Raw genomic sequence first — 140,874 nt, 5'->3', positions numbered from 1 at the left:
ATCCTCGTGGGCTTTTCTCTCCGCTGTCTACACAGACTTAGATGAAGTTCCTCAAGGAGCTGAGCTGACTGGACATAACCATCAGACACTATGATGACCACAAGTTGGGACTGGTCCAACAAATGAAGTCTATCTTTGTTATTCTCACTGATGAAGGAGCAGTTTGTGCCTGGTGATGCCTGCTTTATCAACTCAGACAGAATTATAGCAAGACGGAGAGAATCATGAGAGAAGCTGAACACAATCTGCTGGTCACCTCTGTCCAATGGTTTCTCATTAGTTGACTGTTGGTTTGGGTCCTTATAAAGGATTTCTTTTCCATCTACTTTGTACAGTTTATCAAATTCTTGTTTACGGTAGAGCTCTTGAACTTTCTGGGTGTGACTGAGAGAGTTGGCTGAAAAATCAAGACAACTGTTGTAAAAAAGAGAGTTGGTTGCAACATCAAGACAACCGGTATAACTGTGACAGTTGGCGGAAACATCAAGACACCTGTTGTAACTAAGCCCGAGAGTTGGTTGCAACATCAAGACAACCGGTATAACTGTGACAGTTGGCGGAAACATCAAGACACCTGTTGTAACTAAGCCCGAGAGTTGGTTGCAACATCAAGACAACCGGTATAACTGTGACAGTTGGCGGAAACATCAAGACACCTGTTGTAACTAAGCCCGAGAGTTGGTTGCAACATCAAGACAACCGGTATAACTGTGACAGTTGGCGGAAACATCAAGACACCTGTTGTAACTAAGCCCGAGAGTTGGTTGCAACATCAAGACAACCGGTATAACTGACAGTTGGCGGAAACATCAAGACACCTGTTGTAACTAAGCCCGAGAGTTGGTTGCAACATCAAGACAACCGGTATAACTGTGACAGTTGGCGGAAACATCAAGACACCTGTTGTAACTAAGCCCGAGAGTTGGTTGCAACATCAAGACAACCGGTATAACTGTGACAGTTCAAGGCGGAAACATCAAGACACCTGTTGTAAACATCAAGCACCTGTTGTAACTAAGCCCGAGTTGGTTGCAACATCAAGACAACCGGTATAACTGTGACAGTTGGCGGAAACATCAAGACACCTGTTGTAACTAAGCCCGAGTTGGTTGCAACATCAAGACAACCCGGTATAACTGTGACAGTTGGCGGAAACATCAAGACACCTGTTGTAACTAAGCCCGAGTTGGTTGCAACATCAAGACAACCGATAACTGTGACAGTTGGCGGAAACATCAAGACACCTGTTGTAACTAAGCCCGAGAGTTGGTTGCAACATCAAGACAACCGGTATAACTGGACATCAAGTTGGCGGAAACATCAAGACACCTGTTGTAACTAAGCCCGAGAGTTGGTTGCAACATCAAGACAACCGGTATAACTGACAGTTGGCGGAAACATCAAGACACCTGTTGTAACTAAGCCCGAGAGTTGGTTGCAACATCAAGACAACCGGTATAACTGACAGTTGGCGGAAACATCAAGACACCTGTTGTAACTAAGCCTCGAGAGTTGGTTGCAACATCAAGACAACCGGTATAACTGTGACAGTTGGCGGAAACATCAAGACACCTGTTGTAACTAAGCCCGAGAGTTGGTTGCAACATCAAGACAACCGGTATAACTGTGACAGTTGGCGGAAACATCAAGACACCTGTTGTAACTAAGAGAGTTGGCTGAAACTTCAAGACACCTGTTGTAACTAAGCTCGAGAGTTGGCTGAAAAATCAAGACAACTGGTATAACTGAGACAGTTGTCTGAAACATAAAGACAACTGGTTTGAATGAAACAGTTGGCTACAACATCAAGACAACTGATTCAGGGATATGGTGTAGACTGACTTAACCCCTTCCTCAATCAGGCTCTTAACTAAATCTTTCCAGGTAAACATTACCTTGACAATATTTCGTCCCTTCTGTCCATTTCTGACCAAATCAATAACTTCACTCGAGATCTGCTTAAGGGCATCCTTCTGATTGGCTATCGATCCATTTAGTATAGTCACATAACTGAAGGTCTGAGGGATGGCCTTCAAAGGTTCTACCGAAACAGGAATTAGAGAGACATCTTCCTGAAAGGATCACACAGCACACATGAATCATTAGGTAACTTTATTATGGAACCTACCTTGTACAACATTCTAATATGTATCACCATTGGTGAAGGGACCGTATTATATTGTATTCTGAATGGTTTGACTGAAATGTCAGCAAAATATCAGACTTTATTCCTAAAGGATACTAACACTTGAGGGATTCCAATAGTTTTGGACACGATGTCATCTTCTGCCTCATCAAGGGTTAATTAAAGTTCAGAAATACCAAGATAAAAGTATACCCACATCTTTTGTCCAATTGTAGGATAATCCTGTTGTCAGATAATGTAATTTTTATGATAAAATTAATATTTTATGCCTATCCTGACTCATACTTATTGCTTATCTCCCTTTTCCTCCGAAAGTTGAGTGGAAACCTCTGTCCTTATGTTCCAAACAACAGTCAAAAATGTACTCATCCTAACCGAGCCCCTTTGCCTCCATCGAAACATATTGCTCATTGCTATTAGTTAATACAGGAGCAAAGTGTCTTTACTAAATCTTTAATGCATTGTTTTTCCAACTACTGAATTCAAGGATAAGCGTATGTATCACAACTTTTGGGTCTCTATGACACAAATTACTGCAGATCCAAAACCAATCCTCATTTTGATTGACTCTTACAAGCATGGGTGTTGTTGACACACTCTGAGTACATAAATTTCTGTTTGTCAAATTCTTACTGTAGCTAAAGCCCTAGCGAGGGCAATGTTGTATTCCTCCTGACACACATCAGATGTCATGTAGCTCATGGACAGCAGAGCCACCACGCAGCAGGCATTGTCCATGGCATCATACAGAGTCTGCTGCCAGAGCTTTCCTGCAATGAATTGAAAGTCTCTAATTTAAATGTGGGTTGAGTGACAATCATGACAACTGTTTCATAGTGTAGTCAGCATTAGTCCAGTACCACATGCACAAGAAATGACAAACAATGTCAGGGCACATTGACCAGCGATCAGACCAACATAGAATCAGACCACCATCCCTCATTTAGTTAATACTATGAGAAACATAAGAAATGGGGGACCATTTCTGGGCCAGTTTCTCCACAGTGTTGATATATTCTCTTTTTCAAATAACAGGAACTTCAAAAAGTGTTTGATCTCAGCAGATCTACTGACCTGTTGTGACAGAAACTGTGTAGGTAGATAGTCAACCTTACCAGTCTTGAGTTCACTCCTGTCGAAGAAGACACTGAGTGTGGAGTCCTGTTCCTGAAGGCACTGTAGTAGAGTCTGGGCAGGGGTGGGGTCTCGATGGGAGTAGGATATGAACACATCGTATGTCGTCCTGGACGGAGGTTCTGGTTTGGAGTTATCTTTGGTCTGATCAGACTCAGGAAATGAACTCAAAATTGTAATGCATGCCTGCTTGATCAGTGTCTTAGTTACCTCTCCTTCCTTCCGTTGTCTGCAATAGAAGACACTGCTCATCAACTGTAATTCCATGTGACATTTTCATAGTAACATTGTAACACATGTACTTCCTGTTAATACAAGAGGATATAGGAGGCTACCATCCTACATTAACTCCAAGTGTAAGCCATAGGTGTGCAACACAGAATGGTGCACTGACATTTTAAAAAGTAAGGTGTACTCATATCTGTCAAGGTGTGATGATATTTATCAACATGTAATGATATTCAACAAGGTGTACCAAAATCCAGCAAGGTGTATTTACATCCAGAAAAATGTACCAAGATTACTACGAAGTTGTGCGGAAATTCAGAAAGGCATACAGACATTCAGCAAGGTGTACTAACATTTAGCTTGGCCTTCTGACATCAGCAAAGTGTACTGACATTTAGCGTGGCCTTCTGACATCAGCAAAGTGTACTGACATTTAGCTTGGTCTACTACTATTTGGTAACATGAAACAAGATATACTGATGTCTAAGAAGGTGTACATGTTGAAACTTGTACTGATTATAAGCAGGTGTACAGACCTGCACTCTATGTACTGGACCAGCTGCATGTAGGAAGGTATGGAGCTGACAGTCTCCACATACATGGGACAGATCTGGTGCTTTGCAGAAAGCCGGTTCACACACAGAGCTATGTTGAACTGTTCCAGACATTCCTGACTCTCCACATATGCAGGAGTCAAGATGGTGATGATTCTGAAACAGGAATAGTGCAGAGCTGTATGAGTGAATGACAAGGTAATGGTAAATGAGTGACTGAACAATACACAGTATTCCTTAAACCTTCAAATCTGAAGAATTGTATTCATGGATGGACTGCGCACAGATTGTATGAACACTGTACATAAACATAAAGAAATGTCAGTATTTATAATGTATGTTATTATCCTTGGAGACAGTCAGTGAGTGACTGATTGAGTGAATGGATATGGTTTTAATTCAAATACAAGACCTCAGTCACCGCTGTGACACATGGACCCCTATCTTACAACTGGCTTCAGGAAGTATATTTACATCACTGTGACACATGGACCCCTATCTCACAACTGGCTTCAGGAAGTACATTTACATCACTGTGACACATGGACCCCTATCTCACAACTGGCTTCAGGAAGTATATTTACATCACTGTGACACATGGACCCCTATCTTACAACTGGCTTCAGGAAGTACATTTACATCACTGTGACACATGGACCCCTATCTTACAACTGGCTTCAGGAAGTACATTTACATCCCTGTGACACATGGTCGCCTATCTTACAACTGGCTTCAGGAAGTATATTTACATCACTGTGACACATGGACCCCTATCTTACAACTGGCTTCAGGAAGTACATTTACATCACTGTGACACATGGACCCCTATCTTACAACTGGCTTCAGGAAGTACATTTACATCACTGTGACACATGGTCGCCTATCTTACAACTGGTTTCAGGAAGTACATTTACATCACTGTGCCACATGGACCCCTATCTTGCAACTGGCTTCAGGAAGTATATTTACATCACTGTGACACATGGACCCCTATCTTACAACTGGCTTCAGGAAGTACATTTACATCACTGTGACACATGGACCCCTATCTTACAACTGGCTTCAGGAAGTACATTTACATCACTGTGACACATGGACCCTATCTCACAACTGGCTTCAGGAAGTACATTTACATCACTGTGACACATGGACCCCTATCTTACAACTGGCTTCAGGAAGTATATTTACATCACTGTGACACATGGTCGCCAATCTTAAAACTGGCGTCAGGAAGTACATTTACATCACTGTGACACATGGTCGCCTATCTTACAACTGGCTTCAGGAAGTACATTTACATCACTGTGACACATGGTCGCCTATCTTACAACTGGCTTCAGGAAGTACATTTACATCACTGTGACACATGGACCCCTATCTTAAAACTGGCGTCAGGAAGTACATTTACATCACTGTGACACATGGTCGCCTATCTTACAACTGGCTTCAGGAAGTACATTTACATCACTGTGACACATGGATCGCTATCTTACAACTGGTTTCAGGAAGTACATTTACATCACTGTGACACATGGACCCCTATCTTACAACTGGCTTCAGGAAGTACATTTACATCACTGTGACACATGGACCCCTATCTTACAACTGGCTTCAGGAAGTACATTTACATCACTGTGACACATGGACCCCTATCTTACAACTGGCTTCAGGAAGTAGATTTACATCACTGTGACACATGGACCCCTATCTTACAACTGGCTTCAGGAAGTACATTTACATCACTGTGACACATGGACCCCTATCTTACAACTGGCTTCAGGAAGTACATTTTCATCACTGTGACACATGGACCCCTATCTTAAAACTGGCGTCAGGAAGTACATTTTCATCACTGTGACACATGGACCCCTTTCTTACAACTGGGTTCAGGAAGTACATTTGCTTCAGGCCACATTAATACAGGGAGGACTGTAAGAGGCTGTTGTATTGTTAAGAGACCTCACCTGAGTGACTCCATCATGACATGGAAGACATTCTCCTGCCACACCTCATTGGTTGAGAACTGGAGCTGTTGCTTGTACACCTTCAGTCCAGGGCGGATCTCTGTCAACTGGGCAGCGATCATGTCAGCCCAATGGTTGTCATGGTTACTGTGGGAGATGAACACATCGATGCTTTGATCCTCTTCTGGCTGCAAATATGAAACTCATTGTGAGATACCAGATGAAACTGATGTTGACATAAAAAACAGTAATATTTGACCTTATCCTGACTCATATTAATGCCTTGAATCCCACAGTAGGTGGTGGGATCCACCATTAGCATAATTCAGATCGACTGACTGACTGAGTTTAGTTTTACGCCGCTTTTAGCAATATTCCAGCAATATCACGGCGGGGGACACCAGAAATGGGCTTAACACATTGTGCCCATGTGGGGAATCGAACCAGGGTATTCGGCGTGACGAGCCAACGCTTTAACCACTAGGCTACCCCACGGCCACATGGGAACATATTTTCCATATTTCTGGCCATCTGTTTCTTCCAGTGGGGCCCCACCTCCAAACTCAAAAGAGAAAAAGTGAACCTCATTCTGTGGATTTTTGTCAGCATGCTTAGAATTAGGTTCTAGCTTACTTACAAACAGTTAGTGAGAATATTAAGAGAATGATCTGTAATCTTACACAATCGTTCACCACTAATGTTCTAATTTCTTATGAAAGCAGGGGTACATAAACTTTAACCTGACTTCTGTTTCCACCTTATGGAGGCAATTACTGGCAAAAATATTCTTCCATAATCGTAGGGATGGAGCAATTGCCATATGAAGGGCTTGTGTGAAGGCTAGTGCTCTTACTTTGTGTGGGTTGGAAGCTGAGGGAGGATCTAAGCCTGCTTCTCAGTATGCTTGAAGTATGACCACTCGCATCCAGACTGATATGTTTGTCATTTCTCAAGAGAGGAATAAAAAGTCGTCTTAGCTTCTGACATCTGGCACTCATTTTACATAGATAGATGCATAAGGCTCTGACTGGACACAGTTATAAGTCTTCCTAATCTTCATTGTCAAGTATTGAAGATAATGGTGGGATGTGAAACTCATGGTCTGGCTGACCTAGCAGTTGATTTTGGCAATAAAATCCCAACATAGACCAAGGTGCAATGATACCTTGGGTCTGTCATCAAATCTGGTGAGACTGAACTAGCTAAGGCCAGTAGAAACAGCATTTTCTGTGTCATATGTTTGAATCCATTTTCTTTAAGTGGTTCAAAAGCTTCACTTCTCAAATGCTTAAGGACTATATTCAAGTCCTAAGCTGGGCTCTAACCTTCTTCTGTCGATCTTCTGCACAGTTTGACATGGTGATGACCGGCTGCTAAGTAAGTGGGATGAGTGTTGATTGTTGAACAGGAATTGTAGGTACTTCCTACACACTGAGTGGAATGGGATATGCAGATAGTCATCCCTTAAATCTTTGCTTGTCAGAAGGTTCTTTGTCTTATCATCTGCTTCAGCTGTGGAACCCTGTGCATTCTGAACTTCTCTGGCTTCATATTGTTGATTAGTCTGAACTTTTCTGATGAATTTTTCTTGGGGACCAAGAAATCTGGGAGTAAAACCCTGGGTTGAGTAGCTCTTGAGGTATGACTTCTATTGCTTCTTTGGATAGAAGCGAATCTATCGCTGCAGTTAATTTGTGTAGAAAGGTTTCTTTGAAGTGTATCTGGAGCATGAGTGGTGGTGCCCCAAACACAGGAATGATATATCTGTACCTTAAGGTGTTTGGCCAATGCTTCAGTCGTCTTCTTCCTACTGTGGTATCCATCACTTTAACAATCCGGGGTGGAAGTTCTCTTTCACCGACCTGTGCCCTGTTTTTTTGTTGTTGTTTTTTCGTAAGTCTTCCAAAAAGACCTGCCAGAGTATTTCTTATCCTTTGCCTTCTGGATACATGAGAATTCTCATGGACTGCCTGAGCATCAAGTTCCTAGTTTGACCTGATTTGATGAGCATCTGGTCTAGGAACCCATACTCCGGCGCAGTGATGACTTGGCATAACATCACTGCCACAGGCTAATTTGCATAGCACGTCACTTGACTTTTCTCTTGTTTTTTCAAGTAAAATTGATATTTTATGCTTATCCTGACTCATAATCTTTTGCTTATCTCCCTTTCCCTTGCGAATGGTAGTGGAACACTTGAATCCCTTGAAGTTCCCGTAGCGGACGTAAAAATACACTCACCCACAAGTTACCTCCCTTTTGCCCTTTCCCGCGTAAACAGTCATGTGACCAGCCTTACTTGTCACTCTATCCTGAATTTTCTGCCCATGCACTTGGATCTGCTGTGAAATCCAGCGGGGAGGTTGGGAGGGCTTGACCTCATGAGTCAGGATAAGTATAAAATATATTTTACTTCAAAAATTACATATTTTTTCTTATCCTGACTTATGATCTTTTGCTTATAGAATCCTGCGGATTGGTGGTGGGTCAGGCCACTTCCTGGATTCATCAGCTGTCCTTAGATACGTCCTGTATCCCCCCCATGGGAACTGCGAAACAGCATTTCCGTGATCCTATTCTTCCAACTTCCGCTATAACTCAGGGGGACCACTTTCTTGTCTTACTTCAGTCTCAGACAAGTTGAATCATCTTGATTCATGTGGCTACAGATAAATTAGTATCTTCTTATTTCAAGATTTCTTATAACAACCCATAGATTATGATAAGATCTTTATCATAAATGAGTTGCGACCCCTTCACGAACAGGTAAGATCTTTACCCGTACAGGATCTTTAATCACTCATACTAGTCTGTCCTAGACTGTGTGCATGGACTTCCAAACTAATACTTTTCCTTAGTAAAAGTTATCAACAAGTCAACGTGATAAAGGGTGAGATTTTCCAACTCAGCGCCTTTGAGGAGCCGTTAGTTGCTGTGCTACAACGAGAGACCCAAATTGGTGAATGCCTGAGACGTCTTCGGTGGCTATGTCTCGGAGGTAGTGGTTGGCAAACACCGTATCTTACTTCCAAAAGCAGCCCTCCATAATTGCAGGTATAGAGCAATTTCCGTGCAGAGCCAGTGTTGACGCCAGTGCTCTGACTTCGTGTGAGTTGGAAGCTCTAGGAGGTTCTAGTCCTGCTGCTTTATAGGCTCACAATATGACGGCTCTCATCCAGAACAATAACGTCGTTCTTGAGACTTCTGCTGATGTCTCTGTGGATAATGGGATGAACAGGTGCTTGAATTTTCGTCTCCTTGTTTTAGTCTTTTGAAGATATATCTTCAGGGCTCTGACCGGACACAAGGATAGGTCCTCAATATCCTCTGGTCCGAGGATTGTAGATAGCGCTGGTATGTGGAACTGTCTATCTGGCTGACCAGGTAGTTGGTTCTTGGCAATGAAGTCCCATCTAAGTCCTAGATGAACTGCAGCATGTTGCCCCATGTCAAATCTGGTTTGACCAAAGTCCAGCGCATGTATCTCTGATATTTGAGCTGCCATGGCTAGCGCAAGCAGGAACAGAGTCTTCTGTGTCAACAACTCGGATTTAGTCTGGTATAGAGGTTCGTAGGCATCACTTGTAAGATGACGTAGAATTACATTCAGATCCCAGGCTGGAGCTCTGAATTTCTGTTGCTGGTCCTCCAGTTTAAAAGATCCCAGCAAAGCAAGTAATTCTGGTACTTTCGTCAACTTGATGCCTGTTTTCATGGTAATCACTGTACTGATGGCAGCGAGGTATGTAGATAATGTCGAACCTTTCAGATGTCTAGTCTGTATAAGATGACACAGGTATTCCGCCACTTGAGGATGAGTAGCTTTCATAGCAATGAAGCCTTTCCGCCTTGCATAAGTCTCAAACTTCAGCCACTTGTCATCATTCAGGTTACGAGTAGATCTGCATAACTCTAGCCTTACTGCCTTGGCTTCCCTGGTGGAGTATCCTCTTTTCTTTAAACATGTTTTGATACAGTCCACACGTGTATCTGGAACAGTGTTGGGTTCCCATGGACTTGCTTGGTGTGAGGATGGCCAGTATGGCGCGACCAAAGTTAGTTGTAGCGCCTGTGTCTGTTTGATCTTCAACAGTACTTCCGGTAGTAATATCAGGGGTGGAAACGCGTAAGCGTTTAGTCCTTCCCATGATATGCTCAGTGCATCTGTTGCCCAGGCTTGAAGATCTGGAACTGGTGAGACAAACGTCTGTAGTTGTTTGTTGAACCTTGTGGCAAACAGGTCTATGCAAGGGGATCCTATTTCCCTTATGATGAGCTGGAACACTTATGGATGGAGCATCCATTCCGTAGGTGACGGGTGCAGTGGTCGGGAGAGAGTGTCTGCAAGTACGTTCTTGGCTCCGGGTATGTAACGAGCCTTTATTCAGATGTTTGCTTCCTCCGTGATGTGGAACAACTTGAATGTGAGCTGTAGCAGGCTTGGAGACCTTGTGGATCCTTGCCAGTTTATGGAGAATGCCACTGTTGAGTTGTCCATGTGGACCATCAGCATTTTGTTGTTCAGCGAGCTCGATCATAGTTGTAAGGCGTTGATTACAGCTTTCATCTCCAGCAGGTTGATGTGAAGATGCTGCTCTATTTTGGACCACCTTCCTGATGCAACTTGATTGTTGAGATGTGCACCCCAGCCTTGTATTGAAGCGTCTGCTCCGCAAACGTTCGACCTGCGTGTCCACCACAGTAGATACCGCTTGAGGTTGTCTGGCAGCAAGATTGGGTCGACGCTATCTAGATGTTTTGTCAGGAACCTTTGCAGCGGTCTTAGTTGTAACCTTCCTGTGTGAGTCAAGTCCTGCATCTAGGTCAGTAGACTGAGTAGACCTTGCCATGATCGTAGTGTTAACGGAGAGATGACTGCTTGAGAAATCATGGCTTGTAGCTTGACCCAACGATGTTCTGACAATGCAATTCTGTGTTGTGATAAATCTTATCCCCAGAAATTGAAGATCTTGTTTTGGTTCCAACTCTGACTTCATAAGGTTCACCAGCCACCTAAGTTGAGTGAGCAACTTGATTGTGAAGTTCAGCTGCAGTCTGAGTTGACTGGCATTTTGGTGAGCATGAATGCCGTCATCCAAGTAGAAGGCATTGCGTAGAATCACTGATGTAGATATGCGACTATAGGCTTGGTTACTTGTGTGAATAGCCACGGAGCCGAAGATATATTCCAAACGGTAGGATGTTCCATTGGAAGTGCTGCCCTCTGAATAGGAATCGTAGATACTTTCTTGATTCCGGATGTATGGGGATGTGTAGATACGCATCCTGAAGGTCTATGCTGGCCATGTAATCTGCTGGACGGACGAGACGTCTGAGTTGAGGTAAGTGGATCATTCTGAACCTGTGTGGTTTCAGTAGATAGTCTTTGTTGAATTTGCGCATGTTGTAAATCAGTCTGAACTTCTCCTTGGAGTTCTTCTTGGGTACTAGAAAAATTGGGGAGTAGAAGCCTGGAGTGAGATGATGCTGATCTATTATCTCTACCACCTATACCGTAGTGAGTTGATGGCTTCTTGTAGTTTGTCTGCCTGCTCCTCTGCATAGTTGAAGACCATCGGGTTGAGGGTTAGCGGAGGTGTGGCCTTGAGTTGTACTCTGTATCCTTCTCGTAGTACTTGGGAGACGTAGTCGTCCTCTAGTATTCCCCAATTTTTCCAGTACCTTTGTAGACGTCCATCCACTGTCGATGGTTTTACAGGAACGGCTGGGGGTGGAAGACTCCAGTCGTTCCGAACCCTGATATCAACGTCTAGTTCCTCTGGATCCTCTGGGAGTGCGGCCTCTCCCTGAGTTTCCTCTGTAATTTCCGGATGGGCGACGAAAAGATCCTCTGAAGCTGGAGTACTTTGCCTTCTGTATGCCGGAATATTTGGACTTGCTGTCATACTTTTGCGAAGTATGACGGATGATGTTGGCCAGAGTATCTATGGCTTTTATCATCATAACTTCTCTAGTTAGGCTGTGCGAAGGTTGGAGGGTACCCTGGATATAGGTTCAATCGGAGGGATAGTGACGGAGTCAAAGTCGTCGTTACGCATCATATAAGTGTAGACTTCATCTTTAACCTTAGAAGGAGACTCCAAGTTCAACCCATTGGCAATCCAAGCTGTAACCTCTGCATCTGGGAAGACGAAGTCCGCTTGCTCATCCAGTGTCTCCTGATTATTAGAGCTAGGCCTCCGCGTATCCTCCATCTGCGAACCTGTTTCCCTTCTCGAACCTTCATCATCCTTTCGCGAACCTCTGTCTGCAGATTCCTCCCTACGCGAACGTCTATCTTGAGAGTCCTCTCTTCGCGAACCTCTATCTGTAGATTTATCTCTTCGCGAACCTCTATGATGTGAGCTTTCTCTTCGCTAACATCTCTCGCTAGATGTATCCCTTTGCGAACTTCTGTGATGTGAGCCTTCTCTTCGTGAACCTCTGTCTCGTGATGAGTGACTTCGCGAATGTCTGTGAGAGATATGAGATCTCGATCTTGAGCGGCTAGGTGTAGGAGATGGATCCTTCGATGTTCTTGAACGATGCGGGTTCGCAGATGTAGAACGATGAGTAGGCATCTCATGTCTTCTATCCTCCTCCAAGATGACAGAGTCAACCGACTGTGGAGACCTTCGCAAAGGTGTACATAGTCTTGAGACGTAGTTCTCTGAGGAGTAGGTTTGTACAGGTCAGTAGGTTTCGCGCAGGTCCGTAGGTTTGCGCATGGTGTCAGTAGATGAGAGGCTTAGCCAAACCTTCGCTTCTTCCTCGAACCTGCGTTCCATCATGGTCATCATCTGGTCGGTGAATTGTCTCATAAATTCACCCGGGTCAAAGTTCTGCGTTGGTTGAAGCTGCTGCGGTGTAGAAGAAGCGTTCTTGAACGCTGATGAGTTGTGTGCCTCGACTTCACTGTGTTGAGAGGTAGGTGGTAGTTCGTCAAACAGCTGTCCTGCTGTGACCGTTGCAGGAGACGATCTAGTAGTCATAGAAGTCGATTGAGTCGCTGATCTTGTAGGTACTTCGGGTAGAAGTAACGGGGGATCATCAAAAACTTCTACTTCATGTGGAGGTTATATCTCGTCGTTGAAGGATTTCTGATGTGTTGACTTACTAGCCCGCGTAGATTTATCCTCCGATCTGGTAACAGATGCTTTCTTCTGCGATGTAGAAGAAGACGACGTCTTTTTCTTAGCTTGAGTCGGAGTCAACTGCAATGTAGCCAATCTCTTCGTAGTCCCCGTACCAGCAGACTGCCCCTCCAAAGTACTCAACATAGCACCAGTATTATGAATTTCAGCAGTAGCAAGCAACATACGGTTTGAGGCTGATCTCCTGTTTTATCAGCCGTGACTTGAGATGACCCAGATGACTTAAGACAAATATTGATTAAATTCTAGATTTGATAAATCAACACAATAAGTACAGCGCAAGCTGGAAGAACATGGTTTTATGCACGAAGGGCATTGGGGGTGAGGATCAGCCACGGATAACCTGTGCCTGCAAACACTGCAAGATTTCATGAAATGTGAACAAAGTTACATAACGATGAAAATATGACACAAATACAAATAATTTGTACAATTTGTTTTACATATAATACATAGTAGTTATTGCCAAATCCATACACAGCGTAAATTTGAAGAATAGTACCTAAATAACAAGGATATAATGCCGTATATGGGACTCCAGTGCTTGCCCAACCATCCACACATCGAAAAGATAAGCAAAAGATCATGGGTCAGGATAAAAAAAACTTGATGTTTTTCTTCATTATCTCCTTTGCCTTGCTCTGCACACATTATCTGTGGCAGTTAATGAAGCAGAAAAAGCCATAACTAAACTAGGGGTCACCCTTTAAGGGTTTTCACTGGAAGAGGAATAACATACCTTACTTCTTTTAGCGGATTTGTTTATGAGAGCACTGAATATTTGAATATAACTGGGTTTTGGTGGGCATACATGAAATGTTTTTCTAGTCCAAAGGAAAACTAGCACTGGAATTTCCACTGCCCTTCAGAAATGAGATGAGATAAGCAGTTAGTATTGGTAGTCCAGAAGGATTAGGTTTGTTATGAGAGGTTGCAAGGCACCAGCTAAACATGATTTGGTTTGTTGCATTTTGTGAGGTCTCAAGACACGTATCCTTGACTCACCAGTGTGAGATTCCTTGTTTCCCAGGTTTTCTTCAGCTGCTTGAACAGTTCCACAGCCTGTATGTCCCTCATGCTGAGGTCAGCTGCATAAAGGACAATCTTCAGACATCTTAGAGGGAGACCAGCCTTGATCCAGTGACAAGCTCCATCTACCATTGCTTTCAGCACTGCCACTCCGGGACTGGCGCTAGAATACAAAAAGCAATTTAACTTTTGCCAATCTTAAATACATAACACATGTACACATACATGTTTAACCTGGCCCCTATTTCTCGAAACAAACTTAAGTCTGAGTTTTGACTTAAGTTAAGAGTTTTTACTCAAATTTGAGAAAACTCATTTCCCAGAATGAACTGAAATCGATATTAAACTCAAACATTTTCAAAATGCAGCGGAGTTAAATATTCAGCTCTTTCAAATTGTCAAACTCAGTTTGAAATTTGAGTAAAAACTGAAGTTTGCTTCGAGAAATCAGGGCCTGATGGTATTATCTTACCTGAATACTGATAATGGTAGCCTTCTGACAACATTTGATATATGCCTGCTTACCTCGCCCTTGTCAAGAAAAATTATGCAAGTTTTGTCAATTGGGGACCAGACTGCTCACTAGGCAGCTTCATCGATTGATAGAATACACAGTAACAAAAAACAACTGTACAACCATTGAGTTTTAGAACAGATATCATGTTTACACACATATAATCTGAGGGTATTATCTTACCTGAACACTGATACTGGTACCCTTCAGACAACATTTGTTCAGCGCTTGTATACCAGCTATGGCCCTTGCAAAACAAATGATCAAGTTTTGTCTCCTTGGGCCCAGGCTGCACATAAGGCAGCTTCACCTATTGATTACCGTCCAATATTATAGTAACTTTGTGTTGGGGAAACATAAATTAGACCTACAACAAGCTCACACCTGCTTGTTTGTTGTTTACCACCACACTCGGTATTTCAGTTATATGGCCGCAGTCTGTAAATAATCAAGTTCAGACCAGGCAATTCAGTGATCAACAGCGAAAGCAGTGATCTACGCAATGATACAATGACAAATGTCAACCAAGTCAGCGAGCCTCACCACCCAATCCCATAAGTCTCCTCTTAAGACAAGCATGGGTAGCTTAAGATGAATTCTAACCTGGATTTTCACGGGTACACAATCATGAAAACAAACCCACACACTCATGAAAAAATGAAACACACATTTCCCAAGTATCATTTTCTTTATAAGATTTCCACTACAATCAAACTATACTTGATAAGAAGATCAAATAATTTTATACCTATCCTGTCTCATACTGTTTGCTTTTCTCTCCCTTAACCCGACATACAGTGGAAACATTCTGCGTTATGTTCCCCACAAACACTAAAAACATTTCACTCAAACGCACAACTCCACTGCGCATGCATGCCAGCTCCCACATGGCCAGCTGGTGACTTGTCACGCCTATTTTTGTAATTTCCAAATCTAAAAATATCTAGTGTGGAGCAAGGATGGTTGGGGATAAGTAAAAAATGGTAAATCTTTAATATTACATAGATTTTGTAAGACTTGCATAGAAATTCCTGCATTTCTTAAAACGATTCATAAGTTAAAAATATGTCATAAACTTAACTGAATTGTAACACAGGGGGACATGGATTTACAGTCATTGGTTATGGGTCAGTAACTTGACTTCTATGAGTCAATGTGATTCTGAGTGAGATACATGTATATCTCCATGAACTTAACATGAATTGTTGCATTACTACCAGGACCAAATACCAGCAACACCTTCTGTAATAAGATAATGGTTGGCAAAGAAAGTATTGGACTTACAGAAACATTGCTCTGTAGGTCTAGATCCGCCTACAGAATCCAATCTGCACCAAGCTGGAGACAAAGTATCCACCATAACATTTTATGGTGACTGCTCTGTTTCATCCATCAAAGAGCAATGTTTCTGGAAGTCCAATACTTTCTTTTTGCCAACCATTATCTTAATGCCTTGTAGACTCTGAGAATCACTGCAATCATCCAAAAGGATATTATTGTTCTGGAGACTTCTGCAGAAATGTTGGGCAACGGATGATTGATGTAAAATGGTACAACTGTGTTGTCTGTGCAGATCATAAGGAAATTGACCCTGAGCTGTTGAACACATTTGGCGATGTAATATTCTTCTGAAAATCCTGCATAAAGGTCTCAATCTTTTCTAAAGGGTTCATGAATAGGGTTCAGGAACAGCTTCATAGTTGCAGATTTCTTCTTCACAGTCTTCTTCAGCTTTGCAAGTTTCTGTAAATTAATCTGTTCTTAAGACAACGGCTTCCTCTTATCATGTGCAACCTACATAATTGCCTAAATAGCCCTTAATATACTAACAGAAGAGTCTCATGAGAGCAAACCCACTCAAAAGAACTCAGATTGTTAGAATGAACAATGATATCTTCATCAGAGGAATGTTCAGGAAGTTCTGCTAAGTGCTCAGTAGTGTAAATGATGACTGAGATGATGACCTTGAGATTTCCCGCATTTGTCCCGGAGTTGGCCGTCATCTTTTGCATCAGCTTGAACCAGCAAAATCTATATGGTCAGAGGGGCACAGAACTATATTTGCTATCTACATTGCAATGTTTAGGGACACATGATGAAGACATAGGATGGGGATCCTGATCTGATATTCATATTTCCATATAGAAAAGGTTTTCATGAAGAAACCACTAGTTGTAATTAAGTTGAAAATAACTTAACTGATAAATATGATGAATAAAAGGTCAAAGAAAATCATCAAAGTCAAGAATTTTGAAAAACTATAATTTTGATACAATGGCTTGGATTAAAAGACACAGAAAATTGTTGGGCAATTGGGAGAAAAGAGGGAGAGTGATGAGTTGGTGATGTGGGAGCATGCACAGTTTAAGGGTGCATTTGGGTAAAACGTTTTTACTGTTCTTGAGGAACATAACATAGAATGTTTTCAACTTCATCTCGCTTTACTATATAGCAAATAGTAAGAGTCAGGATACGGGAAAAGTATTGAAAGTAACAATATTACATATACTTCCTCAGTCTTCCTCAGCATCTTTCTATTTCCAAAATGTAGTGGAAACCTACACCAGGTTTCTGAAGAACAGAGAAACACCTTATCTTAATTCACCCTTGTCCCATGCAGCCAAATGGTGGGAATGTGAAGGTATGCATCCTGAAGGTCCATGCTCACAAGATGATCATTCTGTTTTATCTCTTGCTTTTGTTGTAGTTGGTGAATCATTCAGAACCTGTCTGGCTTTTGAAGGTACTGTTTGTTGAACTCCTTCAAAACAAATCTTTTATTGAATTATTCTGCAGGATGAAGTATATTAGTGAATAAAATATTTAAGTTAGGGCATGGAAGATCTCAGTTGTTGAATGGCATCCCTTCAATGGTAGTCACTTGACCTCTGTATCCATGGCAATAACTGGACTGATCACATGGTCTGTTCAGTGGTCTACACAGATTTCCACAGTCAGGACTTGGTCTAAGGATCCAGTCAATGGTACTTGACTAGTAGGCCCTGGCAACATGTGTGTCCAGCTGAGGTAGAGCTGATGTCATCAGAAACAAACTCTTGATTTTTCTTCTCAGTAACTTACTGAGAGAAACAAGTTCTCTTGGCAAGTCTTTGATTCATCAAAGCATGTACAATTGTTTTGTTGATGAGGTGTGACAATGTAACTTTAGCTATTAGAATCTGACCTAAGAGGAAAACTTCATCCACTTCTAGGCCTTTGAGGAAAAGCTGACATGCACACAGATCAGTTAAATCTGTGAAATAGTGTCAAAGCCTACACCCTAAATATTTTATGTATCAGCAAGATTGAAATCCCAGGAAGACAAAGAGATGGGACATCTATATAATATATAATCCAAGCCAGTGATTCAAGGTCCTAATAAATGGAAGGATATTCCTCCTGTTGGTATGACTCTTCCTCTAATACCTGCTCCAGCACATCTTCATCGTAAAAGGGGATTTAAACATTGGGGTGGACTGAAAGCCAAAATTTATGCTAAATTACCCAAATTCCAAAAATATAGAGCTTAATATGATAAAAGTAATTTACAAAAGGGGAATCCAAACCAAAACAGATAATTTTATACAATGGTTCAGAATATGAGCAGGAAAACAAAATCCAAATAGCTCAAGGGGACAAGGCCGTGTTTGGTTTAGAAGTTTTTCTGTTCTTGGAGGACACTGCACAGGAAGTATAAGACAAAATATTATGGATGTCAACATCTTCTTTATTGTATAGACATAATTTCTGGAGGTGAATGTCAGCAAGAGGCATTCACCTGAGGCCTAAACAAAATAATGTTGTGGTTCGACACGAATCCTAAGTTCTGGTGCCAACTCTATTTTTTAAAAGCGGTATGAATAAAATAAGCATTCAGATACCATTGTTTTTCCTCGAAACAACAGCCATTGGTGGATAGAGAAAGTCAATGGCATCTTGATTAAATAAACATGTAATTTTTGAGTAAAATTGATATTTTATACTTATCCTGACTCATGCTCTTTGCTTGTCCCTTCCTCTGCTAACATAGTGGAACACTTGTATCTCCTTAATTGAAGCCCCTTCAATGTAAAATCACTAATTGGTACTCACCCACGAAGTTACCTCCCGCCGTGGTAGCGCTGGAACAGGTGTCGCCACCCTCTGGCCTCATGCTTCACTCTCTCCTGATTTTGCGAGCCCAACACTTGAATTTACAGGGAAATCCAAAGTGTTATGTGGGGAGGATGGGGGCTAACCTCATGAGTCAGGATAAGTATAAAATATCAATTTTACTCAAAAAATTACATATTTTTCCTTATCCTGACTCATGCTCTTTGTTTGTAGAATCCAATCGAGAGGTGGTGGGTAAACAGAATACTTTGGATTATAATTAGTGATTTAAGTAAGTGATATTGTAATAACTTCAATTCATAAGGCATTGAGACTTAGGATATTTCCTTTATAAAGCCATATGATATATACACTATAAGTGGGGTATTACCTTACTAATATACTGATATATCAATATATATATAAACTGCTACTCTAAACGTAGCTGTACACTGAATATAACTCAGTATGAGCTTAAGGTTGAATAACCTAAGCTAAATATGTATAGCCCTAGAACTCCATGGAGTTATAAGCTAGTGAATATATGTATCATATATCTAATAATCTCGTAAGGGGTGAATATTAACGCCACGAGGGACTGTCAATTGCCGAGCTTGAGGACCAAAGGACCCAAATGATGAATGCCAGAGACGCCCTCGGGTGGTGATATCTCTGAGATAGTGATTAGCAAACACCATGTTAGATTTCCAAAAGCATCCTTCCATAATTGTATTCAATGAACAGTTACCGTGAAGGGCGCTAGGGTGGATGCCAATGCCCTGATTTCATGGGGATTTGATGCTGTTGAGGGTCCAGTCCTGCTGCCTTATAGGCTGCGAAAAATGACAGTTCTTATCCATATAGATATGGTGGTACCGAGACTTCTGTCTGATTTGTAGGCTTTATAACGGATGAACAATCTTCTGAGCCGATCTTCGCCTTTGTTTTGGAACGACGCAAAATAGATTATGAGAGCTCAGTACTGGGCATAGAGATAAGTCCAATGTATCTTGAGATCCAAGAATTGAGGATAGCTTAGGGATGTGAAATAACCTGTCTGGTTGACCTGGTAGTTGATTTTGGCGATGAAATCCCATCTTAATCCCAGGTGCTGTCTTTGATTGTCATCAAACTGTATCCTCTCAAATCTAGAGCATGAATTTCAGATATTCTGGCTGCCGGGCTAGCTTATAACAGGAAGACTGTTTTCTGTGAGAGAAATTCAAACGCTATGTCCATTCAATGGTTCATAATCCTCACTTGTGAGGTGTCGTGAAACTACATTCAGATCCCAAGCTGGGCGCGGAATTTCCGCTTGGTCCTCCAATCGAAAGCACGAGTAAGGCCAGTAACTCTGGTGTTCTTGTTAATTTAACACCCGCTCTCATAGAAATCACAGAACTAAGCTGCAAGATATGTTGACAATGTCGAGCCTTTAAATGTTTGTTTTGCCGTAAGTAACACAAATAGTTCTGCCACTTGAGGATGCGTAGCATCTCGCTGTAAAACCCTTTGTTTGCTGCATAATTTTCAAACTTTGCCACTTGTCATCGCATTGACACGCTACGCTGAGTATCGTGAAGGCGTGCGTGACCGCTTTGTCACCCCTGGTAGAATATCCTCTCTTGTTTAAACACATTTTAATACAGTCCATACGTGAAGTTTGAATACTTCTGGGTTTCTGTGCACCTGTTTGGTGTGAGGATGTATTAACAGGTTTGGCGCAGCTTGGTTAGTTCTAGTGCCGGCTGACCGATATCTTGTATTAGAGCTGGAAACCACGCTCTGGCCGGCCAATAGGGCTTCTAATTAAAGTGAGTTGTAGGCTCTGGCGCTTGGTTGATTTTCTGTAATACTAGAGGTATTATTGCTGGGGCGAAACGCCAGACGCATTGAGGCCTTCCCATGATATGCTTAGAGCCGCCTGTTGCCCATGCTTGTGGGTCTGGCACTGGTGACACCTAATGTCGGTAGTTGATTGTTGAACCTTGTGGCTTAATAGATCTACTACGGGCTTCCTATTTGCTTGATTATCTGTGCAAATATCTTCTGTATTGAGCATCCATTCTGTCGGGCGACGTAGATGTGGGCCGAGAGAGCGCTCTGCTAGTATATTCCTGGCTCCGGGAATGTGGCATGCTTTTGACATGTAGATTTAGATCTTGGATTAATTCAACAGTTGAAAGGTTAAATTCAAAAGGTTCGGCGATCTCGCTGAGCCTTGTCTGTTCACATGAAACGCCACTGTCGAAGTTGTCGGTATGTATCATCAGGTGCGCATTCTGTAGAATGTTGCTCCAATGTCTTATGGCGTTGATTACAGCTTTCATCTCTAATGCGCTTATGTGGAGTTTGCTTTCTAGCTGAGTCCATAACCCTGATGTCAGTCCTCGTTGGAGAGATGAGCTCCCCAACCTTGGAGCCACGCCGCCTACATATAGATGGGTTTTGAATTCCTGCTCTGCTAGTAATTTACAAAGGGGAATCCAAACCAAAACAGATAATTTTTATACAATGGTTCAGAATATGAGCAGGAAAACAAAATCCAAATAGCTCAAGTGGGACAAGGCCGTGTTTGGTTTAGAAGTTTTTCTGTTCTTGGAGGACACTGCACAGGAAGTATAAGACAAAATATTATGGATGTCAACATCTTCTTTATTGTATAGACATAATTTCTGGGCTTTTCCTTGCCCTTTTGTCAGGTGAATGTCAGCAAGAGGCATTCACCTGAGGCCTAAACAAAATAATGTTGTGGTTCCGATTACCGACCGACCCTTGAATTCTGGTGCCAACTCTATTTTTTAAAAGCGGTATGAATAAAATAAGCATTCAGATACCATTGTTTTTTCCCGGAAACGACAGCCATTGGTGTCATTCTGATAGAGAAAGTCGTCATGATGGCCGCAAGCTTGATTAAATAAACAATTAGACATTGATCAATGTGTTATTAGGTTGTAATTTACTTCTAAAAAGAAAATGTAAAAAAAAAAATCCTACCTACCGGTACCTACCCTAAATTTTAAAGAGCTGTAATCGGAACCACAACAAAAAAAATTATTTGGCCTGATGAAGGGGAAAGGAAAAGCCCAGAAACGTTGTATATACAATAAAGAAGACATTGACTTCCATAATATTTTGTCTTATACTTGAATACCAACTTATATATGCCTCTCAAGAACCTCACTGTACAGGAGGTTTTCACTACCTTTGGGGATGAATGAGTTAACCAGTTAGTACAAGTTGGAATAAGGTATGATTTTACACATCTATTGATGTATAGTTTTATGAAAAAAAGTATTACAACAGTCAAGGCTAATAACACTTGTTTGTTCATTTGTTGTTTAACATCGCTCTCAGCAATAATCCAGCAACATGACTCCAACCTGTGAATAATCAAGTTTGACCAAACAAATAAGTGAATAAATACCGACACTATCAGGGACATTATGAAAATCCTAAAACATTTCTCATATTCTAATGACCGCCTCCGTGGTGTAGTGGTTAGAGCGTCCGCCCGGGAGAGTGGAAGGTCGCGGGTTCGATCCCCGACCACGTCATACCAAAATACGTTAAAATATGGTACTTGTTGGTCCCTGCCTGGCGCTCGGCTTTAATGGGTACAAGGACTGGTCGGCTTGGAAGCAGTATAATGTGGGGTATTCATGCTTCACTGCGGCATGGTATCTCAGTGGGTTAGCACCATAAAAACAGCTTAAGTCTGGGCTAGTACAAGCAGCCGCACATACATATACACACGCATGCACGTCGTCATATGAGCGAAATATTCTCAAGCACGACGTAAAACCCAATGAAATCATGAGGCAATTTACTAACCAGATGATGGCCATGATGGAACGTAGGTTCTAGGAAGAGGCGAAGGCTCGACTGACCTCTCATCTGCTGACAACGTGCGCAAACCCTCGGACCTGTCCGATCCTACTACTCCTCATAGATCTACGTCTCACGACTACGTTGGCGAACATATACGTTCGCAAAGGTCTCCACAGGCTGACGACTCTGTCATCATGGATGAAGAAGGAAGGCATGCGAAGTCTACTTATACTTCGAGATCTACATCTGCGAACCTTCAACGTTCGAGAACACCTAAGGATCCATCTCCAAGACCAAGCCGCTCTAGATCGAGATCACACATCTCTCACAGACGTTCGCGAGAACCAAGTTTGCGGAGGCAGGACTCAACTCATCGGGATGGATCTGAAGATAGATGTTCGCAAAGAGAGTTATTTCGAGACAGAGGTTCGCGAAGAGAGGATTCATGAGACAGAGGTTCGCGAAGAGATGTATCTAGAGACAGAGGTTCACAAAGGGAGGACTCACAAGAGAGAAGAAGGGATGACTTTAGGGATACAGGTTCGCAGAAGGATGAGTCGCGGAGGCATAGTTCTACAGACCGAGATATATCTGATGAACAAGCAGACTTCGTCTTCCCGGACTCAGAGGTTACAGCTTGGATAGCCAATGGATTGAACTTGGAGTCTCCTTCTAAGGATGTGGAGGAACTCTACACATATACGATGTGCAACAACGACTTTGACGCGGTGACTATTCCTCCGATTGAACCTATATCCAAGGTACCTTCTAACCTATGCACAGCTTTTGAGAAAGCTACTATGTTCCAGAATCAGCATCTGCCATCCTTTAATGTGAAGAAATTCCCATTACATCACATGGATCCCTTTATGAAGGCGCCAGATTTAGATGCTTACATGAAGTTAGTCAACGACTCTCGGAACAAGATATACAAAGTGGAAGATAAAAAGTTATCCCAACTTGATACTGCTCCAAGGAGATCCTTCTTCAGCTTAGCCAGACTAGAGCACTCAATGAAGCATTGATTAACAAGTTCCAGAACCCCTGTTCGGAAGAAGATAGAATGATACTATCAGCTCTGCTCACTCGGAAGAAGGACAAATACTTTTTATCGGACCATCTGGCATCTATATCAGCAGGTCTCACTTTGCTACGGAGACAAGGTCTACTGGCATCTTGTTCGTGCAGTGACAGATCTACCCAGCCGCTGCTTAGAGCTCCGTGGGAGGCGCCTACTATCTTCGGAGGCGAGATAGACAATGCAGCTAAGGAAGCTACTCATGATTCAAGAGAAGTCATGATGATTAAGTCTATAGATAGTCTAGCCAACATCATTCAGCTTATTTCCCAGAAGTACAACAGCAAGTCGAAATATTCCAGCATCCAGAAGGCTAAGGATAAGAAGTACTCCAGCTTCAGAGGCAGGAAAGGTTCCTTTCGTCGCCCATCTGGAAACTACAGAGGAAACTCATGGAGGGGTAGTACTCCCAGAGGATCCAGAGGACCTAGACGTTCATATTGGGGTTCGGAACGAGTGGAGTCTTCCACCCCCAGCCGTTCATGTAAAACCATCGACGTGGGTGGGTGGACGTCTACAAAGGTACTGGAAAAATTGGGGAATACTAGAGGACGACTACGTCACACAAGTACTGCGAGAAGGATACAGAGTGCAGCTCAAGGCCACACCACCATTAACCCTCAGTCCGATGGTCTTTGATTATACAGACGAGCAGACAGACAAGTTACAAGAAGCCATCAACTCACTTCTTATGAAGGATCCGGTAGAGAAAATAGATCAACATCATCTCACGCCAGGCTTCTACGCCCCAAAGAGAAGTTCAGGTTGATTTACAACATGCGCAAATACAACAAAGACTATCTACTGAAACCAGACAGGTTCAGAACAATCCACCTACCTCAACTCAGACTACTTGTCCGTCCAGCAGATTACATGGCTAGCATAGACCTTCAGGATGCTTCTCTACACATCCCCATACATCCAGAATCAAGAAAGTATCTATGATTCCTATTCAGAGGGCAGCACTTCCAATGGAACGTCCTACCGTTTGGAATATCTTCGGCTCCGTGGCTATTCACACAAGTAACCAAGCCTATAGTCGCATACCTATATCATCGAGCTCTACGCAATGCCTTTTACCTGGACGATGGCATTCAGGTTCACCAAAGTGCCAGTCAACTCAGACTACAGCTGAACTTCACAATCAAGTTGCTCACTCAACTAGGATAGCTGGTGAACTTTATGAATTTAGAGTTGGAACCAAAACAAGATCTTCAATTTCTGGGGATAAGATTTATCGCAACACAGAATCACATTGTCGTCCCAGAACATCGTTGGGTCAAGCTACAAGACATGATTCCTCAAGGAGTCATCTCTCCATTAACACTACAAACATGGCAATGTCTACTCGGTCTACTAACCTCGGCGCAGGACTTGACTCGCACAGGAAGATTACAACTAAGGCCGATGCAACGGTTCCTGAAAAAACATCTGGACAGCGTCGACCCTATCTTGCTGCCAGACAATATCAAGAGGTACCTACTTTGGTGGACCCACAGGTCGAACGTCTGTGGAGGGACCTATTTACAAAAGCCGGCCTTTGACACACATCTCTACGTAGATCCATCGATACAAGGTTGGGGTGCACATCTCAACAATCAAGTTGCATCAGGGAAGTGGTCCAAAACAGAACAGCATCTTCACATCAATCTGCTGGAAATGAAAGCCATGATCAATGCCTTACAACTATGGTCGAGCTCGCTGATCAACAGGAAGCTGATGGTCCACACGGACAACTCTACAGTTGCATTTTCCATAAATCGGCAAGGATCTACAAGATCACCAAGCCTACTACAGCTCACATTCCAGTTGTTTGACATCACGGAGGCGGCAAACATCTGGATAAAGGCGTGTCACATACCCAGAGCCAAGAACGTACTTGCAGACGCTCTTTCCCGACCACTGCACCCGTCACCTACGGAATGGATGCTCCATCCAGAAGCATTTCGGCTCATCATAAGGGAAATAGGATCCCCATGCATAGGCCTGTTTGCCACGAGGTTCAACACACAACTACAGATGTTTGTCTCACCAGTTCCAGATCCTCAAGCCTGGGCAACAGATGCACTGAGCATATCTTGGGAAGGACTAATCGCTTACGCGTTTCCACCCAAGTTGACGAAAGTACCAGAATTACTTGCCTTGCTGAGATCTTTTAAACTGGAGGACCAGCAAAAGAAATTCAGAGCACTGGCCTGTGATCTGAATGTAATTCTATGTCATCTCATGAGCGATGCCTACGAACCTCTAGAACAGACTACCTTCGAGCTGCTTACACAGAAGACTTTGTTCCTGCTTTCATTAGCCACAGCAGCTTGAATGTCTGAGATACATGTGCTGGACTTTGGTCGAACTAGATTCGACACGGGGCACCATGCTGCAGTACATCTAGGACTCAGATGGGACTTTATTGCCAAGAATTATCTGGTCAACCAGATAGACAGTTCCACGTACCAGCGCTATCTACGATCATTGGACCAGAGGATATGCAAGACTTATCCTTGTGTCCTGTCAGAGCCCTGAAGATATATCTTCAAAAGACTAAAACAAGGAGACGAAAATTCAAGCGTCTGTTCATCCCATTATCTACAGAGACGTCAGTAGAAGTCTCAAGAATGACAATATCGTTCTGGATGAGAGCTGTTATATTGAGAGCCTACAAAGCAGCAGGATTAGAACCTCCAAGAGCTTCCAACCCACACGAAGTCAGAGCACTGGCGTCAACACAAGCCCTGCATGGAAATTGCTCTATATCTGCAATTATGGAGGGCTGCTTCTGGAAGTCGGATACGGTGTTTGCCAACCACTACATCCGAGACATAGCCACCGAAGACGTCTCTGGCATTCACCAGTTTAGGGCCTCTCGTTGTAGCACAGCAACTAACGATTCCACAAAGTCGCTGAGTTGGAAGTCTTACCCTTTATCACGTTGACTTGCTGATAACTTTTACTAAGGAAAAGTATTAGTTTGGAAGTCCATGCGCACAGTCTAGGACAGACTAGCATGAGTGATTAAGACTCTGTATGGGTAAAGATCTTGCCTGTAAGTAAAGGGGTCGCAACTCATTTTGATAAAGATCTTATCATAATCTATGGGTTGTTATAGATAACTAGTAAAAAGAAGATACTAGTATATCTTAAGCCGCCTGAATCAACATGATTCAACTTGTCTGAGATTGAAGTAAGACAAGAAAGTGGTCCCCCGAGTTATAATGGAAGTTGGAAGAATAGGATCTTGGAAATGCCGTTACGCAGTTCCCATTGGGGGGGATACAGGACGTATCCAAGGACAGCTGATGAATCCAGGAAGTGGCTTGACCCACCACCAATCTGCAGGATTCTATAAGCAAAAGATTATGAGTCAGGATTTGAGTCAATGTTAAGTAAAATTGATATTTTATACTTATCCTGACTCTTGACGAGAAGCCCTCCCAACCTTCCCGCTGGAAATACTTCGGATTTCACAGTAGATCCAGGTGCATGGGCAGAAAATCAGGAGAGAGTGACAAGTAAGGCTGGTCATATGACTGTTTACACAGGAAAAGGGAGGTAACTTGTGGGTGAGTGTACTTTTACGTCCGCTTTGGGAACTTCAAAGGATTCAAGTGTTCCGCTACCATTCACATAAGAAAGGGAGATAAGCAAAAGATCATGAGTCAGGATAAGTATAAAATATCAATTTTACTTAAAAAATTAAATATTTGTACAAAACATAATCACACATAATCACACATGAATTCTGACCTGGTTTCCTGTGGCTAGGAGAGGGGTTATGACAGTTGTGTCCTCATTGTTAAAGATGGGCGTCATGGCACGGAACATGGTGCTGATCTGCTGGGCCACTGTTCCAGCTTTTGCCCTACGAGATCTGCAGATTTGAAGGTGAGATTTATGCTTCTCATAACTAATATCAGACATACATGTGAGATCAAATTTAAGGTTGTGACTGGCTCTCAATGGTAACGATTATGAAAGACTACTTTCCTGACTGGAACTTAACAATAAGCTAAAGATACCTTAGTAAAATTCACCTATGTCCAAGTTACAATATATGTTTTTTGAGAGGTAAAAATATCCTTAATTAGGTCTTATCATAACTGCCTTGAAAATCAACAGATACGACGAGAACATTTGGGATGAGAGTCACAATCAGTAATAAGCAGAGGTCAGATGGTGTAAAAACAACTTGTTATATATACTAGGCACATAAAGAAACTGGGCATACAAAAATTTCAAATCTAAATTTATCAAACCTGTGTAGACACAGAAGGATTTAAACTCAGAGATTAGTGACATGTATCCAACATGCATGCACGTGCCACGTTCCGTGACGTCAGTGGGTTCGTCCTTGAGACGTGCAATACGTTTTTGCACGTGCATTCCGAGAAAGAGAAAGAGAGCAAATGAATGCCACACAATACTGTCACTTTGGAAAGCTCAACCCCTGCCCTTGCGATTGTTCAAAAAATTAAACGTCTATTGAAACGCATAGCATGCCAAGGCTCACGTCTGCACAACATCATGAGGCCATTGGGATGGTCCGTGGGGGAATGTCTCAATGACAGTGGCTGCACATTTCCACTGCCACCAGAACACCATTTCTGCACTGGTGAGACGCTACCAGAACACAAATGACGTCATCGATCGGCCACGTTCTGGACGTCCCCGGCAACAACGCCAAGACAGGACAGATGGATAAGGGTGACCCATCTTCGCCACAGGTTTCAGACTGCAGTGACGACTGCCCGAACCATCCCAGGACTTCGCCGTATCCACCCAAACACAGTTCGACAACGTTTACGTCATCACAGGATCAGACCACGACGTCCCGACATATGGCCTATCCTGACACAACGTCATCGACAAGCTCGCCAGAAATCATGTCCGCAGACCCTTGTTTTGGTGGAGAAATGTTGTTTTCACAGATGAGTCCAGGTTTAACATTTCCCATAGTGATGGACGTCAACGTGCCTATAGATGCGTGGGAGAACGTTATGCACAGGCCTGTGTCTTGGAGAGGAATCGCTTTGGTGGTGGTCCCGTGATGATTTGGGGTGGAATAACAGCACGCCAAAGAACTCCTTCGGTGATTGTTCAGGGCAACTTAACTGGTGTGGGCTACAGGGATCAGATTCTTCGACCTGTGGCAATTCCTTTTCTGCAACGTCATGGCCCTGGGTTAACATTCCAACAGGACAATGCCTGCCCTCATACGGCAAGGGTTGCTATGGATTTCTTGCAACACCACAACGTTGACTTACTGCCTTGGCCTGCAAATTCACCGGATCTCTACCGGATAAAAGCATGTTTGGGATGAGATGGATCGATGTCTACGCTGTCTTGTGACATGGTCGTTTGACCCCTGTCCCGCTTGTTGACTCGTGACGTCATTGTGATTGACTTTTCAATTGAAATTCTCCCGACTTGTTATGGTCTCATGATCCCTCCATTAAAGTATATATGTACCTTTGACATTGTTATCGTACTTATCAACTGTGATAATATTTTGACAATGCACAGTTTCTTTATGTGGCTAGTATATATTAATGCACCTCTCTGGTCATGATAATAGTTCAAATATGTGTAAATTCAATGTCAATACGGTACAGTTTTAGGTTGTGGAGGAAAAAGATTACTGCACCCATGCCTGTCCGATGCAATATAATATTATGTTACAAGTTGTTGAGAGTAATGGTATCTGACAGACACTAATGTAGTAATCTCAATGTATTCATGCTAATTAAATTTTGGTGGAATATTTCTCTGGTGTCTCTATCTTTCATGGTTTACATCAAAACTTAACAGAAGGTAATCATATATAAAATATTTCTGTAGGGGCCATTCATAATTTATGGCTTGAGGGGTGGGTGATAATGATTTTAAGGGGGGTCACCCATCTTGTTCTGGGCAGGTAAGGGGGGATCATTTACTTTGTACATAAATTTTAGGTGGGCCGAACATTGTACATGTTTCTCCTTAAATATCAGCATCACCCCCTAGCCATAAATTATGGAATGGTCCCGTATCGCACAATGTTTAAACAAAACAGGACAAAACTTGATAAAATATGTCCATAAAAATTATTCTTGCATATCTGATCCAGAAGGCTGATATTCTTACCTCTCAAAACACACCAGTCGCCTGTAGGGGACATTGTGGGGCAGTGGTTTGGACACCCAACAATGGAAGTTAGTCCTGAGGTCAAGCTCCTTGTCCTTCGACAGTTCTTGGACGCTGATGTTCAAGTTCTGACTCAACGCACCAATGAGTGTAAAAGATGAGACTTCAGAATAGTCACCTGCACACAAATTCTGGCCATTTAAACTGATGCCTTAACATTGTCATGAGAAATGTGTTGAACTAGTATTTCAATTTAAGAAACACATTATACACCATTTACTCAATACTTCACTTGATGATGAAAAAAGGTGTCCATGAAACAGTTGATGATAAAAGGTGTTGTTTTTTTCTAATCATAGCTGACAGCATTTGTATTTCAAACAAATGTATAAAACACACTTCATTCAAATAGGAATGTTGGACTGTACCTTGAAAGGCTGAGACGAAGATGATGTCCACTGCCTCATCTTGTTGCAGCTGTGTGATGTCCCCTATCAGCAGCTGTATCTCGCTTGTACCCAGGGCTGTCTTCAGCTGGATGCTGTCTTCCTTGTGGAGAACCATCTTTCACCTCAACAGGATCAAACACTGAGAGACATCCTTAATCTGCAGAGGACCAAACACTGAGTTATGAACTACCTGAGTAGGATCAGACATCAAGAATATCCATTACCTGACAAAGATCAAACACTGAGAGTATATTCCACCCAAGTAGGATCAGACACCAAGAGCATTTTCTATATGACTTGGGTCAAACACTCAACTCAACATCCTTCAGTATAACTTGGGTCAAACACTCTGTGTATCCTTCACATGACTTGGGTCAAACACTCCACACATCCTTCACATGACTTGGGTCAAACACTCAACACATCCTTCATATAACTTGGGTCAAACACTCTGTGTATCCTTCACATGACTTGGGTCAAACACTCCACACATCCTTCAGATGACTTGGGTCAAACACTCAGTGCATCCTTCACATGACATGGGTCAAACACTCTGTGCATCTTCCACATAACTTGCGCCAGACACTCAATACATCCTTCACATGACTTGGGTCAAACACTCATCGCATCCTTCACATAACTTGTGTCAAACGCTTAACACATCCTTCACATGATTTGGATCAAACACTCAACACATCCTTCACATGACATGGGTCAAACACTCAGCGCATCCTTCATGCCGAAATAGGATCAAACACTGAGAGTATCCAACATCTTACAACACAAAACATTGAGAGCATATTCAACCCAAATATGATTAGACACCAAGAGCATCCTTCACATAACTTGGGCCAAACATTCAACGCATACTCCACATGACTTGGGTCAAACGTTCAACACATCCTTCACATGACTTGTGTCAAATACTCAAGGCAACCTTCACACAACTTGGGTCAAACGCTCAATACATCCTTCACATGATTTGGATCAAACACTCAATACATCCTTCACATGACTCGGGTCAAGCACTCAATGCATCCTTCACATGACTTGGGTCAAACACTTAATACATCCTTCGAATGACTTGGGTCAAACACTCCACTCATGCTTCACACGACTTGGGTCAAACACTCAATGCATCCTTCACATAACTTGGGTCAAACACTCAACATCTCCTCAATGCATTTCCGAATCTCAAACTTTCCTTTACATGGCTTGGGTCAAACACTCAACACATCCTTCACATAACTTGGGTCAAACACTCAATGCATCCTTCACATGACTTGGGTCAAACACTCAACGTCTCCTTCACATCGCTTGGATCAAACACTCAACACATCCTTCACATGACTTGGGTCAAACACTCAATGCATCCTTCACATGACTTGGGTCAAACACTCCACGCATCCTTCACACGACTAGGGTCAAACACTCAACACATCCTTCACATAACTTGGGTCAAACACTCAATGCATCCTTCACATGACTTGGGTCAAACACTCAACGTCTCCTTCACATGGCTTGGGTCAAACACTCAACACATCCTTCACATGACTTGGGTCAAACACTCAATGCATCCTTCACATGACTTGGGTCAAACACTCCACGCATCATTCACACGACTAGGGTCAAACACTCAATGCATCCTTCACATGACTTGGGTCAAACACTCCACACATCCTCCACATGACTTGGGTCAAACACTCCACGCATCATTCACATGGCTTGGATCAAACACTCAGCGCCTTCTTCATACCACAGATGTCATGTGGAGAAGGGGTTCAACTTGGGATCAAAGAGTATGTGGTTTGAATCGCAGCATGGGACACGAATATTTTATGAAAGTAAGTCTCCATACCCTGCTATGCGGCTCAGGACATGCCTTCTGTTGACGGGGGAGTATGTAGCAGGGGCTGGATCCCAAAGATGATATCCTTACCTTGCCAGCTTGCTGACAGGGTTGACCTCTTTGGTCATGTGGACAAGTCCGACTTTGGATCACAAGGCCTGTGGTTCGAATCCCAGTACGGGACACAGAAATTTTATGGTTGCTACATAAACTATTCAGATAAAGATTATTGGAATTTAAAAACATCATTTTAAGATCAAGTTGAAAGTGAAATTGTATATTTTGAATGTGAATACAAGAGTTGGAAGAAAGGACTGATGGACATGCTGATTTGAATATCCCCATTTGTCAACTAGGAGAAACTTAACTATAGTGCCTGGATTTTTTTTTTCAGATTAATGACATTTGATCATGACATTTTGATTTATTCTTGAAAGGATGGAAACTACATACATGACAGCAGAACAACATGTCCTTTTGCAATAATATCATTCTATTTAGGAACAAAGAGGTCAAGCAATTCATGACATTTTCGGATTTTTTTCTGCATTAAATCCCTTGTCCCGAACATTGTGACATTAAATTATATTATTACTACCCTTCACAAAAGATGTTTGTAGTCTGCTTAATCAGGTTCTGTGCACTGTTTACTGGCTCCGATTTAAACAACTGTGACCTGTTCACATATTTACCAGATAAATCTACTGCAGAGGTTGACAATGTTGCAATAGTATTGTATCAAAGTTAAGCCCTGCTTCACCTCACCATTACAATAATGTATTAAGACACCAGGGTTGCATACTACAGGCCGGAGTTCAAACCCAAAGGTGGGGTGTGGCCTCCTTGCCTTGTCAGAGCTGTCTTTCGATGCAAAGCAATGCAGTATTCAAGTAAATTCCATGAAATATAACAAAATTGACTTACCGGTTCATGATGACATTAAGGCAAAAATTATAAATATGTGTGATGTGTGTTTAGGGTAACCTGAAGTTATAAAACTGGGTCGGTAGGTAGGGTTTATCTCTTTTTTCTTACATTTTCTATTTCAATGCACTCGCATATTTTTCATAAAATCACATATTTATGTAATATCAGGCACCAGTTTTGAAAGAAAAGAGGGGAAACCAGTTTAGAATTTTAATAACTGAAGCAACAACACTTACTAAATTCGACATTTATGAAAAACAAGAGTAAGTGAGCACAGGTCACATATGGTCGCCCCCAACATTGGGGAGTACATACTGTTGGAATAGCAAAATGTTTCACCATCTTTAAAAAAAAGAAAAAAAAAAGTTTAGGGTCAGGAAGTTTGTGATGGGGTCGGTCGGGGAAATGTAAACACACATATTTATTTATTTTGGCCTAAGCCATAGTGTAAAGAAGTATATTATGAAAGCTCACAGTAAAATGTATGGATGCAGACAGCCTACAAAACAAACATTTTGGAAATAGATTTCTCTCTTTTTAAAATCCAGATTTGAATTTCCCAGAGTATCAGTCAGGTGGCCAAAGGTGGTGTGTTTCCATAGAAACAAGCCTGTGAGTGGGTTAAAAGTTTCATTCAAGGTTTCATATTTCAGGCAGGCTGTGAGAATAACCCTCTCCCCACTCCCCTGACCCCATGTCTTGCAGGGTTAGGGCTGTACACTTATTTGATGCTGACACTACCATGTTGAAGAATATATTTTCAGATAATTAACAATTTAAAATTTCATGTATGCTTATCAAATTTATTAGACTCTTTAGTCATTAAAATATGTAGTGAAAGGGTTGTTGGACATTTGCTATAAGCTATATGTTTATTCTAATAGAAACTTCCAAGGCTTCGCCATATTCCTGCCAGGCACCCATAGCCATTACAGTCCTGTCACTCATGGGGAGATAACATCTACACTACTGTGAATAAAGAATTGCTTGCTTTTGAATTTAATCCCATGACATTTCCTGGTTTTAAGTAATAATGTAATGAATAAATATGTTTTTAAAATAAAACTCCTTTGGATTTTGTAGTTAAAATGTTTATGAATGCAGACTTGATCTCGTCACTATATGACTGGGATAATGCCAAGTGATGTAAAGCCCAACTCAATTCAACTGCTGAGGAGATTGGGAGACTACTTCGAAACTCATGTTTTTTTTAGGTTTGCACCCTGCCTTTAAGATTACTGTGTTTCAACAGAGGATGAGCAATATATATATTAGCCCACTTAGTACATGTGGTAATGGAAAATGTGAACATCAGCATTGCTCATTAATCATGTGAATCAAAATAATTACATCCATGACACATTTGCTTGTTCACACACTCAATTTATTCAATAAATGCATACATCCACCACCCCTGGTCACAGATTCATATTTATTCATAACTGAGACAAGTTCTGTATGATCGAATGTTCTGAAACTGTTGGTCTATCTCTACATTCTTATAATGTTATTACTAACATTGTGTGTACATTGTAGGTCATGCGATGACCTGATTAGCTTTTGGAGAATAGACACGCATAGAAAATCAGAAATAGATTGCCATGGGGTGATATCAGGTTGGATTTGTGGTGAAACTGTTTGTGAGATATGAGTCATTTTCATTATTCCTTTGTTGATAGCAAAGTGTCCTGTCTTAGATATTGTAGGTAAGTCCACAATCATGACAATGTCAATGATGGAACCACAGGCCCCAATTGCGGGTCAGAAAATCCATAAACTAAGCCCGGGTTTACTATCCAGCCCCCCCTACTATAGTCAGAAAATCGATAAACTAAGCCCTGGTTTACTATCCAGACCCCCTACTATATAAGATGTTAAAACTACGATTCGCTAATAATGGAGTCCGACAGCCAAGACATAACCTTCCAATGTCGGGTCTGTCCTGCTGTCGGCTTGACATAGCAGCTCTCGGCTATGATTCAAAACTGTGTCAGCTGTCAAGCCTGTTCACTTACGACATTCATCGATGATGTTGTTTTCGTTGTTAACCAAAACAGGAAGAAGCGTGTTTGAGTAAAGTAAATTGTGGATTGTCGAGTGAAACGAAATATTACTTCAGTAAGAACGTGAAAGTCAGAAAGTCCAGTGAATACCTCTGGATTTTGTTAGTCGAAATGTCAATTATTTTGCTTTAGATGAATGCGTCGTGTATGTTCTTTCTTATATAAGACGGTTGATTACAATGGCTTATATATGTTTATGCAACGGTTGATTATGTACGACTTACGATTCTAACATATTAGATTTATAAATTTGAATGCAATGTTGGTTGTGTTTTATTTGGACCCACTTTGGGAAATCAGTAAAATATGTAAAGACGGTTATAAGTCTGAATAGTTGCAGAACGTTATAAGGGGGTCTATATATTTGAGAGAGATATGTCTCAAATTATATACCCGGACAGGGACATAAGCCGCATTCGTGTCACTTTGTGTAACATGTTATTGTTTCCCGCATCGATGTTGTATTTACATCGTTACATTGTAACCACGAGGAATGTAATAGTGATAGACAGCGTATGGTATATCGACATAGAGTAATATGTTGGCATCTGAATAAAGTAAGGTAAACCGGGATTATACACTGACAATGGCAAATGTATACACACTTATCAAATTATCGCTGGTTTCTCAATACTGACTAAAACAGTATCCGCTTCTTTTCACAACCGGGAATAACTTTAACACGTGCAGTATATCACAAAGATATGATGTGTTTATAGTAGGCTACTGACTGTGCAAGTTATACTCTTTTTATCGTAGTGCCGGGGGGATATAGTCGACGCCTCGTCTGTCCGTCCGTCCGTAACCATTGTGTTTCCGGAGCTTAACTCAAAAACCGTTCAATATCTTTCAACAAGACTTGGTAGTTATATCAAGCAGAACCTGAAGTGGTGCCTGTCCCTATTTACAGAGTTTTGTCATTTTTCTTTTTCTTGATTCCCATGGAAATGTGATTGGCTTATATAGTCTCAAAAGGGAGGGATGGGCTTCGTTTCTTTCAACAAAATTCGGCAGATATATGAAACAGATCCCAAAGTGGTGTCTTTTGCTCTTTGCAGATTTTGGGGGGTTTTAATATTTGTTCCCGGTTTCCATGGAAACTATTCGGATTTAGTCTCAAAAGGAGGGATGGTTTTCGTTTCCAGAGCACAACTCGAAAACCTTTCAACATCTCTCTACAAGACTTCGCAGATATATATTAAACCAGGGATAATCTACAATACGTCTTATAGTCACCCTGATCAAACGGATCTTGAAGTGGAATAATTATGGTGCCTTTTTGCTATTTACAGATTTTTGGCATTTTTAGTTTTCATGATTTAGATGGAAACGATTTGGACTTAGTCTAAAAAAATCAACTTGGACTTGAAGTAACTGCCAGATGATTTGTCTTGTCAAATATGTGGGGCTGGGGGATTTGCCATCTTCTGATGACTCTGATTCTGATGGCCCTTTTAACTGGACATGTTATTTCTTTATCAAAGAATAAGAATAAGCTTTGCTGCTTGTTTGTCTAGACAATCCTGAGTTTGACATCATAGCATTGGTGTACACCAATGTGATACGGTGACATGCATCAGACATGGAGTGTTATGTCTTGACTGTCGCCAGTGTCGGACTCCATTGCTAGCGAAATCGTAGCCATGTAGCACTGATTTGAATGACTCCAAGGCCATAGCCAAGGGTCAGATATTTGCGGACTTACCTACAATATCGAAGTTTGATTGATTGTTGTTTAAAGCCGCACTCCTGTTTTATGGCAGTGATCTGTAAATAATCGAGTCTGCACCAGACAATCCATTGATCAACAGCATGAACATCGATCTACGCAATTAGGATACGATGACATGTGTCAACCAAGTCGGCCATTCTGACCACCCGATCCCGTTAATCTCCTCTTTCGACAAGCGTGCGTTGTCATGAAGGCACACACTTTTGTTTCCGTGACTCGGCTGCCCTTGATGTTGATATAAATCCAAAAGTTATAACTGATATATGAAACTGTTCTAGTTTCCGGTGATAATAATTGAATATATATATTGAATATTGTAAACACCATCGATCACTCCTGTTTATAATTTATATGTTTTAGTGAGACTACGCCTGACATGTACTAATTAACATCGGAACACTAAGTATTTCATAGGCAAACCTTGATTGACTTCAAACGTCGTTTGGGTGGTCAGAGAGATACGCCTTACCAGTCAGGGCCTTACGTAACCTTTCTCGTAGCAGTCGTACTTCCTATACTGTAGCATATGAGTGAGTGAGTGAGTTGAGTTTTACGCCGCACTCAGCAATATTCCAGCTATATGGCGGCGGTCTGTAAATAATCGAGTCTGGACCAGACAATCCAGTGATCAACAGCATGAGCATCGATCTGCGCAATTGGGAACCGATGACATGTGTCAACCAAGTCAGCGAGCCTGACCACCCGATCCCGTTAGTCGCCTTTTACGACAAGCATAGTCGCCTTTTATAGCAAGCATGGGTTGCTGAAGGGCTATTCTACCCCGGACCTTCACGGGTCCTGTAGCATATGAGGTACTAATGCTACGAGAAGAGTTACGAGATCTTAGGCTTACGAGAGCTTTGTGAAACAGGGCCCTGTTATATATTTTATACGCATTGTTATTAGATGTTTTTACATAGTTGTGTTATTTACAGTCACAGTATCACCGTGTTGTTATATGTAGACAATATTGTCATATAACCGGAGCCGTTCAAGTGTATTCACCCAATTGCATCCTTACCCCACGATGGCATCATGTTAACACATTGATCGATGAAGAGGGTTTCGATGTCAAAGAAGGAATTACCTACTATTTCTAATGATCATAATTTATATTTTCAGAGATCGACTGATGTTTCTTCTTCTTCAGGGAAGTTTTCCACATCAAACCACAACTTAAGGAAGAGAGATTTTATGGATGTCAACTATGAGGAACACAGGTTCCGATTATATCCTTTAGCCTTCATCAAGTGGATGAATGGTATGCGGCAGAGGGCATATATATGTACGTTTAGAACAAAAGAAGTAACAAGACAACAAAGATGCAGGCTAACCAGTGGAAGCCAATAGTTAACTGGCGTTGATGTGTGATTGGCAAAGGACAAATGGAAGCCAGTTCTGAACAGTTAATTGGGCTGAATGGGGCCAACACTTAACAGTTGGATGTCTATCACAAATTGCATGTCTGGAATCTGTTCCTTTTCTCTGTGAAGAATAAGATTAGATTTCTGTAATATTAATACCTATATAACACTTTGCCATGAGTACTGTTTGTTCAGGATTAATTATGTTTGGTCAAACAGTTTTCATCCTTTTTGCCATGTTGTACAGGAAGGCATAGCTTGTAGGCAACATTTAAAAAGAGTGATAGGTCTAAAAGTATTTTAATCTGTTCAGGCCCATGTCCATTTGGAAGACTTGGTGATAGTGGCCCTGTTCCAAAAGCATAGTTATCTGAACAAAGAAGGAAGAAGCCTAAGTCTCTGAAAAAGAAAATGTGGAACATTATGTCAAAACTCCATCGGAGCCTGGGCTATTATTGTTTTTCACCGATTTTAACACATGTTTTAAACGATATTTATTATTCAATAGAGCATGTGCATATAATATAGTAATGAAATGGAGTGGATTGGCAAACAAGCCTGTGGCTTATATTAATGCCTTTCCACATGGTGCAGAATATACAATGAGGGTACACTACACATTACAATATATTTAGACAAATATACCCGACAAACATAAAAAATATATAAATTTAATTTATTTTAAACAATTTTTTAAAATTATTTTATATATATATTTTTTAACACATTTAGTTGTTCTTTACATTTTAAGGCAGTTTCTAAACATGAAGATAATTGTCGAGAGACAATAAACTATTTTAATCATAACTGTGGTCTACATCAAGTGCATGACATTGCTATGAATTCTAAAAAATGTTGGGTTTTTTCATCTTGAATAATGACATCCTCATCAGTCAAAACAACTCCAATTGGGTTTTCCACATGAGTGATTAATTACTTACAGATTTTCATGACTCCACCTTCATGATACGACTTCACCATTATTATGTGTACATCATGACTCCACCTTCATGAAACATATCTCATCACTTCACCATTGTTTGTATGCGTTCATCCTGACTCACCATCATGATATATATATATATACATTACTTCAACACTTCAACATTGTTTGTATGTGTTCATCGTGATTCACCATCATGATATATATATATATATATATATATCACTTCACCAAGGTTATGTGTTCATTATGATTCCAACATCATGATACATATATCATGACTTCACCACTGTTTGTATGTGTTCATCATGACTCCACCATTGTCATATAAATATCATCACTTCACCATGATTATGTGTTCATCATGACTCCACCATTATGATATAAATATCATCACCATTTGTCACCTTTTACAAAAGAAGATTAATGTTTTACAAACTTTTTGCAATGAAATATTTGACTCAATGATTGCACTTATACTCTGCTATGGTGCAGAAATTTGGGGCTCTGAATATTGTAAAGTTATTGAGGCCGTACAACTTAAGTTCTGTAAACAGTATTTAAGAGTAAACAAATGTACGTTTAATGGTATGGTGTTAGGCGAGTGTGGCAGACTCCCTCTCCAATATGTTTATCTCTTGCGTGTTATTAAATACTGGTGTCGTCTCATACATTTACCGGGGCGGTGGGGTAGCCTAGTGGTTAAAGCGTTGGCTCGTCACGCCGAAGACCCGGGTTCGATTCCCCACATGGGCACAATGTGTTAAGCCCATTTCTGGTGTCCCCCGCCGTGATATTGCTGGAATATTGCTAAAAGCGGCGTAAAACTAAACTCAGTCAGTCAGTCAGTCATACATTTACCTGAAAATAGGCTACCTCGTCAATGTTATGTATGTTAAAATCTTTAGATGAAGCTGGACGCACCACATGGGTTTCAAAGGTTAAACAAATATTACTCAGGTATGGCTTTGGTTATGCTTTGTTTTATCAAGAAATTGGAAATGTTGGTATGTTCATTTCTCTTTAAACAAAGACTAAAGGATAATCTTCAACAGTCATGGTATTCATCAATACAGGATTCTTCAAAATGCTTTAATCATAAGCAGTATAAGTCTTTGTTGAATGTTGAAAATACTAGTGTTCTGACATTCCAGTGTATCTAAGGATGTCTTTATAAAGATTTAGATGTAGCAACTTTAAGATAGAAGTAGAAACTGGAAGATGTGGCAATATTGAACTAAGAGAAATACTTTGTATGTACTGCAAATAAAAAGGTCTGGATTATATTGAAAATGAATGGCATATTTGTATGTGGTTGTTTTAAAGATTTAAGAGTCAAATACATTGCTAAATATATACAAGAACCCTACACTGTACACACTAGGATAAATCTGTGTCAGAATGAATGTTATGATCTTATGTACAACATCGGCTTGTTTTTGTACAATGTTAACAATATTGTAAATTCTAGAAACAAATGAGTGATATGTATACCTTCTTAAAACATGCGCACGTGAAAGATACCCAAAAAAAATATTATCTGTATGTATTATGGTCCAGTGGCCTCCTTACTGAATATACATGTACTGTCTGTCTGTAAATATCATCACTTCACCATGGTTATGTGTACATCATGACTCCACCTTTGTAAGGTGTACATTATAAATCCACCATCATGATGTGTTCATTTCATGACTTCATGGTACGTAATCAAGTTGAGACTTTGGGTATGGATGGTTCCTGCAGTTAACTTTCTTGTGCAACATGTTTGAGTAGCAATTCTATGGAACAGGATTCCAACTTGTGTAATTCCAACCGTTCCTTCAAAACCATGTGTTACACAATGTCATGAACAGATACTATTGAAATAAGACAAAAAAATTGTTTAACATTTGATCATGATAAAAAACATGATCAACTATTTATTTAGAGCTGACAATACCAAGCATACCTGAGTGAGCACTAAGAGGCCACAATCAGCAGTTGTGACACCTCACCTGTACTAATTGGCACAACTTAAAGAGGCACTGATCCACATTTGATTTCTTAATATCAGTAAACTAAACAACCCCACTTTGCCATTGCTAGAAAAATCTGAAAATTTACATGGGTAAATAGGTATATACTTTTTTCTCTAAAGTACACAGATAATTCCATTTAGCATTATTTGGCTAAATGTCGTTATTGTACGCGCCATGCATTTCCTGAATTCCTACAATTATTCTCATTCTACTGACAATTACATATAATTTCTTTACAGCAAACACAATAAATTCCTCTTAACAAAACACGTGCTCATGTTTACAAACACCGAAAGATGTGCATTTCATCACATCCGCTTACATTACGTCATCACACAATTGGAGACGTCATCATAATATTTATATTACGTCACTTTCTTTCATTCCTCCGCCATTTTAGATAACCGTCATTTTATCAACCACTTGTTAGCAATTTCATTTTATCATCTTTTTCTCAGTGTAGTGTGGTGTAGTGCAGTACAGTGTTGTGTAGTATAGTGTAGTCTAGTCTAGTGTAGTGTAATTACACTGTAATCACAGTGTAAGCAGCATTTGTGCAACGATGCCTCCTAAACGTAAAGCGTCGCTTAACCATAGACTGGTCCGGACTCAGCCTGCGGCAAAGAAACAGAATGCGGGCAGGTCGAATACAACAACGGCGCCACAAGATAATGCAGGTAATGTTACAGACAATGGCATCATTACTATTGATCCGGGTGTCATATTGCAATCAAATCAAAATGTGAATCAGTCTCAATCTGCGATACCGCCGGGTAGTGACATGCACCGCGCTCTAGCCTGGTTATCACAGCTCGCATCTCAAGGTAATTTCCCATCTCCTCCACCCGCTGCTTCACGTACAAATATCTCCTCACCCCAATCTCTCCAAAGTCAGTTACCGCTCACATATCCCGTGGAAGTAATAGGCTCACACGTAAAGGAAGCCGTTCGGCAAAAAATCCTCAATGGCGAGTATGTTGACTTCCGTAATTTGCTCCCATCGGATAACCAACCTCTCGATGACCATGTCCCGCTTAGACTTGTTTCAGATAGCAATGGTCAGGTCTTGTTCAAGCCATATGAATCTCACACTGCACGTCCACTGACTATTAGCGCATGGACGACTGCTTTCCATATCTTCATGGGGATATACGTAAGCAAGCACGCAGACCGAGTGCAGGAATTACTGTCATACGCTGAAACAATCAGGGGAGCAGCCTTCAAGCACGGCGGAGATTCATGGGCAACCTACGATTATCACTTGCGTCACAAAATGGCACGTGACCCAGCCAGGTCATGGGGTAAGATTGACGGTGACCTTTGGTTAAAGTGTATGTTGCCAGGTAAGAAAACCATGTCACCAAGCATTCCTTCTTTCTCCAAAACGTCAAAGGGTGATGATAATGTATGTTGGGATTTTAATCGTTCTCAGTGTACAAGATCCGTGTGCAAGTTCCCACACAGGTGTTCCAAGTGTCAGAGTTTCAACCACGGGGCCCGCTTCTTGTCAGTCGCCACTTTTCGCTCCTCGAAACGCACCAGGCACGACCCAGCAACACCACAAGTACCAAAATGCCAGCACAACCGTCACAAGTACAGGTAAAACAATTGGCTCAGGTACCAATAAATCTTACTAATCTCTCTCCTGGCTATCTCTATGGTACTGTAAATATGTTGGATGCACAGTTGTTGTTTCAGGGTTTTTCTGAGGGTTTCAATTTGCAGTACACTGGGCCTACTGGACCAAGGTTTGCACACAATCTCAAGTCAGCTACCCAACTTCCACACGTGACAGCTGAAAACTCAACAAAGAAATCAAACTGGGGAGAATATGTGGACCGTTTAAATCTCCTCCCTTCCGGATTTGATTGTATCACCGATAGGTTTGGTAGGCAAAAGGTTAGCAGTGAATCGGTGCCCACAGACGATCACTACAGGCTTATTCATCACTTATCTTACCCAGAAGGTAGGTCTATTAACGATTTTATCCCCAGGAGCTTTCGCCGGTGACCTACACAAAATTCGACGAAGCAGTTACCATGGTACAAAAGTTGGGTAAAGGTGCCGAGTTGGCCAAATTTGATGTCAAATCTCATGCTCAGATTGATTCCGGTCCGCCCCCAAAGACTTTCATCTTCTAGGAATGTGTTTTCAAGGTAAATATTACTGATAAATGTTTACCATTTGATGCTCGATTTCCTGTGCATTATTTGAAAAGTTCAGCACATTTCTTGAATGGTGCATCATAAAGAAAAGCTCCTCGCATTCCTTAATTCATTACCTTGATGATTTCTTTGTTAGGGGCTATCCCTTTACAAACACATGTTCTGAATTACTTAAACTTTCTATGGACATGTTTCAGCAATTTGGTGTGCCGATTGCGAATGACAAAACTGTCGGACCCTCCACTACAATCACATTTTGGGCCTGACGATAGACACTGTAGCTATGGAGGTGACAATACCGGGCGGAGAAGATAACAGAGGTCACCCGCAGATACAAGCAATCCTTACGAGCAGTAAAAAGAAAATACGGTAGTAGAGGTGCAATCATTGGTCGGTAGACTCCAGTTCATTACACGCATATCCCAGCTGGCAGAGTTTCTGCAGGCTTCGTACGACGCTATCAAGGGTCAGGTAAAACCATATCACCGAGTCAGGATTACCAGGGGAGTGAAAGAAGATCTTAAAGTCTGGCAAACATTTCTCCTCAACCATAATGGTACATCTGTGTTTCAGAATGAAGAGTGGATCACGCCAACCCAAATAGAGCTTTTCACAGACGCTGCCAGTTCGTGCGGTTCGGGTATACTTCCATGGAGTTATGCGATGGTAAATGGCCAGGCTTAATGGGTGAGAGCGGGCTACATGAAAGACATGACTTTCCTGGAATTGTTTCCTGTCATCGTGAGCCCTCACGCTTGTGGGCACCTAAGTTTCTTAACAACAAGGTAATGTTTGTGTGTGACAACCAAGCTGTCGTGGTCCATCATCAACAGGCAAACATCCAAGAACCCCAAGGTGATGTCTCTCGTATGCGCTTGCTAGTAACTTCATGTCTGAATCATAATATTCTGTTCCGCTCCAGGTACATTTCTACTCATGATAATGTTATAGCTGATGCTATTTCGAGGTTTCAGTGGGATCGCTTCCGGAAGCAGCACCACAAGCAGACTCAACAGCAACACCACTACCACTGGACATCTGGGACATCTAAGACTGAGTCGGACCGCTTACTGGACCTGCCACTATCCAGAAACACTTGAGGACCTATCATACAGCTACAGTCTTTCAACGAAGTTCAGAGTGTCACATTGTCTCCCATCTACATGGCCGGCACCGCTTTGATCATATTATGTATTACTTGTCAGCATTGTCATTGCAGGGTAAATCGCCTAGAACGCCAACGCCTATATCTCAGCACTGGGAACCTGGCACAAGTGGCACGACATGCAGGATGCATCCCAACATTTCCTGGTGCGGAAGACGCCTTAGGATTCAGCAAAGCAGCTAGGGCCAAAGACAGTCGACTTCCATCACAGCAGAAATATTATTATCAATTTCCAACGCTCTTCATATTGTTTGTTCTTCTGTTTATGAATGCAATCTTTTAAAGCAGCATATACACTGGCCTTTTTCGGTTTCTTCAGGATAAGTGAGTTGGTACCTTCCTCCCTTTCTGACACGCCGCTAGTAGGTCTCTACTATTCATGATGTAAAGATTACAGGTAACGAGCGCCATGCATGTCACACTTCAATATTCTAAGACTGATCAAACAGGTAAAGGTACTTCTATCCACATCAAAGCTATTCCATATTCTCCGCTATGTCCCGCCGCTGCCATGGCAACATATTTAAAATCGCCAATCGACTGCTTCCCCTTATCTTTTCCTTCACTTTGATGGCAAACAACTAACTAGATTTCAGTTTCAGGCAGTGCTGCAGAAAGCCATCAGTCATCTTGACGGGGGGCATCTTAAATTCACTTCTCACTCTTTCAGAATCGGGCTGCTACTACGCAGCTATGAACGGTGTTGATGCAGAGACCATTAAAAGATTTGGTCGATGGTCATCTGATTGTTATCTCCAATATATAAGAATGTAAACTGCTTCCATAATTATAATGACAAATTGTGTAATCGCGTTGTAGGTGTGTGGGTAGTTGGCGACAGCTACCTGGCCCGAGCGAGACCTGCGCTGGCGGACACCCTCGCAGCATGGGCCCGGTGGAGTGGCGGTCAAGGGGCTGGAAATGGCTTCATTACAGGCCGGGCAATAGATGATCTGATCGCCAACTCAGCCAGTCAACCCCGATCCTAGTATTACACCTGGGCTCAAACGACCTCGGAGTCACCACCGGGCCGGAGCTCTTTGAGCAGATCATGGAGCAGCTACTCTACACTCGCGGTTAAGCGGCTTCCCACACCAGGCTCCTTTGGTCCAATATGTTGCCGCTGATGTTGCTGGCGATATGCTAGAGATATTAAGTGTTGAACTTGGCCGTAAGAAGCTGAATAGGCGCGGTTGCCAATCTTATGAGGACAATCGACGGTGAAGTCATCCGCCACGAACACTTTATCTACCCAGGTGTAGATCACTACATCAGTGATGGGGTGCACTTGACTCCGCCGGTTTGCACATTTTCTGTGATGACATTCGCTGCAGCATAAGTTCATCATAAGTTGTTATCTGGTACTTTCATTGGCAAACTTGGTGGAGTCCTCCTGGTTTTTTTTCCCACCATAATTTTAACATTATCAATTCTACCAAAACATAACATGACATAACACTTTCTACCTTATTTCGTGTGGATGGCGCAGCACTTTCAGTGCTCGGTGGCGTAGGTTCGGGCGGACGCTGGACCGATCTCTCGCCGATTTATACTTCGCTGCTGCTGCTAGGCTGTCTATTTTCCAATAGAGGCTACTTCCAACCTTCGGGTGGTCAAAATAGCATTTGAAACATCGCCGCTACCTGTCTCGCCTGTTCAGGGTCCAACGGAGAGCAGGTCATTAAATCGCTTTTGGCTTGGCCCCAAGGCCCGCCTTCGCCTTCCACACCTGGCCTTTGTAAATCCAATTCTCTACTTTGTTATCAATTTGTTTTTACATAGTTTATAGGAGAGTCGGACAATAATTCCATTTAGCATTATTTGGCTAAATGTCGCTATTGTAATGCCGCCATGCATTTCCTGAATTCCTACAATTATTCTCATTCTACTGACAATTACATATAATTTCTTTACAGCAAACACAATAAATTCCTCTTAACAAAACACGTGCTCATGTTTACAAACACCGAAAGATGTGCATTTCATCACATCCGCTTACATTACGCCATCACACAATTGGAGACGCCATCATAATATTTATATTACGCCACTTTCTTTCATTCCTCCGCCATTTTAGATAACCGGCCATTTTATCAACCACTTGTTAGCAATTTCATTTTATCATCTTTTTCTCAGTTTCCTCCCACCCTCCCCATGTTTGCCAAACCGCTTTATTCTATCACTTTCCTGCAACTTAAATCAGGCTTCTTCTCAAACTTCCAAATACTGCAACTGTTATCAACCCTATCTCTATGTTACATAACCTTAATCTCTTTACCCACAGATTTCATCCTAAATGGTTTAACTTTGTTGTACAATTAGAGTGAATTAAAATGACGCCAGGTGGCGAGGTTCGGGCGGCTGGGACCGATCTCTCGCCGATTTATACTTCGCTGCTGCTGCTAGGCTGTCTATTTTCCAATAGAGGCTACTTCCAACCTTCGGGTGGTCAAAATAGCATTTGAAACATCGCCGCTACCTGTCTCGTCTGTTCAGGGTCCAACGGAGAGCAGGTCATTAAATCGCTTTGGCTTGGCCCTGCGTCCGCCTTCGCCTTCCACACCTGGCCTTTGTAAATCCAATTCTCTACTTTGTTATCAATTTGTTTTTACATAGTTTATAGGAGAGTCGGACAATAATGCTATATATATTTCTTATGGAACAATGTTCCGTTCGTATCCCCAATCACTGTCGGCCCATAAGTTTGGTCAGGCAATTGAAATTGCATGCAATACAGTGATTACCATTCCCTTGCTGTAACCTGTGTATGGTGGTATAAACCTACACATGCTATTTGTCATCATTCACTTGATGGTCAGTTAATGAATTTAAGACAGGTATAATTAGTGATAACACCTGAGCATGGGAGTGCAGCAAGATGAATTATCAGCTAAGTTACAAAAACAAACATCCATCTAAGGATTAACCAATAACACACTGATCAATTACTTTTATCTTGCACGACCGAATTGTCAACACATGTATGTGGATTTACTCATCTATATATAGGTGCTGCTTTTATTTCCTTTCTCGCGGTAAACACGCTTTTCTGCAAATCGCCGATTGTCAAAGCGGTTTAATACATTAATATGATATGAATTGTTTGTGTTATTTTTTCAGCCGATATCCGTAAGTACCGCGAGAATAGGAAACGCCTTCCTACTGAATACACCCTGTCGTAAAGTGCCTGTGTAAAAACAACATCCTTCATTCAAAGTATTAACTGATAATTGATTGCTCATTATTGGCTAACTAAACTACTTTTTTAAAGAATGGCAGCTATTATGCAATTAGTTGCCAGGTATGCTATCTTGGGTGACCAATGACCAATGACTATACACCAATGTGAAAAACCTGAAACGATATTTCACTTTTTCACATATTAAACTGTTAAAAGACACATGACATGGAACAGGATTCTATGTCAGCTGCAGATGAATGGAATATCGTTCCTTTATGTGGATATTGATGGATACATTCCTCGAACGAGGTAATAGCCTGACATCGTTGCTATAACTTTAGTCTGTTTTAAAAAAATAATAACAAAAGCAACAACCAGTCCACGGAAATTGCTCTGGATCAGTGCCCCTTTAATGATACAGTGGTGTGGTTAAAGCATTTACCTCGGTTCACATTTCTATTGCTAGAATATTGTTAAAAGCGGCGATTGGTGATTGTATCACAACTAATTGTATCAACTGTTGGTTTCCAACCTAATGTGTTATACTATGATACATCAGTGTATCAAACCTAGTGAGGCAGAATGAGTGTACCCAAATACTGGGTCATTGCCTTGGTTCCATTTGTTTCAGGAGAGTGAGTTTAGTTTTACACCAGTTTTTACCCCTAATCCAGGAATATCACAGCAGGTGGACACTAGAAATGGGCTTCACACATTGTTGCTATGTGGAGACTCGAACCCGGAACTTTGACATTATGAGTGAAAACAACTTGTTTCAGGAAACAGGGTTCTAAATACATGTATAACAATTCAGACAAGAAGTAGATCAGGAGGATTTGTAAACTTTAACACCGGGTTAAAATACAGCATCAAACTAACAACAAACAGCTTGATAGTTAAAATATATCAATAAATAGATAAAAATACACAAAAAACAAACATGCTGCTTTAAAATTTCAAGCAATACATTCACAATACCTGAGAGTCTTGAAATTTGTATTTCATTGAGAGTGCTGCTTTTGAATTAGCACTTTCTGCATTTTAATTGTTCTATCCAGTATAGTCACTACTAAATGTGCTAATAGTTTCCAGGAATGATTTGGGAAAAGTTTTCATGTCATTTTCAATAACCTTTGTCAGCTGTGATACCTCAACATCACATCAAATGGAAAAGCTTAACATATGTTAATTTGTTTTGAGCATGGTGAGTGAGTGAGGTAAAACTTATACAGATACATTCATAAGTACAGTAGCAGCCAAGTCTCATGGCTTCAGATGAAAATGTATGTGTACTGGCCAATACACTATGTGTATAAATCTTACATATATATCACAGATAGACTAACAGGGTCACATTTCAAAACTAAAGTGTTTTTGCCGTTTTAATTTAAACTGTATACCTGGTAGGTACAACTTATATAAATATCACAGCAATATTGACATCTGTGTCACAAGAGGTCCCATGACAAATCTGTAGTGTATTGACCAACACAAATAAAACAGTATGGATATAACTCCTGTATATCACAGCTGGTATCAATGAGGTAGAAACAGGAACTGTTTCAATAAAATATATGTGTGAAATAAAATGTATGGACTTAATTCATTAGTACATGAGGCACAATAAAAATGATGGTCAGGTAGGATGTAAAGAAGTTCAGGAATCTAATAATTTATTATGGAAAGATGAAAATATAAACATGAAAATATTGCTGAAGGTTCACCCTTTACGTGTATCACTTCCAAGTGTCATTCAAAGACTTTCAAATATGGCTACATTTGATTCAGCAGCTATTGAATTAAAACAATTGTAAAAATAAAATAAAAAATATGACAGACAATGAATTACAATCCAACAACCTGCCAGAATTGTTATTTTTCACTCATACACACATGCACAGAATGGACCCTATCAATGTGAAATTGGTCTATGAGCATGACAGAGGTAGTTAAAGGTTAAACCAGAGTCACTTGAAGATATTTAAGCTGAAAAGATGTTTGCAATCAAAACTTTTTATTCAATAAGAAGTCTGTATTTAGACAGAAATGCTTTCAAAAATGTATTTTTAATATTTGTAGTTAATGATTCTCAAGATTTCTTACGCTTAAAGAATGCATTAACAAGCATAGTTTGTTTTCTGACAGTATTTTCAGATAATCACAACCAAATTTTTCAAAACACAACAAGCCTAAAATATGTTTATCGTAATGCCCTCTTAAGTTCTGACTGCTTGTGTATAAAGATACATAAATGTGAATAACTACATGTCTTTGGCTTGCTGTTTCACAAGGTAGTCAGCAATATTCCAGCTGTTCGCTGGCAGTTTTTTTAACGCCATACTCAGCAATATTCCAGCTATATGGCAGTGGACTGTAAATAATCATGTCTGGAACAGACAATCCAGTGACCAACAGCATGAGCATCAATCTACACAATTGGGATATGATGACATGTGTCAACCAAGTTGGCGAAGTCTGACCACCTGATCCCGTTGGTCGCCTTTTAAGACAAATGTTGGTTGCTGGAGACCAATTTTCACCTGGATCTTCATGGGTAATTCCAGCTGTATTATGGCCAGCTGTAGTAAGACAAACCAGGGATTGATATCATGACCAACATCACATGCCTTCAGGGTGTGATGACACATAACCAACCAAGTCCTAAACACAGAACCAGTTAAACTACTGTAAATCTTACACCGAGCAACAGACTACTGGTGGTCCTCTACCAACCTTTACAAAATGACACAAAAGCAACTCCGTTTTAGTTTTCTTGCATCAGCAATGAAACCTGCTTGTATCATGAAGTCAGCATCTTCATGAGTGCTGCCTGCATAACTGTAAGTGTCCACTGAGTTGACTCTATCTCTTGTTACCTCCTCTGATGTGTTATCACCCATCTGTATTGCCTTTGAGAACTGCAGACAATTAAAACTCTCATAACATTCAAACCTACAATAAACACACAGTAAGAAATACTAACCCCAAATGAAGGAAAAAGAGGTTGGCTTATATCTACAGGTTACGATTTCTTCTGGTGGTAAGAGAACAACATTGTATGGCTTTGCATGAACGAACAAGAGAAAATGACTTTGTCAGTGAAGATGTCAAATTTGCAAATAAACATAACTAGACGATTACTTACCTTTTCAGTTCTTCTTATTTTTTGCTAGGCATTGTATTATATGCAGGGATTAAGATTACCGAGTGTATTTGTCTCATATACAGAGCTGGAAATAACAATCAGCTATGCACATGTTTCCTCACAATCTACTGGTGGTTTAGGTAAAACATGCCAATAATATAACGAGTGGAATTCCGATGCAGTGGTCAGAAAAATGTAATTTTTTAGAGTAAAATTGATATTTTATACTTATCCTGACTCATGCTCTTTTGCTTGTCTTCTTCTTCTTGCGAACATAGTGGAACACTTGTATCTCCTTAATTGAAGCTCCCTTCAATGTAAAATCACTAACTGGTACTCACCAAGAGTTGCCTCCCTTGCCCTTTGCACGGGAACAGGTGTCGCCACCCTCTGGCCTCATGCTTCACTCTCTCCTGATTTTGCGAGCCCAACACTTGAATTTACAGGGAAATCCAAAGTGTTATGTGGGAGGAGGATTTATTCATGAGTCAGGATAAGTATAAAATATCAATTTTACTCTAAAAAATTACATATTTTTCCTTATCCTGACTCATGTTCTTTTGTTTGTAGAATCCTAACGGAAACGGAGGTGGGAAAAAAAACAGAATACTTTGGATTTATAAAATTAGTGATTTATATAGATATAACTGTAATAACCCCCTAACGGGAACTTCATAATGGCATAGACTTAGGATATTTCCTCTATTATAAGCCATAGGTTAAATATTGCCATACTGGGGTATTACAATAATAATATACTATGATATTATCAAATAAAGATATAAAAGCGACTCTGATAGAGAAGCTATACAACTGAACATAATCATCAGTAAAAGCTTAAGGGTGAGTAGACCTAAGCTAAGTATATGCATAGCTCTAGAACTCCGTAGAATTATAAGCTAGATAATGCATGTATCAATTATGCATATTAATCTCGTGAAGACTATGTGTTAACGCTACGGGACTGTCAACTGCTGTGCGAGGACCAAGGGACCGAAATGGTGAATACCTGAGACGCCCTCGGTGGTGATATCTCTCAGATAGTGATTAGCAAACACCATGTTAGATTTCCAAAAGTATCCTTCCATAATTGTATTCAATGAACAGTTACCGTAGGGCTTAGAGAGTGGAAGCCAATGCCCTGATCTCATGGGGATTTGATGCTGTTGGAGGGTCCAGGCCTGCTGCCTTGTAGGCTGGCATGACAGTTCTTATCCATATAGATATGGTGGTAATGAGAGACTTCTGTCTGAGTTGTTGCCGATAAGGGATGAATAATCGCTTGAGAAATCTTCACCTTTGTTTTGGAACGTCGTTAAATAGATTTTGAGAGCTCTGACTGGGCATAGAGATAAGTCCAGTGTATCTTGAGATCCGAGAATCGAGGATAGTGCAGGGATATGGAATAACCTGTCTGGTTGACCTGGTAGTTGATTTTTGGCTGATGAAATCCCATCTTAATCCCAGGTGTGCTGTGTTTTGATTGTCATCAAACTGTATCCTCTCATAATCTAGTGCGTGAATTTCTGACATCCTGGCTGCCGCGGGCTAGAGATAACAGGAAAAGCGCTTTCTGTGAGAGAAATTCAAAGGTTGTCGATTCCAACGGTTCATAAGCCTCACTTGTGAGGTGTTGTAGCACTATATTCAGATCCCAAGCTGGGCGTGGAACTTCCGCTTTGGTCCTCCAATCGAAAGCACGTGAGTAAGGCCAGTAACTCTGGAGTCTTAGTCAATTTGACACCCGCTCTCATAGTAATCACAGAACTAAGCGCAAGATATGTTGACAATGTCGAGCCTTTTAAATGTTTGTTTTGTCGTAAGTAACACAAATAATCTGCCACTTGTGGATGAGTAGCATCTCTCGCTGTAAATCCCTTTATTTGCTGCGTAATTTTCAAACTGTGCCACTTGTCGCCGTTATTTACGCGGTAGAATTGCGTAAGGCAAGCGTGACCGCTTTTGCACTCTGGTAGAATATCCTCTTGTTTAAACACATTTTAATACAGTCCATATGTGAAGTTGGAATACTTCTGGGCTTCCGCACCTGTTTGGTGTGTGGATGTACTAATAGATTTGAGCTTTGGGTAGCTCTAGTGTCGGTTGACCGATTTCTTGAATTAGAATGGGAAACCACGCTCTGGCTGGCCAGTAGGGCGGACCAAAGTGAGTTGGAGGCTCTGTGTTTGTCTGATTTTCTGTAACACTTGAGGTATTATTGCTGGCGGGCGAAACGAAAGCACGCATTGAGGCCTTCCCAGGATATGCTTAGAGCCGCCCGCTGCCCATGCTTGTGGGTCTGGGACTGGTGACACGAATGTCGGTAGCTGATTGTTGAAGCGCAGTGGCAAATAGATCTACTAGCGGCGCTCCTATTTGCTTGATTATCTGTGCAAAGATTTCTGTATTGAGCATCCATTCTGTCGGTGACGGTTGATGTGGCCGCTGAGAGTCGCCTGCTAGTACATTCTCTGCTCCGGGAAAGTGACATGCTCTGACATGTAGGTTGAGATCGTGGATTAGATCGAACAGTTGAAAGCTTAAAGTCAATAGGTTCAGTGATCTCGCTGAGCCTTGTTTGTTCACATAGAACGCCACTGTCGAAGTTGTCGGTATGGATCATTAGGTGCGATTCTGTAGAATGGTGCTCCAATGAAGTATGGCGCTGATTACAGCTTTCATCTCTAACATGTTTATATGGAGCTTGCTTTCTTGCTGATTCCATAACCCTGATGCCGTCCGGTTGGCGAGATGAGCTCCCCAACCTTGGAGTGAGGCGTCTAAATATAGATGGGTTTTGAATTCCTGCTCTGCTAAACAAATACCTTCGCAGACATTCGACCTCCTGGTCCACCATAGTAGATGAGGTCTGAGATGTTTCGGTAGACTGAATGGTTGTAGGTCGTCGAGATGTGCATTGATAAAGACCTGTAACGGACGTAACTGTAATCTGCCTCTGACTGTCATGTCTTGGGCTGATGTGAGGAGACCCAACAGGCTCTGCCAATGTCGTAGTGGTAACGGAGAGAGTAGAGCTGGCGGAATGGTCTGTTGGATCTTGAGCCAAAGGTCTTCTGGTAATGACGACGATACGGTTGAGAGTCGTGATAAATCGAATGCCTAGGAACTGCAGATCTTGGCGATGGTACTAGGTCCGACTTGAGTAAGTTTACTAACCATCCTAGCTGTGTTAGTAGCTTTATGATGTAGTTTAACTGTAGTTTGAGACGCTGTGGATCTTGATCTACTTGTATCCCGTCAGTCGAGGTAGAACGCACTCGCGTAGCCCTAGACGATGTAGATAGGTGACAATAGGTTTCGTTATCCTCGTGGAATAGCCAGGGGCTGATGATATTCAATGGGAGTACTTTCCATTGGTAATGTAGCCCGTCCAGTGTAAATCGTGAGGTATTTCCTGGATTCGGGATGTATCGGGGATGTGTAGATATGCGCCTTGCAGATCTATACTGGCCATGTAATCCATGGGGCTTAATCAACTGCCGTGAACTGAGGTAGATGTATCATGCGAAACTTTGGTGGTTTATGAGATAATTCCTGCTGAAAAGCTCATGTTGTAAATGAGTCTGTATTTCTCCTGGGAGTTTTTCTTGGGTACTAGGAAAACTGGGGAGTAGCAGCCTGGTTCGATGTTTACTTGATCTAGTACTTCTATGGCCTGCTAGGTTAGGAGTGATGTAACAGCCTCTCTTAACTTTGGTAGTTGTTGTGCCTGTAAGCCGAACTTGTGAGGGTTGACTGTCAGCGGAGGCGTGGCCTGTAGTGGGATACTGAAAATCTGCGTGTTGAAGAATGTTGGAGACATAAGGGTCTTGTAACATTCCCCAGTTCTCCCAGTGTAGTTGGAGGCGCCCACCCACTTGTGACGGTTGTACTGGAACGGCTGGGGTGGAAGACTCCAGTCGTTCAACCTGTCTTTCAGCTGCTTATAGTTGCGGGAACCTCTGGGTGTCCTGCCTCTTCCTGACCCTCCTCTATAGTTGCCATATGGGCTTACTTAAAAGAATCTTTCCCTGGCGCTGGCTATCTTCCTATCCCGCTGCTCTCTGTAGTCCAGTGAACTTAGATCTCCCTGAGTATCTTTGTGAAGTCTGCCTGATGACGCTAAGCGTGTCCATCGACTTAATCATAAGGACTTCTCTGGAATCCTTAGTGACTTCCTTGGAGACTTTGTCTATTCCTCCGCCAAAGATGGATGGGGAAGACCACGGGCTGTATAGAGTGGAGCTGTAAAGTTCTCACCCCAGCTGCAGGAAGCGAGGAGGCCTTGACGACGAGCTAAGGTCAGCGCTGCTAAAACAGATGTGAGATGATCTGTTAGGAACTGCTGGTCCTTCTTTGCATCAGTAGGGCCGAGTAGATCATCCTATCATCTTCAGAGGTCGTATTACTAAATCTGGTGATAAGTGTCTCACTGATCGCTCTAGATCTATTCTAGGCCAAAAACATGCGCCTCGGCCATGGTTTCTATCTGCACCAGCTTGGCGATCGCCAATCTTGTAGTTCTTGTTCTTGACATCGCTGATCAGCTTGTAGTTGTCATCGATGTCTTGTGCCTTGAGGAAGGGGTCCATGTTGTGCGTTGAGAACTTCTTGGCGGAAAGTTCGGCAGATGTGGTGTCTGAACTTCTCGTGGCTTTATGGAAGGCTGTATCTAGATTCTGTGGCACCGCAGCAATCGGGTCGATCGGAGGTAGAGTGACGGCCGCCTGCATCGCCTTCCTTCATCAGGTATGTCTGCGCCGAAGTTGCCACTCTTGGACGGTGAAGAGAGATCTAGGTTGTTTACCATCCAATATCGTGATCTCAGCGCCTGAGAAAATGATGCCTCCATCATCTTCTGTCCCAGCATCGGTGATGAGAGGTTGATGCTCTTCTGATGGTGAACTGTGTGCTGCTATCTCTATGTCGGGTGACGCTTGGGGAGACCTGACTGTAGACTTGTGTGCAGACTTGTGTGGTGACCTGCGAGGTGATCGACGTGGTGATGTACGAGGAGATCGGCGTGGTAAACGGCGAGGAGATCGTCTTGGTGATCTGCGTCTATGGGATGACCTTCTCGGAGACCTGCGAGGAGAATGTTGATAGCTTCGCGAAGCTCTTGTGTAGTCCCTCGATGTCCTTCTGGACGATGACGATCTGGGGTCAGGTGTCCTTCGTGAAGGCCTTCGTGAAGCTTCCTCTGCGTCCGGACCTGGGGAACGGCGACTTGACCTCCGTGACGGCTTCCGTGAGGTCTGGTGGTCTGAGTCCGCATCTAAGGATGAGGCCGAGGAAGGTGATGATCTCTCCCGCCTTCGCTAAGGCTGTACATCTGGGTCCTTCGTCGAGGTGGTTTGTGACTTCCTTCTCGGCGTGGCTTCGCGTGGCTGCTACGCTGACGGGGGTGCCTCTGGGGTGTCGCCTGCTTTGCTCAGGCCCTGGGCTGGCTGCTTCTCCCGCCTCTGTAGTGGCCTCCATCATGGTCATGATCTGCCGCAACAGCTCATCTGGGATGGTCTGGCGACGAAGTAGTCGGTGCCCTCTCTGCGATGTTAGCGGCTGGCCCTCAGGGGAGTCGTCTGACATCAGTGTAGAGACATCAGGCTGCATGGCGATCTCTGCTGATGTCACTGTAGCTGTCAACGGCCGCTTCTTGTGGCGTCGTCCAGGGATGATGATCGGCTGATCATCGTAGAGGCCCAGTTCGGCGGCTGGAACGATCTCGGCTGAGAAAGTTCTTGACGACTTCGTGACTTTCCCTTGGAGGTAGACGCTGCCCTGGGGGTACGGGTCTGCGCTTGAGAAGACGCCGAGGCCCTCTTGGACTTTGGCTGCGATGACGGGACGCCTGGGGAGGCAGGACACTTCTTGAGGCGGCGGACTGCATCCCACGCCCTCTTCGAAGGGTCTCTAGCGAACACCAGACGGGGAGGGTCGATCGACAGCAGCTGACTGGATAGGGAACTGGATGTATCGGCCATGTCTAACCCTTTGTTTGCGCGACCTATCTGCGTACGCCTCAAGACGCAAAGATGATATTTATGAAAAGCAGAATTAGCTAGATTAATACAGTAACTGCAACGTGAATCAAACGCGACAAGCATGAAGCACAACTAGGGCATAACACATGCGGGTCAGCAACAGAAAACGTAATCTACAAATAGTACAGATTTTCATCAACGTAATACTAGCTGAACAATCACTTAACTCACGGAATAAACAGTAGAAATACGATTAATTATCAATACATATTAATGAAGGATACTAGCTATACCTCTATAGTAACCTATAAGAGGTAACTAACTAAGAAAAACCAAAGGATATAGTGTGTAAGGAGACACAGGCGCTCTCACATCCTGCTCACTGGGCGAAGAAGGAGAGAGTGAAGCATGAGGCCAGAGGGTGGCGACACCTGTTCCCGCGCAAAGGGCAAGGGAGGCAACTCTTGGTGAGTACCAATTAGTGATTTTACATTGAAGGGAGCTTCAATTAAGGAGATACAAGTGTTCCACTATGTTCGCAAGAAGAAGAAGACAAGCAAAAGAGCATGAGTCAGGATAAGGAAAAATATATAGTATCTGAAACTATCATTTTACCAAGAGAAATATATTCTATCATTGTGTCATTTTAAGTGCAAGCTTGTTCTATAAATGTAAAGAACATGTTTTATTAACTGATCATGTAACAACAAGATTTAGTTGCATAATTCTATACAGATTTGTTGATACTCTATTTCTGATGAATGATCACGATGAAGATGAACGAAAGCTGGTGGTTAATATTATGTATAGAAAATACCATTTTGATTTTATGGGTCAAGTTAGGACTTCAGCTTATCTGTGAGGTAGGCTTATCTATGGTAATATATGGTAAACCACATTTAAATGTGGAAACTCCTTGTATATGAAATTACAAGGACAGATTCGTTGAAGATGGCTGCAAAGCTATGATCACAGATGGATGCAATTTTGTGGAAAAATTTTGGTAACTATGTAAAACTAAAGGTGTCATAGGTGTAGAATCATTATTTGCAAATGGTCAAAATTGTTAAAGGTGCAAAATAACAAAAGCCCACAAGGATCAAACAATACCTATTTTTAATATAAAAGCAGCATGTTGATTTACTATCTAGTATCTAGTAGATGTACCTGTTCAACCTGCACAGTGTCTCCAGCACCGCCTGTGGTGAGGCTGCCAATGTTGAGGATGTTTAAGATACTCATTCTGTGTGTGTAACAAGACCTGAAATGGAGTGAGATGAACATGAGAAAATTATATCTCCACTGTATGCCATGTCAGTGAAAGGGTATTTATTATGATAGAATGGAGATGTAATAGCCCGGATAACCAAGCAGTGAGGGAAGGTAATGTTCAGCCAAAGGTATGAGGCTAGAAGAAATCACATTAGGCTAATAACATTCAATTCTACTAGCCTGTAATATTTGGGACAAATGCTATAAACTATCTATTGTGATCCCAAGTAACACTGTACAATCACCCTGCTTAATATCTGGCACAATATTTTGTGATTGAAATTAAAACATCTTCTAACATGTAACTTTCATCACTAGTCCTGTGGACTTGTTTCCATTTCTGCCACGCATGAAGCAGTGAATGAAAGCTAATATAGACAGAGGATAAACTGGCAAACAAAGATTTGCAATTTTTCTCTTTCTACACTTCAGGGCCCAGTTTCACAAAGTAATGAGACTTATGACTGTCTTAATGGTAAGATTGTTTTATGGAAGGGACCCAGGATGTAGCAGGTTAAAGCAGAACACCCCAATGTGATAATCAATCCTACCAGGTTCAGTGCTATATGTTGGGAAGGTGAGTTAGGGACACAAGCTGAGGAACAAAAGACTCACCGATTGTGAACAATATCCAGGATGTCAAGTGTAGCTTTGCTGAGGGCCAGACGCTCTGGGAGAGTGCAGGAGTAAGAGCCCTTCATTCCACCTCTTGTCGCAGTGAAAACTCATCAGATGCTGTTTTCGTGGGTTTCAAAGCAGTCCACAGTTTGTCATTGATGCTGACTTTGTAGTCCAGGAGATGGAGATAGTGGGGTTGGGCACTGAGGTGTGACCCTTCAATCAGGTACATCATCCTCGTAGGCTTTTCTCTCCGCTGTCTACACAGACTTAGATGAAGTTCCTCAAGGAGCTGAGCTGACTGGACATAGCCGTCTGACACTATGATGACCACAAGCTGGGACTGGTCCAACAAATGAAGTCTGTCTTTATTATTCTCACTGATGAAGGAGCAGTTCGTGCCTGGTGATGCCTGCTTTATCAACTCGGACAGAATTATAGCAAGACGGAGAGAATCATGAGAGAAGCTGAACACAATCTGCTGGTCACCTCTGTCCAATGGTTTCTCATTTGTTGACTGTTGGTTTGGGTCCTTGTAAAGGATTTCTTTTCCTTCTACTTTGTACAGTTTATCAAATTCTTGTTTACGGTAGAGCTCTTGAACTTTCTGGGGTGTGACTGAGAGAGTTGGCTGAAACACCAAGACAATGGGTATATTGGAAAGAGATGGCTCCCCATGGGATATGGTTTAGACTGACTTAAATCCTTCCTCAATATGGCACTTAAGTAGAGTTCAGATGACTGGGTAATTTGATGCAAATCTTTTCAGCTAAACATTACCTTAACAATATTTCGTCCCTTCCGTCCATTTCTGACCAAATTAATAACTTCACTCGAGATCTGCTTAAGGGCATCCTTCTGATTGGCTAAAGATCCATTTAGTATAGTCACGTGACTGAAGGTCCGAGGGATGGCCTTCAAAGGTTCTACAGAAACAGGAATCAGAGAGACATCTTCCTGAAAGGATCACACACATTTGTCATATATACTTCATCACCCATTGATACACTGAGTCAACAAGCCATGTAGTGGTGAAGTGTATCTTATTTGTGGCAGTTTCATAGAAAATACATCATGAATCATCAGGTAACTTCACTATGGAATCTACCTTGTACAACATTCTGATATGTATAACCACTGGTGAAGGGTCCATACTCTATTCTAAATGGTTTGACAGAGATGTCAACAAAATACCAGACTTTATCATCACTAAAGGAAACTAACACTTGGGCAATTCCAATACAATTTTTAACATGTCAACATCCATCATTATCAATGTTTAATCAAGTTTATAAAGAAATACAAAAAAAAAGTATACCCACATCTTTTGTCCAGTTGTAGGATAATCCTATCAGAAATTGCCACCAGTTAATACAGGAGCAAAGTGTTTTTACTTTATCTTGAATGCATCTAATACTCACCTCAAATGGAGTGAGTGAGTGAGTTTAGTTTTACGCGGCACTCAACAATATTCCAGCTATATAGCGGCAGTCTTTAATTAATCAAGTGATCAACAGCATATGCATCTACAGTGAAGCCTCGTTAATCCGGACAGTTGCGCGTTTCTCTGCAAATTCGTCCGGATTGCGAATAGTCCGGACTACTGAATCAAGACCCAAGTTGCTTCCCTTACTATTACAAAAACGACACGAATCTGGATAAAACAAATAGGCATTTAATGTAAAGCTTATTGAATTCATCACATCAATAATTTTACCGAGTGACAGCTCACTTATCATCCACGCCTTTGTATTGTGGTGTCAATCAAAGTGTACATGTACAGCATCTTCAGTCGGGAGCTTTTAATGTCTAATTAAAACAACAACCCAGTTGGCCAGTTAATTAAGTAAACATCGCCGGGAGGGTGTTGTTACGGTTCGTGAACACGACTTACAGCATCCGGACTGTGAAGCAAATTACTGTTTATTTTACTGATTGGTGACAGCTACTTAACGTCCGGTTCCGGAAATCGAATTTCCGGATTATCGAGGCAAATTATCTAGGCATAGATTGGTAACAAGCTGAAATCGTCCGGGATACGAGACATCCGGATTATCGGAGTCCGGACTAACGGGGCTTCACTGTATCTGCGCAATTGGGAACCGATGACATGTGTCAACCAAGCCAGTGAGCCTGAACACCTGATCCCATTAGTCGCCTCTTAGGACAAGCATGGGTTACTGAAGGTTCATTCTAACCCGGACCTTCACGGGTCACCTCAAATGGAAATATATGTGGGAGCAAAGTATTTTTGCTGAGTTACAGTTGGGAAAAAATAGTAAAATTAGTTCTACTTCAGATAACAAATTTGGAAAGGTTTCAGTTCAGCATCATTCACAAGTTTACATCAACTGCCTATTTTCAAAAAGAAGTTATCCGACAGCAACTTATGCTCTTTTTGTCAATGTGAAGTTGAAACAAAGAATTACATTTATACATGTAACATTTTGAAAAACTACCTTATATTTAAAACACTTTTATTCACTGAAAGAGATATTTATTGTTGCAAAATTTCTATACAAAATGGATGTTCTACAAGGAACTAACTAATGTAGATCTATATTTAGTTTTGGAGCTCAATGATTTCCATTTACTATGCACATAGTTCTTACTGACCTGAATTCACATGTCACTGTAACATACCCTATTATGGACACTAAGAAGACACTTTTATATTTGGTTTATGAATCTGCAGACCAAAAAGATCAGGAAAGAAGAATTAGTTTTGTAAATTTTTGTCAAGTATGAAGACCTATTTGACCATGAAATATATCACAAATTGTTTTCATAAATGTCTTCTGTCACAAAACATTAAGCTAAGCTAGACATGCATGGTTGAATAAATGGTCAGGATCCTGGCCATAATGACACTTCCTACCAGTGACTTCAAGGATAAATATAACCATCACTACTTTTGGGGCTCTGTTACACAAATTACTGCAGATCCGAAACCAATCCTCATTTTGATTGACTCTTACAACAAGCATGGGTGTTGTTGACCATCTTGAATACGTAAACGTCTGTATGTGTAAATTCTTACTGTAGCTAAAGCCCTCGCGAGGGCAATGTTGTATTCCTCCTGACACACATCAGATGTCATGTAGCTCATGGACAGCAGAGCCACCACGCAGCGGGCGTTGTCCATGGCGTCATACAGAGTCTGCTGCCAGAGACTTCCTGCAATGAATTGAAAGACTCTAATTTAAATGTGGGTTGAGTGACAATCATGACAACTGTTTCATTAGGTAGTCAGTATCACATGCATAAACACATTGACCAACGATCAGACCAACATAGAGTCTGACCACATCCCTCATTTAGTTAATACAATGAGAAAATAAGGAAAGGGAGGACTGTCTCTGGACCAGTTTCTCCACAGTGTTGATATATTCTCTTTTTCAAATAACAGGAATTTCAAAAAGTTTTTGATCTCAGCAGATCTGCTGACATGTTTGACAGAAACAGTGTAGTGATATAGCTAACATTACCAGTCTTGAGTTCACTCCTGTCGAAGAAGACACTGAGTGTGGAGTCTTGTTCCTGAAGGCACTGTAGTAGAGTCTGGGCAGGGGTGGGGTCTCGATGGGAGTAGGATATGAACACATCGTATGTCGTCCTGGACGGAGGTTCTGGTTTGGAGTTATCTTTGGTCTGATCAGACTCAGGCACTGAACTCAAAATTGTAATGCATGCCTGCTTGATCAGTGTCTTAGTTACCTCTCCTTCCTTCCGTTGTCTGCAATAGAAGACACTGCTTATCAACTGTAATTCCACATAACATTTTCATAGTAAAATGGTAACCTATGTACTTGCACTTCATGTGAATACATGAGGACATAGTTGGATAGCATCCTACATTAAATCCAAGTGTAAGCTATGAATGTGCAACACAGAATGGTGGATTGACATTTCAGATAATAAGGTCTAATCAATTATTTCAAGGTGTAATTATACTTTTCAAAATGTTCAAATTGACACCGACACTCAGTAAAGTTTACTGAAATCTAGAAGATAAACCCAGATGACTACCAGGTTGCACTGCATCTGGCAGAGTATACTGACATCCAGGTAGGTATATTGACATCAGCAAGGTGGGGTAGCCTAATGGTTAAAGCGTTGGCTCGTCACACCGAAGGCCTAATTTCTGGTGTCCCCCGCCTTGCTGGAATATTGCTAAAAGCGGGCGTAAAACCATACTCAGTCAGTCAGTCCAGCAAGGTATATGGACATCCAACAAGGTATACTGACATCCAACAAGGTATATTGACAGCCAGCAAGGTATACTGACATCCAGCAAGGTACATGGACATCCAACAATGTATATGGACATCCAACAAGGTAGATGGACATCCAACAAGGTATATGGACATCCAAGAAGGTATATGGACATCCAACAAGGTACACTGATATCCAGCAAGCTACACTGACATCCAGCAAACTACACTGACATCCAGCAAGGGTGTATTGACATCATGCAAAGTGTACTGACATCCAGCAAGGAATATGGACAGCCAACAAGGTATACTGACATCCAGCAAAGTATACTGACATCCAGCAAGATATATGAACATCCAGCAGGTATATTGACAGCCAACAAGGTATATTGACATCCAGCAAGGTATACTGACATCCAGGGAGGGTATACTAACATCCGACGAGATATATGGACATCCAGCAAGGTATACTGGCATCCAACAGGGTCTATTGACATCCAGTGAGGGTATATTGACATCCAGTGAGGGTATACTGACATCCAGCAAGATATATGAACATCCAGCAGTGTATACTGACATCCAACAAGGTATATTGACATCCAGCAAGGTATACTGACATCCAGCAAGATATATTGACATCCGGTGAGGGTATACTGACATCCAGCAAGATATATGAACATCCAGCAGCGTACATGTATACTGACATCCAACAAGATATATTGACATCCAGCAAGGTATACTGACATCCAGCAAGATATATTGACATCTGGTGAGGGTATACTGACATCCAGCAAGATATATGAACATCCAGCAGCGTATACTGACATCCAACAAGATATATTGACATCCAGCAAGGTATACTGACATCCAGGGAGGGTATACTAACATCCGACGAGATATATGGACATCCAGCAAGGTATACTGGCATCCAACAGGGTCTAGTGACATCCAGTGAGGGTATATTGACATCCAGTGAGGGTATATTGACATCCAGCAAGGTATATTGACATCCAGCAAGATTTATTGACATCCAGCAGAGTATACTGACATCCAGCGAGGGTATACTGACATCCAGCAAGATATATTGACATCCAGCAAGGCATACTGACATCCAGTGAGGGTATACTAACATCCGACAAGATATATTGACATCCAGCAGATATCTTGACATCCAGCAAGGTATACTGACATCCAGCGAGGGTATATTAACATCCGACGAGATATATTGACATCCAGCAAGGTATACTGACATCCAGCAAGATATATGGACATCCAGTGAGGGTATATTGACATCCAGCAAGGTATATTGACATCCAGCAAGATATATTGACATCCGGTGAGGGTATATTGACATCCAGCGAGATATACTGACATCCAGCAAGATATATGGACATCCAGTGAGGGTATATTGACATCCGGTGAGGGTATATTGACATCCAACAAGGTATACTGACATCCAGCAAGGTATACTGACATCCAGCAAGATATATGGACATCCAGCAAGGTATATTGACGTCCAGCAAGGTATACTGACATCCAGCAAGATATATGGACATCCAGCAAGATATATGGACATCCAACAGGTATATTGACAGCCAACAAGGTATACTGACATCCAGCAAGGTATATGGACATCCAGCAAGATATATGGACATCCAACAGGTATATTGACAGCCAACAAGGTATACTGACATCCAACAAGGTATACTGACATCCAGCAAGATATATGACATCCAGACATTGACATCCAGTGAGGGTAAATTGACACCCAGCAAGGTATACTGACATCCAGCAAGATATATGGACATCCAGCAAGGTATATTGACGTCCAGCAAGATATATGGACATCCAGCAAGATACATGTATATGGACATCCGGTGAGGGTATATTGACATCCAGCAAGGTATACTGACATCCAGCAAGATATATGGACATCCAGCAAGATATACTGACATCCAGCAAGATATATGGACATCCAGCAAGATATATGGACATCCGGTGAGGGTATATTGACATCCAGCAAGGTATACTGACATCCACCAAGGTATACTGACATCCAGCAAGGTATATGGACATCCAGCAAGATATATGGACATCCAACAGGTATATTGACAGCCAACAAGGTATACTGACATCCAACAAGGTATATGGACACCCAGCAAGATATATTGACATCCAGCAAGGTATATTGACGTCCAGCAAGGTATACTGACAACCAGCAAGATATATGGACATCCAGCAAGATATATGGACATCCAACAGGTATATTGACAGCCAACAAGGTATACTGACATCCAACAAGGTATACTGACATCCAGCAAGGTATACTGACATCCAGCAAGGTATACTGGCATCCAACAGGGTCTATTGACATCCAGTGAGGGTTTATTGACATCCAGTGAGGGTATATTGACATCCAGCAAGGTATATTGACATCCAGCAAGATATATGGACATCCAGTGAGGGTAAATTGACATCCAGCAAGGTATATTGACATCCAGCAAGGTATATTGATGTCCAGCAAGGTATACTGACATCCAGCAAGATATATGGACATCCAGCAAGATATATGGACATCCAGCAAGGTATATTGACATCCACCAAGGTATATTGACATCCAGCGAGGTATACTGACATCCAGCAAGATATATGGACATCCAGTGAGGGTATATTGACATCCAGTGAGAGTATATTGACATCCAGCGAGGTATACTGACATTCAGCAAGATATATGGACATCCAGTGAGGGTATATTGACATCCAGTGAGGGCATCCAGTGAGGGTATATTGACATCCAGTGAGGGTATACTGACATCCAACAAGGTATACTAACATCCGACGAGATATATTGAGATCCAGCAAGATATATGGACATCCAGCAAGATATATGGACATCCAACAAGGTATATTGACATCCAACAAGATATATAGACATCCAGCAAGGTATATTGACATCTGAAAAGGTGTACTGATTATAAGCAAGGTGTACAGACCTGCACTCCACATACTGCACCAGCTGTAAGTAGGAAGGTATGGAGCTGACAGTTTCCACATACATGGGGCAGATTTGGTGGTGTATTGACAGCCGGTTCACACACAGAGCTATGTTGAACTGTTCCAGACATTCCTGACTCTCCACATATGCAGGGGTCAAGATGGTGATGATTCTGAAACAGGAATAGTGCAGAGCTGTACAACAAGTGGTGGTAGTGGTGGAATTGGGTTCAACGTCATGCTTGAGAATATTTCGGCTCATATGACGACGTGCATGCGTGTGTATGTGTATGTGTGGCTGCTTGTACTAGCCCAGACTGAAGCTGGTTTTATAGTGCTAGCCCACTGAGATACCATGCCGCAGTGAAGCATGAATACCCCACTCAGACACATTATACCAACTCCAAGCTGACCAGTCCTTGTTGTACCCATTAATGCCGAGCACCAGGCAGGGACCAACAAGTACCATATGTTAACGTCTTTTTGGTATGATGCGGTTGGGGATCGAAACCGCGACCTTCTGCACTCTGGGCGGCTGCTCTAACCACTACACCACGGAGGCGGTGTGTACCGAATGAAAAATGAGAAAATCTTTACACTGCATCTGATTCTCCCTGGATACAGTGAGTGAGAAGGTGTGGTCATAATACAACACCTCATGATTATTTCCAAGTTGGAGCAAGGTGTGTTTTAGAAAACACTAACACCATTGGGCAATTTGAGCCCCCATAGGGAGTACACTTCACCTTTATTGCAATTGGGTATGGGGAATACACTCACACCACTTGGAAACCGGTGCACTAGTTTACAGTTGGGTACAGGGAGAACATTAATACCACAGCTGGGCCTCTATTTCACAGTTGTGTACAGCATGCCTAATGAGTACGCCTCTATAAGCCCTATAATAGCATTGGGTTCATGATTAAGAAATACAGCTCGCAAGCGTCCTCGTACTTTAACCATAATAGTTCAGGGCGAAAGTGTGTTTTATTACACTATACATGGTGGTAGAGCGAACTGTATTTCGTTTCTAAGATGCCAAATTTAATACTTTCTAAGGATAATTACGATTAATTTAAGGCAGAAAACAAACGACGGTGTCGGTGACCTAAATTAAGAATCCTCGCACAGGCCAACTGGCTCGCTGTTCTATTTATGTGTCTGCCCCCCTATGTTAAGACGAACGTTACCAGAAAAAAACAAATGATAACAGTTTGATGACAGTTACGTTCGGATTATGTAATTTTCTGAATAAAATTGATATTTTATACTTATCCTGACTCATGCTCTTTTGCTTGTCTTCTTCTTCTTGCGAACATAGTGGAACACTTGTATCTCCCTAATTGAAGCTCCCTTCAATGTAAAATCACTAATTAGTACTCACCAAGAGTTGCTCCCCTTTCCGAAATGCGTGGGAAAGACGGCGGCACCTCTTCCCACATGCTTCACTCTCTCCTTCTTCGCCCAGTGAGCAGAATGTGAGAGCGCCTGTGTCTCCCTACGGCACTATATCCTTTGATTATTCTTATTTAGTTACCTCTTCTAGTCATCTATAGAGGTTTAGCTAGTATCCTTCAACATTATGATTTAATATTTATTCGTATTTTCTGCTGTTTATTCACGGGACGCCGTGATTGTTCAGTAGTTTACGTTGATGAAAATCTGTACTGTTTGCAGGTTACATTTTTCTGCTGCTGATCCGCATTTGATATGCCCTAGCTGTACTGTACCATGTTCATTTGACAAGCATGAGTCAGGATAAGGAAAAATAAATATCTTTTCTGAATTATTTTAAATACATCTGTCATTAACGTAAACCATATGGGGCAATATGAACATCGCATTTCTACTACCAACGTAAGTTTAGATCAGTACATCCAGATGAACTGAGTAGTCAAGCGACATTCCATGATTGCATTGTGGGAATGTAAACATTGCGAACGTTACCGTGTACTTGTGAGTCGAATTGACACATTTTTACCGTTGTAAAACATAAATGTAATGTTTCCACCAGTGATGTTAGCTGCGTGAAGCAACTGCAAACCAAGAAACGGGATGCAACGGAGTAGTTTACTGTAGGAGGCTGTACGAGGCGATGACAACTGACATGCATCGTGACGTCGCTTACATTGTGACGTAATGTAAATTGGTTCGATTACGAGGGGGCACACTAGAATGGCGCAGTGGCGGCAAAACGTCATTTAATTGTTACGTCATCAAAAAAGTATACCTTTATTGTCTGATAGTCATCTTAGAAAGCACATTAAACCACTCAGCAAACTATCTCACATCTGGGCACAAAACATACACCACTGGAATGTCTGGACTTGTTTTACAACTGGGCATAAGAAGTACACCACTAGAACACCTGGACTGGTTTTACAGCTGGGCACTAGAAATACACCACCAGAATAAGTCAATGTTTTACAGTTGGGTACAGGGTATATGCTCACACCACTGGGCTATATCTATATTGGGTGTACACTGCCACCAGTTGTCCACATTAACACACAGAGAACACAAGGAGAACTGCAAGCTGTGAGATTGTGAAGAATCCTCACCTGACCGACTGCATCATCACATGGAAGACATTCTCCTGCCACACCTCATTGACTGAGAACTGGAGCTGTTGCTTGTACACCTTCAGGCCAGGGCGGATCTCTGTCAGCTGAGTAGCAACTGTGTCAGCCCAATGGTTGTCATGGTTACTGTGAGATATGAACACATCAATACTCTGATCCTCTTCTGGCTGCAAATGTGAAACTCATGATGAGATAAATCTGTAATATTCAGTATGAAAATGACGGCTGAACGATGACTGACATGGTCAAAAAATGGTTGTTGCATTTCATTGTGATATTTATTGTAGTACATGAGGATTAATGTGCAACATGTTTGTTATGCTAGGATGCTAAGCACCTACTAAGCATGATATGATGGTTCGTGTGAGTTTTGTGAGGTCCCGAGACAATTATGCTCTTCTCACCAGTGTGAGATTCTGTGTTTCCCAGGTTTTCTTCAGATGCTTGAACAGTTCCACAGCCTGTATGTCCCTCATGCTGAGATCTGCTGCATAAAGGACAATCTTCAGACATCTTAGAGGGAGACCTGCCTTGATCCAGTGACAAGCTCCATCTACCATTGCCTTCAGCACTGCCACTCGGGACTGGCCCTAGAATACACAATGAATTTCGCTTATGTCAATCTTTACCATGAAGGAAGATTAGGTTCTTGAGAGGCATTTAGAAGTTGGTGTTCATGTAAAACGCAAATATTACGGATGACATCTTCTTCTTTATTGTATATCACAATATGATTTTCATATTGTATATGCCCATGATCTGTACATCTCACTCTTTCATCTCCCGTTTCTTATTCAGTTTATTGTATATACATGCAGCACTGTCTTCTTGTACATTTAGCATATATACTCATTGATGTATCTTGTTTGTTACAATTCACCTGACAAAGGAGCAAGGAACAGCCCAGAAACGTTGTGATATACAATAAAGAAGAAGTTGTCATCCATAATATTTGTGTTTTACATGAAGGAAGATTGCAGCAAAACATAAAAATGTAACATAACCTTCCCGACTCATACTCATTGCTGGTGTCTTCTCATTCACCAAATATAGCGGAAACATCCTGTGTGAGTTCCCCAAGAACAAAAAACATCTCACCTTAAAGCACTCTTGTTCCATGCAGTCTAATGGTGGGAATGTAAAGGTATGCATCCTGAAGGACAATGTTCTGTAGAAGACCAGTCTGTTCTATCTCCATATATAATTGTGGTAAATGAATCATTCCAAACTTGTCTGGCTTTTGACAGTTCAATTTGTTGAACTGATTCACATTGCAAATTGAACAAAACTTTTCGTTTGAATTATATTGCAGGACCAAGTATATCAGTGAATGAAAGACTGAAGTTAGGGCATCTTGCTGTATTGTATTTCCTGCTGCTTCAGACAGAAGTGTGTTGACTGCTGAGAGAAGGAGGTTCTTCACACTATTGCACAGTATCCCTTCTTTAAAAAAAAAATGCATCATCCAGGATGCCGCAATTCTTCTAGTATTTCGCCAACCTCCTACCAAGGTGATTGTTGTAATTAAACAGCTAGGGAAGGAATGTGAGTGAGTTTAGTTTTACTTTAGAATTTCATCAGCAAGCACTCTATGAAGACTACTGATTTAATGCAAATTTAATCTACTGATGAAGAGTACGTCAAACTCGACTATGGGCTAAGATGGCACCTTTGGTCTTTGCTTGAATGTGATTGTCTGTGTTTGATGTTTTGTGAATTGTGACTAATGGACAAGGATAACACTTCACTTATTCTGCTTCATGACTTACATCAATATCCTTCAGCTAGAATTAGGCTTCCGACTGACCAGCAGGATTTGTGATCAGTTTACTTGCTTCCAATTATCTCAGTGTTTCCACAGATGCGACTCACACACAAGCATTCAGCTACAAGAACAATACTGACTAAACACAAGGACCCCACTCCCCTCACCACCACAGAAATTAACCCTGAGGGTCCAGATCCATGGTGGTATCTTCCACACACACACCATCCAACATTACCCCCATCCAATATCCCTCCCACCCCCACCCCTATGGTGCATAGCGCTGCAGCATTGTGCACATTCATCATGTTCATCTTTGTGAATCAGTATCAGGTGTATAATCCTCAAATTTCTGGTGGGTGCTCTTGAATGAGTGAGTGAGTTTAGTTTTACGCCGCACTCAGCAATATTCCAGCTATATGGCATCGGTCTGTAAATAAACGAGTATGGACCAAACAATCCAGTGATCAACAGCATGATCTGCGCAATTTGGAATCAATGACATGTGTCAACCAAGCCAGCGAGCTTGACCACCCGATCCCGTTAGTCGTCTCTTACGACAAGCATGGGTTACTGAAGATTCATTCTAACCCAGACCTTCATGGGTCACTAGGGAAGGGAGATCTGAGTCCCAATATATATTTCCACAGTAAGGGCTTGGTCTAAAGATCCGACCACTGGGAACAGACTATCAACCCTGATAAAAAGTGGTGTGAATTCAGCTGAGGTAGAGCTGATGTGATCCTGATTTTTCTTCTGACAAACCACAACAGAGAGAAAGAAACTCTCTTAGTCATATGACACCTCAAAGTAATTACTACTGTTGCATTGACAGAGTGTGAGATAGCAAGGCCAAAGAAGGATTGTCTGGTGGAAGTATCTAACTGAACCACTTATATATTGTCTATCTAAATATGTTTTGCTCTTGAAATCTGACAAGAAAGAAAAAATTCATTCACTTCTGGGGCCTTGAAGAAGAGCTGACATGCCTTGCCTGGGAAACTTCTTGGAATCGGATTTGGTAATCTCTGGGTCCATGTAGCCTCAGCAAAGGAAGTGTCTAGAATCTTTGCTACCTGAGAGATTGGATTAATCTGTGGAATGGTCAACAGGAAAGGAATCCCTACTAGGCAAAGAGATGCCAGTGAGTGAGTGAGTGAGTATGGTTATACAGCTGCTTTTAGCACTATTCCAGCAATATCATGATGGGGAAACCAGAAATGGGCTTCACACATTGTACCCATATGGAAAATCAAACCCAAGTCTTTGGCATGACAAGTGAACACTTTAACCACTAGGCTACCGCACTGCCCCAAACAGATGCAAAGTTTGTAATAAGAGCCAATAATTCATGGTCTTCATAAATGGAAGCATAGTCCTCGTGTTGGTATGACTCTTTTTCTAATACCTGCTCAAACACATCTTCATTCTGAAAGAGTTAATAAGCATTGGGGGGGAATGAAAGTCAAACTTTAGGCTAAATTACCACCCAACTCCCAAAAATAAAGAGTGAATATGATTAAAGGAATTTACAAATGTGTACTCTACACTAAATCTTTTTGAAGAAAACAGATAACTTTGACACAATGGTTTGGAATATGAGCAAAGAGAAAAAATCCAACTAGTTCATTGGCTTGAAAATGAACGAGCAACAAGTCAGCTTGGTCATGTGGCTAAGGTGTGCCAGAGGGTGTGTGTTTGGTTGAAATGTTTATCTGCACATCGAGAAAAACAACACAGGAAGTTTCCACTTGGGAATGAGAAGAGATAACTAAATAGTATGAGTCAAGATGAAGTACTCAGGGTTCATAACATTTGTTTGTTTATTTGTTGTTTAACGTCAATCTCAGTAATAATCCTGCAACATGACTTCAGCCTGTGAATAATCAAGTTCGACCAATAAGTGAACAACTAATGAGCGATACTCCACACTATCATGGGCTAATATAAACCGAGCCACCAAATTTGACTATCCAGTACATCTACTCACCTTGCATGACCAGCATACATTGCCGGGAGCCACGTAGCCTAAGAATCCCTACAAGGTCACTTTCAACAAACCATGAATCTCATTATAATTTACAGTTTCTACTTCTGGCCCTTTTGATTTCAATTATGAACATTCTTGAATATTTTGCATGAATTCTGACCTGGTCTCCTGTGGCTAGGAGAGGGGTTATGACAGTTGTGTCCTCATTGTTAAAGATGGGTGTCATGGCACGGAACATGGTGCTGATCTGCTGGGCCGTCGTTCCACCCTCCGCCCTACGAGCTCTGGAGATTTGAAGGTGAGATTTATGTGTCTCATAACTGCTATCAAACATATATGGCCAATCAAATTCGTCAGTGATTAGCTTCGCCATGCTGACGACCTGAGGTCAGCCTATGACATACTACTGACAAGTTGGTCATACTTGGTGCTTTTGAGGTCGCCTTCGCCTGTTGGCATTTCAGCAGTAAGGTCATACTTAGGTTGAATTCACCTATATATGTATCACAACTTGGTGGTTTTAGAGAGATTATCCATGTTCTTAGGTCATACCTATTTTTCATCATCATAACTGCCTTGATGATGCAACAGTAATGATGGAAACTTTGGGTGGAGGGTCACACTAAGTAGTACGGAGTAGGTCAGATGGTGTCCCAAAACAACATGTTATGTATAATGCAACTCTGTGGTCATGACAGTTGTTCAAATAAGTGTTGATTCAATACTAAAATGGTACGGTTTTAGAGTGTGGAGGAAACAGATTACTGCACCTATGCCTGTCAGATGCAATATGTGTTACAAGTTGTTGAGAGTAATGGTATCTGACAGAGATGAATGTAGCAATCTCTATGTATTCAGGTTCGATCCCCGACCGCATCATACCAAAAAGACGTTAAAATATGGTACTTGTTGGTCCCTGCCTGCTCGGCATTAATGGGTAATGACTGGTCGGCTCGGAGTCAGTATAATGTGTCTGAGTTTGGTATTCATGCTTCACTGCGGCATGGTATCTCAGTGGGCTAGCACTATAAAACCAGCTTAAGTCTGGGCTAGTACAAGCAGCCGCACATACACATACACACGCATGCATGTCGTCATATGAGCGAAATATTCTCAAGCACGACGTAAAACCCAATTTCACCTCACTTCTATGTATTCATGCTAAGGCCTGACCAATTTTATTTCTTGTTTTACAGATTTTTGTCCTCAGAAAACCTAAAGGCAGGAGGGAAAGAAATAAAAAATAAAAATCACCAGTCAAAGTAATATTCCTTTTAAATACTAAAAGTACTTTATTTTTGGCAATTTGTGAAGTGTATATGGGGCAAAAAACAATCAAAATTTGTTGTTGTTGTAATTTTACATTTTTGTCCAATATAAACATGAGGATTTTATTTTTGAGCAGGGAAAAATAACGTCTTTTTTTTTCCCTTATTCTTGAAAAAATATGGCCGGCGGATCCATAAAACAAGAAATAATTGGTCTGTCCCAATTGGTTGGGATATTTCCCAGATCTCTCTATCTTTCATGGTTTAAATCAAAACTAAACAGAAGGTAATTGTTATTTAAAATATTTCATTCTTGCACAATGTTTAGTCAAAACAGGACAAAACTTGGTCAAATACATCCTTTAAACATCATTCTTGGATATCTGATCCCTAAGGCAAGAAGGCTGATAATCTTACCTCTCAAAACACACCAGTCGCCTGTAGGGGACATTGTGGGGCAGTGGTTTGGACACCCAGCAATGGAAGTTAGTCCTGAGGTCAAGCTCCTTGTCCCTCGCCAGTTCTTGGACGCTGATGTTCAAATTGCGACTTAAGGCAGCAATGAGTGTACCAGGTGAAGCAGTAGAATAGTCTCCTGCACACAAATTCTGGCTAATCAAACTGACGCATTAACACTGACATGAGAATGTGTTGAAATTGTTTTTTCTATTAAAGAAGCACATTACACACTATTCTCAGAATATTTCAATTCGTTTCAATGCTGTTTCTTCTTATCATAGCTTATAGAATATGTACTTGAAACATATGTAAAACTACACACTTCATACAAATAGGAATGTTGGACTGTACCTTGAAAGGCTGAGACGAAGATGATGTCCGATGCCTCATCTTGTTGCAGCTGTGTGATGTCCCCTATCAGCAGCTGTATCTCGCTTGTACCCAGGGCTGTCTTCAGCTGGATGCTGTCTTCCTTGTGGAGAACCATCTTTCACCTCAACAGGATCAAACACTAAGAGACATCCTTAATCTGCAGAGGATCAAACAGTTATGAATTAGCTCAGTAGGATCAAACATCAAGAGCATCACCTGGCAAAGATCAAATACTGACAGCATATTCCACCCAAGTAGGATCAGACACCAAGAGCATCCTCAATATGACTTGGGTCAAACACTCAGTGCATCCTTCACATGACTTGGGTCAAACATTCGGTGCATCCTTCACATACAAATAGGATCAAACACTAAGAGTATCTTTTACCTGAATAGGATACAAAAATGTAATTTTTATGATAAAATTGATATTTTATACTTATCCTGACTCATGTTTATTTGCTTTCTCATTCCTCTCTTCCGAATGGTCAAGTGGAAACTTGAATCCCTTCAATTCCCTAGAAGCGAACGTACAATCACTCACCCTGAATTACCTCCCTTTTCCCGCCAAAAAAGGCACGTGATCACCTCATGCCTAGTCCTCACTCTCTCCGACTATTGCCCCACGCAACTTTACAGGGAAACCCGAGTGGTGAGAGGGGACGGTTGGGAGGGCTTCATCTCATGAGTCAGGATAAGTATGAAATATAAATTTTATCATAAAAATTACATATTTTTCCTTATCCTGACTCATGCTTATTTGTTTTCAGAATCCAACGGAATAGGTGGTGGGTCAGCCACCTACAAGATTCCCTACATGATTTTATTCACATCTCCATTCGCTTATATATGACCCCCTGGGAATTATTCTTCTGCCGCTAACATATATTTTTTATGCTCATTTTACATACATATTAGAAGTAAACTTTAGGTTTAGTGGCTTTAGTATAATTAGACGCATCATTGTCTAGATATCTGGAACGACCCAATGTGTTACGGTAAGATCTAGTACCGAAACTGGTATCGCGATCCATCTGTTAAGGCAAGGACTTTACCAAAACTGAGTCTATGTTTCACTGATGCGCTGTCTAATCTCGTAAGACAGGGGAACATGGATTCTCAGCCGGTGGCAATGGATCAGTTGCCTGGCGTCAACGAGTGAGATTTACGTCTTCCGTCGAGATATCTCTTAGATAGTGGTTAACGAAGACAGTGTCTGACTTCCAAAAGCAGCCTTCCATTATAGATGATCTCGAGCAGTTTCCATGTCGGGCTGAGTGTCGAGGCCAATGCTCTAACTTCATGTGGGTTTGATGCTCTTGATGCTAACCCTGCTGCTTTGTAAGCTCTTAGGATCACCACTCTGATCCAGAAGGAGACTGTGGTACAGGAGACTTCTACAGTCGTAGTGGTTGATAGTGGGATGAATAGACACTTGAGCTCCGATCGGGCATAAGGACAGATCTTGTGTGTCATCTGTACCCAGGATGGTTGATAATGCCGAAACGTGGAACTGACAATCCGGTTGGCCCGGTAGCTGGTTCTTAGCTATGAAGTCCCATCTAAGGCCTAGATGGACTGCCGCCCTTCCTCCCGTGTCGAATCTCGTACGGCTGAAGTCAAGGGCCTGGATCTCAGACATCCAAGCAACAATAGCCAGGGCGAGGAGGAATATTGTGTTTTGAGTTAATGACTCAAATGTTGTCTGCGTCAGCAGCTCATAAACATCACTGATGAGGTGCTGCAACACTATGTTGAGGTCCCATGCTGGTGCTCTGAACTTCTGCTGTTGATCTTCTAACTTGAAAGATCTCAGCAGGACTACTAGTTCCGGCACCTTGGTCAGCTTCACCCCTGTCTTCATGGTGATTACTAAGCTGATTGCCGCCAGGTAGGTAGACAAAGTAGAACCCTTCAGATGTTTAGTGGACCTCAAATGACACAGGTAGTCTGCTACTTGTGGATGTATCGCTTTCCTGGCCATGAACCCCTGCCGAACAGCATACTGGTCAAAGTTTCCCCACTTTTCATCATACAAGTTACTTGTAGATCTTCATAGAATCAGGGATACTCCACTAGAGCAGCCAAGGCAGTAACCTTGGCTGCTCTAGTGGAGTATCCTCGATTCTTCAAGCAGTACATAATATGCTCCATACGTGTAACTGGAACACTGCTGGGTTCTTGTGTCGCTTCTTGGTGTGAGGGTTGATGAGTAGGTTCGGCCAGTCTGGAAGTTGTAGTACGGGTTTGATGTGCTGAGCTATGAGGTCTGGGAACCATAGTCTCGCTGGCCAGTAAGGCGCGACCAAAGTCAGTAGTAGGACCATCGTTTGGCTGATCTTGCGTAATACTTATGGTAGCAGGATCGATGGGGTGAGGCGTAAGCGTTCAGTCCTTCCCAGAACATGGTCAGGGCGTCAACAGCCCATGCTAGTGGGTCTGGCACTGGTGAGACGAAGGTTGTCTCCTGATGGTTGAACCAGGTTGCAAACAGGTCAATGAGAGGACGGCCGAAGTTCTGCTGTTACCCACTGGAATGCCTCTGGATGTAACTTCTACTCTGTAGGAGACGGTCGTACTGATCTGGATAGAGCGTCAGCTAAGACGTTCTTCTCTCCTGGGATGTGGCGGGCCCTCATCCTCAGGTTGATGTCGTCTGCAATGTTGTACAGCTGGAACATTAGATGAAGCAGTGACTCTGATCTCGTGGACCCTTGCAGATTGATGTAAAAGGCCACCGTGGTGTTGTCAGTGTGTATCATCAGGATCTGATCTCTTAACTGCGCTGCAAAGTATTGCACTGCTTCTATTACTGCTTTCAGTTCTAGCTGATTGATGTGTAGACCCCTCTCTGTTTGTGTCCATCGCCCTGCTGCAATCTTGTCGTTGAAATGTGCCCCCCATCCTTGGAGGGACGCATCCACGTAGAGATGAAGGTCGTATGCTGGCTCTCTCAAATAGGTTCTGCCGCAAACATTCGATCTTACTGTCAACCAAAGCAGGAACTGCTATAGATGTTGTGGGATGGCGAACCTCTGGACCTCATCTAGATGAGTTATCAGGAAGTGCTGTAGCGGTTGTAGCTGCAATCTTCCTCTGCGTGTGAGAGCCTGTGCCGACGTCAGTAGACCCAAGATTCGCTGCCACGTTCTTAAGTCTAGTGACGAGTTGAGGGCATCTGGTATGCACGACTGGATGCTGCGCCATTGGTCTTCTTGAACCAGGATGCGATTCTGCGACGTCAGGAATCTGATGCCCAGGAACTGTAGATCTTGGGTTGGTTCCAACTCCGACTTTTGAAGATTCACCAGCCAGCCCAGTTGTTTCTGTCTGCAGGTTGATCGTAAACTGCAACTGTTGTCTGAGTAGATTTGCTTCTTGATGCGCCTGGATGCTGTCGTCTAGGTAGAAGGCATTGCGTATACACCTCTGATGGAGTTATGCTACGATTGGTTTGGTTATTCGCATAATTAACCAGGGGGCTGACGAAATAAAAGGGCAGTACCTTCCACTGGTAGTGTCGCCCTTCGAACAGGAATCGTAGGTACTTCCTTGATTCTGGATGCATTAGGATGTGTAAATACGCATCTTGCAGATCTATGCTGGCCATGAAGTCATTTGGTCAGATTAGATGTCTTAGCTGAGGTAGATGTAGCATCTTTTGACTTTCTCTGGTCTCAACAGGTAAAAACTTGGAAAGTAATACCCGGGCGTGAGTCTGCGTTTATCGATGATCTCTACAGCTTCCTCTGATACTAACATGTCGATTGTCTCGGTCACCTTGTCTCGCTGTAGCTGAGGATACCGGAAGACCAAAGGTTGGATGGTCAATGGCGGCGTCAACTGCAACTGGATACTGTAGCCCTCTTGTAGAACTTCTATGACATACTCGTCTTGTAGTACTCTCCAATTTTCTCAGGAGAGACCCAGACATCCACCCATGGCTGACGGTTGTACAGGAACGGCTGGAGGTGGAAGGGACCAGTTGTTCTGAACCTGCACTTCAATAACGGGACCTCCTAGCACTGCCAGAGGACTGTCCACGGCCAGAGTAACTTCTGGTGTTACTGGAACAATGAAAAGACCCTGAGTAGCTGGGTACTTCTTCTCCTTGGACCGCTGTATGCCAGAGAAGCGGGACCATAGTTGACTGCGCTGAGTTGATTGACGAACTATGGTGTTCATCGTCATGATGGACTTTATCAACATCAAGTCTTGGAGTCTTGTGATACTTCACGGGATAGCTGCCGGATGCCGCTGTCAAACAGCTGCGGGATGACTGCTACAGACTCATCTGTAGACAACGCCGACAGGGCTGACTTCTGCTGCCTCTGGATCTGCAATGACCTCGGTGGACTGCTAGCAGGGAGGTGCACCGACCCTGAAGATCTAACAGCATCACTGCAAGGGGTAGACTGCAAGAATGACATCGGCGACATCATACTTTTGATCTGTGCTGACAGGTTCTCAACACTGGAAGTTCTCATCAAAGGCATAATCAAACTGTAAACCAGCCATAGAAGAACACCCAGGGTGTGAATCAAGAGCTGAGACGTGATGGACCAATGTTTACACTGTGAAATGTAAACAAATAGTCATCTTGAAACGGAGTGAAAACATCAATTAATTTGACATAATATGTACAAATTTTGTGACAAATATGATAAATAACATATTAATAAACACATTCACGGCAGAATTTGAGCTAAATATCCAAAAAGTATGAGCTGCGAAGGGACCCTGGAGTGACCACCCAACCCACCGCTTGGGCGATAGAGGAGAGAGTGAGGACTAGGCATGATGTTATCACGTGCCTGTTTTGGTGGGAAAAGGGAGGTAATTCAGGGTGAGTGATTGTATGTTCGCTTCTCAGGAATTGAATGGATTCAATTTTCCACTAACCATTCAGAAGAGAGGAATGAGAAAGCAAATAAGCATAAGTCAGGATAAGGAAAAAGTATCCTTCACTCAAATTGGGGAGCAGGGGCAAGAGGCCCTACCCCCCAACCCCAATATTTGAAGAATGATAAAATAATGTCCATTGTATATCAAAGAACATCAAAGAAGATGTGACTGAATGTAAACGAGTGGAAGTAAAACTGAAGAGACAAAATTATGATTTGAAAGCGGTAGGTTCAATGTAAACACTTCACTCTGTAAACAACAGTAGGGTAGATTCATAACAACTGTCAGATTAGTTACCGTTTTCAGGTGGTTGTGACAAGGACTATTAAGTCATTGCTTGGGAATTTGATAAAATCGAAGGAACACAGAATTTTAATACATTTACTCAATGCTATTGTAAAGTATGGCAGCCAAAATTATATGTTTCAAACTATTCAGATCAAGATTCATGTGTGATCAAATATATAGAATCTGTTGGTCTGTCACAATATTGTTGCAATGGTATTATCAACATCGCCTGTAGATTGTGGGGCTTCATTTGTGGTGAAACAGTTTGTGACCATGTGTTTCCAAACATGAGTCATTATTATTCTGCTGCTGATGGCTAAGTGTTCAGTCTTAGATATTATATGGACCCATGAAGGTCCGGGTTAGAATTGGTCTTCAGTAACCCATGCTTGTCATAAGAGGTAACTAATGGGATTAGGTGGTCAGGCTCGCTGACTTGACACATTTCATCCTATCCCAATTGCTTAAAACGATGCTCATGCTGTTAATCACTGGATTGTCTGGTCCAGATTTGATTAGTTACAAATCGCAGCCATATAGTTGGAATATTGCTGAGTGCAGCGTTTAACAACAATCAATCCACAAATATGAGACCCTACGCCATAGGGGACCGTACCAGTCTAAGTAAACTTAGACTCAGTATTATTCGTTACACTGCTATACTGGGTCTAACAAAACCTTGTGGAAGGTCGCGTCAGGTAACCTTTGAACGACCTATGACCGTCCAATCAAACGCGAGACGGCCGAACGGATTTAACCATTCAGACAACAGCTACTATTTAGGGTTCGGCGGGACTTACAAAATGGATTTTCTCTTCCCCGTTCGCAACACTGATCTCCCAACAAATGAAAATTGCATAAAACACAGATATTTGCCCTGCAGTATATAACTTTGGGGTTTCTGGTGACATGGCTATCATTAGCTTATATTTCAGCAAGCTGACATGCTTTAATACTGACAAAACGCTATTTTCAGCAACTGTTTACTCACTGCTCAGTGGCGTGCCTCACTCGGAAGCGATCGTACGGAAAATAGCATTTGGAATCGTTCGGTACAAATTTTTGGGAGGTAAAAGTTCAAAAGGTATGTGCGAATGTCAATTTTCGCGATTTGGAAGCTGTGTTCTGATTGGTCAATTGAAAAGGTTATCTGACGCGACCTTCCAAGGTTTTGTTAGACCTAGTATAACAGTGTAACGAATAATACTGAGCCTAAGTTACTGGGGACCGTACACAATTTATGGTGGGTGGTGGGGTGGGTGGTGTTGATGATTTTACGGGGGTCACCCATTTTGTTCTGGGGAGATGTGTATGGGGGTTTCATCAATTTTGTATACATGTACTGGGGGGCATCAATTTTGTACATGATGATATTAAATAGATTATGCTAAAACATTAATACGGGAGGGGGTGTCATTGATTTTGTACATGACATGCAGGGGGGTCACTTACTGTCTACATAAATTTTGGGGGGCGGGGGCATTCACATTGTACATGCTTCCCCATATTGATCCCCCTAGCCATAAATTATGAACGGTCCCTAAGGCGTCTTGGAGCCATCCGGATCAGTACCACATGGATACAATTTCGCTCGGATTGGAATCCGACAGTCAAGACATAACCATCCAGTTTTGTCTGTGTTTACTGTCGGCTTGACAGAGCAGTTCTCGGCTATGATTTCAATTTCAAAACTGTGTCTGGCCTGTTCACTTACGACATTCGTCGATGGTGTTGTTTTTGTTGTTAACCAAAACAGGAAGAAGCGTGTTTGAGTAAAGTAAATTGTGGATTGTGGAGTGAAACGAAATATTACTTCATTAGGCACGTCGATTGCTTGACAAGTCCAGTGAATACCGCTGGATTTTGTTTCAGTCAAATAGTTGTCAATTATTTTGCTTTAGAGGAATGCGTCCTCGTTTACTTTCTTTTCTTACACAAGACGGTTTATTACTATATATATGACTTACGTTTGAACGTATTGGGGACCGGTCACAATGTATTACTTTGACTGTAAGGGGTCACCCATTTTGTTCTTGGGAAGTAGGAGGTAATCAATTGTGTACACATGTACTAGGTGGGTGGGGTGCTGGTGGGGTGGTCATTAATTTCGTACAGGGGGGCATTCACATTGTACATCCTCCTCCACAAAAATCACTATCATCAAAACACACACACCAGTTATATAAATTATGAACGGCCCCTTAGATTAGGGATAATCTGCAACGTCTTCTATTCTCCCTGCTTAGATTTATAAATTTGCATGCAATGTTCGTTGCGTTGTATTTTGACCCACTTCTGAAAACCAGTCAAATATTTAAAGACGGTTATAAGTTTGAATAGTTAGGTTTTTATACGAATACATGCTACAAGGAGTCTATTTATTTCAGACTTACATATAATGTCTCATGTATCATACCCCAACAGGGACATAAACCGCATTAGGGTCACTTTGTGTAACATGATCATTTCCAGAATCGATGTTGCATTTCCATCGTTACATTGTAACGATATATACATTGTAACGATATAATCCACTCTGTGTCTTTCATCTGAAACTGTGTTACAAACAACGTGTATGTGTATTTTCTCATTTCTCAATACGAGAGATGGCAAAATTCGTTTCGTGAATCACTATTTTACAAGTACCCAAGGAGGTATCAAGGGACGCTAAATATACACAGACGCGTGTGCAGTGTCCATCGATTAAAGCAAGCGTGAAATGTCATCTCTCCCCACCAAACTAAAAGACCCTCGAACATGCCGGATATTTTTCTCCTCCCCCTTTGGAGGAATGGAGGAGGAACGCGAGGAGCTAACGCGGAAATACTTTCCCCAGATTCACCATCTGTGCAACTCGCGGGGAATTCAATTTGTGGCTGTGGATATGAGATGGGGAATCACGTCGGAGGCGGCTGAAGACGCCCAGACTGTCAGCATCTGTCTCCGGGAACTGGACAGATCAGATATGTTCGTGGGCTTCTTTGGTCAGGTGTGTAGTTGATATGTTGTCGTCGTTTTAATTACCGTCCGGGTTTGAAATTACCACGACCACGACACACACCCCACCCCCCCAACCCCTACCCACCTAGCCGAGAGCCGCGATGCGGCCCTATACAGTCAAGACATGACCGCGCGACATGACTGTCGGCTACCCCCACCCCACCCATCACTCACTCACTCACACACACACACACACACACACACACACACACACACACACACACACACACACACACACACACCACACACCACACCACACCACACCTGCATGTCATGTACAAAATCAAAGACCTGCCCTCACCTTCCCATAATTTTTAAGCATAATTTTTAAATATTGTTATGTACACAATTGCTTGTAAAGATGTGTCAGTTCAGGAAGGATCATGAAGGGGTGTTTGCTTGTGAAGGTGTGTCAGTTCAGGAAGGATCATGAAGTGGTATTTGCTTGTAAAGATGTGTCAGTTCAGGAAGGATCATGAAGGGATGTTTGCTTGTAAAGATGTGTCAGTTTAGGAAGGATCATGTAGGGATGTTTGCCTGTAAAGATGTGTCAGTTCAGGAAGGATCATGTAGGGATGTTTGCTTGTAAAGATGTGTCAGTTCAGGAAGGATCATGTATGGATGTTTGCTTGTAAAGATGTGTCAGTTTGGGAAAGGATCATGAAGGGATGTTTGCTTGTAAAGATGTGTCAGTTCAGGAAGGATCATGAAGGGATGTTTGCTTGTAAAGATGTGTCAGTTCAGGAAGGATCATGTAGGGATGTTTGCTTGTAAAGATGTGTCAGTTCAGGAAGGATCATGAAGGGGTGTTTGCTTGTAAAGATGTGTCAGTTCAGGAAGGATCATGAAGGGATGTTTGCATGTAATTGTAAAGATGTGTCAGTTCAGGAAGGATCATGTAGGGATGTTTGCTTGTAAAGATGTGTCAGTTCAGGAAGGACCATGAAGGGATGTTTGCTTGTAAAGATGTGTCAGTTCGGAAAGGATCATGAAGGGATGTTTGCTTGTAAAGATGTGTCAGTTCAGAAAGGATCATGAAGGGATGTTTGCTTGTAAAGATGTGTCAGTTTGGAAAGGATCATGAAGGGATGTTTGCTTGTAAAGATGTGTCAGTTCGGAAAGGACCATGAAGGGGTGTTTGCTTGTAAAGATGTGTCAGTTCAGGAAGGACCATGAAGGGGTGTTTGCTTGTAAAGATGTGTCAGTTCAGGAAGGACCATGAAGGGGTGTTTGCTTGTAAAGATGTGTCAGTTCAGGAAGGATCATGAAGGGATGTTTGCTTGTAAAGATGTGTCAGTTCAGGAAGGATCATGAAGGGATGTTTGCTTGTAAAGATGTGTCAGTTCAGGAAGGAGGATCATGAAGGGATGTTTGCTTGTAAAGATGTGTCAGGGATGTGTCAGTTCGAAAGGATCATGAAGGGATGTTTGCTTGTAAAGATGTGTCAGTTCGGAAAGGATCATGAAGGGATGTTTGCTTGTAAAGATGTGTCAGTTTGGGAAGGATCATGAAGGGATGTTTGCTTGTAAAGATGTGTCAGTTCGGAAGGATCATGAAGGGATGTTTGCTTGTAAAGATGTGTCAGTTCAGGAAGGATCATGAAGGGATGTTTGCTTGTAAAGATGTGTCAGTTCGGAAAGGATCATGAAGGGATGTTTTGCTTGTCAGTAAAGGATGTGTCAGTTCAGGAAGGATCATGAAGGGATGTTTGCTTGTAAAGATGTGTCAGTTCGGAAAGGATCATGAAGGGATGTTTGTTTGTAAAGATGTGTCAGTTCAGGAAGGATCATGAAGGGGTGTTTGCTTGTAAAGATGTGTCAGTTCGGAAGGATCATGAAGGGATGTTTGCTTGTAAAGATGTGTCAGTTCGGGAAGGATCATGAAGGGATGTTTGCTTGTAAAGATGTGTCAGTTCGGGAAAGGATCATGAAGGGATGTTTGTTTGTAAAGATGTGTCAGTTCGGAAAGGATCATGAAGGGATGTTTGCTTGTAAAGATGTGTCAGTTCGGGAAGGATCATGAAGGGATGTTTGCTTGTAAAGATGTGTCAGTTCAGGAAAGGATCATGAAGGGATGTTTGCTTGTAAAGATGTGTCAGTTCAGGAAAGGACCATGAAGGGATGTTTGCTTGTAAAGATGTGTCAGTTCAGGAAGGATCATGAAGGGATGTTTGCTTGTAAAGATGTGTCAGTTCGGAAGGATCATGAAGGGGACCATGTTTTGCTTGTAAAGATGTGTCAGTTCAGGAAGGATCATGAAGGGATGTTTGCTTGTAAAGATGTGTCAGTTCAGGAAGGACCATGAAGGGGTGTTTGCTTGTAAAGATGTGTCAGTTCAGGAAGGAATGAAGGAAAGATGTGTCAGTTCCATGAAGGGGTGTTTGCTTGTAAAGATGTGTCAGTTCAGGAAAGGACCATGAAGGGATGTTTGCTTGTAAAGATGTGTCAGTTCGGAAAGGACCATGAAGGGGTGTTTGCTTGTAAAGATGTGTCAGTTCAGGAAGGATCATGAAGGGATGTTTGCTTGTAAAGATGTGTCAGTTCAGGAAGGATCATGAAGGGATGTTTGCCTGTAAAGATGTGTCAGTTCGGAAGGATCATGAAGGGATGTTTGTTTGTAAAGATGTGTCAGTTCGGGAAGGATCATGAAGGGATGTTTGCTTGTAAAGATGTGTCAGTTCGGGAAGGATCATGAAGGGATGTTTGTTTGTAAAGATGTGTCAGTTCAGGAAGGATCATGAAGGGATGTTTGCTTGTAAAGATGTGTCAGTTCAGGGAAGGATCATGAAGGGATGTTTGTTTGTAAAGATGTGTCAGTTCGGAAAGGATCATGAAGGGATGTTTGCTTGTAAAGATGTGTCAGTTCGGGAAGGATCATGAAGGGATGTTTGCTTGTAAAGATGTGTCAGTTCAGGAAGGATCATGAATTGGTGTTTGTAAAGATGTCAGTTCAGGAAGGATCATGAAGGGGTGTTTGTTTGTAAAGATGTGTCAGTTCGGGAAGGATCATGAAGGGATGTTTGCTTGTAAAGATGTGTCAGTTCGGGAAGGATCATGAAGGGATGTTTGTTTGTAAAGATGTGTCAGTTCAGGAAGGATCATGAAGGGATGTTTGCTTGTAAAGATGTGTCAGTTCAGGAAGGATCATGAAGGGGTGTTTGCTTGTAAAGATGTGTCAGTTCGGGAAGGACCATGAAGGGATGTTTGCTTGTAAAGATGTGTCAGTTCAGGAAGGACCATGAAGGGTGTTTGCTTGTAAAGATGTGTCAGTAAAGGATGTGTCAGTTTGCTTGTAAAGGTGTGTCAGTTCAGGAAGGATCATGAAGGGTGTTTGCTTGTAAAGATGTGTCAGTTCGGGAAGGATCATGAAGGGATGTTTGTTTGTAAAGATGTGTCAGTTCAGGAAGGACCATGAAGTGGTGTTTGCTTGTAAAGGTGTGTCAGTTCAGGAAGGATCATGAGGGAAGGATCATGAAGGGGTGTTTGCTAGTCTGACGTGTCAGCTCCCTAGGACCCACAGATTGCCATTGGAGCATGTGCAAGGCTAGAGATGTAGTGAGAGAGGGAGCAGTACAACATGGTGAATGACAACAAGTACACAAGTGTAGGGCTTACACAATAAAACATGGATGACAAGAAGGGCATAGTAATTGCTGTATGCAATTTGCCTGAAAATATTAGAGTTGTAGGTGTTTTGAGTACAGTAAGTAAACTTTATTGTTGCAAACTTATTGTTGCTGTATACTGAAGTACATAATTGAACATACACATTAACACACATGTACAAATTAGCAAGGTGAAAGGTTTTCATAAGCAAATAAGATCAAATATGGGAATTTAAAGGGGATTACAGTGAGTTTTCAACAAGGCTCTCCCTTGCTGGTCCCAAACCCAGGATGCCATCCGTTAATTACGTTGGCTAATTAAAATGGCACTGACTGGATGATTGAAAGTTAGAGTTTTGTTTCCCATTAACACAAGAATCATTTCAAGATGAGCTTGAATCAATTCTGCTCAAGTCTTATCAAATCCACTAAATCATATAAGATTTACTCCTATTTTTCACCAAACAGGTGGTGGTACCCCCACATAAACGACAAGAACATAATCATCACAGGACGTTTCCACCACATTTTGGGAGAATGAAGAGATAAGAAATTAGTAAGAATTAGTCAGGATAAGTATAAAATGATATGTTTTTCTAAATGGACACACTCATTGTCTCCTAGCCAAACCACATGAAGTTTTGAAGTAAATCCCTCCTTGCCTCTGTGTGGTCGTGTGTCTGATGCTTGTTGGGAGAGTCTACTAGGTTAGCTGGACAGAAGAACACAGCAGTGTTTAGAAGGGATATGATGTACCTATAATTCAAATAGAGAAGTCTGTACCATACAGCTCTGTGAAGATCATAACACAGAGTGTTTCAAACTACCAGTTAATAATTGTGATACTTGTTTTATTTCATAAGCGGTATGGGTGGTTTGGCAAGAATGATGGAGCACTTCAAAAGAACATTGACAATGCAATCCAGCGCTACCCCTGGCTGGACGGTCACCGGGGCAAGAGTGTGACGGAGATGGAATTCCTCCACGGACACCTCAACAGCCCGGGTGCCATGCCTGCCATCATTTGCTTCAGGGATAAGGTAACAGACAGATCTGAAAAGAAATACTCTTTTATATTCCACCTACTGAAAATTTACACCACCACTTACTCTTACTACAAACAAGATTTACACGCAGTCTTAATATATGCAAAACAAAGAAAATCACTTAACGAAGTGACTCACTCGTACCTAACCCAAAGGAGGTACCTTGAATGTTTGAGTCATGATGACTACCTTTGTAGTGTGGGGTAGCCTAGCGGTAAAGCGTTTGCTCGTCACACCGAAGACCCAAGTTTCATTTCCCCACATGGGTACAATGTGTGAAGCCCATTTCTGGTGTTCCCGCAGTGATAATGTTAAAAGTGGCATAAAACTTTACTCACTCACTCTATAGAGTGGGTTATTTGTGTTTCTAAAGCAATGACATACTCTGTAGAGATTGTTATTTTCATTTTCCAAAATGTATGAATACTATGAAGATGTCTTTAGAAAGTGTAGGTTATTTGTGTTTCTAGAGCAGTGGATAGGTCATCTGTAGATTTTCTTATTTGTGTTGAGAGAACAATAATATAAGGACATCTTCTGTAGAGTGGGTTGTCTTTGTTGCCAGGGATACGATGACATGAAGAGAGCAGAGGGGGAGACACGTGGAGATAAAAAACAAGTTTTCAAGTTCTCTGCTGAGAATTCAGAATCTGTTCAACTCATGGATGATCTGAAACAGAGAGTTGAGGAAACAAGGGACAAGGTGTGTTATGTACTAATGAACATATAAGTAATTAGTGCAAAGCTGCAGAAAACATTTGTAAGGTAGGGAATTGTAGATTTATGAATGCACCTTTTTGAAAGTGGTCAAATGTGACATGTTGTATTTAGGATGAAATACAAAGTGCAGATTCAAGTCCTTTTTTTTGTTGACTCCCATCTAGGATGTGAACCCTCATTTTCAGAGTGACCCACCTAACTGCAAGCACACACAGTAAAAAATATGACCAATTAAGCCACTGATGTTTCCACAAAAGTCCAACAACTGGTGTTCAAAATCACATACTTTTTGTACCTCTCTCATGTAAACATGGCGGTATCCTCAAGGGAGGTTGAAGTACCGTAAAATTATTGTCCTCCTGAAAGGATATGTAAGTACCAAAACATTCGAAGTAAATTGTAATCTTCCACATTTTTACTCGTAGTATTATTGTCATTTTAATTTGTGGCTAAATTTGCCTACAATCACCAGCAGCTGAAGGGATGGTGTAAATCTAGCTAGGGTCCATGCAGGTAGCAAAGGCACCGTGAGGCCCCATGGTCCTTAGTATGGTGATCTACCTTCAGTTGTTAGCGATCAATAGCACATTTTTACATTGTATTGTCTAAAATAGTTTTCATACTTTTAAAGATATATGCTAGCTAGTTTTAACTCTTTTTGTGATACACTAGTTATTTTACAGTCCGTCGATGACTGGTTATTAACTACTTGTATTTATTGTGAATGTACAACTTTTCTCGTCACTATATGGCTGAAATACTGCCCGAAGTGAAGTCAAATTTTTACTCACTCACAAGTGTAAACAGGTACAGCCCGAGGGTTATGAACACAAAATTCCTTTTAGAAAGTGGTAATGTGTATTGTAACAAGTGTTATATTTGTGATTACCAACTGGGACTAAGCCGAATCTTGTCTTTACTAAGAAAGTTTAATACCAAATATAACTTAGATCATGGATATATAATTTATACGACATACAAATTATAATCCCAATTCCGAAAGTAGAATCAACTTCCCCTATCAGTTAACTTTAGTATCCTAAAACTAAATATTATTCATGTTTGTTTATTGAGATCTCATATTATGCTAGTGTTACTTGGTCTACTATTTTAGTTTTTGTTTGTTTGTTTGTCTGTTTTTAATACCGCACTCAGCAATATTCCAGCTATATGGCGGCAGTCTGTAAATAACTGAGTCTGGACCAGACAATTCAGTGATCAACAGCATGAGCATCGATCTACACAACTGGGATATGATTACATGTGTCAACCTAGTCAGCAGGTCTGATCCCATTAGTCACCTTTTACCACAAGCATGGGTTGCTGAAGACCAATTCTAACCTGGATCTTCATGGGTAATTATTTTGCTATAATATGTTCATAATTTCAGACTCTTGGAGTTCAGATGAAATACAGTACCCCTGCAGAGGTGAGTACAGACTTGTATTACCTTTTCTGGTTTCAATATAGGGGAACTTATTTCAGCAAGTATCACATCATGTTTTTGATCTCTGTTGATTAACTATGGGTTGCAGATAGTTTCATTTGGTTTTGATTGTTTATGACGAGGTAGGTCCATAGCAGCTACAATGAATGAGTGAGTGAGTTTAGTTTTACGCTGCACTCAGCAATATTCCAGCTATATGGCGGTGGTCTGTAAATAATCGAGTGTGGACTAGACAGTCCAGTGATCAACAGCATGAGCATCGATTGGGGAACCCGATGACATGTGTCAACCAAGTCAGCGAGCCTGACCACCTAATCCCGTTAGTCGCCTCTTACGACAAGCATGGGTTACTGAAGATCAATATTTTAACCTGGACCTTCATGGGTCAGCAGCTACAAAAACTAGGATTGCAATGTTGCAAATAGATAATTTCATCCATTGTTTGTGACCATGATGACATCACAAACTGTTTTTCTGTGAAATTATTCTTACAATAGACTTACTGAACTGATGTATCTGTTGCTGAGAGAATGATGACATTATTTTCTTACATATATTCAGAATAAAAATATAGGCAATCAGTGTCAGAACCTACTTCCAACTGGAAAATATAGATAATCTCTCCTAATTTATTATGTTGAAAGTCCCTTATGGAAATATCCATATTCATTCACAATGGCAGATATCACATGGATGTATGGTGTATAGTAGTTCCCACTTGCTCACTCACTGGCCCCTCCCTTCATTACAGGCTGCAGAGTTCATGTTTGCTGGTGTATGGGAACACCTCAACAACGCGCTGCTGCTGGACACATCCAGCTCCCAGTCTCCCCGAGAGAAGGCCAAGGCACATCATGATGCTTTCGCTGCCACTAGGTCAAGTCTGTATGTGGGTGGTGATAAGTACTTCAAGTATCTCAAGGAAAATGTGATAAATGCAGGTGAGACTCTGTAGAACACCCAAACTAATGATCCGACCGGTCAGAAATTGTACAGAATTGTAACAAAACAAAGTGAAAGCTTTTCTCATAAAAGTGAATAACAAACTACTGCCAATGTTTTGTTTCCATTGTTACATTTCTGTTGTTTCATTTTGTTGTGTAAAGAAGATTGACTCAGGGAGTAGCACTTTGGATGATGCTGATGCTTCTTGTCTTTTATTATATACCCATGTAAACTTAGGATAGTACAGGGGTGCAATACGAATGAAGTGGTCAAATTCCGTATTGCACGCCAGATTCCGTATTGAACCTCTACCGCTACGCTATGATTTGTTTTATTAAGTAACAGATTAATGCAAGATAAGAGGCTACATAATAAATATAGAATGTCATACTAGTGCATTCATGGGAGCAGAGAAACAACGAGTTCGAAGACATCTTCTCGTTCAATACAAAACATCCAAATGCACTAGTATGACGTTCTATATATGTAATTTTTAGAGTAAAATTGATATTTTATACTTATCCTGACTCATGCTTATTGCTTGTCTTCTCCTTCTTGTGAACATAGTGGAACACGTGTATCTCCCAATTGAAGTTCCCTTCAATTAAAAAATCACTAATTAGCACTCACCACGAGTTACCTCCCTTACACAAGCGCGGGAACGAGGGCGCCACCTCAACCCATGTGCCTCACTCTCTCCTCATATACTGAGCCCAACACTTGAATTTTTAGGGAAATCCAAAGTGTTATGTGGGGAGGATGGGAGGGCTTACCTCATGAGTCAGGATAAGTATAAAATATCAATTTTACTCTAAAAATTACATATTTTTCCTTATCCTGACTCATGCTTATTGCATGTAGAATCCGACGGAAAAGGAGGTGGGAATATATAATACTTTGGATTTTAATAATTAGTGATTTGAACTGTGATGATTGTAATAACCCTATGGGAACTTCATAAAGGCACTGAACTGATGAATTCCTTCTGCTAACTTATCAGCTGCCATATAAAGGTTATTACAATTTACTTATTATGATAAAAGTATATATAACATTAATACAAAGCTTAAGACTAATAGACTTAAGCTTGTTAATATGATAGCATAAACTCCTTAGAGTTTGTTAGCTAAAATACTTTTATGATATAAACATAGTACTAAGCTTAAGATATGATAAAACTTAAGCTAAATATATAATAGCAAAAAACTCCTTAGAGTTTATTAGCTAATATACTTTTATAAAGTAAACATAGTACTAAGCTTAAGATATGAATAAAACTTAAGCTATATATATAATAGCAAAACTTCGTAGAGTTTGTTAGCTAATATATTTTATGATATGAGTATAGTACTGTGCTTAAGATATAATTAACTTAAGCTACCTAAATAGCCAAAAAACTCCGTAGAGTTTGTTAGCTATTACATTTTATAATGTAACCATAATGCTTAAGATATGATGAAACTTAAGCTAAATATATAATAGCAAAAAACTCTTTAGAGTTTGTTAGCTAATATACTTATATGATATAACCATAGTACTGAGCTTAAGATATGAATAAACTTAAGCTACATATATAATAGCAAAAACTCCGTAGAGTTTGTTAGCTAATACATGTTATAATGTAACCATAATGCTTAAAATATGATGAAACTTAAGCTAAATATATAATAGCAAAAAACTATTTAGAGTTTGTTAGCTAATATACTTATATGATATAAACATAGTACTGAGCTTAAGATATGAATAAACTTAAGCTACATATATAATAGCAAAAACTCTGTAGAGTTTGTTAGCTAATATATTTTTATGATATGAGTATAGTACTGTGCTTAAGATATAATTAACTTAAGCTACATATATAATAGCAAAAACTCTGTAGAGTTTGTTAGCTAATACATTTATAATGTAACCATAGTACTGAGCTTAAGATATGATTAACTTAAGCTAAATATATAATAACAAACTCCGTAGAGTTGTTAGCTTATATATTGTATGATATAATAACCATAGTACTGAGCTTAAGATAATAAAAGAACTTAAGCAAAATATATATAGCATGTAGCTATTTAGTACTGTTATAAGATAAGTAGATATCTGTAAGATTGACTTATCTTCTCCGAGGAACTGTCAACTGTTGTGCGAGGACCATGGGACCGAATTGGTGGATACCTGAGACGTCCTCGGTGGTGATATCTCTCAGATAGTGGTTGGCAAACACCATATCGGAATTAACCCTCCATTATGGTATTTCAATCGCTCGGTAGAGCAAGTGTAGATGTTATCTAATATCATGAGGATTAGAAGCTCTTGGAGGGTCGAGTCCTGCAGTCTTGTAGGCACGTAGTATGACAGTTCTGATCCAAAAGGAGATAGTAGTACGGATTCAGTATAGAGGAAATAAATCTCTTGAATTTTTCCCTCCTGTTTGGCTCCTCGGTGGAGATATATTTTCACTTACTGGCCATCGTTCATTGTATCATGGGGTCCAAGTATATCAGCAAGTGTATATTCAGATGTTGGAGCGTGCTCTTCCGTTTAATATCAATGAGCTCGTATTAGGTTAAGCTCTTGTTATGAGAGCTCGATAGGTGGACAAGTTGAGCCTTTTAAAATCTTAGTCTGAGTCTAAGTGACAAATGAGTAGCTATCTAGTGCCATCCTTGTCAGCATAATTGACAAAACTGTGCCATTTGTCATCGTTAAGTTGCAAGTTGAGTTACGGGGCAAGCTAGACTGCTTTGCGCTCTGGCTGAATAACTTGTTATTCAGACACGCCTGATACAATCCATACGTGAAGTTGGAATATTTCTGGCTTTCCGTGCGCTTGTTTGGTGTGCGGGATGTATTAACAGATTCGAGCACTCTGTAAGATGTAGAATTGGTTGTCCGATTTCTTGAATAAGAGTTGGAAACCACGTTCTACAAGCTGGTCAGTAGGCCGACCAAATTCAGATGGAGGCTCTGCGTTGACTGATTTTGAGTAAACTTGTGAGATTAACGCTGGTGGCGGAAAAGCGTACGCGTTGAGTCCTTCCCACGATATGCTTAGTGCGTCTGTTGCCAATGCTAGTGGGTCTGGAACTGGCGATACGAATGTTGTCAGTTGTTTGTTGAATCGAGTGGCAAATAGGTCTATTAGTGTAGTTCCTATTTCCTTGATAATTTGAGTGAATATCTCTGTATGGAGCATTCATTCTGTCGGCGATGGTATGTGTGGCCGAGAGAGAGCATCTGCTATCACATTCTTAGCTCCTGGAATGTGATATGCTCTGACATGTATGTTGAGATTGTCGATTAAATTGAACAATTGAAAACATATAGTCGATAGGTTCGGGGACCTGGTTGAGCTTAGTTTGTTCACATAAAACGCCACTGTCGAATTGACTGTGTGAATCATCCACTGGGTATACTGTAGTAAGTTGCTCCAGTGCATTAACGCGTTTATTACTGCTTGCATCTCTAGCAGATTTATGTGTAATTTGCTCTCTTGATTGCTCATAGCCCTGATGCCGTCCTGTTGGCAAGATGGGCTCCCCAACCTTGTAGTGACACATCTACGTAGAGAAGTGTTATCGATTCCAGCTCTATTAACGAGACGTCTATTCAAACATTCGATCTCTTGGTCCACCATAGTAGATGAGGTTTGACCTGAACCGGTAAATTGAACGGTAGAGATTCGTCTAGATGCGAATTGATGATGACTTGTAACGGATGTAATTGTAGTCTGCCTCTGCCTGTCATGTCTTGAGCTGAAGTGCGTAACCCCAACAGGCTCTGCCACTGTCGTAGTGGTAGCGGAGATAGTAAGGCTTGTGGAAATGACTGTTGGATCTTGATCCATGGTCCTCCGGTTCAATTATACGATTCTGCGCCATTACAAATCAAAAACCTAGAATTAGCAGATCTTGCGAAGGTTCTAGGTCCAACTTAAGTAGGTTTACTAACCATCTAGTTGTGTTAGTAGCTTGATGATGAATTCGACTGTAATCTGAGACGTTATGGATTTGGATCCACTTGTATCCCGTCGTCGAGGTAAATTCACTGCGAAGTCCTTGACGATGTAGGTGCACAACCAAGGGTTTATGTAAAAAAAACGCCTGACTGCCATGCCCTCGTCCTTACTTGACAGGGGAGGTCTCTAACCTCAAGAAGGCAGCCCAATCATGAAGGTTCAGATTAGCTGGACTGTAAGGAGGCTTGCTCGTTCACTGATATATTGTTGTCACTAGCAACCTATGTCTTGAACTGTGAACTATGATCGACCTCTGCGTAGGGTGTTGTCCATCTCGGTCCAATCAGAACAAGGCATTTTGATTCTGTAGAGTACCCGCGCTGTGATGTCACCGGTGTAGCAGGAAAAGGAACCTTGTATAATATAGTGCCGACGTTGATATTAGAACAATCGTCGGTCTTCCCCGTAGCTTCCCGAAGTTACCCGAGTGACCACGTGTTTCGAGGGTTAATAGTAAACACGCGAAACCTCCGGCGCGAAATACCTCGCTCTGTAATATTAATGCTGGGTAGGTTATTTTCCAGGCTGTCGTGAAAGTAATTTCAGTCTTGAAGATAATTCCGACTTCCTTATATAAGGTTCAATAAAACTTGCAAGTTGTCAGCTTGTAGACTGTTAAAGCTGAACTTGTTGTACATATTTCTTCTCAGGAAATCGTTGACGATTATGAGTTTTACTCGCTGTAACAAGGCTGCTGTTCAATTTCGTTATTGAATTGTCTGCAGATCTGCGTAATGGTCACGCATGTAGATAATCGTATCGTAGTCCGGGATTGCATACCTAGCAATCTATATGGAAATGTTGATTCCTGTGAAGGTCTACGAAACGTCGTTGATGCCCTTGATGTAGGTAGTCGGCTTGAAGATCCTTAATTAGGCTCTTCATCTGTTGATAAAATAATACAGCAACGTTCTGTGTTGTAAATAGCCTGTGCAATTGTCTTCGCGTAGGCTTGTAGACGGCATATGGCATACAGTTGATAGACAACTCATGCGAATGTCTTGAACGGACTGACGAGTGGCTATATATGACGAGTGGCTAGTATATGGAGACCTTGGAGGAGACTACCTCCAAGAACACCAGGGACTTCGCGAAGATCTCGAAGTATCCCTTCTAGATCTTCTGGTTGAAGTAGACTTGGAGCCACTTAGCCTTCGCGACCTTTGCGAAAGTATCGAGTCAGAGTCCGATCAATATATGAGCGCTTGCTTCGCGAACGACCTCTGTGTTCTACAGGGTGTGGGCTCGGCACGATCTTCTCCGCCGATGTCCCTCAATCTATCCTTCGCCGGGCTGCCTGGGACTTCCTTAGCGAAGTGTCTAGAGTCCGATCAATATATGAGCGCTTACTTCGTGAACGACCTCTGTGTTATACAGGGTGTGGGCTCGCCGAAGCGCTCCTTCTCCGCGATGTTCCTCAATATATGAGCGCTTGCTTCGCGAACGACCTCTGTGTTCTACAGGGTGTGGGCTCGGCGAAGCGCTCCTTCTCCGCGATGTCCCTCGCAACTAGTGAGGCTCTAGCTCCTTCGCGGAGGCTGCCTGGGACTTCCTTAGCGAAGCGTTCGCTACGGGCTGGGTTGCCCTTCGCGGAGGCGCGTTTGTGGGCTCTGGGGCCCTACGCGAAGCCAAGGCGGGCTCTGGGGCCCTGTATGACTTATTATGGGTTGGGCTCTGGGGCCCGCGGCTCTGGGGCCTCTGTAAACCGTAACGGTCCTCCATCAGTCTCATGATTTGGTTGACCAGGTCGTCTGAGATGGTCTGCGCTGGCGTTGAGGGTGTCCTCTCTGTGATAGTGACAGGACCCTCAGTTATAATCTCCGGCGTCAGCATAGGCATCTCTGGTTGCTTGTTGATCTGCGCTGAAGTGACGGTAGCCGATACTAGTCACTTCTTATGACGTACATCTGGAATGATAATCGGAATGTCATCATCATATAAACATAATTTGAATATCAGAAGCAAAGTTTTTTAGTAGCCTTCGTGGATTTCCCTTTTGACGAAGCTGTAGACCTGGGGGTTCGGAGCGTACGTTGAGACGACGTGGAAGCTCTTCTAGTCTTAGACTGTGATGAAGGACTGCATCCCACGCTTATCCCCTGAAGGTAACCCAGGATATATCTGACTCCGATCTATTAGCCATGACTGAAGATTGTTTCCGAGATTTATCTGCCTTCCGTCTCAAAATGGAACATAAATATTTATCAAAGGCAGAAATTGGTAAATTAATACATAATTTACAACGAGAAACAATAGAACATGGAGTAATGCAACTAGGGCATTTTAAATGTGGATCGGTAGCGGAATAACGTAGTTTACAACCTGTGCAGATTCTCATTAATGTAAACTGCTGAACAAACACGGCGAACCGTGAATAAAACAGCAGAAACACGACTAATAATCAATGCAAGTTGAATAAGGATACTAGTTACACCTCTATAAATGAATATAAGAGGTACTAAACTAAATAAAGGATATAGTGTGTTGGGAGACACAGGTGCTCTCACGTCCAGCTCACTGGGCGAAGAAGGAGGGAGTGAGGCACATGGGTTGAGGTGGCACCCTCGTTCCCGCTTGTGTAAGGGAGGTAACTCGTGGTGAGTGCTAATTAGTGATTTTTTAATTGAAGGGAACTTCAATTGGGAGATACACGTGTTCCACTATGTTCGCAAGAAGAAGAAGACAAGCAATAAGCATGAGTCAGGATAAGGAAAAATATGTATGTTCACCATGAGTTGCTCGAGGTACAGTGCATGAGCTTGTTGTGTGTAAAGAGGACAATCTGGTAGTAGCACTATGAATGATGCTTTTGCTTGTTGTATGTTGTGGACTTTGACCAGGAGATACTCAGTGCAAGATCCATGTTCTTGTTGCATGTAAAGGACAGATTGTAAAAGCATGATTCTAGGAATGATGCATATGCTTGTTGTAAGCAGTTGACAATCCATGGGTACGCATGTGTGTAGAAGATAGTGTCTTCCTCACAGTGGACCCGTGAAGATCCGGGGTAGAATAGGTCCTCAGCAACCCATGCTTGCCACAAAAGGTGACTGTGCTCGTCGTAAGAGGCGACTAACGGGATCGGGTGGTCAGGCTCGCTGACTTGGTCCACTAGGGGTGTCACGATGCATCGGTTCTCACGATTTTAAGGTCACGATACGCATATCGCATCGCGATACATAATCGATTCTCATGCTGTTGATCACTGGATTGTCTGGTCCAGACTCGCTTTATTTACAGACCGCCATCTAGCTGGAATATTGCTGAGTGCAGCCTAAAGTCTTAAAATAGGAATCGATATAAACTCACTCACTTACTCCTCACAGTGTATGTCATTGCTGGGAGTGTGTTGGTCACTGTTGTCTGGTCCAGGCTCGTTTATTTACAGACCGCCATATAGCTGGAATATTGCTGAGTGCAGCCTTGTGTATGTCATTGCTGGGAGTGTCACTGTTTGATGCACGTTTGTTGTAAGCAGTTGACAGTCCACGGATAATGATGTGGTGTGTAGAGGATAGTGTCTGCCTCACAGTGTATGTCATTGCTGGGAGTGTCACTGTTTGATGCATCTGATTGTTGTAAGCAGTTGACAGTCCACGGATACGCATGTGGTGTGTAGAGGATAGTGTCTGCCTCACAGTGTATGTCATTGCTGGGAGTGTCACTGTTTGATGCATGTGATTGATGTAAGCAGTTGACAGTCCACGGATACGCATGTGGTGTGTAGAGGATAGTGTCTGCCTCACAGTGTATGTCATTGCAGGGAGTGTCACTGTTTGATGCATGTGATTGATGTAAGCAGTTGACAGTCCAAGGATACGCATGTGGTGTGTAGAGGATAGTGTCTGCCTCACAGTGTGTGTCATTACTGGGTGTGTCACTGTTTGATGCATGTGATTGATGTATGCAGGTTGACAATATACAGGTGCGCATGTGGTGTGGTGAGGATAGTGTCTGTCTCACAATGTGTGTCATTGCTTGGAGAGTCACTGTTTGATGCATGTGCTTATTGTATGCAGATGACAATCCACGGGTGATGGTGTGTGGTCCAGCTGGGAGTGGCAAGTCAGCCCTACTGAGCTGCTGGATACCTAAGCTGAGAGAGGAAGAAAAAGGATTGATTGTTGCCTACCACTTCATCGGCTGTGCACCTGACAGTGATTGTGAGTCAGGGTTACAGTAGGCTCTTGGGAACTTCAGTTTGTCTCACCATGGGTATCAAGGTTAGACTAGACCCCAACAACCTATGGGTGTCTCACTATGAGGATTTTGGTGAGAACAGGTCTGTTGCACTCTATCTCTATGCCTGTCTGACCATTGGTCTCTGGGCTAGGCTAGGTCCCAATCAACCTCTGTCTCTCTCACCACATGCCTCAATGTTAGAATAGATTCATGGGGATTTCCGTGTCATGGTACATTAATAATTGACAGCATTTGCATTAATATTATATTAAACAAACAAAAATATACTGTTACACCACTCATTAGTTCAACCATGATATCCATTTTGATGTGTTTTAATTTTAACATGCACAAACTTTTGTGCTTTTTCTTGAATTTAGCAGTGATAGTCTGATTTCACAGAAATAGTATCAGTTCCCAATGTAACCTCTGACAGTGATGCTATTTCACCCAGAGGACTAATTACTGTGCACACACAGGTTAGACTTCAGAAATTAGAGACTAAACAAGGGTGACTGGAACTTTGTTTCTCTTTTAAAGAGTCATTAACTCCCAACTCACATAATATACATTGACTGTTGTAGCACCCTTGGAGATATTGAAGCATCTGAAAGATGAAGTGGCATTCTGTCTCTCAGGAGAAGAGAGCAGCTCTGGGACAGAGAAGTCTGGAGGGAAGAATGTACAAGAGATGATGCAGCTGTTGCAGCAGACGCTGGAGCAGGCATCATCACAGACACGCAATGTTCTCATCATCATTGATGGATTGGACAAAGTTAAACTGTCAGCCAAGGCCCAGAAGGTAGACTATCACATGTGCTTCTTTTTCCTTGTAATGGTTAGAATTTGCTTATTATAAGAGTAGTGCTCATAATATCAAAGCCACAAAGTGACATGACAAAGGCATGTTTAACACCTTTACATCCCCGGTACCCCTAGATAGTGAAGGCCATCCATGTCTCTATAAGATGTACTGATGTACATACTGATTTTACTAAATGAGTTCAGAGTTATTGTATTTAGTGGGCAACAGTGAGTGTAATGCATTAATTGCCACACAAGTTTCATACAAAATGTACAGCACTCCTGTTATTTCTTAATCCTCTATAGCTTCCCTTCAGAAATGCACTCATCATGATCACTGTCGTAGAAAACCACGTTGTTCAATGATTTCAACAATCTTCAGCTGTGACCTTGTTTGTAGTGTGATGTCATTCTCATCTGATATCACCATGAGACTTGAAAGACACTTGAACTATTTCTCACAATAAAAATAGAAGTAGTACCCTGTATTTGCCTCAAGGAAAGTTGGAAAGGTTTTGGCTACAAAAATGACTACACAATGCCATTTAGAAAGTGGTCAAATGTAACATATGTTATTTATCACTTTGGAAAATACTAGTCTACTGACATCTATCATCTGTAAATGCAGGGGTCGATATTAGTCTGTCTCACTGTCCCTGAACCATATTTTGCTTCCTTCCAGCCCTTACCATGCCGTTACCTAAAGGAAGAATGTCTGGTTTTTCGACCTCACTGGGGCTCCTTCTCTTACAATGTTGCTTGTTTCTATTTAACTTACCGTATATTACCGTCTATAAGCAGAATGTTGAGGATAAAAAGCAGTCTGTAGAAGGGGGTCGGCTTATCTATGAGTTACAATTCCGTCAAACTTTTTTCCAGGGGTAAGAAAACAACATCGTATCACTTCGCGTGAACAAACAACAGAAGACAACCTTGTTAGTAAAGACATAAAATTTGCAATGAAACATCACTAGACAAGATTATTTACCTTTTAAGTTCAAAGTTGATTTTGCTGGGCATTGTATTATTTGCAGGGATTAAGATTACCGTCTGTATTTGAGCCGGAAATAGCAATCAGCTGTGCACTCGTTTCCTGGCGATCAAGTTCAAACATGCACAATAATATAACAGGATGAATTCGGACGCAGTCATCAGTAAAATTTAATACAGAACACTATTATGTAACCCAAAAGAAATATATCTTAGCATTGCGTAATTTTAATTACAGTTTTTGTTCTATAAATATTAAATATATATAATCAACACTTAGGTTATATGGACCCTCATGAACGTGGTAAGCGGAAGTTGTACGCACATGGAATGGGGTAAAATATGCAAGCCATTTAAATTCACACATTTTTACCGATGTTACTGTAAACTAGCAGTCCATGGAAAACGAGGCGGTAATCAGTTCGTGATTGTTGATAATATGATGTGAAATTGGCTATCGCGGTTGGAGAAAAAACATACCCTCACAAACCTGGTAAGCGGAAGTTGTACGCACATGGAATGGGGTAAAATAAGCAAGCCAGTTTGTTGACATGTGATCGTCCAGCTACAATAAGTATGATATTTAGCGAAACAAAATATATTATCCATTTTCTGTCAACTACACTTCATTTCAATGCATGAGTAGACACAATAAGATTGTGAATTCTTTGAATAATGTGGACCAAAGATATAATTATTGATAACTGCCAGTTGTCTGTGGTCGGTGTTTGCCAGGATTAGGACCCCATCGCGGGGGATCGGCTAATGTAAGAAACATACCATTTTGACACTGATTTTAAGGGTCAAGTTTGGGGGTCGGCTTATCTAGGGGGTCGGCTTATAGATGGTAATATACAGTATGTATTTGCACAGACTATTAAAGTTGTAGTCTAAGAACGATGTTGCTGTATAGTATTAGAGTATGTGTATGTTGTAACAGTGTTTCATGTCTGTGATTACAGCCTCTGTACTGGCTCCCACTGATTTCTTCTAAGAGAGTGAGAGTGGTTGTATCTATCAAAGACACTGAGACTAAATCGCTGGAGGTGTTGGAATCAGCAGCACTTTGAAAGATAATTATTTTTCCTTATCCTGACTCATGCTTATTGCTTGTCTTCTTCTTCTTGCGAACCTAGTGGAACACGTGTATCTCCCAATTGAAGTTCCCTTCAATAAAAAAATCACTCATTAGTACTCACCACGAGTAACCTCCCTTCCGCAAGCGCGGGAACGAGGGCGCCACCTGCCCCCATGTGCCTCACTCTCCTTCTTCGCCCAGTGAGCTGGACGTGAGAGCCTGTGTCTCCCAACACACTATATCCTTTATTTATATTTAGTTTAGTACCTCTTATACTTAGTATAGAGGTGTTACTAGTATCCTTATTCAATTTTGCATTGATTATTAATCGTGTTTCTGCTGTTTATTCACGGTTCGCCGTGTTTGTTCAGCAGTTTACGTTAATGAGAATCTGCACAGATTGTAAACTACGCTACTCTGCTACAGACCCACATTTAAAATGCCCTAGTTGCATTACTCCATGTTCATTTGTTTCTCGCTGTAAATTTTGTATTAATTTACCAATTTCTGCCTTTGATAAATATTTATGTTCCGCTTTTTAGACGGAAGGCAGATAAATCTCGTGAAACAAATCTCAGTCATGGCTAATAGATCACATATTAATGTTCCCTGTCAACTGTTGACTGATCTACCCGCCACCGCTGGTGGCATGCCTGAGTTTCCCTCGGGGATAAGCGTGGGACGCAGTCCGCTATGTCCAAGAAGCTTACCCGCGCCTCAAGATCTGTCGCCTTCTCAGTCTAAGACTAGCAAAGCGTCCATATCATCTCGTACGCTTCGTACACCCAGGTCTACAACTTCGTCAAAAGGGAAGTCTACAAAATCTAATAATTTTGCCTCTGATATTTTACCAGTCACAGAATTAGCCTTATATGATGATGACATTCCGATTATCATTCCAGAGGTTCGCCACAAGAAACGCCCGTATCCGCGACTGTCACCTCAGCGCAGATTAACACACAACCGAGATGCCTACGCTGTCACCAGAAATTTTGACTGAGGGTCCCGCCACCTTCGCAGAGAGACAACCCTCATCATCAGCGCAGACCGCCTCAGACGCGACCTGGTCAACCAAATCATGAGGCTGATGGAAGACCGTTACGGTTTACAGAGGCCCCAGAGCCACGGGCCCCAGAGCCCAACCCATTTTAAGTCATACAGGGCCCCAGAGCCCGCCTTTGGCTTCGCTGAGAGGGCCCCAGAGCCCACAGACGCGCCTCGCTGAAGGGCATCCCAGCCCGAGCGAGCTCTTTTGCATAGGAAGTCCCAGGCCACCTCCGCGCTAAGGAGCTAGAGCCTCACCTATTGCGGTAGAGGCTTCAAGGAGAAGGAGCGCTTCACCGAGCACGCACCTTGTAATTCACAGAGGTCGCTCGCGGGCAAGCGCCACATGTCGATTCGACACTGACTCGAGACATTCGCTAAGGACGCCAAGGCTAAGTGGTTCCATTTCTACCTCGCCTAGAAGAGCTTCGCTGAAGCCCCCAGCGCGCTCACGTTCAACACCCAGCGCTCGCGAAGCCCCCAGTGTTCGAGAAGCCCACAGCGCTTATGGCCCTCACCGCTCATGGGCCGCCAGCCTTCGCTAAGGATGTCTTCTCAAGGTCTCCGTGACACTAGCCACTCGTCAGTCCGTTCTCCACAGTCCTCACATAGATCTTCCCATAGATCTAGGACTCCGACATATGACCATACGTCCAGAAGAGGAGGATGGTATCATTTTCTCAGATGCTGAGATAAGATATTGGATGGTGAATGAATTACAACTTGCCTCCCCATCAAAGAACGAGGATGCAACTCAGACTTACCTGATGAAGGATGATGATGTAGATTATATCACCTTACCTCCTATTGACCCAATCGCAGCCGCACTCAGCTAAACTAGATACAGCCTGCTCCAAATCCACTAAAGCCCAATCTACTCATTTACCGGTCTTCAATGCCAAGAAATTTGCTGGACATAATATGGAACCCTTTTCAAGGCCCAGGATATTGATGACAACTTTCAACTTATCTCTGATACCAAGTCCAGAAGTTACAGAGTAGACGATCGCAAACTGGCCCAATTAGATACCATTTCCAGGAGGATGTTCTTCAGATTAAATAGGTCTAGAACTATTAATGAGACTCTCATCACCAAGTTCAAGAATTCTACAGATGAGGAAGACAGAATGATCTATTCAGCTCTACTCATGCAGAAAAAAGACCACCAATTCCTTACAGAACACCTTTCAGCTTTACTGAAACTACTACCATGACGCGTAGGCAAGGACTACTAGCCTCCTGCTCTTGGAATAAGCAATTCACAGAGCCTCTTTACACAGCTCCATGGTCATCGCCCTTTCTGTTTGGTGGCAACATAAACAAGGTCTCCAAAGAAGTATCTAAAGATTCCAGAGAGGTACTTATGATTAGATCCATGGATACCTTAGCTTAACGCCTTTAAACAGTCAGCACAGAGATACTCGGGCAAGTCTAAGTTCTCAGGGCTACAGAGAGCACGGGACAAGAAACTAGCTGCTGCTAATAATCCCAAGGATTCTTTTCGTCGCCCATACAGCAAATTTAGAGGAGGATCAGCGAGAGGCAGATCATCCAGAGGTGGCCGTGGATTTAAACGATGAAAGGCAGGTTCGGAACGACTGGAGTCTTCCACCCCCAGTCGTTCCAGTACAACCTTCTCAAGTGGGTGGACGTCTTCAACTACACTGGGAAAACTGGGGAATACTACAAGATCCTTATGTATCCAACATCCTACAGCACGGATATCTCATACAACTCAAGACCAAGCCGCCGTTAACAGTCACCCCACCAAGGTTCAACGTTCAACCGGCTCAACTACCTATGTTAAGAGAAACAGTACAGTCTCTGCTAAACAAACAGGCCTTAGAAGTTCTGGATCAACGAAACATCGCATCAGGTTTCTACTCCCCAGTTTTCCTAGTGCCGAAAAAGAATTCCAAGGAGAAGTATCGCCTCATTTACAACATGAGCACCTTCAACAGAGAATATCTATGCAAACCACCAACGCTTTCGCATGATACATTTACCACAACTTCGCAATTAATTCGGCCCACTAGATTACATGGCCAGCATAGATTTGCAAGACGATATCTACACATTCTGATTCATCCCAGCTCAAGGAAATATCTAAGATTTATCCTAGACGGCATACATTACCAATGGAAGGTACTTCCTTCTCGAATCACTTCAGCCCCTTGGGTATTCACAAGAGTAACCAAGCCTATTGTCTCATACCTACATCGTCAAGGTCTGCGGAGCGCATTTTACCTAGACGACGGTATACAAGTGGATCCAGATCCACAGCGTCTCAGACTACAGCTGAACTTTATAATCAAGTTACTAACTCAATTAGGTTGGTTAGTAAATCTACTCAAGTCGGACCTAGAACCAACGCAGGATCTGCATTTTCTAGGTATACGATTCCTTACAGCTCAGAATCGCTTAGTAGTAGTCCCGAGGACAGATGGATCAAGATCCAACAACTGATTCCCCAAGCCCTACTCTCTCCGCTACCACTACGACAGTGGCAGAGCCTATTGGGACTACTCACATCAGCTCAAGACCTGACACTCAGAGGCAGGCTTCAATTAAGGCCCATTACAAGTCCTCATCAATGCTCATCTCGAGGACCCTCTACCGCTCAGTCTACCAGATTACGCCAAACCACATCTACTCTGGTGGACCAAGAGATTGAATGTTTGTGCAGGCGCCTCCTTAGTAGAGCCGAATCGAAAACACATCTCTACGCAGACGCTGTCACTAAAAGGTTGGGAGCCCACCTTGCCGCAGGACAGCGTCCAGGCCTATGGAGCAAGCAAGAGAGCAAATGTCACATAAATCTGCTAGAGATGCAAGCAGTCATAAACGCCATAAGTCACTGGAGCAACCTACTACAGAACGCTCAGTTGATGATTCACACAGACAATTCAACAGTGGCGTTTTATGTGAACAAACAAGGTTCAACAAGATCACTGAATCTACTCAATCGTTGTTTCAGACTGTTCGATTTAGTCGACAATCTAAACATACATGTCAGAGCTTGCCACATTCCAGGAGCAAAGAATGTTTTAGCAGACGCTCTCTCTCGGCCACACCAACCGTCGCCAACAGAATGGATGCTCCACACAGAGATATTCAATCAAATAATCATGGAAATAGGATCTCCATTGATAGACCTATTTGCCACTCGATTCAACAAACAACTGACAACCTTCGTATCGCCAGTGCCAGACCCACTAGCATGGGCAACGGACGCACTAAGCATATCGTGGGAGGGACTCAACGCGTACGCTTTCCCGCCTCCTGCGTTAATCCCACAAGTCTTACAGAAAATCAGTCAAACGAAGAGCCTCGATCTCATTTTGGTCGCGCCATACTGGCCTGCGAGAACGTGGTTTCCAAATCTCATGCTAGGAATCGGAAAACCAGTACTTCAGCTACCACTGCGCACCAATCTATTGATACATCCGCACACCAAACAAGTGCACAAGACACCAGAAGCATACCAACTTCACGTGTGGATTGTATCAAGGCATGTTTGAATAAGAGAGGTTATTCTGCCAGAGCGGCTAAAGCGGTCACGCTTGCACTACGTAACTCAACTCGTAACTTGTACGATGACAAATGGCACAGCTTTGTCAATTACGCTGCTAAGAAAGGATTTACAGCCAGATATGCTACACATCCTCAAGTGGCAGATTTCTTATGTTACCTACGTCAAACTAAGAATCTAAAAGGCTCAACCTTGTCCACTTATCTTGCAGCCTTAAGTTCTGTCATAACTATGAGAACGGGCGTCAAGTTGACCAAAACACCGGAGTTACTCGCTTTGTTACGAGCGTTCCGATTGGAAGATCAGAAACGGAAGTTTCAAGCTCCAGCCTGGGATCTAAATATAGTACTCCAACACCTCACGAGTGAGGCTTATGAGCCATTGTTATCTGCTTCGTTTGAATCACTGACCCACAAGACCTTATTCCTGTTAGCATTAGCTACTGCCGCCAGGATGTCTGAGATTCACGCTTTGGATTACGAGAGAACACGCTTTGATGATACTCATAACATCGCTCATCTGGGACTCCGCTGGGATTTTATAGCAAAAAATCAACTGCCAGGTCAACCAGACAGGTTGTTCCATGTCCCAGCTCTCTCATCCATACTTGGACCGCATGATACGATGGACCTATCACTTTGCCCTGTAAGTGCACTGAAATTATATCTCCAACGATCCAAGAATAGTAGAGGGAAATTCAAAAGATTGTTTATCCCTATATCCACCGCCACAGACAGAAGTGTCGCAGCATCTACGATTTCTATTTGGATCAGAACTGTCATACTACGAGCCTACAAGGCTGCAGGACTCGACCCTCCAAGAGCTTCTAATCCTCACGAAATTAGAGCGCTAGCCTCAACTCTCGCTCTACATGGAAATTGCTCGTTGAATACCATTATGGAGGGATGTTTTTGGAGATCCGATATGGTGTTTGCCAACCACTATCTGAGAGATATCACCACCAAGGATGTCTCAGGTATCCACCATTTCGGTCCCATGGTCCTCGCTCAACAGTTGACAGTTCCACGGAGAAGATAAGTTTATCTTACAGATTTATACTTATCTGATAACAGTACTAATAGCTACATGCTATCTATATATTGTTGCTAAAGTTAATTTATTATCTTAAGCTCAATACTATGATTCTAAATCATACTATATATATGCTTTCAACTCCTAGGAGTTCTGCTATTATATATATGTTCAGCTTAAGTTATCAATCCTTAAGCTCAGTCATATGTTCAATTCATAACATGTATTAGTTAACAAACTCTAAGTAGTTGGTTACTATTATACAGCTTAAGTTATATTATTTCTTAAGCACAGTACTATTATAGCTTATATATATGCATATTGTAAGCTTAATACTTTGGTTCATTATAAAAGTATTCACTATAAACTCTCAGAAGTTTATACTATCACATTAATGGCTTCAGTTTACCTTAATGTTGTATATACTTTTATTATCTTCACTAAAATTGTAATAACCTTTTATGGCAGCTGATAAGTTAACAGCAGGAATTCTTCAGTTCAGTGCCTTTATGAAGTTCCCATAGGGTTATTACAATTATCTCAGTTCAAAATCACTAATTATTAAAATCCAAAGTATATATAATCCCACCTCCTGTTCCGTCGGATTCTACAAGCAATAAGCATGAGTCAGGATAAGGAAAAATATGAAATTTTTAGAGTAAAATTAATATTTTATACTTATCCTGACTCATGAGGTAAGCCCTCCCGTCCTCCCCACTAAACACTTTGGATTTCTTCGGAAAAATAAAGTGTCAGGCTCAAAACAAATAAGGAGAGAGTGAGGCACATGGGGGCAGGTGGCGCCCTCGTTCCCGCGCTTGCGGAAGGGAGGTTACTCGTGGTGAGTACTAATGAGTGATTTTTTTATTGAAGGGAACTCCAATTGGGAGATACACGTGTTCCACTAGGTTCGCAAGAAGAAGAAGACAAGCAATAAGCATGAGTCAGGATAAGTATAAAATATTAATTTTACTCTAAAAATTTCATTATCCTGATTTGGTCCATCAGAGGTTTCATATGTTCAAACAGAAACATGCTTGCACAGCTGTCCAATGGATAGCAAGTATGTCTTTCTCCCTTCTAACTTTATATGCATGTAAGATAATTGAAGAAAGTGTGTGCATTTCTTACAAAATATTTTGGCAACTGCATCAATGAATTTGTGTTACATTTCTAATGGGAGACGGTTTATCCTCAATAACTGTTTTATGTGGTTAGTATGTTACAAGTTTGTCAGAAGTATATGCATGCTTGAGAGGTTCACCAAAGTGGTACCGGTAAATGTCCAAAATCTGCATGCTTTGCTTGTTTCTAACATATCCGTGACATGCCACGGTAGAGCTGAAATACTGTTCAAAGCTGACTTAAATCCAACTTATTCACTCACTTTCAGAAAACCTTGGAAAGGAGTGGCAAGGAGTTGTCTCCAGCTCAACTGGACCGAGTTGTATCAGCAGAACATAGCCAGAATGCCTTGTTCCTTAAGATTGCCATTTCTGTAAGTCACAACATCCATTAAGTCTACTTAATATTTTAACAGAGGATTCAGATACGGAGGAATACCTTGTAGGATCATCAAGCTCAGTTGTTAAGATAGCATTGAGGAAATCCTGATTTTAGGGCCTAAATATATTTGTGTCAAGTGCATACAGAAACAAAGGTACATTATACAAGGTCATCCAACTGAACTGATGAATAGCGGTATTAAGAAACCATACTCAGAGGCAAAATTGTGACATTTAATTTTTGGTAGGTAATCTTGTGAATGAATTTTGGGATTTTAAACAGAAAAAGAGTGTGTAAAATTGGTTGAAGAAACACAACCAAACAGTTGTTGTTTGAACTGCATGAAATTTGCAAGAAGTGTGACATAGTCAAGAGAAATTTACTAAGTTCACTTTACTAGGCCAGAATACCTTTCCACTCAATGCCGTCCTAAGAAATGTACTCGTGCTTTGAGCGATAATTCAGGGCACAATTGTGCTTTATTACACTCTACATGGTGGTAGAGCAAACTGTATTTCTTTTCTAAGATGCCAAGTTTAATACACAGAGGAAATAATCTAGGCAGTAAAGAAACAGAAAAGCAATGATGTTGGTGACCTAAATTAGCAATCCTCATTCAGGGCTAACTGATGGGCTCTTCCAGTGATGTGTCTGCCCCCTATGTTAAGACGCATGTTTCCAGAAAAACAAATGATAAACAGTTTGATGAAGGCTTATGCTTGGGTTGAATATCTTCTCTTAATTATTTTAATTACATCTGTTATTAATGTAAACCATATGGGGCAATATGAATGTTACATTTCTACTACCAACGTAAGTTTAGATCAGTACATCCAAATGAAGCTGACTAGTCACACGACATTCCACGGATGCATTGTGGGAATATAGACATTGCGAACATTACCGTGTCGCTGTTTAATTTAAGTGTACATTTTATCAGTTGAAAAACATAAACGGAATGTGTCCTTCAGTGATGTTAGCCAAGTGAAGCAACTGCAAACCAAGAAACAGCATGCTACCGTAGGAGGCCGTGCAAGGCAATGACAACTGACATGCATCATGACTTCGGTTACCAAGGGTACATTTGATAACAAGGGGGGCAGACGAGAATGGCGTAATGACGTCAATATGGTGCGAAGTTCATACAAAAAGTGTACTTTATTGCCTGATAAAGTACTGTCGGCGCCTTTGATCTTTTAGCAAAACATCTTAGAAATGATAATAGCTGCAGCAAGGACACTATGATTGTGACTGAGGGGAACTTGAATGCTGTTAAGTACCAAGACAAGATTTTACAAATGGCCCCATGGTTGCAACAAAACAACCCTTTCAACATGATAAGGTACCACAATGATGTTGATGTGTTACCTTGGTCTGCAAGATTTCCTGATTTGTCACCCATTGAACATGTCTTGAATAAAATGGAGAGACGTTTATGACATCATCCAAAACGTCAAAAAACACTGGAGGAACTCAGACATGGAATGATCTTCCCCAAGACTTTCATCAATGTTTAGTGGCCCCAATGAGGTAAAGGTGGCGATTCTGCATCAATGCACGAGGTGGACACACTTGCTACTGACCATGTAAACATGGTCGTGTTGAATATGCCAGATGTGCTATTCTTATAGAGTGTTCATTATTACCATACCTTAACATACCATAACATTTGTCTTTTCATTATAACATTTCACTGGAAGCAGTCAATATGTTCACAATGATTCTGTTAGTTGTTTGTGTCACAATAACTTTTGCCTTTGAGTAGATTTCGGTAAAAAGGGATTTTGACTATAACAATGTCTAGGTAAATGAAGTTTAATTGTACACTTGGTCTGTTATTGGTGTGTTTGTTTCTTGTTTCAGGAGCTGTCTGTGTTTGGCTACTTCCGACAGCTGGACCAGAAGATTGACTCCCTCATCAAATGTAATGGGTGAGTTACATTACTGATTTCTCAAGAAGTGTATTAAATAAAGTAGAATAATCATAGAACTGTTAGATACTTTCACAATTATTTTCCATTTCATGTTGTTGTTACAAAGCTGTAGCCTGCAGTGTCAAACATGGAATGTTCAGTGGTTGTCAACATTAACATTTACACCAACACAGCATTGCATCTCGCTGTGTATTTCCAAACATTGCACATTTTGATCAGTTAAAGACACTATTTCAATTATATCCGTGTCATTTTGAATACCCGCCGTTATGTTGCTGGAATATTGCTAAAAGCGGCGTAAAACCAAACTCAGTCAGTCATTTTGAATACAGTTTCAGTAAAACTGAGTGTAAGATATAAATAAAGCTTGTTGTCTGGTTGATATCCTGAAATCATTTCTTTTGACTTGGGTAACAGTATTGTCAAGCATAGGATAGTCACTGATACAGTTTTTCCTTAGTTGACAAAGCAAACTTACTGCAAGTTTACCTACCAATGTTTCTGTAAAATCACACAAAGTTACAAGAACATTGACTGAGGACTGCATCAGTCATGGCCTAATCAGAACTGCTGATGGTGCATAAGACAAATGCTATATCCATTTTCAGTACCAGGGTTTTGCCACGTTTGATACCTACATTTTAGAAGTTGAAAGGTTACATGACCCACACTGAGCAAATCCAAGAGGCAGCACTGCTAACTTATTTGTTCTCAACTGTTGCATGTGAAAACTCATTGGCAATACAGGAACCTATTCACTATCGCTGCTTTAAAGTGTAATGGTCTTCTGATATGAACTTTGAGTCTGTTCTGTGTCCTATCAGGGTTGGTGAGCTGTTCAACAAATATCTGTCTCGTCTTGAAAGTGACTACAATGTCAAAGACTATGAGGGCAATCTGGTTCAAAAGGTGAGTGATATATGGAAAAGTAGATTATTATTGTGACCTTGCCACCAGATCTGGGTCTTCCTCTTGCTAACTTGTTCTCTGTGGCTCACATGTGTCATGTGATGCTTCACCTTCTAGAGCTGGAACAGCTGATAAGACCATATTATTATCTTTGCATCAATCTTCAAGATGCATTTTTATTCATCTCTATTCATCAGGCAGAAAGCTGCAGCAACATCATCAGAAATGGGTGACCTTATTGGCTTTTCAAACCAACCAATTAGTAGAATGCATACAAAATATCTATTGAAGTATTATGTAAATACTATTTAGCTTGAGTTTTATACATTACATAATTGCATGTTATACTACCAACATGGTGACATACTGTGATGGTGTGCACAGGTGATGATGGCGCTGATGGTGTCACATGAGGGCATGTCCGAGAATGAGTTGATGGAGATCCTTCACATCCCCAACCATATCTGGTCCCCACTTTATTTTGCCATGGAAACCTACATTGTGGACAGATCTGGAGTGCTGGGGTAGGTGGTTGTACCTGGTGTTCAGGGGCAGATCACTCTGTCCAGGGTGGTGTCCAGACGATGGAGTAGGTTGTTATGTCAGAGTTCTGAGGTACGTCATGCTGGGGTAAATCATTGCATTTTGGGTACTGGGTTAGGTCATTGCATCAGCAATGTTGGAGTAGGTTGTTGTATCTCAGGATGTTTAAAGATGTCAAAAGATGTCAATGCTCAGAATGTGTATATATGTAAACATCATTTCAGTTATTCAGCATAGACTATTCTTTTTCTTTCATGGAATTTTGTTTGTTTGGGTTTCAGTTTTGCATTTGAAGAATTGAAAGATGCTGTGACCTCAAGATACATGAAGAGCCAGGAAGACAGGTAAGTTTTGAATCACCTGAGGTTTATGGATTTTGTGGACCCTAAATATTGAAAGAATCAGAAAAGAGGTTCAAAGATTAATGTTTGTGCAACATTCTTTTTTGTGCAGGTTCAACTGTAATCTAACAGGTTAAACAATGATGCAGCACAATACTAATGGCAACATGTTCAGATAGAAGCATTTGCTTTTTTTTTTTTTTGTCATTCATGCCTGATTAACTGGCTCTTTCCTCAGGTGTGCATGATGGTATTCTGAACACCTTAAAACTTGCTTTTTTTCATTTCAGGATTACTGCAACAAAACCAATCATTGACTACTTTAATGCCAAAAGAAAGGTATAAGTTTGGATCTTTGCACCCTGTTTCTCTTGATGTGAATGCACAATTTCACTATAGGTGGTGCTTGAACAAAAGATGTCAGATTTGATAGGAGTTTGAAGTCTAGACTTGTCTCCTGTTTGCAAGCCAATGAGATATTGCCATAAAATATTCTCACAGATATGCCACCTCATTTCAGTATATGTATTGTTAGTCTGTTTTTAATGACAGTTTTGCTCATTGTCCAGTTATTTTCTGTTGTGGTGAGTTGGTGGACAGGAAATGTGTTAACTATGAAGCTGAACACACAGAAGCCTTTAAGTGTAACAACTTTGTCTTGAAATAATCACCAAACAATTTAGGTGAACTACACAGCCAATTTAAATCTTCTTGACAATACCTGCTGATCTGTTGCAAACTTTGACTGGATATTATGACATCACAGTTTTGTATCACTACCACTGAGATGGCCATAATGTGATTTGTGTACTGTATTGATGCATGTCATCAGTGTTTTTAAAATATGGAAAGAGAAGGTAATAACTTCAATTAATTTAGTTGATAGAGGGCAGTTAGTTGGACATAGAGAAGATATGAATTGATGTGACTGGAAGTCATGTGAATATATATAAAATAAATAGAAGTACAGTAGAATGCAGCTTATTTGGACACCAAATATTTTATCCCGTTTTTGCAATGAATGAGTACTACATAATGCTTCTTTTATCTGGAACACTGGTTTCCTGATACAGACAGTGAATATCAGTTACCAACAGTGCAATATACACCCTGTCCCACTTACCGGACAGGACCATGCTTGAAGTTGTTGCTTTGGCAATTCATCAATTGGCAACCATCATCAAAGGGGCAGGTATCATTCATTACCAGGGTAATTAGGTTCTTGTCTCTTAATATTAGTTGGGCACTTGGTCATTGGTCCAGTCTTGCAGATACAAGCCACCGTTTGTCAAATGTATGCTTTAACCTTTGTTTCAGAATTTTCATAACATCACTGGCATGATTGACAAGGACAGAAGGCGAACAACAAATGAGTTGCCATGGTTACACAAAGACATTGAGGACTGGGAGGGCCTGGCCATGGCTTTGTCTGACTTGTGTATATTTAGTAGATTGTACAGGTATGGTTTCCAATGTGTTAGGTAGTTGCTAGGGGGGCAAGTGAAGCAACCATTTCTTGGCTATCTTGACTGAATAGCTGTCAGGGAGCTGCAATAGATAAAAATCAAGTCAAATGAGGGTCTTGTCTGACATTTAGAAGAATGCTTTCAGCCAGTATTGCAAAGTTACCCAGTGATCTGATGACATTCATAAAGATTTGCAACTGTCTTAGCACATTTGAAAAAACCACCAAAAGGGCTGTATTATTATAACCTTGGTCATGTTGTGAGTATGTCCAGTCATTAATATACAGAAGCCCTAGCAAAATAGCACCATGGCAATCTCAGCTTGTAATAGAATGTGACGAAATGGATAGGATTACTTAGTTGATTGCTTGGCATCTTACCCCAGTTGAGTGGATTGATTCCTGTACAATTAATCATTGGATTGTCTCGTCCAGCCTTGTAGCTAGAATAGTGTGGTAAACACATTAACAGATATTTCTTGTCTGATCGAAAGGAACATTTGCCTATTACAGTAACATCTGATGAGTTTGTCATTCATTCTACCATGACTACGTGAAATACTCAAATTTGGTTGGACAATCAATAAAATTTGACACTATCAATTCTGAATTGAAAATGCATCTGATTTCATGACCTTCTTCACTGCACAGGTATAAAACACTGCCGCACTACTTCAGCTTGGCCACCAACATGGCTAATATCAACACAACAGATGTGATGGAAATGCTTATAAAACATTTATAAAACTCGAAAAATACAATTATATCATTTTTCCTCCACATTATTAGGGAACCTCACTATCACACTACCTTGTATAATAAAAATATTCAAACTCAATTACAATGCACAGCCCCAACATAAACAGACAATATCTAACTTATAAATCAGAAAACCTTGTAAAAATACATCCCTACATACAAAATTTGCAGAAAAACGTTAGTAAACATTTGCCTACCTGGTAAATGGTATATTTGTTTTTGTTTAGAATGGAAAATTCACAGGACAACAGTCAGGCGAAACACCAAATTTATGCCACTCATACTCCATCATACTTCTGCTCTCTGTCAGCTTCCCGCAAGGCTGTCACTGCTGGTGATCTATGTTCGTACACTTTGAAAATAGCTTGGCCACAATCCAGTCCCAAATGATGAATGCTATTTCCAAGGAATCCCAAGTTAGGCGCATGTACACAAATCATTGCGTTAGGCCAGCACTGTCACTCTTTCGTTGCATGCCAGGGGCACGTTCATGAAATTATGATTGAAACTCGATGGCCATAAAAATCAACAGTCTTTGATGAGTTACAACACTGATTTGAGGGTTGATCACAAAAGGATCTATTCTTTCGATTCTGCAGGGTTTAGATTTGACAGTCAGGAAAGTATTTTCTCCACTGGCCACTTCAAATTTCAACCTTTCGCTAAATGTAAACACTGGCTTGTCCGCCATTTCCAACTGTTGCGTAACAACTACTTCCAAGAAAATAAGTAGGTCAGACGATTCCATTATAGTGTTGCCAGGGAGTGTACAGTAACACGGCACACAAAACAATAAGCTTGTTTCATTCATGTGAAGGTGGGCTTTTTAAAACCAAGCTCTTAAGCATTACATTATTGCATTGAATAAACAGTAGTTTGTTTTCTCTGGACAGAATATTTTTTATGTTGCCATGTATAAAACAATACGAACGGCGCCTACCACTCTCTTTACAGACAGGCTCAATTTGCCTCTGGTCCCATGCCGAATTTTGCAGTGACTTCTGCAGAATGAACAAGTTTGATTTTAAGTCGGCAACGCCACACATTCGGCTTCAAATGAAATTTAGAGACTATCAATTCGGCCTAACATTCATCTAATTTCCAAACACAGTATGTTTATCTCCTAAGTGAAAGAATAGAATGATGGCTGCACTAGTTACACAAGTGTTACTTATTACAACAACCTTTGCATAACATGCACCTTCACAATGACCCATAAGACTGAATGAAGACTCTCTCTGCCAAGACATTTGGCCACCTTCTTGTGAAAATTTTACTTTGCATTTATTAAATGCTTCTGTTTTCCCCGATAGGTGAATCTGGTATTCAAGGACCAAAAAAGATCTGAACAAGATAGTTCTTGATGACCATAATTTAGCAGTAATTGTATCAATGATTATGTCATGACTTTGACATGATTCTGCAGTACTTGATTTTGAAGTCATTTTGACATGCTTTTCATATTTAGTATTGTGTTGTGTCAGTGGGTTTTTTTCATGCTTAAACAAATGTTTTAGAAGTTTGGATGTACATGACAGAGTTTCATGAGTGCGACGTTTCGATACAGATTCTTGTACCATTGTCCTGCTTGTCCTGCTTCAGAAGTTGTTATCCATAAAGTTTGTTCAATATTAAACGAATGTTGTTCAGTCATTTCATGCTTGTAACTGTGTCATACAGTGTTTCTGTCATGCTATGTTTATTATGTCATCCAGTGTTTCTGTCATGCTTCAGTGATGGTGTCATCCAGTGTTTCTGTCATGCTTCAGTGATTGTGTCATCCAGTTTCTGTCATGCTTCAGTGATGGTGTCATCCAGTGTTTCTGTCATGCTTCATTGTTTGTCATCCAGTGTTTCTGTCATGCTTCATTGTTTGTCATCCAGTGTTTCTGTCATGCTTCAGTGATGGTGTCATCCAGTGTTTCTGTCATGCTTCAGTGATGGTGTCATCCAGTGTTTCTGTCATGCTTCAGTGATGGTGTCATCCAGTGTTTCTGTCATGCTTCATTGTTTGTGATCCAGTGTTTCTGTCATGCTTCAGTGATGGTGTCATCCAGTGTTTCTGTCATGCTTCATTGATGGTGTCATCCAGTGTTTCTGTCATGCTTCAGTGATGGTGTCATCCAGTTTCTGTCATGCTTCAGTGATGGTGTCATCCAGTGTTTCTGTCATGCTTCATTGTTTGTCATCCAGTGTTTCTGTCATGCTTCAGTGATGGTGTCATCCAGTGTTTCTGTCATGCTTCAGTGATGGTGTCATCCAGTGTTTCTGTCATGCTTCATTGTTTGTCATCCAGTGTTTCTGTCATGCTTCAGTGATGGTGTCATCCAGTGTTTCTGTCATGCTTCAGTGATGGTGTCATCCAGTGTTTCTGTCATGCTTCATTGTTTGTCATCCAGTGTTTCTGTCATGCTTCAGTGATGGTGTCATCCAGTGTTTCTGTCATGCTTCAGTGATGGTGTCATCCAGTTTCTGTCATGCTTCAGTGATGGTGTCATCCAGTGTTTCTGTCATGCTTCAGTGATGGTGTCATCCAGTGTTTCTGTCATGCTTCAGTGATGGTGTCATCCAGTGTTTCTGTCATGCTTCAGTGATGGTGTCATCCAGTGTTTCTGTCATGCTTCAATGATTGTGTCATCCAGTGTTTCTGTCATGCTTCAGTGAAGGTGTCATCCAGTGTTTCTGTCATGCTTCATTGTTTGTCATCCAGTGTTTCTGTCATGCTTAATTGATTGTTGCGTTCAGTGTTTCTGTCACGCTTCATTGATTGTGTCGTTCAGTGTTTCTGTCATGCTTCAGCGATTGTTTCATCCAGTGTTTCTGTCATGCTTCAGTGATTGTGTGATCCAGTGTTTCTGTCATGCTTCAGTGATTGTGTGATCCAGTGTTTCTGTCATGCTTTAGTGATTGCGTCATGTGTCAATATTTGCAATTGGTTGTGTCTCAGGGAGAGAGAGTATGACCTTCTGGAGCTGTGGAAGGCTACAAAGATGTCCTTCAACACTGTAACTTCCATGTATATGGCCAGCATGGACCGGTACATTGTCGACAGATATCTGCTGATACCCGACCATGCGGAGGACGAGGAACCCCCAGGTCTTCTGGTAAGTGTTGCTGTATTACAGTGTGACTATATAGTGATATTATTCATTATGGATAATAGTTATTTCAAAATGACTCGCTTGTGGAAATGCATGCTCATCAAATCTGTACTCTGACTGATCGTGTTGATTGTAGTGACAATGAGTGTATGTAGAAGGTAAGAACTCATTTGTTGTGCTTCAGTGACATTGAGTTTACTCTTGGTATGTCATGCTTCAGTTGCTGGAAGTTTTAACAGAATTATCCAATTTCCTCAACCTGGCAGCATGTGTAAAGGGGAGAGAAATTGTCATCCGGCGCCATCTCAACATACTGGTCAGTGTTAACCATAGCTTGTCATAAACTCATCAACATATGTCCATTTTTGGCTAAACCTTGAAGTTTTTGTATATTGAGAGACACTTACAAGAGTTTCTAATGAGAATTTTCACAGGACAAGTGTCAAGTTATTTTTTATTTCTTCACCAAGACATTCCCTGCTGAGTATCAATAATTGATAAATCACAATAGAAACATGACATGAAGTTGTAACACAGTGAATAAAGAAAGACATAGACTGTAGGCATTGTAGATTTCTATCCTTGAATAGGAGGTATGTTCTGTAGTTTGAGGACATATAGGGCTGTTTTTGCCTGTGATGTGAGACAGTCCATCCTTGTTGTTTCAGGAGAATGTTAAGGGGAAAAAAGGCATGTCACATGCTAAAATCCTTGCAGAGACCACGGAAACACAGCTCTCCTTAGCCAATCTCTTGGTGGACATTGGCCGCTATGAAGAAGGCGTAGAGCTACATAGCAGTGTCAGGGATTACTGTCAAAGGTGAAGGTCACTGATTGCTAAAGTATGCTTAATGTTACCATAATTATAATGGCTGCTTTGTTGACAGTTTATGATGATGACTACACATCCTGATAAGCCGTGGCACTATTTTGCTAATTTTACTCATTTTTAACTTACCGTACCATAGGTCTATTGCATATTACCCGAAGCTGCGCTTGAAAGACATCAGATAGTCGTTGATTCGCCATTCCTGTAGAATGGCTGCCTCATGTATCGACGAGTGTATAGTAACAGAAGTCACTTGATCTCCCCTCCCGCACATGCGCGGGTGATCCAAAAATCACTTTTACTGAAAGCGTGCTACGAGCTAGATGTTGTTGTTTTTCGCTGCTACTTTCTTTATTACAGTTTAAATACGTTTGTATTTGTTTTCTGTGCATGACTCGACAGTATTGCTGTGTCTGCAAGGTTCTGAAGTCAGCCAAAGATCCCCACCCTTGGTGTCCGGACTGTGCGTCTGACAACTGTTCGCTCGCTGAGCGCTGTGTGTTCTGCACTCCTTTGACGGTTCATGCCTTCAAGGCTTACGCTGCTGCCAAGAAGGAGTGGTTTTCTCAACGCAAGAGGAAGATGGATTCTCCTGCTTTGTCTTTCAGCTCCCGAACGTCACTCCCACGGACGCCCGATGGCCGCACCTCTTCAGCGACAGAACAAACTTCCAACCGGGAAACTACTCCTGCGCCTCGGGCGATGACGCCCGAAGCCTATGTCATCCGGACCTATCACATCCGGATGCCTTGTCTCACGAGGAGGTTCAGAAAATCCTACAGACGCTTCTTCTACCTTCAGCGCCCAGCACTAGTGCGAATGCCGAAGCCACGCCGTTCCCGCACCGACCCCCTCGACACCCAGCACCATTCCAGCGACGACGCCCGCGGCACCCAGCGCCGTTTAAGCGCCGACGCCGACACCGACGCCGACGCCTCTACAGGATTACCACAGCCCAAGACGGGCACCTTCATCTAAGGCTTCAACAGAGCAAGACCTGCAACGCCAACTGATTGAGGAACGCTCCCGACGCTTTGAAGCCGAGCACTCCCATCGTTACAGACGTTCTCATTCACTGTCTCCCAGACATCGTCACTGCTCTTGAAGTCCTCGTCACACTTGCCGCCGTCGGTTCAGCTCCAGATCCCGTTCACCTAGACGGTCAGACGACAGGGAGAGGCGCTCCAGATCGCACACTCGGACGTCAGGGAGGCATCACAGATGATCGCGTTCAAGGTCGCCGCGACGCCCACGCTCTCTCCCTGGAAGCATCTTTCAACACTGGACTCCAGACGACATCTGTTTCCCAGCCCCCAACGCCTTCCGCTTCCGGTCTCCGTTATGACGCGCCTGCTGTGACTTGGGAGGACGCAGAGGAGCGTTATTTCTCACCCGAATAGGATGAAGAGGTGGTAGGAAACGGGGATTATGGGGGTACTTACCTCCCTCAGTCTGAAGTTTTTGCTTGGATTGCGGATAGGCTCCCGGATTGCCCTTCGCCTTCTACTGACACGATTGACCTGAAGGCCATCCGTTTCTCTCCGGAACTCCTTGTTCCGCCGCACCCGATGGACGCCGATGCAGTTCGCCGAGCTTTCTCTCAACACTGCCATTAAAGCCCCGAAGTCTCGTAAGGTGGATTACAAGATTCACAGCCTTGATTGCGCCGATGGTGGTGCTGCCCTAGATGAGTCTCTCAAACGCCTCTCGGATTCTCCTCAGTCAAGGTTCAGGATTCGAGCAGCAAGCCATTGATGCCAAACTCTAACGCATGCTGAAGCCTGTCTCAGCCTTGGCCTCAGCCACTTCAGCGGAGCACCTCACTACTTTATTCCAGTGGCAGGGCAAGGTGTTGCATGACCTGCTGGCTCACCTTAGGACGGCACTAGCCATGACCACAGTAGTTCGTAGGACTGGGTTCCTGGGATCTTGCACTTGGCAAGAAGAGTTTAAGAGGAAGCTACTGAGGGCCCCTTTTGCTTCACGTTTTCTGATGACAGGATTCCAGATGTTAAAATACAGTAGCTAGCGTCACTTTACCCAGATGCTATGGGTTGGGACTTGCCTGGTTGATTGACATCCGTGTTGTCCGTTTTTTGTCATTATTGCATTGTGGGTAGCATTTGCAATGGCGGACTACTGTTTGTTTACCGGAGACTTTTGATGATACAGTGACTATGAAGTACCCTGACAAACTTGTCTTGGTCCCACGGAGCGGATACCTATCCCAGCCTTTAATTGCCAGTGATGATGAACGGTGCCATTCCTGGTAAGAGTGATTATGTCGAGTTTTGTCAGTCATCCGAGAGAAGCAGTTTACCAAGGGTGTCAGACAGAATCGCCCAAGAACGCTTTCACTTGGCTAGGGTTACTCAGTGTTTTAGCTTAAGCCCTCAGTTCAGAAGTCACTGCAGCTATGTCCGGACTGTCCACAAGCATCAATTTTAATACCTTCGTTTCCCTTATGAACGTTCCTGGGGTCACTGGTCTTTTTACCTCCACCATTCCATCAACTTTACAACTGTTCCGGTAGACTGATGATCCCTTGCCTCGCATCTACTAACTTTTCCCTCCATCTGGCGGACCGACACTTCATTTGGCGAACCATACGCTCCTGCGATCACTGATTATACGGCCCACATCACTATGTGTACAATGTGAACGTTCCTGTATATTGACTGACAATCTCCATGCCACAAACCTACTACATTCAGCACTTCTTCAGTACTGTCATACTGGCTTGACTAATCGAATGTATCCTATCTCAGGAGAGATTTCTTCTTCAGTGGCAGTAGTTGCTAGGTCTTTTGATATCAGCTCAAGCCTCAACGTACAGAGGCCATCTCCTACTTCGGCCGATACAGCGAATTCTACGCCCGGATCTCGAGGCCGTCAATTGAACCCGAAGGAATTGAGTTGCTTTCCAGAACCGCTTCATCCAGTCCTTCAGTGGTGGCTCGACGAACTGAATGTCCATGCTGGAGTTTCTATGGTACCCCTAGCGCTTTCGCAAACCAGGTTCTTCGTCAGTTACAGACCTTTTTCTTTTGACGTCAGCTCAAGTTGTGACTCTGAGGGGATAGCTTCAACTACGCCCTCTCCAATATTTTCTGTGTCCGCACATCAGGATCAGTGACCCTCACGCATTGATCTTTCTTTCTCCGGTGTTCCATCCCCATCTCCAGTGGTGTTTGGACGTGTTGAATGTTTGTGGCGAAGTCTCTTTAAGACCGTTTGCTCCAGTACATCACCTGTATGTCACATCAACATTGTGGAGCTCAGGGCAGTGATTCTTGCGATCACTCATTGGCATCACCTGTTACAATCAGCCAAGCTTTTGATTCAATCAGACTATGCTGCAGTCGTGTGGCACATCAATCGAATGGGATCCACGGGGTCTCCTCAGTTTCTTCAGTAGACACAACAGTTTTTCCACTTAGTGGCCTCTCTCAACATCACGGTCCAGGCCAATCACATCCCGGGGATGACTTGAACGCGTATGCATTTCCACCAGTGGCACTACTTCCACGCATACTGCTCAAGTTACGCACGACGCAGCGGATGACACTGATTTTGGGTCGCATCTTTTTGGCCCGTCAGAAGTTTGTTCCTAGACCTGCAAGACTTTGTCGACCCATTCCAGTACCACTTCCCGATCATGCCGATCTTCTGGTTCATCTTCACTCTGATCAGCTGCATTGGTCTCCGCTCGCACTTAATCTTCATGCCTGGTGCATTTAGATGAATCGCTAACTTCAAAGGGATATTCCAAGCGAGTTGCTACGGCGATTACCACGGCGCACCGAACTTCTACCTGGCCACTCTGTGATGACTTTGGAAGAATTTGAAGCCTACTGCAAGAAATGGGTATTATATCTCCCACTACAGCATCGCCTCAGATAGTCACGGAATACCTCCAGCATCCTAGAACTTCCGAGGAAATGAAAGGTTCTACCTTGTCTACATACCTGGCCATGCGTAACACAAAGTCCTCCCTGGTTTGAGGTGGGATCTCGTCGCTGAACCAGTTGCCTGGACAGCCGGACAGACTATTCGCCTTCCTGCCGCTGTCTACTATCCTGGGCCCTGACAACACTGAGGATCTCTCCCTATGTCCTTTCCGGACTTTATGGGTCTTGTAGTTGCCTCCAAGGACCGTCGTAGGTTACACAAGAGACTGTTAATTTCATCTGCCTCATCTACAGAAGTCTCTCGTATCACACTGACCTTCTGGATGCGATCTACCATCCTTCATGCCTACGCATATGCAGACCTTCCTCCTCCTACTACGGCCAACCCTCATGAAACAAGAGCCTTGACCTCTACGATGGCGCTACATAGAACTGTTCCCTTCACGGCATCATGGAGGGTTGTTTTTGGAGTTTGGACACGGCCTTCATCTCACCCTACCTCCGGGATCTGTCTGTCACTGACGTGGAAGGTCTTCACCACTGGGTCCTTTGGTTCTGGCACAGCAGTTGTCATCGGCTTACAAATGCAGATAAGATGCAGTTCCTACCTTCGTGTAGGTTTTGCATTCTCTATATCATGAAAGATATCGGTCCTATCTTTCTTATTGGTATGGATTATATTTGGGCATAGACCACCTCACCTAGGGAACTAGGGCGTGTCTGCACTGTCATAGATATGACTTGATAGACTGAGAGGCCGGTCTTGTGCTACATGCAGAGGCTGTCGACACTCCGCTTACTGACCTCTACTCTCTGAGCAATTACGTCAGTAAAGTGTTAATTTCCGATTACCTGCGTGGTTTTCAAAGTGTTCCGCTCCTAAGTCCTTTCTTCCTTTGGTAAGTTAGGGGGATTGGTACTGAACGTTGAACCAGTTGAGCAACCGGGCTATTCCCTCTTTCACGGCCTTCCAGCGTGTGTCTGTGGGGGGTAGTTTCAAAGCAGGGACTGTCCAGATTAAGATCTTTGAATTCAATTCACTGGGGTCACTTGATAAATCGCGGGGATGCGGGGTCCACTTGCCAAACTGTGTCCTTTTGCTTGTCAAAAGTTGCGGCTGAAAACCACATTAATTTGGGACTGCCCACTCCCTAGAGTTTTTGTGCTGTGTAAGCTAAGGGGTTATCAGAAGCAACCCATCAGAAGTTCGGAGTTAGCATATCGGGAGCTGGTGCTTTCACCTGGCCTCCTTGTGTTATGCGACCTCACGGTTGTATAGTTGACACAGGGTAATCTGCAGCCCACCAGCCAACCGTGCGATAATGCATACCGTGAGATAGGATAAGTTTAAAAATTTGGAAATTTTACTATAAGTTGTATATTTATATACTTATCCTATCTTATGCGATGGATACCCACCCGACCTGCCCCACATCACAGATTACTGGACACTCCAAGACGAGAATGACAGGCACAGAACGTCACGTGATCATCTGAGCGATCGGCACGCTTATTGAGATGATTGACAGGTCTGTTATCGGAGTAGGGGTCAGAGGCAAGGAAGTTTTGATTCAACTTAGCCTACAGCATGTTTCCACACATGGTCGTAGAAGAAGAAGAGAGGTGCATACCGTGAGATAGGATAAGTATATAAATATACAATTTATAGCAAAATTTCCAATATCTTCTCAACACAGAAACAGTCAAGCTCTTGTTGCAAACCCTTGTTATATCACAACTTGACTACTGTAATGCTCTCTGCTTCAGTAGCCCAGCATCTCTGCTATCTAAACTTCAGAAAATCCAAAACACCTCATTACTCATTCTCGATGCTCTTGCCACATATCTCCAAGCTTGCAATCCCTCCACAAGTCACACATCAAACAACACATTACGTACAAAATTATTCTTCTGACTTACCATTGCATCTATGACAATGACGTGTGTATCCATCTTAAAGATTTCATTACCATTCACAAGCCCTGCTGATTTTGTTTTGTGGACCAGTTCCTCCTATTTATTCCACTCAGCACAAGCATGGGTGACAGAGCTTTCACTTCCACAGCTCCCAACCTCTAGAACAATCTTCCCCTATCTCTCGAATCACCAGTAGCAACAACAAACTTCAAATCAGCTCTCAAGACATGTCTTAATCTTCAAGCATTCTAAAACTGACTATGTACCTTTGTTTTTGTGAGCACCTTACTGATGGATTTTTTGGCGCTATAGAAATGCATTATTATTATACTGGACTCCATCCTTATGCTTTATTCATACTGATTGCCTGATAAATGGGGTATTACTGAAAGGGGTTTGTGCTCTTCAGTTAGATGTATACAATTGACTTTTATATAAAAAAACTCATTTGTATGTTTATTCCACAGAATGCTGGATGAAAGAAATGACCAAGAGACTTATGAAGTGCTTCAAGCGTCTTCTTTCAGTGGCATTGGTATGGCTTACTTGTTACAAGGGATGACAGAAAAGGTAGGACATGAGGCTGTTACATCATATCCTCTCATGATTAAAAAGTTCATAAAATCAAAATGGCAAGATACATTTTGTTCATTCCATGTAGACATAACCACATTTAAATAATGTTTCCTTGAATTTTTTAAACCTTATTTTGGGGTAATACCACTTTGCTGAAAACTGTCTACTTACCATGGGTTTGCTACAAACAGGAATGTTCATCAAAAGATAATATCATCTCTTTGGAGACATTTTCATTTTGTCACTCCTATTGTATGCACCTTCAGTTGGTTGCTAAAGCTTTACTGTGGTTTTCAGTTCAAACAGTCCCAATGAAATCATACCCTGTAAAAGGACGTTTGCTAGTGGCCATTACGGTTTGCTGTGTACAGAGTAACGGCTTGCTACGGATGAATAACATTGGTTGCGTCATGGTGACAGGTACATTTTTGTCCCCCGCCGCAACGCGGAACGGGGGATTATGTATTCAGTGGCTTCCCGATTCTTGTTATCGCGATATCTCATGAACTGTTGTACCCAATGTCTACAAATTTGGTGACAGCCTACATTGGGGGATTATGCAGACACCAGTCAATTTGGGTGACCTTGACCTTATTTTCAAGGTAACCCGACATTTTTACCACTTTTCAAACTTTTATTAACGCGATATCTCATGAACTGTCGTACCAAATGTCTTCAAATTTGGTGACAGCCTACATTGGGTGATTATGCAGACACCAGTGATTTCAGGCATCTTGTATGTGACCAAAAATAAAAAGTAGTAAATATTTTATAAATATTCCATTCTTTAGCGGCGGGGGACATTGCCATATTAGTGGCAAACACTTGTATCATATATATTGATAAAATCTTGTCAATCATAGATAGCCAGTGTTTAGATGAAGTATTTGAAAATGAGAATGTGTTCAAAGGAATTGTTTTAAATGTGAATTTACGCATTTATGAGCCTTTGATTCCAAACAGAGTTGATGCTATTAAATTTTATTTATTTATTTTTATCTATTATTCAACTTGTATATTTATTTTCAAGAAGCATTACCATAACATGACTGTTAACTGCATTGACCGTAATATGTCAGGAAAGGCTGATATGACATAATATTCACAACATTTTTATAAATTTGATATTATGGTCGCTAATGGTAAGCCATGTGTGTAAATACGGTTTGCTGTCTGTTACCAGTTGACAATGGTCACAATAATAGTGAAATCAATACATTAACAATTCTTGCAGTTTGTATCCATTTCAGAGCTGATTTAACTTCAAAATAGCAAGAACATGAGATATGATGATTGATTTTATGTCATGAGGAATTGTTTCACAATTTTTTTAATTTAAAATATTCAAACTTGATATCTCCCAACTCAATCTGTAACCTGTTTTCCAATGAACAGTGACATCTTTACCATACTGCATATTCATTGTAGATTGGCATGAAAATCATTTGATTACATCCATGAATAAATGGAATGTGATATTTTCTTTTGGGAATGTTTTGTCGGCTAACATGTGACAGAAACTTTTCCATTCTGAATAACTACCAACTTCTCTTGAACAATCTACAATTGATGGTAATAATTGAATGATTTCGGCCATTTCATTTTCAATATCTTCATCAACACTCTCATATGGTGAGTCTGAGGTGTCACTACTAAGTTCGCCACCTTCACCTCCGAAAGATTCATGACTTTCATCATCACTAATTTCTTTACTAGAAAAGACCGTACTTATGTGGGATTCTTTACCACCACTTGTACTTGTTTCTGCCTGCACACTGGATTCATCTGAGAATGTCTCACTTTCACATGCACACAGTGTGATTTGCTTTTTATCAGGTGATGGGACTACTTTTTGTCCCTTGTTTCGAATTTTTATAGGGACAACTTTGATATTTTGGTCACATATTACAATTTTCATGTCAGTGGCGATGTATGTTGTTTTGACAATTAAAACCAGCCATTATTTCCATTTGATGCCAAAACATACCAAATAACATCAAATTTTTATACAATTCTTGTAACATTTGGTCCGATTTTTAGATCAAGTTATGACATAATCATTAAGTTATCAAAATACAATAAATTTGCCCCCCAAAAAGCATAACGTTTGGCTTTACTTACACAATTTGTGCGGCAAGACCACATGATGAAAAGTAATTTCAGCTGTAGCGAGACATTACTCTCAACATAGCAAACCATAATGGCCACTAGCAAACATCTTATCGCTGGTGCGTATTACAGGGTGTGAAATTATCCAGACATGGGTTGCCTACTAACTTCCCATTTCCTCCACTGTCCAGTTTTTGTCAAAATTCGGAAGCATCAAAGTTGTTTAGACAGCTGAGATCTGGAGCCTGGAACATGAGTTTGGATCAACATCGGTGAATTGTTATCACCATGAGTGGGAGCTGCAACCCTTTATTAGCCTACACATCTGGGCATTAGGACAGCGTGGGGGTTTATGCATTTGCTAAGCAATGTGAATGTAAATCACCAGTCTCTAAATATTTGTTCAAATTCATGATTTTTTACCACCTACCTTAACCCCTATTGTAATACATGTAAATTAGTTTGGTGCCTCGACTCTTACGCTGTCATTTTCTTTACCCTGGTTAACCTCAATAGCTCCCTTCCCCTATCATAAATGGCCAGTCCCTTACACTGTATTAAGAACATGATACATGCCACAAAGGTGTAAAGCCCAATCATTAGTTGTGTTGTTAATTGTACCGTATCTTTTTATTGTAGGCCTTTGAAGCTTACAATAAATCTGAGGAATTATTCAGAAAGTGGAAAAGACAGAGCAGTGTCTTAACCTGCAAGCAAAACTTGGGACAATTAACCATGAATCAAGGGAAGTATGAGGAGGCCATTCAAATATATGAAGACTGCATGAAGGTAAGTTCTAACATCTGACAGCCAAGCCACATTTCATCTTGTGATCTATACAATCCATGCACAAAATGTACTATAAAAATTACTATCAAAATATCTGGCAGTTTAATTACACCAACCATGTCACATAGTATCTGTGAATTATATGTTAATATTATATAAATGAAACTGAAGCTACAGTTAAACTCAAAAGATTAACTGGTCCAAATATAGCAGGCAGTAAAACATTACTGCCTCTACAAATTGCCATGAGATAAAGTCAATATATATAACATATACACCTAACGTACTACAGTGTGGCAATGAGCCAGCAGCTACGTAGTGGTCAGTACTTACAGTATGTTTGCAGTGAAAATGTACCGATGACTTTCACTTTCAACAAAAACGTAAATTAAATAAAGTGAAATTAAGATTGCGAATCCTCATAATTTTACCTTGCCATTTGAACATTTAAAACTCAGAATTTTTTTCCTTATCCTGACTCTTCTTCTTCTTTGCGAACACAGTGGAACACTTGTATCTCCCAATTGAAGTTCCCTTCAATGTAAAATCACTAATTAGTACTCACCACGAGTTATCTTTCCCCTCGCAAGCGCGGGAACGAGGGCGCCACCTCCCCCATGTGCCTCACTCTCTCCTTCTTCGCCCAGTGAGCTGGACGTGAGAGCGCCTGTGTCTCCCTACACACTATATCCTTTATTTATATTTAGTTTGTTACCTCTTATATTCATCTATAGAGGTGTAACTAGTATCCTTATTCAACATGCATTGATATTTATTCGTGTTTCTGCTGCTTTATTCACGGTTCGCCGTGTTTGCTCAGCAGTTTGCGTTAATGAAAATCTGCACTGTTTGTAAATTACGTTACTCTGCTGCCGATCCGCATTTAGTATGCCCTAGTTGCATAACTCCATGCTCTATTGTTTCACACTGCAAATTATGTATTAATTTGTCTAATTCTGCCTTTGATAAATATTTATATTCCGCCTTGAGAGACGGGCGGCAGATAGATCTCGAAAACAATCTTCAGTCATGGCTAATAGATCAGAGTCAGTTATACCCTATCAACTGTTGGCGGACGACCCTCTACCGTCTGGTGTTCCGCCTGAGTTACCTTCGGGGGAGAAGCGTGGGACGCAGTCCGCTATATCCAAGAAGCGACCTGCATCCCAGGACATTCCATCATCACAGTCTAAGACTAGAAGAGCTTCCACGTCGTCTCAACGTACGCTCCGAACCCCCAGGTCTACAGCTTCGTCAAAAGGGAAATCCACGAAGGCTACTAAAAACTTTGCTTCTGACATTCTACCTGTTTCAGAATTGTGTTTATATGATGATGACATTCCGATGACATACCAGAGATGCGTACGCTGACGCCTGAGATTATAACTGAGGGTCCCATCACTATCACAGAGAGGACACCCTCAAAACCAGCGCAGACCGTCCCAGACGACCTGGTTAACCAAATCATGATGTTGATGGAAGACCGATACGGTTTACAGAATCCTCAGAGCCACGGGCCCCAGAGCCAAACCCATAATAAGTCATGTAGGGCCCCAGAGCCCGCTATGACTTCACGTAGGGCCCTAGAGCCGACAAACGCACCTCCACGAAGGGCAACCCAGCCCGTATCGAAGCCTTCGCGAAGAACGTCCCAGGCCGCCTCCACGAAAGATCCAGATCCTCACCAGTTGCGAAGGGCTTCGCGGAGGAGGAGTGCTTCACCGAGCTCACACCCTGTAGAACACAGGGTGGATTCGCGAGAAGCAGGCTCCCATATAATGATTCGGACTCTGACTCGATACCTTCCTTCCCGAGGCCATCAGGAAGGTTAAGTGGCTCCAAGTCATCTTCACCCAGAAGATCTAGAAGGGATTCATGTCGAGCTTCCGCCCGAAGCCACCAGCTGTTAAGCTGAGGAAGTCCTCTCCAAGGTCTCCCTATACTAGCCACTTTCGTCAGTCCGTTCACCACAATCTTCTCGTCGATCTTCTTACAGATCTAGGACTCCACCTCACTCTATTATATGTGATCCTCGTCGAAGAGAGGAAGAAGGTGTCATTATTCTCAGATGCAGAAATTAGATACTGGATGGTGAATGGATTGGAACTTGCTTCCCCTGATCTAAGAACGAGAACTCAGCTCATACTTATTTGATGAAGGAAGATGATCGCGGACACTATCTCCTTACCTCCTATTGACCTCGATAGCAGCGGTTCCAGCTAATCTGGATACAGCCTTTACCAAATCTTACGAAATTCCAATCAACACATTTCCGGTTTTCAACATGCAAGAAATTTGCAGGTCACAATATGGACTCCTTTTTCAAGGCTCAAGAGATTGATGACAATTTTAAGTTAATCAGTGATGCCAAGTCCAGAAATTATAGAATAGACGATCCCAAACTAGCCCAGTTGGATACCATTTCTAGGAGAATGTTTTTTGGATTGAATAGATCTAGAACTGTCAATGAAACTCTCATCACCAAGTTCAAAGATTCTACAGAGGAGGAAGATAGAATGATCTACTCGGCTCTACTCATGCAGAAAAAGAGACCATCAGTTCCTTACAGATCACTTGTCAGCTTACTGAAGCTACTACCATGGCTGGAGTCAAGGGTCTACTAGCCTCCTGCAATTGGGATAATCAATTCTGACGGAATCACTCTACGCTGCCCGTGGTCATCGCCCTTACTCTTTGGTGGTAACATAGACAAGGTCTCCAAAGAGGTGTCTAAGGACTCTAGAGAGGTGCTTATGATCAAGTCCATGGATACGTTAGCGAACGTCATTAAGCAATCATCCTTGAGATACTCTGGCAAGTCTATATTCTCTGGACTACAGAAAGCACGGGACAAGAAATTGGCTACAGCAAAAGGTCCCAGGGAATCTTTTCGTCGCCCATACAGCAATTTCAGAGGAGGATCAGCAAGAGGCAGATCATCCAGAGGTTCCCGCGGATTTAGACGATGAAATACAGGTTCGGACGACTGGAGTCTTCCATCCCCAGCCGTTCCAGTACAACCTTCTCAAGTGGGTGGACACCTTCAGCTGCACTGGGAAAACTGGGATTACTACAAGATCCTTATGTATCCAACATCCTACAGCACGGATATCAAATACAACTCAAGGCCATACCTCCTTTAACAGTCATCCCTCCAAGGTTCAACTTTCAACCGGCACAACTACCTATGTTAAGAGAAACAGTAGCTACTCTGCTAAACAAACAGGCCTTAGAAGTTCTGGATCAACGAAACATCGTACCAGGTTTCTACTTCCCAGTTTTCCTAGTGCCCAAGAAAAATTCCAAGGAAAAGTTTCGTCTCATATACAACATGAGCATCTTCAACAAAGACTATCTAAGCATCCCGCCAGCGTTTCGCATGATACACTTACCGCAACTTCGGCTCTTAATTCGTCCCAAAGATTACATGGCCAGCATAGATTTGCAAGACGCATATCTACACATTCCGATCATCCCAATTCAAGGAAATATCTAAGATTTTTCCTAGATGGGAAACATTACCAATGGAAAGTACTTCCCTTCCGAATCTCATCGCCCCTTGGGTATTCACAAGAGTGACGAAGCCTATTGTCGCATACCTACATCGTCAAGGTCTTCGCAGCGCATTTTACCTAGACGACGGGATACAAGTGGATCCAGATCCACAGCGTCTCAGACTACAGCTGAACTTTATAATCAAGTTACTAACTCAACTAGGATGGTTAGTAAATCTACTCAAGTCGGACCTAGAACCAACGCAAGATCTGCAATTTCTAGGTATACGATTTCTAACAGCCCAGAATCGTATAGTAGTCCCGGAGGACAGATGGATCAAGATCCAACAGTTAATCCCACAAGCCTTACTCTCTCCGCTACCACTACAACAGTGGCAGATCCTATTGGGACTACTCACATCAGCCCAAGACTTGACAGTCAGAAGCAGGCTTCAATTACGTCCGTTACAAGTCCTCATCAATGCGCATCTCGAGGACCCTCTACCGTTCAGTCTACCAGATCACGTCAAACCTCATCTACTCTGGTGGACCAAGAGATTGAATGTTTGCGTAGGCGTCTCCTTAATAGAGCTGGAATCGGAAACAAATCTCTACGTAGACGCGTCACTACAAGGTTGGGGAGCCCACCTCGCCTACAAGACAGCGTCAGGCCTATGGAGCAATCAAGAGAGCAAATGTCACATAAACCAACAAGGTCACCGAACCTACTGTCTCTATGTTTCCGATTATTCGATCTAATCGACAATCTAAACATACATGTCAGGGACTCAACGCGTATGCTTTCCCACCACCAGCGTTAATCCAACAAGTCTTACGGAAAATCAGTCAAACGCAGAGCCTCCATCTGATTTTGGTCGCGCCCTACTGGCCAGCAAGAACGTGGTTTCCAAATCTTATTCAAGAAATCGGACAACCAATTCTACAAGTTCCAGAACGCTCGAATCTATTGATACATCCGCACACCAAACAAGTGCACGGAAAACCAGAAGTATTCCAACTTCACATATGGATTGTATCAAGGCATGTCTGAATAAGAGAGGTTATTCAGCCAGAGCGGCAAAAACAGTCACGCTTGCACTGCGTAACTCAACTCGCAACTTATACGATGACAAATGGCACAGTTTTGTCAATTTTGCTGCAAAGAAAGGATTTACAGCCAGATATGCTACTCATACTCAAGTGGCGGACTACTTATGTTATCTACGACAAACTAAGAATCTAAAAGGCTCAACTTTGTCCACTTATCTTGCAGCAATAAGCTCTGTCATAACTATGAGAACGGGTGTCAAGCTAACCAAGACCCCAGAGTTACTCACCTTACGAGCATTCCGATTGGAGGATCAGAAACGCAGATTTCACGCTCCAGCTTGGGATCTAAATATAGTGCTCCAACACCTCACAAGTGAGGCATATGAACCGTTACAATCTACATCGTTCGAATTTCTGACACAGAAAACCTTGTTCCTGTTATCTCTAGCTACGGCTGCCAGGATGTCAGAGATTCACGCATTGGATTACGAGAGAACACGCTTTGATGATATTCATAACATCGTGCATATGGGACTACGTTGGGATTTTATTGCCAAGAACCAATTACCAGGCCAACCAGACAGGTTATTCCATGTCCCAGCTCTCTCATCTATACTTGGACCTCATGATACGATGGATCTATCACTATGCCCAGTAAGAGCACTGAAAATATATTTCCAACGATCCAAACAGAGGAGACAAAAATTCAAGAGATTATTTATTCCTCTATCTACAGCTATGCAGACTGAAGTCTCACGTACTACTATCTCCATTTGGATCAGAACTGTCATACTACGTGCCTACAAGGCTGCAGGACTCGACCCTCCAAGAGCTTCTAATCCTCATGAAATTAGAGCATTAGCATCGACACTTGCTCTTCACGGCAACTGCTCTTTGAATACCATAATGGAGGGTTGTTTCTGGAGATCCGATATGGTGTTTGCCAACCATTATCTGAGCGATATCACCACCGAGGACGTCTCAGGTATTCACCATTTCGGGCCCATGGTCCTTGCACAACAGTTGACAGTTCCTCGGAGAAGATAAGTCAATCTTACAGATTTTACTACTTATCTTATAACAGTACTAAATAGCTATATGCTATATATATTTTGCTTAAGTTCATTTATTATCTTAAGCACAGTACTATGGTTGTTATATCATAACAGTATATTAGCTAACAAACTCTATGGAGTTTTTTGCTATTATATATTTAGCTTAAGTTTAATCATATCTTAAGCTCAGTACTATGGATATATCATAAAAGTATATTAGCTAACAAACTCTATGAAGTTTATGCTATCATATTGTCAAGCTTAAGTCTATTAGTCTTAAGCATAGTATTCATGTTGTATATACTTTTATCTTAATATTTATATTGTAATAACCCATATAGGGCAGCTGATAAGTTAGCAGCAGGAATTCATCAATTCAGTGCCTTTATGAAGTTCCCATAAGGGTTATTACAGTCATTACAGAAATCACTAATTATCTAAAATCCAAAGTATTCTATATTCCCCTCCGCTTTCCGGCCGGATTCTACAGCAAGTAGCATGAGTCAGGATAAGGAAAAATATGTAATTTTCTGATTAAAATTGATATTTTATACTTATCCTGACTCATGAGGTAATCCCTCCTGTCCTCACCACATAACACTTTGGATTTCCCTGAAAATTCAAGTGTTGGGCTCACTATATAAGGTGAGAGTGAGGCACATGGCAGGAGGTGGCGCCCTCGTTCCCGCGCTTTTGAGGGGACAGATAACTCGTGGTGAGTACTAATTAGTGATTTTACATTGAAGGGAACTTCAATTGGGAGATACAAGTGTTCCACTGTGTTCGCAAGAAGAAGAAGACAAGCAAGTAGCATGAGTCAGGATAAGTATAAAATATCAATTTTAATCAGAAAATTACATGTTTTGTGTTTCTATGACTTTGAGCATATAAGCATTTAAATGTCCATTAAAATTCCCATGACAGTTGTAACTATTTCTTTTAATAAAATATTTACAAAACAAAAAACTCTTTTTGTCTTGTGAGACCACCTCTACAGGGCCCCCTCAGGGCCCCTCAGCCAAGAGCAGTTAACTCTAGCCGTCAACCTCGCACCTTATTTTTCATGCTGTCTTTCATCTTGAAAGACGTGTGTGTGCTCCATTTAAGTTTGTGCTTCTTCCCTTGGAAAATATGAGTGAGAAAGAGTCAAATACTGTATGTATGGTTCCTTTTCTTCCGCACGGGCGCTAGATGGAATTTATAGGATTATTTTTTCATTCATAAATTGTTGTAACTTTGCCGGTCGGTTCCCATCTCCAGCCTTATGGCAGGCAAGATGGCGGACCATGTGGCCTACATTCGTCCCCAGCGTGTGTTAGGCTTGGTGCCTGCACAGCTTGGATGTTTGTGTGTATATGTTTACCATATGCTAGGCTGCCGTATCATTTTTCGCTTTCAGTGAAATACGGTAAGTCGACGTTGGTAATTTAGCATGTACTTCTGTATCTGCGGTATATTACGCTTTTGTATGTTAGCACACATAGCTTGCATTTTCTCCGCTTGTTCATGATACATGTTAAGCTGGTTTAAATATGCTCTAGCGTTTTGGCAAATTTGTTGTCGTTTGAGCGGTTTCCTTTTTTGCTATTTTTGGTGTGTCATATATGCGTATATATCTAGAGATATTACTGGGCAACAGTTACCATTACCTGGTCCTGTTTGTTACAGTTCCGGCCTTGTATTTCATGCGGCATTAACATTCTGCCCAAAGACCCCATATGGTCTGTCTACGCTGCCTCGCAGAGGAGCATCATGATGCCCAGAAGTGTCCCAAGTGCCAAGCCTTCTCCCCTAAAACTATTAAAAGTCGCTCTGCAGACTTTCTGTTCTACACGAACTTGGAGGGGAAAGGACATTTGGGTGTTGGACCCGCCCTCCAAAAACTCTAAAGGCAAAAAGGGTGCTTCCACGGTGGTTAATGTTGGCGGTAAGCGGGCCAAGTCGGTGGATAGAACCCCCTCTTCCCCTTCCCCTGCTACTTCTGCACAGTCCACTCCTGCACCGTTAACTTTGTCAGATGTGTCCTCTCTCTTGCAGCAGCAGATGACTTCAGTGCGTTCACTGATCATGGATGCGATGTCCGGTCTCCGGCAGGAGATTGGTGTCCATTCGGGGTCGAGTGGCAAGCTGGGGTCGTCTGCCGGAGGCACCCCTACCTCGGGCCTAGGCTCCGGGCCGGGTACTACCTCTGGGGGAGCATGGTCTTGTCCATCAGGTCTTGCACCGATGGCTCCCGGCACCCATGCGGCGGTTCCCTCGGTACCTTCCGGCGCTCCGGGGAACCCCACCGTGGCAGGCTCTTCCCTCAGGTCTTGGCACCCAGGTTCGGCCTCGAGCCTAGGGTCAGTCAAGCCAGGCTATTCGGCGCTCCTCGATCCTCTGTCATTGTCCATGGGCCCTTCTTCTGTTCCTTCGGAGCCGACTGTCGATACAGAAAGCTCTTTCCTGGAGGAGCGGGAAGAGGAAGCCATGGATGAGGATGGGGGTCTTAGCTCGTCCCTGAGGCAGGTGCGCGAGCGCATTGCTGCCGTATTGCCTCAGGTGGTTGTTTCCTCGGACAGCCCCGACCCCGCGGAGTTCCGGCTTCCGGGTGAAGCTTCGTTCCGTGTCGGGTTGCCAATACCCGGCTACGCATATTACCTTCGCTTATAAGCGAAGTAATCAACCCTCTCCTGTCAGGTAGCCGGTCACGGTTTGATCTCCCTGAGCTCAACCGTCACTACTTGGGGGAATGGGGGATCATCCGGCCACAGCCAAGCATCGGCTCGTCAGGGCCGGCGCTTGCCACCTTTCTCCTCCAGTAACCAGGTGTTAAAGTCAGTTTACCGCTCCTTTGAGGAGCAATACCGCAACGCCGTGCAGCAGCTTCGGGTTACTGTTCACACAGCTCACCTCTCAGCCCTGCAGAGGCAGCTGGTGGACCGGGGGGCGTGGACGATGCCGTGTCGTCGTCCACGCTTGCAAGGCAACTTACGGAGGTTCACTCTCATCTGGCCTGCGATGCCATCCGGTCGTGCACAAGCCAGAGGATGAGTGCGGTTATGGGTCCTCGTAGGTTATGGCTGTCGGTCGCCAGGTACTCACCGGCTACACAGCAGGCACTGCTCTCTCTGCCCTTCAGGATGGGTTCCACCCTATTCCTGGGAGCTTTGACAGTGTCAGGGAGGCTGCGGAGGCAGTTAGTAAATTTAAGGACTCCAAGCCCTTACTTGAACAATCCCTCACCTGTCGCGCCTGGCCTTCCTTCCTTGCCGCTGCATATCCTTCCTCATTGGGGAAGGAGGCGCCTAAGTGGACTGCTCAGGCACGCAAGGGCAAGGGTAAAGGCAAGGGCAAGGCTGCTTCCGCTGAGCAGCCTTTTCAGAGGAAGTGGAAGTCGGCCCCGGCTTCCCAGTAAGCAATCCTCCGGAGCCCGTGGTGGTCTCGTTGCAAGCAGTTGCTACACTGCCGACTGTCTGGATTCACTGCCTATTACCCGACATCCCTGTCGGTGGCCGACTGACTCTCTTCATTCGGGAATGGGAGAAAGTCACCTCAAATCCCTGGGTCCTGTCCACACTCAGGGATGGCCACATGCCGCAGTGGAAGCGAGGCCCTCCTCCTTTCTCCGGGATTTGTTGCACTCCGGTGCCAAACTCTCAGGAGAAGGCAAATATACTCCGTGCCGAGGTCCAGTCATTGCTGGACAAGGCAGCCATCGAAATGGTCCGGTGGGCCAGGAAATCTGGGGTTTTACTCCACCTATTTTCTGGTAACCAAAAAGGATGGAGGGTTCAGACCCATTCTCAATCTCACTAGTCTGAATGATTTAATAGAGATGCCGTCTTTCAAGATGGAGACACTGCGTTCAGTGATCTCATCTGTAGAGGCAGGGGATTGGCTCACATCAATCGACCTCAAAGACGCATACCTCCATGTACCGATGCACCCCGAGTTTTGGAAATACCTCCGGAAGTGCTATCAGTTTCGTGTTCTCCCCTTCGGCATCTCCACGGCGCCAAGGGTGTTCACCAAACTCATGCTAGTGCCAGCTCAGGTCACCAGGGCACAGGGAACTTTTGTTACCCGTACCTGGACGACTGACTACTCAGGGCACTCGCTACCCACTTGAGTCGGGAATCCACACAGTCAGTGATGGATACTCTCACCAAGTTGGGTTGTATTATCAACCTCAAGAAATCAGAACTGGTTCCCGCCCAGGATCTGGTTTTCTTGGGGCGAGATTCGAGACAAGACAGGGCATAGTCTTTCTGTCTCGGGACCGCATTCCCAAAGTCCAGGGGATTGTGTTACAATTCCTCCAGTCCCCCAGGGCCTCAGCTCAAACTTGGCTTCAGTTGCTAGGCAACATGGCGGCGACAGTGGACATTGTTTGGCGTGCACACCTAAGGAAGCAACCTGTTGAGCAAGCGCTATTGCAGCTGTGGTCTCACTCAGAGAGTTACGAGAAGATTCTGGTAACTCTGGAGTGGCTCATTCCTCACTGACGGTGGTGGACCGACACCAGTAATCTATGCACGCTGGTGTGGAAACAGAGGGATTCTCCATCCCTTTTCTTCGACTGTAGTAGAGGTGTTGGAGTTTTTACAGTCTCGGTTAGAGTCCGGCTTAGCTGCGTCTACTATCCGAGGTTACTCCACGGCTATTTCAGCCTAGCTCATTCCCATCGAGGGTGCCCTGTTAGTGCAACACCCTCTGGTGCAGCGCTTCCTAGCAGGCGTGGACAGACTGCGTCCGGTCATCCGTCGGTCCAGTTCCACATGGGACTTGTCTCTCATTTTTGATTGGATGTCCAGTCCTCTCTTTTAAGATCTGGCAAATTTGTCTCTCCAGCTACTAAGTTGGAAGATGGCATTTTTAGTAGCGGTTACATCTGGTAGACGGGTCGGTGACATACATGCTATGTCATCGGACCCGGAGCTTACCGTGTTTCATAAGGATTCTGTAAGTATCCGCTTACCAGATTCTTACCGCCCTAAGATGGAAAGTGCATTTCATATTACGGCACCTATAGATCTTCCCCCCCTAACGCTTCCTGCGTCGTCTGGTAACACCAACCGTGAGGTTCATGTATTAGACGTCCGCAAGACTTTAAAAGCATACATTAAGAGAACGGCGTCCATCCGTGAGGATAAACAGCTATTCTGCTGCTATGGCGGTGGCAATGCTGGTCATCCGGCAAATACACAAACCTTGTCAAGGTGGATTGTGTCTGCTATCTGTATGTCTTACATACACAAGGACTTATCCTCCCTCGAGGGGTTGAAAGCTCATTCAGTGCGTGCAGTAGCTACCTCCAAGGCTTACGCTGCTGCTTTGCCCATTGAGGAGATCTGCTCAGCTGCTATTTGGAACCGACCGAGTACGTTCATCCGTCATTATCAGCTGGACAAACCCTCACATGAGCGTGCTCGGTTTGGCCAGACGGTTCTCCGCAGTGGACAGAGTAGCACCTCTCAAGCTGATTGAGCTTTCCAGATACTTTGCACTTGGTGTCGGGTTTCTATCATTCCCCTTTTATCGGTGACGGTATCTGGTGGTGGTTTTCAGTCTCGCTATTCATTGGTGTATCGGTGCCTTACTTTTACTTTCCATTTTCCACGCTTGGCAAGCTGTGCGCTATTGACAGTAGTTTGGATTGGCGAGTTCCTGGTTTTTACACCCCTCCGAACCTTAGGTCGGGGGGTGGGGTTTGACTGGGGATGTAATATCCGATCAAGCCAATCGGCATATAGGCTATGACAGTAGGGGTCCTAAGCATTAGTCCGCTTCGCGTGATTGACATCAGCGGTCGAATTGATAGGTAAAGTCCTAATTTTCTCTATTTCCGTGCGGTTGTAGACTGTTACTATCTATGGATCACTTTGTCACACAGAATACCACTCCGGCTTCATTTGTGTTTGGTAGTCTGTCTAATGTATAATATTGCCCAAAGAGGGACTTCTTCTGAAAAATTATACAAACCTGTAGAGGTTATGGGAATTCTTTGAAGAAAGTCCTCCTTTAGGGGAGCTCTGATCTCCCTCCACCTCATTCTGTCACCCGATCGTTCAGCATGAAAAGTGAGGTCGCGAGGTTGGCGGCGATAGTTACCTGCTCTTGGCTGTAGGGGGCCCTGTAGGGGTGGTCTCACAAGACAAAAACGAGTTTATGGTTTTGTAAATATTTTATGAAAAAATATAGTTACATCTGTCGTTGGAATTTTCGTGGACATTTAAATGCTTATATGTACCCCAAGGAGGACTTTCTTCAAAGAATTCATAACCTCTACAGGTTTGATAAGTTTTAGCAATCCTTAGGATCTTTGGTTAACAAGTTTTCCCTGTGATTTCTTCAGGGCCTGGAGAAGATCCACTTTGGAAGCACTTACCATGAATTGGGTAATTTGATGACCAACATCGCACTGTGTTACCGTCGTCTAAACAGACTGGATGATGCAGAGAAGATGTATTTCAAGTAAGACTACATCTCCTTGTGTTACATGGAAGCCATGAACCTCAGTTCAGACAACTTCGTCTTGCTTGACATTATTCACTTCATGTTGTTCATTATTGTAGGTCTGTGTCCTGTGTTGTTGGAATCTGTCCTGTGATGTAGGTCTATGTCTTGTGTTGTAGATCTCTGTTTTGTGTTGTAGATCTCTATCTTGTGTTGTAGATCTGTTTGTGTTGTAAGGTCTCTGTCTTGTGTTGTAAGGTCTCTCTCTTGTGTTGTAGATCTCTGTCTTGTATTGTAGGTCTCTGTCTAGTGTTGTAAGTTCTCTGTCTTGTATTGTAGGTCTCTATCTTGTGTTGTAGGTCTCTGTCTTGTGTTGTAGGTCTCTGTCCTGTGTTGTAGGTCTCTGTCTTGTGTTGTAGGTTTCTGTCCTGTGTTGTAAGGTCTCTGTCTTGTGTTGTAGGTCTCTGTCTTGTGTTGTAGGTTTCTGTCCTGTGTTGTAAGTTCTCTGTCTTGTGTTGTAAGGTCTCTGTCTTGTATTGTAGGTCTCTGTCTTGTGTTGTAAGGTCTCTGTCTTGTGTTGTAGGTTTCTGTCCTGTGTTGTGAGGTCTCTGTCTTGTGTTGTAGGTCTCTGTCTTGTGTTGTAGGTTTCTGTCCTGTATTGTAGGTCTCTGTCTTGTGTTGTAAGGTCTCTGTCTTGTATTGTAGGTCTCTGTCTTGTGTTGTAGGTCTCTGTCTTGTGTTGTAGGTCTCTGTCTTGTATTGTAGGTCTCTGTCTTGTGTTGTAGGTTTCTGTCCTCTGTTGTAGGTCTCTGTCTTGTGTTTTAAAGTCTCTGTCTTGTGTTGTAGGTCTATGTCCTGTGTTGTAGGTTTCTGTCTTGTGTTGTAGGTCTCTGTCTTGTGTTTTAAGGTCTCTGTCATGTGCTGTAGGTCTCTGTCCTGTGTTGTAGGTCTGTCTTCTGTTTTAAGGTCTCTGTGTTTTGTTGTAAGGTTTCTTTTCTGTGTTGTAAGGTCTCTGTCTTGTGTTGTAGGTTTCTGTCTTGTGTTGTAGGTCTCTGTCTTGTGTTGTAAGGTCTGTCTTGTGTTGTAGGTCTCTGTCTTATGTTGTAGGTCTCTGTCTTGTGTTGTAGGTCTCTGCCCTGTGTTGTAGGTCCCTTGA

At 42.2% G+C, this 140,874-nt stretch overlaps 3 protein-coding genes across 3 annotated transcripts; 2 read left to right on the top strand and 1 right to left on the bottom strand.

Moving 5' to 3' along the window:
* Nucleotides 1-50,193: 50,193 nt before the first annotated feature.
* On the bottom strand, nt 50,194-81,302 carry LOC124283650. The gene is made up of 13 exons (XM_046719642.1): nt 81,271-81,302; nt 74,343-74,520; nt 73,950-74,127; nt 72,425-72,548; nt 68,914-69,099; nt 68,489-68,676; nt 65,927-66,100; nt 62,208-62,455; nt 61,760-61,896; nt 59,500-59,676; nt 58,717-59,350; nt 57,997-58,090; nt 50,194-50,621 (listed from the first exon to the last, which is right to left on the bottom strand). Exons 2-11 carry the CDS (start codon nt 74,476-74,478, stop codon nt 58,799-58,801), a joined length of 2,100 nt encoding a protein of 699 aa, XP_046575598.1. The 5' UTR covers nt 74,479-74,520; nt 81,271-81,302; the 3' UTR covers nt 50,194-50,621; nt 57,997-58,090; nt 58,717-58,798.
* Nucleotides 81,303-82,212: 910 nt separating this feature from the next.
* LOC124283732 (TPR repeat-containing protein DDB_G0287407-like) lies at nt 82,213-101,376 on the top strand. Its single transcript, XM_046719755.1, has 8 exons — nt 82,213-82,545; nt 87,024-87,200; nt 87,772-87,909; nt 89,317-89,355; nt 90,125-90,314; nt 98,350-98,493; nt 99,097-99,314; nt 101,269-101,376. The coding sequence occupies exons 1-8, from the start codon at nt 82,276-82,278 to the stop codon at nt 101,374-101,376; spliced, it is 1,284 nt and encodes a 427-aa protein (XP_046575711.1). The 5' UTR covers nt 82,213-82,275.
* A 7,008-nt stretch (nt 101,377-108,384) lies between these two features.
* LOC124283731 lies at nt 108,385-139,954 on the top strand. The gene is made up of 14 exons (XM_046719754.1): nt 108,385-108,490; nt 110,362-110,429; nt 111,257-111,341; nt 111,726-111,865; nt 112,166-112,228; nt 112,516-112,564; nt 113,543-113,685; nt 117,397-117,553; nt 117,771-117,866; nt 118,219-118,370; nt 124,675-124,777; nt 127,532-127,681; nt 139,618-139,736; nt 139,918-139,954. The coding sequence occupies exons 4-14, from the start codon at nt 111,729-111,731 to the stop codon at nt 139,952-139,954; spliced, it is 1,206 nt and encodes a 401-aa protein (XP_046575710.1). The 5' UTR covers nt 108,385-108,490; nt 110,362-110,429; nt 111,257-111,341; nt 111,726-111,728.
* The last annotated feature ends 920 nt before the right edge of the window (nt 139,955-140,874 follow it).

This window comes from Haliotis rubra, unplaced genomic scaffold (genome assembly GCF_003918875.1).
Source record: "Haliotis rubra isolate DU_JTF1 unplaced genomic scaffold, ASM391887v1 Scf32, whole genome shotgun sequence".
Lineage (NCBI taxonomy): Eukaryota > Metazoa > Mollusca > Gastropoda > Lepetellida > Haliotidae > Haliotis > Haliotis rubra.
This window is presented reverse-complemented; position numbering and strand designations above follow the sequence as displayed.

Bases quoted from the DNA above. Each gene is read 5' to 3' on its own strand.
- LOC124283650 (XM_046719642.1), bottom strand. From the start codon at position 74,478: ATGGTTCTCCACAAGGAAGACAGCATCCAGCTGAAGACAGCCCTGGGT. The intron at 68,677-68,913 runs GTGAGAAGAGCA...TCACATTTGCAG, and splicing joins AAACACAGAATCTCACACTG to CCAGAAGAGGATCAGAGTAT. The intron at 59,677-61,759 runs GTAAGAATTTAC...TGATCCTTTCAG, and splicing joins TCGCGAGGGCTTTAGCTACA to GAAGATGTCTCTCTGATTCC.
- LOC124283732 (XM_046719755.1), top strand. From the start codon at position 82,276: ATGTCATCTCTCCCCACCAAACTAAAAGACCCTCGAACATGCCGGATA. The intron at 87,201-87,771 runs GTAACAGACAGA...CTTTGTTGCCAG, and splicing joins TCATTTGCTTCAGGGATAAG to GGATACGATGACATGAAGAG. The intron at 89,356-90,124 runs GTGAGTACAGAC...CCTTCATTACAG, and splicing joins AATACAGTACCCCTGCAGAG to GCTGCAGAGTTCATGTTTGC.
- LOC124283731 (XM_046719754.1), top strand. From the start codon at position 111,729: ATGATGGCGCTGATGGTGTCACATGAGGGCATGTCCGAGAATGAGTTG. The intron at 118,371-124,674 runs GTGAAGGTCACT...TTTATTCCACAG, and splicing joins GTCAGGGATTACTGTCAAAG to AATGCTGGATGAAAGAAATG. The intron at 139,737-139,917 runs GTAAGACTACAT...TTTGTGTTGTAG, and splicing joins GCAGAGAAGATGTATTTCAA to ATCTCTATCTTGTGTTGTAG.